Source organism: Antechinus flavipes, chromosome 2, assembly GCF_016432865.1.
Source record: "Antechinus flavipes isolate AdamAnt ecotype Samford, QLD, Australia chromosome 2, AdamAnt_v2, whole genome shotgun sequence".
NCBI classification, from domain to species: Eukaryota; Metazoa; Chordata; class Mammalia; order Dasyuromorphia; family Dasyuridae; genus Antechinus; species Antechinus flavipes.
The window spans coordinates 461186658-461330836 of record NC_067399.1 but is presented as its reverse complement, the minus strand read 5'-3'; positions in this window follow the sequence as shown (position 1 = coordinate 461330836).

Sequence of the window (144179 nt, the reverse complement as noted above, 5' to 3'; positions counted from 1 at the left end):
GATGGGCATCCATTCATTTTCCAGTTTCTAGCCACTACAAACAGGGCTGCTACAAACATTTTGGCACATACAGGTCCCTTTCCCTTCTTTAGTATTTCTTTGGGATATAAGCCCAATAGAAACACTGCTGGATCAAAGGATATGCACATTTTGATAATTTTTTGGGCATAATTCCAGATTGCTCTCCAGAATGGTTGGATTCGTTCACAACTCCACCAACAATGCATTAGTGTCCCAGTTTTCCCGCATCCCCTCCAACATTCATCATTATTTTTTCCTGTCATCTTAGCCAATCTGACAGGTGTGTAGTGGTATCTCAGAGTTGTCTTAATTTGCATTTCTCTGATCAATAATGATTTGGAACACTCTTTCATATGAGTGGTAATAGTTTCAATCTCATCCTCTGAAAATTGTCTGTTCATATCCTTTGACCATTTATCAATTGGAGAATGGCTTGATTTCTTATAAATTTGAGTCAGTTCTCTATATATTTTGGAAATGAGGCCTTTATCAGAACCTTTAGCTGTGAAAATGTTTTCCCAGTTTGTTGCTTCCCTTCTAATCTTGTTTGCATTAGTTTTATTTGTACAAAGGCTTTTTAATTTGATGTAATCGAAATTTTCTATTCTGTGATCAGTAATGGTCTCTAGTTCATCTTTGGTCACAAATTTCTTTCTCCTCCACAAGTCTGAGAGATAAACTATTCTATGTTCCTCTAATTTATTTATAGTCTCGTTCTTTATGCCTAGGTCATAGACCCATTTTGATCTTATCTTGGTATATGGTGTTAAGTGTGGGTCCATGCCTAATTTCTGCCATACTAATTTCCAATTATCCCAGCAGTTTTTATCAAATATTGAATTCTTTTCCCAGAAGTTAGGGGCTTTGGGTTTGTCAAACACTAGATTGCTATAGTTGACTATTCTGTCTTGTGAGCCTAGCCTTTTCCACTGATCCACTAATCTATTTCTTAGCCAATACCAAATGGTTTTGGTGACTGCTGCTTTATAATATAATTTTAGATCAGGTACAGCTAGGCCACCTTCATTTGATTTTTTTTTCATTAATTCCCTTGAGATTCTCGACTTTTTATTGTTCCAAATGAATTTTGTTGTTATTTTTTCTAGATCAATAAAATATTTTCTTGGAAGTCTGATTGGTATAGCACTAAACAAATAGATTAGTTTAGGGAGTATTGTCATCTTTATTATGTTCGCTCGGCCGATCCAAGAGCACTTAATATTTTTCCAATTATTTAAGTCTGACTTTATTTGTGTGGAGACTTTTTTATAATTTTGCTCATATAATTCCTGACTTTCCTTTGGTAGATAGATTCCCAAATATTCTATGGTATCAACAGTTATTCTGAATGGAATTTCTCTTTGTATCTCTTGCTGTTGGGTTTTGTTGGTGATGTATAAAAATGCTGAGGATTTATGGGGATTTATTTTGTATCCTGCTACTTTGCTAAAATTATGAATTATTTCCAATAGCTTTTTGGTAGAATCTCTGGGGTTCTCTAGGTATACCATCATATCATCTGCAAAGAGTGATAGTTTGGTTTCCTCATTGCCTACTCTAATTCCTTTTATATCTTTCTCGACTCTTATTGCCGAGGCTAGTGTTTCTAATACGATATTAAATAATAATGGTGATAGTGGGCAACCTTGCTTCACTCCAGATCTTACTGGGAAAGGTTCCAGTTTTTCCCCATTGCATATGATGCTTACTGATGGTTTTAAATATATGCTCCTGACTATTTTAAGGAAAAGTCCATTTATTCCTATGCTCTCAAGTGTTTTTATTAGGAATGGATGTTGGATTTTATCAAATGCTTTTTCTGCATCTATTGAGATGATCATGTGGTTTTTGTTTGTTTGGTTATTGATATAGTCAATTATGCTAATAGTTTTCCTAATATTGAACCAGCCCTGCATTCCTGGTATAAATCCTACTTGGTCATAGTGTATTATCCTGGTGACAATTTTCTGTAACCTTTTTGCTAATATTTTATTTAAGATTTTAGCATCAATATTCATTAGGGAGATTGGTCTATAATTTTCTTTCTCTGTTTTCAGCCTACCTGGTTTAGGTATCAGTACCATATCTGTGTCATAAAAGGAGTTTGGTAGGACTCCTTCAATCCCTATTTTTTCAAATAGTTTATATAACATTGGAGTTAATTGTTCTTTAAATGTTTGGTAGAATTCACATGTAAATCCATCTGGTCCTGGGGATTTTTTCTTAGGGAGTTGATTGATAGTTTGTTCTATTTCTTTTTCTGAGATGGGACTGTTTAGGATATTTACTTCTTCCTCTGTTAGTTTGGGCAAGCTGTATTTTTGGAGGTATTTTTCTATTTCATTTAAGTTGTCGAATTTATTGGCATAAAGTTGGGCAAAGTAACTCCTAATTATTGCTCTAATTTCCTCTTCGTTAGTGGTGAGTTCTCCCTTTTCATTTTTAAGACTAACAATTTGATTTTCCTCTTTCCTTTTTTTAATCAGATTTACTAAGGGTTTGTCTATTTTGTTGGTTTTTTCATAGAACCAACTCTTAGTTTTATTAATCAATTCAATAGTTTTTTTACTTTCAATTTTATTGATCTCACCTTTTACTTTTAGAATTTCAAGTTTAGTGTTTGACTGGGGGTTTTTAATTTGTTCCTTTTCTAGCATTTTTAATTGCAAACCCAATTCACTGACCTTCTCTTTCTCTATTTTATACAAATAGGCTTCTAGAGATATGAAATTTCCCCTTATTACCGCTTTGGCTGCATCCCATACATTTTGGTATGATGTCTCATTATTATCGTTTTCTTGGGTGAAGTTATTAATTATGTCTATGATTTGCTGTTTTACCCAATCATTCTTTAGTATGAGATTATTTAGTTTCCAATTATTTTTTGGTCTACTTCCCCCTGCTTTTTTGTTGAATGTAATTTTCATTGCATCGTGGTCTGAAAAGGATGCATTTACTATTTCTGCCTTACTACATTTGAGTTTGAGGTTTTTATGTCCTAATATATGGTCAATTTTTGTATAGGTTCCATGAACTGCTGAAAAGAAAGTGTATTCCTTTCTGTCTCCATTACATTTTCTCCAGAGATCTATCATATCTAGCTTTTCTAGTATTCTGTTTACCTCTTTGACTTCTTTCTTATTTATTTTCTGGTTTGATTTATCTAATTCTGAGAGTGCAAGGTTAAGATCTCCCACTATTATAGTTTTACTGTCTATTTCTTCTTGCAGCTCTCTTAGTTTCTCTTTTAAGAATTTAGATGCTACCCCACTTGGTGCATATATGTTTAATATAGATAGTGCTTCATTATCCATGCTACCCTTTAGCAAGATATAGTGTCCTTCCTTATCTCTTTTAATTAGGTCAATTTTTGCTTTAGCTTGATCTGAGATCAGGATGGCTACCCCTGCTTTTTTGACTTCACCTGAAGCATAGTAGATTTTGCTCCAACCTTTTACTTTTAACCTGCATGTATCTCCCCGCTTCAGGTGTGTTTCCTGTAAACAACATATTGTAGGATTCTGGCTTTTAATCCATTCTGCTAACCGCTTCCTCTTTATGGGGGAGTTTACCCCGTTCACGTTTATGGTTAGAATGACCAATTCTGTATTACTTGCCATCTTGTTAACCCCGGTTTATGCTTTCCTCCCTTCTTTCCCCTTTCCCCCCCTTCCAAGTATTAAGCTTGTGAGCACCCCTTGCTTCTCACAGCCCTCCCTTTTTAGTGTCCCTCCCCCCGCCTTAGAGTTCCTCCCCCTATCTTACCCCTTTCCCTCCCAGTTCCCGTATTCCCTTCCGCTTAGCTTATTCCTTCCCTTTCCACTTTTCCCTTCTCACTTTTCAATGAGATGGGAGAAGTTTCACCATAGATTGAATATGTCTTAAGATTTTTCACTTAAAGCCAATTCTGAAGGCAGTAAGATACCCACTATATTCATCCCCCTCCATTCTTTCTCTCAGATATAATAGGTTTCCTATGCCTCTTCATGAGATGTACTACCCCCACTTTACCCTTTTTCTGGTACAATGTCCTTTCCACATCAATTTCTAGAACAAGGTATACATGTATTCTTTATACATCTATATAGTCAAAATATAGTTCCCAAGATTAATCTTTACCTTTTTAGATTTCTCTTGAGTTCTATATTTGTAGATCAAACTTTTTGTTAAGTTCTGGTTTTTTCATCAGAAATAGATGAAATTCGCTTACTTCGTTGAATGTCCATCTTCTTCCCTGGAAAAAGATGCTCATTCTCGCTGGGTAAGTTATTTTTGGTTGCATACCAAGTTCCTTAGCCTTTCGGAATATCATATTCCAGGCCCTTCGATCTTTTAATGTGGATGCTGCCAGATCCTGGGTGATCCTTATTGTGGCTCCTTGATACTTGAATTGGGTTTTTCTAGCCGCTTGCAATATTTTTTCTTTCACCTGAGGGTTCTGGCATTTGGCCACTATATTCCTTGGTGTTTTGATTTTAGGATCCCTTTCAGTGGGTGATCGATGAATCCTTTCAATGTTTATTTTTTCCTCTGTTCCTATGACTTCTGGGCAGTTCTCTTTGATGATTTCCTGGAAGACAGTGTCCAGGCTCTTTTTTTCATCATGTTTTTCTGGGAGTCCAATGATTCTCAGATTGTCTCTCCTGGATCTGTTTTCCAGGTCTGTTGTCTTCCCCAGAAGGTATTTCACATTTTTCTCCATTGTTTGATTTTTTTGGATTTGCTTGACTGATTCTTCTTGTCTCCTCGAGTCATTCAATTCCACTTGTTCAATTCTGATTTTCAGTGAAGTATTCTCTTCACTCACTTTTTTAAAATCTTTCTCTAATTGTCCAATTGAGTTCTTTTGTTCTGTGGAATTTTTTTCCATTTCGCCAATTTTGTTTTTTAGAGAGCTGTTTTCTGTTTCCAGTTCACTAATCCTATTTTTCAAGGATTTTACTTCTTTATCCACTCTCTCTTTAACTTTCTCCAGGCTCTTTTGCCAAGCCTCCCTCTCCTTTTCCCAAGCCTCCCTCTCCTTTTGCCAAGCCTCACTCTGCTTTCCCCATTTTTCTTCTAGCTCCCTTGTGAGAGCCTTTTTAATCACTTCTATGAGGTTCATCTGTGCTGAGGAACAGATGATTTCCTCCTTTGGGGAATCACCTGGGGACTGCCTGTTTTTAGTCTCCTCAGGATTTAGAGTCTGCTCTCTATCTGTGTAGAAGCTGTCAAGGGTTAAAGTCCTCTTCAGCTTCTTGCTCATTCTGTCTATTAATCAGAGATAAACTACCAAAGAAAAACAGAAAAAACTGGAGTCTTTCTTTGGGGGGGGGCTGGGTGTGTTATCGAGCTTCCTCTACAGACTGCAGGTGGCAGCAGTGAGGCACTAGCAGGACTGTGCTGCGCCTGTGCTCTGAGATCCCAAAGCGTGCTGAGTCACTGAGGGGGGGGGAAGGGGGGGGCAGGTCCTGAGAGACTCCAGCTGTTTGCGGTTGTATTCTTCAGCCCCGGTGTTTTTAGCTTCTCTGCTGGGCTGTTGACTTGCTGCAGGTTCCAAACCTGTAGCGAAGCTCTCCCCGCAGAGACGGCTACGATCACTCCCCACCCCCTCTCAGCTCTGCTCCCGTGCTCTCACTGCCGCTGCCCTCAGCCTGCGCCCGATCTAAAACCGCCCCAGCCCTCCAGTAAAGACAGACCTTTCTTGGCGGATCTCAAGGATGGCTTCTCTTGGTAACTATTTGTGGGTTTTTTTCAGTCAAGCATTGATTCAGAGGCTTGTAATGAAGTGGATAGTGAGAGAAAGCGCGGAGCTTATGCAACTGTGAGCCTCCTCTCCGCCATCTTAACCGGAAGTCCCCCCCCTATATCTTTTGAAAATAAAAAGGTTTTTCTTTTAAAGAAAACTATCTTTACATACATTTAGAAAACAAAATTCTATTGAAAATGAAAAAAGAAATTTGAGTTCTAAATTCTATGCCTCCCTCCATCTTATACATAGGTTATACAGGTGCAATCATGTAAAACACTTCCATACATTTCTTTTCGTATATGAAGATAACAAAAAAAGAATAAAAGAAAGAAAAAATTAAAAAAAGACTATTTCAATCAATATTCAGACATCAGTTCTTTCTCTGGAGGCAGATAGTATGTTTTATAATTCATCCTTTGGGATTGTTGTGGATCATTATATTGCTGAGAATAGCCAAGTCATTCACAATTACTTATTGTGCAATATTGCTATTACTATGTATATTCTATGTGCTTTCTTTCTCTTGCTCACTTCATTTTGCATCAGTTTATGTAAGTCTTGCTAGGTTTATCTGAAATCATTCTATTTGTCATTTCTTATGGCACAACAATATTCCTTCTCAATAATATACCATAGCTTGTTTAGCCATTCCTTAATTGATGAGCATACTTTCAATTTTTAATTCTGAGCCATCACTAAAAGAACTATTATAAATATTTTTGTACAAAAAGATACCATTCTCTATTTAAAAAAAACTCTTTGGGATATAGACCTTTGCTATATCAAAGAGTTTACAACCATTTTATAGCTTTTGGACCTATATACTACATGATTTTGAAAGTCATTGTATCTCTAAGATTCTATAAGCTTGTCTCTGCAAAATATAAGGTCCTTGAGGGCAAACAACCCCAAAGGATTTTTAACTTTTTTCTTTGTATAAATCCCTCAACCACCAACACAAAATCACACATGGAATAGTTATCAGGGTTGTTTTGGATCTAGCTTTAACCAGACCAACTGTGAGGTTTTCAGTATTAAACTATACTGCAGAAATTAGTAATGGCTTTAAATTAGTGATGATATTATTGGTTTCTAGACTTAAACTGTTATTAATGAGGATTAAATTAAAAACTGGGATGAATACCACCCCCCAGTTTGGTTGTTAAACATTTAACAGTACACCCCCATAATTCCTCAATGCAAGCAATTCAGCTTTTCACAGATTGAAACATTTGTAAAATACAATATACTTAAAATGAACACTCACAAATGCAATTTCTTTTAGTTTTTAATGAGAAATTTAAATTTAAAATGTAAAATGTTTAAAAATAAAAATTTAAATTTAAAAGTAAAATTTAATTTTTAGAATTTTGACATGAAACATTCAATTGAAAATTAAAAGAAAAATATTTTGTAAACATATTCAGTCATCTGCAATTTAAAAAAATATTTTATTTTATTTTATAATAACTTTATATTGACAGAATCCATGCCAGGGTAATTTTTTTTACAACATTATCCCTTGCACTCGCTTCTGTTCCGATTTTTCCTCTCCCTCCCTCCACTCCCTCTCCTAAATGGCAAGCCGTCCTATATATGTTAGATATGTTGCAGTATATCCTAGATACAATATATGTTTGCAGAACCAAACAGTTCTCTTGTTGCACAGGGAAGTCATCTGCAATTAAAGAAAAATTTAACAAATAATGTATACATATAATATACTTTAATTCATAAAAATTACATTTTGAAAACAAATTGGTAAAACTGCAACTCTGCATAGCAAAAAAAAGCTTCACTCTCATATGTCAAAGTTCAGAAGAAAATGTTTCTTTAAAATCAGAAATACAATGCTCATTTCATGGTACAAGTTCATAAGCTATTTTCAGAATCGTGAATGCACAGAAAATGAAATATATATTATATAGTTAAGAATTACATTAAAACATAATTATATTCTGTTCTTAATATAGAAATAGGAGTTCTTAGGTTGATTAGAATCTATATTTTCTGCCTTTTACAACCAACAGAATTTTATAAATCATTATTTTCTTTAAAATTTACCAATATTATAATGAACATAAAACACAATCAAGTAATGAAACTACCAAAAATGAACCCCCTCTCTCTCTGACAAAATATATATTCAAAATAGGCCCTATATTCTATTCTGAACTGTGTGGCTTAGTCAGTTATTTGTATCCCCTTTCCCTCCTTCTCCATAATTAGTCTCAATGTCATCTTACTATACATAGAGAGAAATCCTACCTTTAATTCAACCCAAATCAAAGTGTTTTAATCATATATGTCTGAACATAATGGGGACCCTAAGTGGAGGAAAATCCTAGTGGAGTTAGCAGACATTTCTTGTACCCGTCCACAATGCATTCTTGGAATGCTGCCATGGTCTCACTCCTTCCCTGCTGATGTTTGGGTGTCAGCCACACATACCTAATAATTTGTCTTTGGAGTCCCCAGTGATAAGAAGGTGTGTACACTCAGAACCAGCTACCCTTTGGCTGAGAAGACCCCTTAGCAATGGCAAAATTGCCAGCCTCGTGTTTCCTTTGACATCTGAGTCCAGGGGTAAGATATGGATCAGGACCACTGGAGATGGTCGAGCAAGACTGCCCTGGCCTAGTGTGGACCTTTATCTCTAGTGGGGAATGAACTGAATCCTAAAACCACCCTTTTCCTGCCAGCTGTTTGAGTTTACAAGGGAACAGAGGCCACTTCTAGGCCCTGTCTCACTTGGGACTGGAGGAAATAAAGACAACCTGGACCAGAGTTCCAGTGGAGCCATTATGGTGCTGACAGTTGGCTTAACCAACTCAAGATTAGGATGGTCTGTGGACATTTAGGGTGCAGAGCTGACACTGAAGGAAGAATGAAAGAAGAGAAGATGCGCGAAGGGAATAGGCATTTATATAGGACCTAGCAGGGGCAAAGGGATTATGCTAAGAACTTTACAAATATTTCATTTAATCCTTACAATAACCTAGCAAGGTGGATGCTGTCACTATCTGACTTTTACAATTGGGAAGGTTGCCCAGGGTGACAGTAAACTTCTGGGACTGGATTTAAAATTAGGTCCTGCTGGTTGTACCTATGCCTCAGACTCCTAGTGGATTAACATTTGGAATTGGATAGCTCTTAGGTATTTAAAACTCCATATTTTCAAAATAGAATTCATCATATTTCCTTCTATCCCTTTCCTTTCCCAAAGTTCCCTATTAATGTCAAGGCCACCGTCATCTTCCAGTCATCTGCATATTTCGTCTAAGTATCATTCTTAATTCCTCATTTGAACTCACTTGCCCACTCTATTGGCAAATCTTTACATATTTGTAGCTTTACATCTCATTTATAGGCCCCACTTTCCCTTGATACTGTCATCATCCTGGTGCCAGTCCTTATACTATATTCTGGAATCATTGCAATAATTTCCTAATTGATACTCCTGCTTCAAATCTCTTCCCACTCTAAGCCATTGTCCATTGCTGCCTAAATGATTTTTTCTACAGCATGGATCTGACCAGGTTCTAGTATTACTCAACAAATCCCAGTGATTCCTTACTCCTCTCTCTGTCTCTCTGTCTCTGTCTCTTTCTCTCTGTCTCTTTCTCTCTCTGTCTTTCTCTTTCTTTCCCTCTGTCTCTCTCTCTGTCTCTGTCTCTCTTTTTCTCTCTCTCTTTCTCTCTGTCTCTTTCTCTCTCTGTCTCTCCCTCTGTCTCTCTCTGTCTCTCTCTGTCTCTGTCTCTCTTTTTCTCTCTCTTTCTCTCTGTCTCTCCCTCTGTCTCTCTGTCTCTCTCTGTCTCTGTCTCTCTTTTTCTCTCTCTCTTTCTCTCTGTCTTTTTCTCTCTCTGTCTCTCCCTCTGTTTCTCTTTCTCTCTCTCTCTCTCTCTCTCTCTCTCATTATATATACCTTATATTCCACGATATCTTAATAACCCCAAGGACTCTAATTAGCATTTAAAGTCCCTCACCATGTAGCCTCTTCCTACTTTTTCAAACTTTCTACACTTTACTGCCTTCCATTTACCCATCAACATTAGCCTTCTTAATGTTCATTATACACAACATTTCATCCTCCGACTTTTTGTTTTTTCATTGGCTGTTCCTAATGCTTGGAATACTCTCTTCCCCTCATTTCCATCGTCTAGCTTTCTTCAAGTCTTAACAACCTCCTTCTATAAAAGGTCTTTGATGCTCCTTCTTCACATCTCAGTCCCTTACTCCCTAGTGACTTCTCCTTAAGATTACCTTACATTTTATATATCTAGTATGTGTAGCTATTTGGATTTTTTTTTCCCTAATAAGCTCCCTTAAGAGCTCCTTGTTTTGATGTTTCTTTGTATCCCCAGAACTCGGTACAGTGCTTGACACATAGAGGCATTTAATAAATACTTGTTGACTGATTGGGAGTACTGTAGTTAACCAGGGTGACTTATGATACTGCAGGCATAATCAAAGCTAAATGTTGCCCATCAATAAAGTATATGTCCTGTATACTTGGCATATAATCTCAATATTTGATTTTATACATTTTATGTACCTATGCACTTAAATAATTGTCTCTGATTTTGCTACATGCACATTAATTAATGTACATGATAAAGGCTCATAGATATACCTGGATATCCAGTGATATTTTGCAGGGACTTCAGAGTTTTATACTAGTGGGAGAGTAATAAGAGTGGAAAACTTCTCTGCTCTTAGCAGATGATCCCAGTTAAGTTTTAGATTTCCCACAGCTCTAATATGGGTAAAATGGCTACTTATTGGTGGTTAGGTAGGCATGGGAGACATCCAGGGTACCCTAAATCTAGTAAAGGTATTGAATCAGTTAGATAACATGGATAGAGACTAGTGATAGTATGTACTGGTAACAGCTGAATAAAAACAAAGAGTAAAAAAAAAGAAAACCAGAAGAAGAATACAAAACAAAATAAAATAAAACAAAAGCGAACATTGTCATGGGACTAGTGGAATACCAGGGAGGATCCAAAATATATAACAACAAATTACTAGATCAAGAAAGTTTATATATAAATATATGTAGAAAAATTATATTCATGAATGACCATTTTTCTTTACTTTTGTAAATTGTTCTTTTGTCCTCACTGTGCAACTTTTTAACTTTATCCTTTTTTCCCCTTTCCATCCTTCTCCACTCTTAAGCAACCTACATTTAAGAAAAGATTTATTTATGCATTCACAATATCTTAATAGAACTGTGGACCTATATGTCTCTGAAGGGGGGGCCACAATGAGAGCCCCTAGGAGTTAAATTGTGTTACATGTTATGATGCTATTGTGAGGAATGTACTTGAAAAAAATTATTAGCATCATGTAGTCCAGATTTTCATTTTACAAATGAGGAAACTTAAGCTTACAAGGGTTGGGTGACTTTTTCAAGGTCACCCAAACATCAAGTAGTGAGTTGGATTCAAACCTAGTCTTCTGATATCAACTTTAGTGTTCATTTGTACTGTATCTACTGGGGCTATCCTGCTTCCAACTTTTCTTTTTCTGAGGTTAAGCTCAAGGAAAACTATTCTCTTTTCGCACAAACTCTCTCATGGTACTCTCATCAGAGACAAATCCTTTGGGGTTGTGGAACAATGGAGTTGACTGTGGAAAGTCAGTTTTCATGTCCTTGATACATTGTGGATACATGGCAGAATTCTCTAAATTTTCATATCCAAAGCTCTGAGGCAAATACTAAAGGTCATTGTGGGACAAGACATAATGGAGGGGACAAACAGAAGCCTGTTTCTACATAATGTCAGTACAATGATCCTAAAGCTCTTATAATCTAAAATATGATATTAAGCCTAGCACCTTGGCCCTATTCCAATCTGTAAAAGCACTTTATAGCTGTTAAAAACCTCTCATTGATTTGGACATGCTATTCTTCTCTGTTTGCTGAAATCCAGTGTTGTAGCTGAGCACAGTTGAACCTCTTCTCTAATCCATTCCAAAAGATGATGATAATAGTTAGCATTTATATGATACTTCAAAGTTTGCAAAGCACTTTACAAATATGATCTCATGATCTGCTCTTCTTGATTCCAAGACCAGCCCTCTATAATCTGTACTATAGGTCACATAGCTTCTGTAGACAACTTGGAAAAGAGACTTTTGGGGTCCATCATGTTTATATTATAGCTCTGAAAAGGTCTACATAACTGTTTCCCTAAAGAAAAAGTTAGCATGGGCTGAAATGTGAGATTTCCATGAATTTAGAGTTTTTCTTTAGTCACTTAGAAAGTTCAACTTTAAGTCCTGGAAGGGACTTAAAGAGCTCATCCAATTCAGTCTCAGTTCCCTTGATCTGTGCCTTCACTCACATTACACAATTACACACAGTATTGATCAAAACCTTGATCTTATTATCTCCCACGAAATTCTCTAGTTTTAGAAGCCACAATTCAGAAATTCTCCTATCCAAACATTATCTATCTTCTCTGTTCCTTACGACTATTTTCTATCTTCACAGAAATTTCAAGTCACCTATTCCATTCACCCAGGCCAATCAACCAATAAATTTTTAAGAACCTACTCTCTCTGCTAGGCAATGTACTAGTGCTAGGGATGCAGATCCATAAATGAAATAATCCTGATTACAGAGGGTTTACAGTCTCATCCCTGTTCTTGTTTCAATTTTATCTCTTTAAAATCCTGGCCATACATCAAACTAATTCAACTTTACTGTTATCTGCCTTTGATTTGTTTGCCACCGTGTCCTACCACTACTTAGTCTTTTTCAAGATCAAAATCTGGATTGCTTTCACCATTCTACTTCTCTCCTCCTACTTGTGCGTTTCTGAATGAAGCTAGAAAAATTCACATAACTGTACCGATTCAGTCCATGAAAATTTTTATCTAATCTGAATTGGATTCTCATTGCTTCATTCACAAATGCTTTTTTGATTGATTGGTGATCTCATCATCTTCTATGCCTTTAAGCATCGTCTCTTTGCACACACCTCCATGTCTAACGTTCATTTCACTTCTTCATTCTTTCCTACTTGACTTTCTATTTCACTACCCATAATATCTGTTTCAAACTTTGTCTACTGTTCTGAAGGCATTGATAATGCTCATCCCTCTCCCTTATAGCAGGAAATTTTGTCAGTTGAAGCTGAAAAAATTGAGGCTATCTATCTCTTTCAGGTTTTTCCCCTTAATTTCATATCTCAATTGTCATTTTTTCCTATTCTTTCCTATTTTGTTATAATTTCAGAAGAAGAAGTGGTCTTTATTGACAACACCAATCTCATTATCATTATCCTTGACCCAATCCCCTTTAATGTCTCCTGGAACTTTATCCCTTTGATTATCTCTTTTACCCTCTCTCCCAGTTTTCATTTTTCATTATCTATTGGCTTTTGCCGCCTACAATCATGCATAGACACTCACATTTTCTTCTGCACTTTTTCACCTCCTACTCATTTCTCAATTCTTGATTTCAGTATCTACCACAAAACTGAAATTCTCCAATTATCTCAATATTGCTAAAACAAGTGGTCCTTTCTCTTAGTTTTCATGACATTATTCTTATTTATTTCTTCTATTTGTCTGATCATTCTTTTCAATCTTCTTATAGGATCATCATCAATAGCCAACTTCCTTTGTGTGGAGCAATCCAATGCTCTGTCCTAGACCTTTTAAAAAATTCTTTCTTCATCCCCCCCCGCCCAAGACCATTTTATAGATTTTTTTCTTTATTAATTCTCTTCTGACAATTCTCCTCACCTAACTCATACAACATTTTCTAATTTTTTTTCCATCCTTGGGAATTGATCCTCAGAGTAGGTGGTGAAGAAGTGGTGGTTCTTTGAGGACAAGTTGATCCTTCTGTATAAATCTCATCAGAAAATATTGTCTAAGTTAGCTAAGAGGGGGAGGAGAAATGATCATCAGAAATGAGAGATAACAGTGCGGAAAATCTTCTGGAGAACATAATAGGAGGTGCTATTATGTGTACAAAAATTCTGATGATAATTTCTTATGTATCCATTTCTTAAATACAGCCTACAAACATTTCCATCTTCCTCATCCGACCCTTCCATTCTGTCTAGATCCAACAATTCCTGCTAACTATAGTCCTCTTATCTTTCCTCCCTTTCTTCAGCCAAGCTTCTTATAAAATCCATTTACATTTAGTATCTTCACTTCCTAGCCTTAGTATCATGCTTATATGAACTGGCTTTTACCCTTACTTCTCAATTGGAATTGCTCTCTCTGAAGTTATCAGTGAATGTTTTATTGCTAAATTTAATGGCTTCTCAGTCCTCATTCTTCTTGTCTTTTTGCAGCATTTTATACTATTGACCACTCTCCCCTCCTGTGAACCTTTTCTTCTTTTCTTTCTATATACTCTCATTTAGTGACTTATAGTTTCCATAGCTTCAATTACCATCTTGTTGCAGATAATTTGCATTTCTATTTACCAAGACCTTATTTCTTCTCTTAGCGCTTATATTGTATGAATAACTGTTTTTAGACTCTGAAACAGGATGTCATGTAGGTTTTCCACATTCAGGATGCTCATAATAGAACCCATCTTACACCCAAATTTAATCATCTCCCAAACTTCCCTATCACTCTTGAGGACACTACCATTCATTCAGTTGTTTAAATTTGCCCCTTGAAGTCATTTTCTACTCTTCAGTCTCACTCAAATAATCAGTTGCCAAATGTTATCACTTCACTCTTTGTAACAGCTTCATCTATGTCCCCTGTACACACTAATATGACCACTGCCTGAGTTCAGGTACTCATCATATCTTGCTCAAGCTCACATGTCAAGTGGGGGAAACTGGGAGTTGAACCCACATCTTCCGATTCCAAATCTAATAATCTTTCTATTGTATTATACCGCATCTCCTAGACACACATCTCTTCTTTCATCAGAACTAAAGTTCCTTGAAAACGGAGACTGTTTCATTTTTGTCTGTTATGTTTCTTTTCTTTATCATTATTGTTTTTAACGATGAACTTAGCCATTTACAGACATGAATATTTCAGGATGTGATGAATAAAAAGATTGCAAATGAAATCACGAACTTTTGATATTTTTGTGCATCAGTTTTAACACAGAAGTAACATAACCACTTTTTTTTGTTTCTTTCTTCGAGCTTCTTTTTATTGTCTTTGAAGATAGCTGGTTGGCATAATGAAGAGCGAGTTGGACCTGGAGTCAGGAAAAATTGAGTTAAAATAGTGCTTCATAAATACTTTTTGATTAATGACCTCATCAGCTTTTATGGATTTGATCATTATCTCTATGCAGATGGCTCCCAAATCTCCATATCCAACCTTCATTTCCCTCCTAAGCTTAAAAGTTCCACATTTCCAGTTGCTTAGTAGACCTCTTCACCTGAATGTTCCAAAGGCATCTTGATCTTAATATACCCAAAGTAGAATTTATTCTATTTTACACTAAACCCACTTCTACTTCTAATTACTCTACTTATTACAAGGGTATCACCATTATTCTAGTCACTCAGGTTTGAAATGTAACAAGCAGCCACTTCCAATTAACATTTTCAATGGCTTGTCAATTCCACCTATATGGCATCTCTCACATCCTTTTCTGTCTACTCACACTACAGCAACAGGAGTTTAGACCCTCACCACCTGTTGTTTGAACTCTTGCAATAGGCTCCCATTTGCTCTTTCTGTACCCAACTCTGGCTCTCTCTAACACATCCTCTACATTGATGCCATAGTGATATTCCTGAGATGCTGGTAGGATCACTTCATTCTTTGGCTCAAAAAGCTCCTAATGGCTCTTTTTTGCTTCTCATATAAAATTCAAACTTCTCTGCTTGGCATGTAACAATAGCAACAACAATAACAATAACAGCATTTATATATCTCTCACTATCTATCAGGCAATATGCTTAGTGCTTTACAATTAATATCTTATTTGATTCTTGAAACAGTCCCGAATAGTAGGGGCTATTATTACGTCTGTTTTTCAGTTGAGAAAGCAGGTAAATAGACAGACATTAAGTGATTTGCCTGCATCACTCAGCTAGTGAGTTTCTAAAGCTGAATTTGAATTTAGGTCATCTTGACTTTAGGTCTAATGCTGTATTTCTTTTGTTACATATTTTATACTCTGGCTTCAGTTTTCTGTTTTTAGTTTATTTTTATTTTCTTTATTATTATTATTTTTAACTATGAACTTAGTCATTTACAGACATGAATATTTCAGGATGTGATGAAGAATAAAAAGGAAGATTGCATATAAAATCATGAACTTTTGATTTTTTTGTGCATTAGTTTTAACACAGAAGTAACACAACCATCTTTTTTTTTTGTTTCTTTCTTTGAGTATCTTTTTATTGTCTTTGAAGATAGCTGGTTGGCACAATGGATAAAGGGTTGGACCTGGAGTCAGGAAAAACTGAATTAAAACCTTGTCTTAACATTTATTAGCTATGTGACTTTAGGCAAGTCACTTAACTGCTGCGTAGCTCAGTTTGCTTATCTGTAAAATGAGGACAATCATAGTATTATACCTGTCTCTCAGGGTTGTTATGAGGATAAATGAGATAATGTGCATTGTTATATAAATGCTGATTATTATTCTTTGCATGTATAAAGTGTTTTAATGATTTTTTGCTTTATTTTTTGCATCTTTATCACCTACTAAATCCTTTCTTATTTTCCCATCCCCAGAGAAAGCTCTTTAGGGTAACAAATAGATATGTTTAAAGAAAACAGGTCAGCATATTGCCAGCCTGTCTTTCTAGACTGATTTTCTGTTATTTACCTCACATGATCCACAATCAGATCAAATTACCCCATTTGCTCTTCCTTATCCATGAGATTTCTATATTTGTCTCTGGGTATTTGCATAATCCTGTAATGTTCTATACTTGTACTTTCTCTCTTGGAATTCCAGTTTCCCTTAAAACTCATCTTGAGTGTCATCTTTTACATGATCCTCCCTGATCCCCATAGTATTATTAACCCTTCCCCCTCTGCCAATTACTTCATGCATATAATGTATCTCTTTATGTACATGTTTTTGGAAGTAAAATAGATGCTCATTGTGGGCAAGAACTTTTTGTCTTATGTCCTACTTTTGTCCCTGAGTTCCATGGCACATAATAATTGATCAAGAAATACTTGTTGAGGTGAATGCAATTGATGTACTTTATTTCATAGAGAAGGGGAAGTAATCTGCTGAAGGCATGCAGGTTGGTTGTTCAGCTGAGACTAAAACCCAGGTTTCCAAACCCCTAGTCCTGTGCCAGACAGACTTTTAAAATTTTTTTTCACCTGGGATTGAATTCCAGGTCTGCTATTTGCTACTTATGCTTGCATTTCATAGTTATCTAGAAATCCATAGAATTTTTAGCTTCCATTGTACAAAGCATTATTTATAATTTTCCAACTCAAACCATATTCCCTTCCTAATTATTCCATTTTTGTTAATGCAATACAACTTTTCAAAGTCCCCTAGATGGAAACTAAGATTGTGGCAATGATCCTTTTCTCTGCTCCATTCCCTCTAGCCCTGTCATTTCTTCCTCTGTATCTCTCTCTCTCTGTCTCTGTTTGTCTCTCTGTTTCTGTCTCTTTCTGTGCTTCTCTCTCAGAATCATATTCCTTTCATTGCTACTGCCCATTTCCTGGCCTAGACCTCATTATCTCTCATAACTTTCATTCTCTACTTCCCAAAGCTAGTGCTTTATTCACTGTAGTTGTTCTGAGAAAATTCTTTTTCAAGTTGAGGCAACATCTGCCTGTGTGTAACTTCCACTCTTTTTTTTTTCCTTTGAAATTTGATTTTTTTTTATTTCATAGCTTTTTATTTACAAATTATATGTATGGGTAATTTTACAGCATTGACAATTGCCAACCTTTTGTTCCAATTTTTCCCCTCCTTCCCCTCACCCCCTCCCCTAGATGGTAGGATGACCAGTAGATGTTAAATATATTAAAGTATAAATTAGATACACAATAAATATATATGACCAAATAGTTATTTTACAAAAAGAATCGGACTCTGAAATATTGTACAATTAGCCTATGAAGGAAATCCAAAATGCAGGCAGACAAAAATATAGGGATTGGGAATTCAATGTAATGGTTCTTAGTCATCTCCCAGAGTTCTTTCGCTGGGCGTAGCTGGTTCAGTTCATTACTGCTCCATTGGAACCGATTTGGTTCATCTTATTGTTGATAACTTCCACTCTTTAGACAGATACCTGCTTTCTGGATTTGGACAACCTAGCCCTGAATTCATTATTCAGAGGGACACTGGTACTTTCATTTAACATGGTGTCTCTGTTTTGCCATCCTCAGATCATAGTTTGTATTTCTTGATTTAGCAAACTGTTAGTAATGATTTGGGATTATTGAATGAAAAATAATTTATTAAGCATTTAACAGTGTGGCAAACATTGGGTTAATGGCTTGGTATATAAACACATACATGTGATAGCCCCTGACTTGAATATAAAGCTTATGTTCTAATAAAGGAAGACAATTCATATAGGATAATGACAGTCAAAATGAAATGTTTCAGTGTGGGAGATCACAGGGATGTTGAGTGGAACCAGTGTCAATGACAATTAAAGATTTATTTATTTGTTTGCAGTCATAGAGTTGGAAATTACATGTTGAGGTCATGGGTTATACAAAGACTGGCATGGTGGATGGCAAGATAGTTAGTGGAATATGGATGAAGTTAATGAAATATAATGGACCAAGTGACATGCTCCTCAATCAGAATAGAATAGATCCCAAATTGGGATTTTCAAATCTGGGAGATTATATTCCCTAGGGTTTGATCTCTAGAAAGTGGATATATCAACAGGGCAATATCTGGGGTAGAATAGAAATTTACCAACTTCCCCTTTGCTTTTATCTCTTCCTCATTGCTTATTGTCCTTGCACATGTGTCCAGATAGTTAAAAAACAGCATGTGGAGAGGAAAGAACCTTAGATTTGGGCTTGGTTCTTAGTTTCTTATCGCTACTTACTCCCTGTATAACTAGTCGATTCACTTAGCTGATTTTCATTTTCTTCATTTGCCAGATGAGGATGTTGAACTAGAAAGCTTGATAATATTGCTTCTCATTCTGACATTCTAGATTCTAGGTTCTAGGCTCTAGGTTCCTTTTGGTTCTAAACTCTTTAATCCTATAATTCTATGTTTTGAAGACATAGCATGATGCTTTAGATAGCATTGCTCCCCTGGTGACCAGTATTGAATTCTCCTTTCTCTATACTTCCATCTCTAAGTTAATTTCCCCTACCTCTCTTTCTCTGTCTCTTTTGGAGGGTGATTGCTTTTCTGGGCAAAGAGCCCATTTTTTTGTTTAATTTCAAGATTGTTCAGCATCCCAGATAGTTATCCAGAGATGAAGCAATACATAAATAAATGCAGCCTATCTATTCATACACACACGCTCTTACACACAGACACATACACACAGCATACATATATAGCCTGATACGCAGGAAGGTAAATATGTGTGGCATTAGTAAACAGACCCACATCCGTGTGGAGGCAGCCACCTTGCCTCTTCCTTCTGCCAGACGGTTGTCATAAAAATACCAATAAGGAAGAGGAGAAGTGTGTTTGACTGTTAGAATCACTCCTGCTTCCTTTTCATTATTCTTAATAAAAGGAGATGGTGCCGAAAAATTGTGTTTTGCTAGTTATTTTCCCCAAGAGATGTTTTATAAAACACGGATGCAGAACAGACTATATTGGAAGCGAATGCCTTATTAAGTGAATACAGTTAGAAAGAAGTCGTAACCAAAATGAACAGTTATTTTCTTGACTTTTTTTTTGCCCTCTGTAAAATAGAGAAATTGGACTCAATATAAATTTAGTAACAGCTCTCAAATGATACCAGGGAAAAATAACGCTTGCGCAGTGAGATGGAAGTTTCTTTAAATAATGATCTGTGTAAAAAGAGTGGAATTGGAAAAGTACCTCCAAGTACCTTGTAGGCAGTGCTCATCTACTGGGGAAGTATTTGCCTTGTTATACAGCTCAGTTCTTCTTCAGCTGGCAAGTATCTCATTAGGAGATCATAGAATTTAGAGCTGTTATGTGACTTAGAATTCATCTTATACTGAGAAAACTGAGGCTTGGAGAGATTAAGAGACTTGTATGAAGTCATAGAGTGGATGAGCTAGCTATTCTCATTTCATATCCAGAGTTTTTTCCAAAAAAATTTTCCCTCTGATTTAAAGAATTTTCTGCATAGAAATAATAGTTGGAAGCATGAGTATTAGTTATCCTGTTTGAGACCTACTAAGTCAATCTTGTTTTCCTTTTATTTGTCCTTAAATTTCCTTTTTCTTTTCTTTTTCAAATTATTGTTATTATTTTAAAACTGGGTCTCTATCTGACTCAGATTACTTATAGGCCCTATACTACTACTAATCAGAATGATAGCTTTAACTTGCTATCTTGTTCAAAAGAAGAAGATATAAAGACTTATGTCCCCACTAAAACTTCCTATCTTTGGACTAGATATCCCTACATGCTCTAGATATTCCTCAGGTGTTGTAGTTTCCAGTCCCCTCACAATTTTGGTCTCTCGATACCCTGAGCATTTTCTCTGCCTGTTCTCAATGTCTGAATGCCATCTCTCCTTATCTCTGCCTGTTGGCTTACTTAGCTCCCTTTAAATTCAAACTAAGATACTATATTTTATACAAAAGTCTCTTCCAACCCCTCTTAATTCTAGTACCTTATCCTTTTACAATTGTTTTCTGTTTGTCCTGTAGAAAGCTTGTTTGTGCATATTTGATTGCTTGTTGTGTCTCCCATTAGATGAACTATCTTTTTTTGTGTCTCCAGAACTTAGCATAGGGACTGACACATAGTAGGTGATTAATAGATGTTTACTGACTGAATGTCCTCTGGATCCCAATTTCCATCTGAAAATATAGTGCCCAAAATTGAACACACTATGCCAGTGGCCTCCACAGACTTAGGTCAGTGAGATCATTGCCTCCCATACCTTAGATTTGTTTGAGGAACATTCTGCATCTTTTAGGGTTGAGGTTTAAGCTGGCCTTTTCACCATATCTTCCTTGATGCTCCTTCCAGAAGCAGACTCTTTAGCTGCTTTCTTCACATTAAGCATCCACTTATTAGAATAACAAACTATTTCTGAGCTCCACAAATAGTCAAACTCTTCCTAGACTCATTGGTTTCCAATGGACTAACATTTTGGTTACTGATCCCAGCAGGAGCTTAGGCAATTGGGTATAATGGAAAGAATAGTTAACCTGAAAGGTGAAGTACCTCTATTTGTGTCCTGGTTCAGATAGATAGTTGCATGACTTTTGTCCACCCTCACCTCCTCTGGACCTCAGTTTCCTTAAGTGTAAAATGAAGAAGGACTAGAGCATTTCTGAGGTCCCATCCACCTCCACCATTCTATGGTTCTAGGCCAAATATCTAATCCATTAAGTCCCATCAGGACACTCCCTCCTCCCACTGAGACTCGTTTGAGCTTTACCTGATGAGTACCACTAGGTCTTCCAAAACCATCCCTTGACTCTAGGGCTTCCAAGAGCAGCTGGCCTATAGATATCAGCTGCTTCACCAAATCCTAATAGCATCCTGCTCTGCCAAAAGGGAGTGTGGGCCAAATGATAGCAGTTAATGGAGGCTTCACATCATAGTCTTGTCTCTTTACCAAGTTCCCAGTAGTACAGTCCCTCCCAATCTGGACCTCATCTCTATTACTCTTCATTTCCAGTGGTCTCCATGACCCCTCTAGGATCTCTGAGAGCACTATCCAACCTGCTGTACAGGGAACATGTCCCACCTGGGCATAGAAACCTGGTGAAAGTCTGGCCCCCGCCTAAGGCCCAGGCCTATCAGTCCTCTGCAAAATGCTCATCTTTCAGGTTCTGGGCTCTGCTCTGATATTAAAGCTGTAATTTATACACTTGGCTCCAAAGCTTGTGGCTGTTTTTAAGGCATTGATCACCCCTGAGCGCTCATACATGATTCAGACTTACTCTACGGACTCTGCTGCCAGCTATCGATTCCGATGACATTATTTATCAATTACGAAAGGTTTATTCCTCGCTAGATTCTGCACAAAAGAATCTGCCCATTTATTTTACAGCATGATTTATTGACATGTCACCACACATTACATGGAAAATTGAATTTTTGGAGGCTGGAGAACCTTAGGAAATTTCATGGGTTCAATTAGACAGGAGCACATCAAAGGACATAATGACACAATTTTTTATCCATTTGCTTCAACATAGGAAAGTGGAGGGACCTTCAGACCAAGTTGGGTTTAAGAAAAACTACTGCATACTCTAGAAATACATCTGAGAAAGAAGCCATCAAAACCACAGCTCAATATCAGGAAGACCTTTCTTAATGATCTGAGATGTCATAAAATGGAACAGATTGCTTTGGGAGGTAGTGAGGGCCCTGTCACTAGATGTCTTCAAGAGGAAGCTAGATGACTATTTATTTGGCAGGGATATAGAAAAGGGAATTTATACTTCAGACAGGGTTGTTCTAGATGGTCTCTGGGGTACCTTCTAATCTGAAGCATCTATAATTCTATGATTTTGCTCCTCTCTCTATTTCTCACATAAGGCCTTTCGTAGACCAATACAATTTATTCTATTTTACACTAAACCCACTTCTACTTCTAATTACTCTACTTATTACAAGGGTATCACCATTATTCTAGTCACTCAGGTTTGAAATGTAACAAGCAGCCACTTCCAATTAACATTTTCAATGGCTTGTCAATTCCACCTATATGGCATCTCTCACATCCTTTTCTGTCTACTCACACTACAGCAACAGGAGTTTAGACCCTCACCACCTGTTGTTTGAACTCTTGCAATAGGCTCCCATTTGCTCTTTCTGTACCCAACTCTGGCTCTCTCTAACACATCCTCTACATTGATGCCATAGTGATATTCCTGAGATGCTGGTAGGATCACTTCATTCTTTGGCTCAAAAAGCTCCTAATGGCTCTTTTTTGCTTCTCATATAAAATTCAAACTTCTCTGCTTGGCATGTAACAATAGCAACAACAATAACAATAACAGCATTTATATATCTCTCACTATCTATCAGGCAATATGCTTAGTGCTTTACAATTAATATCTTATTTGATTCTTGAAACAGTCCCGAATAGTAGGGGCTATTATTACGTCTGTTTTTCAGTTGAGAAAGCAGGTAAATAGACAGACATTAAGTGATTTGCCTGCATCACTCAGCTAGTGAGTTTCTAAAGCTGAATTTGAATTTAGGTCATCTTGACTTTAGGTCTAATGCTGTATTTCTTTTGTTACATATTTTATACTCTGGCTTCAGTTTTCTGTTTTTAGTTTATTTTTATTTTCTTTATTATTATTATTTTTAACTATGAACTTAGTCATTTACAGACATGAATATTTCAGGATGTGATGAAGAATAAAAAGGAAGATTGCATATAAAATCATGAACTTTTGATTTTTTTGTGCATTAGTTTTAACACAGAAGTAACACAACCATCTTTTTTTTTTGTTTCTTTCTTTGAGTATCTTTTTATTGTCTTTGAAGATAGCTGGTTGGCACAATGGATAAAGGGTTGGACCTGGAGTCAGGAAAAACTGAATTAAAACCTTGTCTTAACATTTATTAGCTATGTGACTTTAGGCAAGTCACTTAACTGCTGCGTAGCTCAGTTTGCTTATCTGTAAAATGAGGACAATCATAGTATTATACCTGTCTCTCAGGGTTGTTATGAGGATAAATGAGATAATGTGCATTGTTATATAAATGCTGATTATTATTCTTTGCATGTATAAAGTGTTTTAATGATTTTTTGCTTTATTTTTTGCATCTTTATCACCTACTAAATCCTTTCTTATTTTCCCATCCCCAGAGAAAGCTCTTTAGGGTAACAAATAGATATGTTTAAAGAAAACAGGTCAGCATATTGCCAGCCTGTCTTTCTAGACTGATTTTCTGTTATTTACCTCACATGATCCACAATCAGATCAAATTACCCCATTTGCTCTTCCTTATCCATGAGATTTCTATATTTGTCTCTGGGTATTTGCATAATCCTGTAATGTTCTATACTTGTACTTTCTCTCTTGGAATTCCAGTTTCCCTTAAAACTCATCTTGAGTGTCATCTTTTACATGATCCTCCCTGATCCCCATAGTATTATTAACCCTTCCCCCTCTGCCAATTACTTCATGCATATAATGTATCTCTTTATGTACATGTTTTTGGAAGTAAAATAGATGCTCATTGTGGGCAAGAACTTTTTGTCTTATGTCCTACTTTTGTCCCTGAGTTCCATGGCACATAATAATTGATCAAGAAATACTTGTTGAGGTGAATGCAATTGATGTACTTTATTTCATAGAGAAGGGGAAGTAATCTGCTGAAGGCATGCAGGTTGGTTGTTCAGCTGAGACTAAAACCCAGGTTTCCAAACCCCTAGTCCTGTGCCAGACAGACTTTTAAAATTTTTTTTCACCTGGGATTGAATTCCAGGTCTGCTATTTGCTACTTATGCTTGCATTTCATAGTTATCTAGAAATCCATAGAATTTTTAGCTTCCATTGTACAAAGCATTATTTATAATTTTCCAACTCAAACCATATTCCCTTCCTAATTATTCCATTTTTGTTAATGCAATACAACTTTTCAAAGTCCCCTAGATGGAAACTAAGATTGTGGCAATGATCCTTTTCTCTGCTCCATTCCCTCTAGCCCTGTCATTTCTTCCTCTGTATCTCTCTCTCTCTGTCTCTGTTTGTCTCTCTGTTTCTGTCTCTTTCTGTGCTTCTCTCTCAGAATCATATTCCTTTCATTGCTACTGCCCATTTCCTGGCCTAGACCTCATTATCTCTCATAACTTTCATTCTCTACTTCCCAAAGCTAGTGCTTTATTCACTGTAGTTGTTCTGAGAAAATTCTTTTTCAAGTTGAGGCAACATCTGCCTGTGTGTAACTTCCACTCTTTTTTTTTTCCTTTGAAATTTGATTTTTTTTTATTTCATAGCTTTTTATTTACAAATTATATGTATGGGTAATTTTACAGCATTGACAATTGCCAACCTTTTGTTCCAATTTTTCCCCTCCTTCCCCTCACCCCCTCCCCTAGATGGTAGGATGACCAGTAGATGTTAAATATATTAAAGTATAAATTAGATACACAATAAATATATATGACCAAATAGTTATTTTACAAAAAGAATCGGACTCTGAAATATTGTACAATTAGCCTATGAAGGAAATCCAAAATGCAGGCAGACAAAAATATAGGGATTGGGAATTCAATGTAATGGTTCTTAGTCATCTCCCAGAGTTCTTTCGCTGGGCGTAGCTGGTTCAGTTCATTACTGCTCCATTGGAACCGATTTGGTTCATCTTATTGTTGATAACTTCCACTCTTTAGACAGATACCTGCTTTCTGGATTTGGACAACCTAGCCCTGAATTCATTATTCAGAGGGACACTGGTACTTTCATTTAACATGGTGTCTCTGTTTTGCCATCCTCAGATCATAGTTTGTATTTCTTGATTTAGCAAACTGTTAGTAATGATTTGGGATTATTGAATGAAAAATAATTTATTAAGCATTTAACAGTGTGGCAAACATTGGGTTAATGGCTTGGTATATAAACACATACATGTGATAGCCCCTGACTTGAATATAAAGCTTATGTTCTAATAAAGGAAGACAATTCATATAGGATAATGACAGTCAAAATGAAATGTTTCAGTGTGGGAGATCACAGGGATGTTGAGTGGAACCAGTGTCAATGACAATTAAAGATTTATTTATTTGTTTGCAGTCATAGAGTTGGAAATTACATGTTGAGGTCATGGGTTATACAAAGACTGGCATGGTGGATGGCAAGATAGTTAGTGGAATATGGATGAAGTTAATGAAATATAATGGACCAAGTGACATGCTCCTCAATCAGAATAGAATAGATCCCAAATTGGGATTTTCAAATCTGGGAGATTATATTCCCTAGGGTTTGATCTCTAGAAAGTGGATATATCAACAGGGCAATATCTGGGGTAGAATAGAAATTTACCAACTTCCCCTTTGCTTTTATCTCTTCCTCATTGCTTATTGTCCTTGCACATGTGTCCAGATAGTTAAAAAACAGCATGTGGAGAGGAAAGAACCTTAGATTTGGGCTTGGTTCTTAGTTTCTTATCGCTACTTACTCCCTGTATAACTAGTCGATTCACTTAGCTGATTTTCATTTTCTTCATTTGCCAGATGAGGATGTTGAACTAGAAAGCTTGATAATATTGCTTCTCATTCTGACATTCTAGATTCTAGGTTCTAGGCTCTAGGTTCCTTTTGGTTCTAAACTCTTTAATCCTATAATTCTATGTTTTGAAGACATAGCATGATGCTTTAGATAGCATTGCTCCCCTGGTGACCAGTATTGAATTCTCCTTTCTCTATACTTCCATCTCTAAGTTAATTTCCCCTACCTCTCTTTCTCTGTCTCTTTTGGAGGGTGATTGCTTTTCTGGGCAAAGAGCCCATTTTTTTGTTTAATTTCAAGATTGTTCAGCATCCCAGATAGTTATCCAGAGATGAAGCAATACATAAATAAATGCAGCCTATCTATTCATACACACACGCTCTTACACACAGACACATACACACAGCATACATATATAGCCTGATACGCAGGAAGGTAAATATGTGTGGCATTAGTAAACAGACCCACATCCGTGTGGAGGCAGCCACCTTGCCTCTTCCTTCTGCCAGACGGTTGTCATAAAAATACCAATAAGGAAGAGGAGAAGTGTGTTTGACTGTTAGAATCACTCCTGCTTCCTTTTCATTATTCTTAATAAAAGGAGATGGTGCCGAAAAATTGTGTTTTGCTAGTTATTTTCCCCAAGAGATGTTTTATAAAACACGGATGCAGAACAGACTATATTGGAAGCGAATGCCTTATTAAGTGAATACAGTTAGAAAGAAGTCGTAACCAAAATGAACAGTTATTTTCTTGACTTTTTTTTTGCCCTCTGTAAAATAGAGAAATTGGACTCAATATAAATTTAGTAACAGCTCTCAAATGATACCAGGGAAAAATAACGCTTGCGCAGTGAGATGGAAGTTTCTTTAAATAATGATCTGTGTAAAAAGAGTGGAATTGGAAAAGTACCTCCAAGTACCTTGTAGGCAGTGCTCATCTACTGGGGAAGTATTTGCCTTGTTATACAGCTCAGTTCTTCTTCAGCTGGCAAGTATCTCATTAGGAGATCATAGAATTTAGAGCTGTTATGTGACTTAGAATTCATCTTATACTGAGAAAACTGAGGCTTGGAGAGATTAAGAGACTTGTATGAAGTCATAGAGTGGATGAGCTAGCTATTCTCATTTCATATCCAGAGTTTTTTCCAAAAAAATTTTCCCTCTGATTTAAAGAATTTTCTGCATAGAAATAATAGTTGGAAGCATGAGTATTAGTTATCCTGTTTGAGACCTACTAAGTCAATCTTGTTTTCCTTTTATTTGTCCTTAAATTTCCTTTTTCTTTTCTTTTTCAAATTATTGTTATTATTTTAAAACTGGGTCTCTATCTGACTCAGATTACTTATAGGCCCTATACTACTACTAATCAGAATGATAGCTTTAACTTGCTATCTTGTTCAAAAGAAGAAGATATAAAGACTTATGTCCCCACTAAAACTTCCTATCTTTGGACTAGATATCCCTACATGCTCTAGATATTCCTCAGGTGTTGTAGTTTCCAGTCCCCTCACAATTTTGGTCTCTCGATACCCTGAGCATTTTCTCTGCCTGTTCTCAATGTCTGAATGCCATCTCTCCTTATCTCTGCCTGTTGGCTTACTTAGCTCCCTTTAAATTCAAACTAAGATACTATATTTTATACAAAAGTCTCTTCCAACCCCTCTTAATTCTAGTACCTTATCCTTTTACAATTGTTTTCTGTTTGTCCTGTAGAAAGCTTGTTTGTGCATATTTGATTGCTTGTTGTGTCTCCCATTAGATGAACTATCTTTTTTTGTGTCTCCAGAACTTAGCATAGGGACTGACACATAGTAGGTGATTAATAGATGTTTACTGACTGAATGTCCTCTGGATCCCAATTTCCATCTGAAAATATAGTGCCCAAAATTGAACACACTATGCCAGTGGCCTCCACAGACTTAGGTCAGTGAGATCATTGCCTCCCATACCTTAGATTTGTTTGAGGAACATTCTGCATCTTTTAGGGTTGAGGTTTAAGCTGGCCTTTTCACCATATCTTCCTTGATGCTCCTTCCAGAAGCAGACTCTTTAGCTGCTTTCTTCACATTAAGCATCCACTTATTAGAATAACAAACTATTTCTGAGCTCCAAAAATAGTCAAACTCTTCCTAGACTCATTGGTTTTCAATGGACTAACATTTTGGTTACTGATCCCAGCAGGAGCTTAGGCAATTGGGTATAATGGAAAGAATAGTTAACCTGAAAGGTGAAGTACCTCTATTTGTGTCCTAGTTCAGATAGATAGTTGCATGACCTTTGCCCACCCTCACCTCCTCTGGACCTCAGTTTCCTTAAGTGTAAAATGAAGAAGGACTAGAGCATTTCTGAGGTCCCATCCACCTCCACCATTCTATGGTTCTAGGCCAAATATCTAATCCATTAAGTTCCATAAGGACACTCCCTCCTCCCACTGAGACTCGTTTGAGCTTTACCTGATGAGTACCAGTAGGTCTTCCAAAACCATCCCTTGACTCTAGGGCTTCCAAGAGCAGCTGGCCTATAGATATCAGCTGCTTCACCAAATCCTAATAGCATTCTGCTCTGCCAAAAGGGAGTGTGGGCCAAATGATAGCAGTTAATGGAGGCTTCACATCATAGTCTTGTCTCTTTACCAAGTTCCCAGTAGTACAGTCCCTCCCAATCTGGACCTCATCTCTATTACTCTTCATTTCCAGTGGTCTCCATGACCCTTCTAGGATCTCTGAGAGCACTATCCAACCTGCTGTACAGGGAACATGTCCCACCTGGGCATAGAAACCTGGTGAAAGTCTGGCCCCTGCCTAAGGCCCAGGCCAATCAGTCCTCTGCAAAATGCTCATCTTTCAGGTTCTGGGCTCTGCTCTGATATTAAAGCTGTAATTTATACACTTGGCTCCAAAGCTTGTGGCTGTTTTTAAGGCATTGATCACCCCTGAGCGCTCATACATGATTCAGACTTACTCTACGGACTCTGCTGCCAGCTATCGATTCCGATGACATTATTTATCAATTACGAAAGGTTTATTCCTCGCTAGATTCTGCACAAAAGAATCTGCCCATTTATTTTACAGCATGATTTATTGACATGTCACCACACATTACATGGAAAATTGAATTTTTGGAGGCTGGAGAACCTTAGGAAATTTCATGGGTTCAATTAGACAGGAGCACATCAAAGGACATAATGACACAATTTTTTATCCATTTGCTTCAACATAGGAAAGTGGAGGGACCTTCAGACCAAGTTGGGTTTAAGAAAAACTACTGCATACTCTAGAAATACATCTGAGAAAGAAGCCATCAAAACCACAGCTCAATATCAGGAAGACCTTTCTTAATGATCTGAGATGTCATAAAATGGAACAGATTGCTTTGGGAGGTAGTGAGGGCCCTGTCACTAGATGTCTTCAAGAGGAAGCTAGATGACTATTTATTTGGCAGGGATGTAGAAAAGGGAATTTATACTTCAGACAGGGTTGTTCTAGATGGTCTCTGGGGTACCTTCTAATCTGAAGCATCTATAATTCTATGATTTTGCTCCTCTCTCTATTTCTCACATAAGGCCTTTCGTAGACCAATACAATTTATGTTATTTAGCTGATACCTCCAGTCTATGATTAGCATTGTATTTGTCCCATATACCAGCATAATAAACTTTTCACAGGTCTTCCCGTCTGCAGAGTCAGATGTATCTTTTCTTGCCTAATGGTGAGAGAGAGAAAAAATGATGAAAGGTCAGCCAGCATGGGTGAATGATTATAGTGACTCACAGTATCATAGGGCTTTGTTCTTTTTAAAGGGTTTAAACATCCAGGATCTTAGTTGGTGCTCATGGTACCATCCTGGGGTCAGGAAAGACAAGGATTTTTTTTACTTTTATTGAATAGATGAAGAAATCAAGGTTTAGAAAGGTAACTTGCCTGAAGTCATGTAATGAATTGGTGACAGAGTTAGAAATACGATTTACCTTTTCTAACTTCTGTTCTGGTGCTCTTTCCATGACCTTAGACCTACTCAACTATTCAAATGAGTCTGTGATCATATCAGTTTGAATGTTCTATCCAAGCCATCATCTATTCATGTCTTCTTTTCATGTGCAGCTTATGTCTATGTTCTCCCATAAGTTTAATCCAGGGGAGAATGTTCAGTGTGATGGAGTGCTTCTTTTCCTCCTGATACCATGAGAGCATGTGTATCCCTTGGGATTTCCATCTGTTATTCCTCTTCCTCAACATGTGGCAAGCCCATTTTCTCTTCTCATCATCAATTTTCCTGACATTTTGTTGTCCTTCCACTTTAAATCCTTATGGCTTCTATGAGTTACTCTGGTTATACCTGCCATGCAGGTACTTCCTTGTTGCTTTCTGTATGATCTTTGTATTTAATTTACTGGAATCTAAAAACTAATGATATTCATTATTTCAAGGATCTTTGACTTTGTTGATGTGACTGATCTCACTTACGCTGATCTTAATTTCTTTGCCACTGAGGAGACAGAGAAACTGTCCTTTGAAAGTTTTTGTGGATGAAAATGTATCATATTAATGCCAATCAGATAATAAACCTTTCTGAAATTAGTGAGTTTAGTTTTACTCTAAATCTAGTCATAAATTGTCTCTCTACTAACATCTAAAGATTTTCTATCCTGGTAGAATTTGTTAGAGGTTTTATCCCATGGCTAGAGCCTTTGAAAGCATAGGGTTACCTTCACTCCCTAATAAGACATGGTTATAGTAACAGTAACTCCTAATATTTGTATAACTCATCAAAGTTACAAAAGCATTTTGCCTACATTATTATTCCATATGGCTTTTACAGTATCTGGTAGCATTCATATTATTATATCCATTTTGTGTAAGGATAAATTGATTTTCAGAGAGATTATATAATTTCCCAAGGTCATAAAACTGATAAATAATGGACTGAAATTGGAGTGCATGTCTTTTGACTCTCAAATCCAGTGTTATTTCTACTATACCATATTGACTCTTGAGCAGTTTTATGTTGAAGAGAACTTTCACACAGTTACCATTTTTGCATTATTTTTACTTTTAGAAATTAGGAGAGGGACAAAACTGGTAATGACCCCATCAAAATGGAACAAAAATTGATCTGAGTTCTAATCTGAAGTTGACTACTGACTAGCTGTGTGAATTTGATCAAAATTATTCAACTTCCTAATTCTCATTTTCTGCCTCAGTTAAATGAAAAGTTTAGCTCATTGACAGGCCATTGAGAGATCTCTTGTTATATTTATGTTTTAATATTCTGTGTTCCAAGATTCCCTCCAGCTCTAACGTATGATGTTCTATATTCTTAGTTTGATGGTCTAGTACTTTATTTTCTAAGCTTGAATATTCTATGGTACTATGATTCTAAGATTTGCTGCTATTAAATTTCACTGTGGATTTTGGGTCCTAACATAATTGAGAATTGAACATGCACAGGGAAGAGAATTGATTAGCTATTTTGTGTATTTAATGGTTAGCATTTAAACTGAAAGATTTTTCCAGTTAAAGGATGCAGTTCACAAATAGGAAAATCAAATACACATATCACGTATACACCCAAACACTGAATCAAAATCACGAAGAGCAGAGACCCAGAAATCAACTTGCGTCACAGTAAACACCTGGTTGAGAACAAAGCTGCAGTGTTTAGGAAGGTAATTTTCATATAAAAATTGATTTTCTTGATGCATACTTGTAATTCAAAGCAAAGGGACCATGGACTAGTTTGAGTGAAATCTAGAGTATCATGAGCCCTACCTGAAATTTCCAAATTTTACATGATACTACAGGGATTAAAAACCAATCTTGGAGCACTGATGCTAACAGACCCAAAACACTGAGAAATGAACTTCTGTGAAACAGGCACTTTGATCTTTGACTCTATTGGTCCAAATGAAAAATTAAGTATTTTTTAAAATTCATTTAAGTCAGTTCAATGAGTTAAAACTATTAGATATTATATATATTAAACCTATTATAATAGAGAAACTTTTAGATTGGGAGCCTGGTAACATGGGTTTCATTGATTTAGTGTGATCTTGGGCATAATCCCTACAGCTCTGTGACTCAATTTGTTAAATGAAGGATTTGGACTGTGTTACTTTTAATGCGCTTTTTAGCTCAAACATTCTAAGCTTCTTATGAGTTCTAACAATAAACCCCCCTTTCTTCACTAATATTCTCTATTCTCTATATTATGTTGAATAATATGGGAGACAGGAGAAAAAATAGCCCTTGTCCTCAGGGAGCTCCCAATTAATTTGGTGAGAAAGTCAAACATTGTAGGAAGCAAGTTTTCTTTCCTCTATTTCCATCTTAAGACACTTTGGTAACCACCTTTTCCTCTAATGAGGAATAAGAGGAAAAAGAAGCAAAACAACACTTCAGACATGGAGGCGGATGCATGCGCGAGAAAGTTATTAAAATCGCCTTGATTTTAATAACTTCACCACCAGGTAGCAATCCCTCAATGTCGCCTCTTCCCAATTTGCATGAGTAACTGGCATCTCGTTAAAACATCATTAGGAAATTGAAAACCAGGAAGACACAAACAAAAGGGGGAAGATTGGATCTGGGGTGGGGGAAGTAGTGGAGAGAGAGGGCTTCTCTCTCAGGGACCTCAGTAAACCACTTAGCAACCCAAATGAAACATGATGAAAAAGCTAAGAAAATATCTGCGTACATTAATAAATATCTGTTTACAAATCAGCAATTAGAGGCTTCATTTTAATGCTTCATTTTTCAGGCTCCATTTTGAAGTTATTCTCATTTATCTTGCTCATGCTAACATCTCTGCTCTGCTAACAATGTTTGTTGTTCAATAACTGGGAAAATTCAGGGAACTGATCAAAATTCTTACTGTGATTGTCCTTTAAGTTTTACAAAGTACTAGCACCCTGTGAAGCAAGTGGTTCAGGGAATTCTTCCCTTCTGCAGATGAGTAAATGATGGTTCAGAGGTAGGGTAACTTACCAGAAGTTCAAAAAGTTGTAATCTTTGGGAGAGGGATCTTTAGATTCCAAGATTAATGATCATTCCATGATATTGCCTGCCTCTCTCTCTCTCTCTCTCTCTCTCTCTCTCTCTCTCTCTCTCTCTCTCTCTCTCTCTGTCATTATCTCTGTCTTTCTCTTTCCTTCCTTTCATCTTTGATCTCCTTTATCTGACTCAGATTTAAAGAGCAGAGTTCAATAAAAAGCCGATTCCAATAACAACCAGCATGAAAGTTCTGGTTTTTAAAAGCTGCACTGGTTCTTCTCTCCTTAGGAAACTCTGTGGATTTCCACTCCTTTGTTCTCACCATATTAACGCCAGACCTACCATCAGACTTAGTGGGGGTGCTTGACTGGCTTTAGCCCTACTGAAGCTCAGAACTCCCAAACTCAAGGGATCCCAGCCTAAGCCCTTCCCAGTGGCAAATGTTGAAGGTGTGTTTCACTATACCTAATCTCTTACTTTTTTGAATCATAGTTTTAGCTTCATTATAGCATGTCTCCAGTCATTACTCCAAACCCATCTTACACATTGCTTCCATATGAGTCTTCCTAAATTTATGATTTTGACCTAATGGGAGTTTTCCAAATACCTCCAATGTTGAGGTAAAGGAACTGTTACAGAGGAAGCTTTCAGGATTTCATACATTTTTAGGGATCTGTGTCTAGATTCAAGAATAAAGCTGAAGTGAGAACATGGAAAAGAAAAAGAAAAACAGGAGATGGAGCTGCTTAGGAAAAGATGGAAGAAATTCTTCAGAGTCTCCATGATGGAAAAGTTACAGATATATAAATCATCTATTTCTTAGCTGAGAAATCAGTGGAAAGAGGCCTACTATCTAGCTATGTCCTTAGCTTAGAGGTACTGGAAAAGAATGAGCAATAATGCAATGTTTTAGTCTACTCTCAGGAACTCTTGTGTGGGGGTGGAATTCTAACAAAAAATTATAGGTATCTAGAGAAAATACAAGATATTGGGGCCAATGGAGAACTAGCCCATGCCAAGCAGTTAAAAGTTAGTAGGACCTGATAGTCTACAAAATAGTCGCGAGGATCCTGTGAGAATTACACATTACAACTATTCTGCTGCCCCAAATGAAGTTAAACTTTGGTGGTCAAGAAGACAGGAATAGTGGAGAATAGGATAAATGGGGTCTGAGAAGTATTTGCTAACTAGAAACAGATGAATGGTGAGGGCCAGACAATTTCTTAAATAAAGAATAATTTCTTGAGGGGCAGGAAAGCCTGCCTTACTGCCCTAATCTGAGGGGAAATGTTATTCCACATGAAGGAGGAGAGCTTAATATAGTGGTACCCCTTCTCTTGCCTAGTACTTCAATGTCCCTTAAAGGAACAGAGGTCACTTATAAGGAGTTAAGGATTCTTTTTTTTAAATGAAAGCTTTTTTTATTTTCAAAACATATGCATGAATAATTTTCAATACTCATCCTTGCAAAACCTTATGTTCCAAATGTTTTCCTTCCCCCCAGATGACAAATAATCCAATGTATGTTAAAATGTACATATTTCCACAAATATGCTGCACAAGAAAAATCAGATCAAAAGGGAAAAAATGAGAAAGAAAGAAAAATGCAAGCAAACAACAAATTGAGTGAAAATACTACATTGTGATCCACACTCAGTTCTCATAGTCCTCTCTCTGGGTGTAGATGGCTTTCTTCATCTTGGAACTGGCCTAAGTCATCTCATTATTGAAGAGTCATGTCCATCAGAATTGATCATCATATAATCTTGTTGCTCTCTATAAAGATTTCCTAGTTCTGGTCATTTCATTCAGCATTAGTTCATGTAAGTCTCTCCAGGCCTCTCTGAAATCATCCTGCTGATCATTTCTTATAGAGCAATAATATTCTATAGAGTTAGAGATTTTTAACCCAAAGCCCAACCTTAAATATGTGTATGTTTAATTTTCAAATTATAAAATTAAAAATTTAATGTTTCTATTTAAAGCCAAGTATTAAAAATAAATTATTTATTATAAATAATTGAACTTCAATAAACATGGTTTCCTTTGTAATTTTATATATTTTATTTTACACATTTAAAAACATTACTCTGACAAAGTATCCATTGATTCCACCAGATTACCAAAGAAGTGATAGGGGCAGCTAGATGTCACAGTGAATAGAGCACTGGACCTGGAGTCGAGAGGATGTTGGTTCAAATCCAACCTCGGACACTTAATACTTCCTAGCTGTGTGTTGGGCAAGTCACAAACCAAAAACAAACAAACTCCCAATATCCTCCAAAAACCCCAAAGCAAAACAAGTTTGTGACACAAAAAAGATTAAGTATCCCAGATAGCTTGGGCTTAGAATTGAGACAGCAGATTAGTGGGTCTGAGTTAATGGGTACTAAATGGAAAGTAAATCACTACAAAAGCTAAGTTTCATAGTCAGTAATCAGACTGTAATATACTGTAGTGGAAGAAGAAATAATATAGGTAACCAAAGATTTACATTAGTAGGATGCATTATATAATTCATATTTAACTTTAAAATATGATGTTATATATTTCATGTGATTTATGCATTTGAAATAATTGCCTATGACTAAGTTATATGCGGATTAGTGAATATGATGTATGTTCAAAAATGTACATCTTGGGTGATTTTGGGGGAATTTTTTATAATGGGGAAGAATATGTAATATGAGTACGAATTATCTTTGTTCTTAATGGTAACTCTCCAGGATGGTTCAAATGTCCACATTAGCAAGGCCAAGAAGCTGCTGTTTATTTTAAGACTCTCTAGGATATCAGAATCCCGTTTGAGTTAGTGTCTAGAGACAAGACTTGTGTTAGGAGGTGTGGACTTGGAAAAGAGGAGAGATTGCTTGGAAAAGAGATAAAAGAGATGGAGAGGTATGTGGAAATAGGTAATGTGGAGTATTCTTGGGCAGCTGCAAGAACAGAGCTGAAATAGAGCAGAGTAACATTGGGGATAGATTGCTGAGAAATAGTTGCTGATGCTGCAACTGCGTTCAAAGTATAGAAAACCACATTGATTTTGACCCATAGTCAGAGCCAATGTTAATCTAGTATCAGTAGACTATGATAGATGTCTGTGCTAGCCACTGACAGCATACTGAGAGGAGGGAATCTTAAGACAATTTTCTCCCCTCTCTAGCTAGAAACTGAAGGATAGTTTTCCCAATCCCTTGTAATGCCTTTGTAAGATTTATATCTTATCCATCACCTCAGAATGCTTAGTGGATTGCATCATTTCCATACAAGTAGAGAATTAGTCTAACAAGTGCTTGATTTGCTCGTTATTTACATTATTTTCCTCTAAATTAAATGCTTTGCTAATTAATGGCTCCATCTAGTCTATAGAGAGGAGTATATGAGTGGAAGGTTTAGGATGAACTTTTCAGACTTTATTACTCCAAAAAGCCCACAATGAACCTGGGACAAATAGCAAGGTTTTCAGGGATAGTTTTTTGAGGCCTAAGATGAAACTTTTTCCAGCACATCATTCCTCTGCTCAAAAACCTTCATTAATCTCCTTTTAATTGCAGAATAAAGTCCATATTTCTTAACCACACTTACTTTTCCATTTTTATCTTTTATTATTCCGTTAGCTGCTTCCAGGTTAAACTACTTCTATAGTAGTCTTTAACCAAAGGCCTGGCTGATTGTTTGTTGAATATATTTTAGTGGTAATTCTTTTGGAGATATGGAATGGATAGGTGGCTATTGAAGACTTTTTCAACTTTGAAATTGTGTGAAAATGCACTTTTAAAAATACTACTTTACCACATGTGCAAAAATGTTTGTGGCAGCCCTTTTCGTAGTGGCTAGAAACTGGAAACTAAGCGGATACCCTTCAGATGGAGAATGGCTGAAGAAATTGTGGTATATGAATGGTGTGTAATACATTGTTCTATAAGAAACAACCAGCAGCATGATTTCAGAGAGGCCTGTAGAGATCCATATGAACTGATGGTGAGTGAAATGAGCAGAACTAGGAGATCATTATTCACGGAAACAAGACTATGATCAATTCTGATGGACGTGGCTCTCTTCAACACTGAGATGATTCAAACCAGTTCCAGTTGTTCAGTAATGAAGAGAATCAGCTACATCCAGAGAGAAAACTATGAGAACAGAGTGTGGAACACAACATAGCATTCTCACTGTCTCTGTAATTTGTTTGCATTTTGTTTTCTTTCTCAATTTTTCTTTATTTTCCTTCTTGATGTGATTTTTCTTGTGCAACAAGATAACTGTATAAATATGTATACATATATTGCATCTAACATGTATTTCAACAAATTTGACATGTTTTGGACTACCTGTCAGCTAGGGGAGGGGGTGGGGGGAAGGAAGGAAAATTTGAAACAAAAGGTTTTCTAAGAGTCAGTGTTGGAAAAATTACCCATGCATATGCTTTGTAAATAAAAAGCATAAAATAAATAAATAAAAATATAAAATAACATTTTACTTATACCTTTTTTATTGGATATTATATACTCCTTCATATCATACTTATTTTTTGTTCATGTTTTCATTTGACCAAGAATTTATTAAATATCTACTATGTACTAGATATTGTGCTATTTTTGGTATTAGAAAGACAAAGTAGTTTTTGACCTTAAAGAACTTAAATATACTGAGGAGAAACAACAACTTAAAAGTAAATAGAAAACATAAAAAAATTCAGGGTACTTTGTTGGAAAAGGTACTAATGATAGAAGGAATTAGAAGAGTCCTCTGCTAGGGAGTGGTATTTGAGTTGAGCTTGAAAGGGACATAGGGATTTCAAGAGGCTGAGAGAAAACAGGAGAATATTGTGTTTATGGTGAATAGACTCTGCAAAAGTGGGAGATGGAATGCCATACACAAAAGACAACAAATAAGAAATTTTGAATAGAATGGAGAGTATACAAAAGGTGAAATGTGAGATCAGTTTAGAAAGATAGAGTAGTCAGAGTGAAAAGGCCTTAAAATGTCAGACAGAGGAGTTTGCATTTTATTCCAAATGCAATAAGAAGTCATTAAAGCTTTTTGAGCAGGGGAGGGATACGATCAGACTTGTCTTTTAGTAGTATCAATTTTACAGTTGTGTGGACAATTGAGTAGAAGACAGATTGAGAGTGTGGAAGGCAACGAGAGACTATTGCAATAGAATAGGCAAGAGGTTATAAGGACCTGATCAATAGGGCAGCAACTGTGTGAGTAGAGGGAAGTGGATGGATATGAGAGGTATGAAAGTAAATTAATGCTGGTCTGGCAACTCATTGGATTTGGGAGAACAGAGCTTGGGGGGAGAGTAAAGGATCAAAAATATCTTTAAGGTTGAAAGTTGGGTAATGTCAGTGACAAAAGTGGGGATATTAGTGGAAGGGAATTGTTAGAGGAAACTTAATCGAATTTAAGTTCCCTGAAAGTAGGAATAGTGTCTGTTTCATCCTTGCAAATTTTTTTTTTCAGCAACTAGAACAGTGTTTTGGAATTGTATGTTAAATGAGAGAAATGGTATTTTTGCTGTATTCTGCTCTGGCTGGATCATATACGGAGGATTGTGTTTAGTTCTGATGCCATATCAGGGAAGAGGTGACCATGTCATACAATATACATACGTACAGATTGAAGGTCCTGAAGATCCCCAGCATAGAGAAAACTTGGGAGGGATATGCATTGTAGAAATATGAAAGCTGTCTCTAAGCATTTTGACCTCAGAAAGCAAAACTAGAAACAATAGATAGAAATTGAAGAAATGAGTATTTAGGTTTCTTTTAGGGACAATATAACATACTAAAATTTAGAATTGTCTAAAAGAGGATTACTTTGCTATTGGAACTGGAAAACTCTTTATAACCAAAGGACTTCAGTTAAAGGCTGAATGACTATTTGTCAGGGATATTTAAAAGGCGATTTCTCTTCAAGAATGCACTAGACTGTATGCCTTTTGAGTTTCCTTTGAGCTCTGAGATTTGGCTTTGGCCTTTACACTTAGCTCTGTATTTTTTTATCTTTATTTTTTCATATAAATGCTTGTTGTATTGATGTTTGAACTAACAGTACCACAGAGCTGGATAGATATATCAAGAATGGATGGGAATCAGAGTTCAATTTCCTTGGGTATCCCAATTCAAATTGAAAAATTTTTATTTATTTGTTGAGATTTTTTTTTTTTAGTTTTTTGGGTGATATTGAAGGAAAAGAGATTTCTTTAGGGCAATAAAAGTTTAGTTGGTGATGTGACATATCTCTGAAACATTAGGAAAGAAAGTCATTTTAGTAGCCAGTGATTTTTACATGAATATTCATATTTTAGAGAAAAGACAGACTGATGCATGCGGGGAAGAGCAGGAATGTTATTCAGAGAATTCATCTTGGAGGAGGAGAGATTTGAGTGAGAACTGGAAGATTGAGATGGCATTTCAAGATTCAGGAACAGTGGTGAGAAGAGCAATAGGAGCAAAACTTCATAGGCATTAATGAGCCTGAATGTGTATGGAAAAATGGAACTACCCACCCTGAGATGGCTAGACTGTGTTAGGAAGCAGTGATTCCCACAGAGATGAAAGCATTTCCTAATAATAGCTTCCATTTGTATAGAGTTTTAAGCTTTACAAAGCACTTTTCTTACAACTAACCTGTGAGGTAAGTGAGATGTGTATCATTATCCTAGTTTCATAGATGAGGCTAATTGAGCCCTACTGAAACAAAATAATGTTCCTTAAGTCTCCCATCTAGCAAGTACTGGGGCTGGGACTTGAACCCAAATCTTGTATTACTATTATTGTGCCATTAATTCTCTCTAGTGTTCCCAGTCAATCTTTGAAGAAGACCAAGCTTTTTCTCCATTCCCTGATTTTCCCACAGGCCACGATGAATGTTGAATCTAAAGCAGATATTGTATTTTGTCACTGCTTCATTGTTTACCCTCTATGAGATACATTCACTTCTTTCCTGTTTAGGGCAGCAGGATCCTTTTATGAATGGTGATTTATAAAAAAAAGAGGATTATGGTTATTACTACTCTAGATACCAAATGTAAATATTACTTAATAGGCTAGTATATAAACAGCAAAATGCATGTGGGCCATTGCCCCAAGGTTAATAACCCTCAGACACAAGGTTTATAACTCTCGTACCCGGGTCCTTGGGACACTGTCTCTTCAACTTGAGCTGTGGAAGCTATAAAAGCTAATTGTAGTGTAATTACTGGGCTATATATTCTGCTCTGGCAGAGTTTGAGGGCTCTAGGAAAATTCTACAGGCATGAGCAAGGCCATCAGAGAGGTTTGAGTCAGTATGAATTAAGATCATGGAATCGGTATGTTAGTTCTGGAAGGAACATTGAGGATGATTTAGCTTACTCCATTTTCCAAAGGAGGAACGTGAGTTTATGCAGATAGTTACTGGCAAAAATGGGACGTAAAAACTTAGGTCTGACTCACTCTGATAACTTGCTCTTGCCTCTAGAAACTGAGGCCAGTGGGTGGTGCTGGAAATTATATTATTTTTATTGATTGTTATAAAATCTCAGTAATTCTCAATATATTGACTATCCTAATAGAGTCTGAACTTCTTTGGCTGACATATAAGGTTCTCATATTACTCTTCTCCAGGCACTCTATGATCTCATCAAATTAAATTGTTCTCAGTCTTTGGGCATGTACAGTGTTCTCGGTCATCTGGGCCTTTGCTTACTTTTTTCTCTACTAATGAAATGTTCTTTCACTTTTTCCTTTAGCTTTAATTCTAGGTTGTGGTTCAGTCGTTTTTGATTATATCTGACTCTTCATAATCCCATTTGGAGTTTTTTTGGCAAAGATGTTGAAGCAGTTTGCCATTTCCTTATCCAGTCATTTTACAGGCGAGGAAACTGAGGCAAGCAGGGTTAAGTGACTTGCGTAGAGTCACACAGCTAGGAAGTATCTAGGGTCAGGGTTGAACTCAGGAATGTGAGTCTTCCTGACTCCATATCACTGTACTAGCTAGCTGCCCAGTCTTCAAAGCCCAACTCAAATACCATCTTTTCTAGTATAGTTTCCTTAATCTTTACTCTTATGTCTTAGATGCTATTTTACACAGGAATTTCCTTCCATGACCAAGGCCTTTTTTTTTCTGAGGCAATTGGGGTTAAGTGACTTGTCCAGGGTCACACAGCTAGGAAGTGTTAAGTGTTTGAGGCCAGATTTGAACTCAGGTCCTCCTGACTTCAGGGCTGGTGCTCTATCCACTGCACCACCCAGCTGCCCCTGGCCCAAAGCCTTTTCAACCTGGAACATGTTTTCAACCTCTAGTATGCTTTCTTCCATTCATGAGTTTCTTACTAGGCCTCCATTTTTGGTAAAGGCCCAGGCTGATCAGACTTTTGTTCTCCAGGCTCAGCTGCTGACTCTTTGGACTTTGACTCCATGTTCTGTTTTGGGTACCTCCCTCCCTCTCCTACCTACCATACTCCCATTTTTTCTGCTTCTTTCCTTCATTAGAATGTGAGCAAATTGAGAGCAGACACTTTCTTTTTGGTTTTTATTTGTATCCTCAGTTTAGCACAGGGCCTAATACATGGTAAGAATTTAATACTTGTTTCTTTATTTTGATGACTTTCCTATAGCACTTTGTTTTGCAACTGAATGAGATTCTTTTGATGAATCATTGTGTAATTTAACTCACTCTGTGGGTATGTTATCCTTCCTACAACAAGATGAAGTCCAAGAGACTATGTCTTTTCTAAACCGTCTATCTCTTCCAGTTCCCTACACACTGTTAATGTATATGGTTAACACTTAAACATGTTTCTTGAATGGATATATAGATGGATGGATCATTATTATTTCAAACCTTCAATGGATCTGAAATTTCATTGATATGGGTACTTCATCTAATAATTTAGATTATGACCCATCCACATCTTTTTACCCCATATGAATTTTGTTTATGTAGTCCCGTAAATCCTCTTCAGGAGATCAAGCATATTTTCCAGGGATCTTCCTCCAGATCTCGACATGAGGTGAAAAAAAACATAACAGACAGGCTATCTACCTATCTCTTCCACTCCATATAAATGAGCCCACTTCCTTTTCTGGTCATTAGTGGAGGATATCATTTACACCAGTTTGTTTATGCATTGTTTTTGCTGCTTCATACTTAATTCTACCATGAAAGCCACATTGTCCTCTGCATGACCTACAATTTAGATTCCTCAAATATTGTGGTATTCCATCATTTATAACTAAATACACTCATTAGATGGTATTTTGTTCTAGGGAGAAGTTTGAAGTCTCCTAAAAGCACAACAGTTTGCAAATGAAACTCGACCCATTGTACTTGTCATATTTAATTTTGGTACCAGTTCAAGATATCTGTACTGAAACACCTGCTCTATGGGATGTTCACTCAGATGCACAATGTAGTCTGAAAATTAGGCATTCTCCAATTACTTAGGTTTTCATCTTTGGGTTTTTGTCCCTTTTTTTAGGATAATTATGGACATCATTTAGAAACCTCTGTAGCCTTCTGGGGCTTTATAATCTCAGCACAATGTTATACATAAATAGGAACTTATGAAGATAGCATTCTCTGTAAGGAATCTTTCCCCTTCTTCCATTCTCTGATATTATTTCCAATTCACCCTGTCTGTATCTTCTTTGTATATAGGTGTTTGTATGTTTTCTTTTCTACTCAGGAGTCCTCAAACTACAGCCCACGGGCCAGATGTGGCAGCTGAGGATGTTTATCCCCCTCATCCCAGGGCTATGAAGTTTTTTTATTTAAAGGCTCACAAAACAAAGTTTTTGTTTTTACTATAGTCCAGTCCTCCAACAGTCTGAGGGACAGTGAACTGGCCCCCTATTTAAAAAGTTTGAGGACCCCTGTATTAGACTATGATCACTTTAAGATTAGGAGCTCTTTTTGTCTTTCATGGTATTCCCAGTTCTTAGTACAGTACCTGGCATATAATATATACTTAATAAGTGTTTGTTGACTAATTGTTTGTATACTGTACATCCTCCATGAAAATAGCAAATATTCTGAGGGATTTATATTTTCCTGTTTTATGCCTCCCTAGTTATTAAAAATGAGAGGATAATTAATAATAACCTTATCTTTGTCATTTAGTATATTAAGGAATCTTGTTCTATCTCAACCTATATATGGAAGACACCTTTTTGAAAGAACGTCTTTAAGTCACACTTTTCTCTATTGAATAGAAAGCTTTTTATTGTCAACAAATAAGAAACACAGTGGATCTCACATTCTCTGCATCTTTTAGCCAATTTTTTGTGACTGTGAAGATGTAGTCTATTATGGGATATAATTTGTGAAAACCTGCCCAAATCCTTCTCAAATTTTCATTATAACATTTTCAAATATGCCCTTGATAGTGTTCACATTATTCTCATAGATTCTGGAGTAAGAAGAAAGTAGGCAGATGGGTCAGTAGTTATTGACCTCCATGTTATTTCCCTTGTTGGATAGTAATGACATCCATGATTTATTTTTCCTAATTATTTAGTATCTTCCCTCCTTCATAACCTGTAGAATCAAGTACTCAATGACTTAAAAATTACATTTTATGCAAGATAAAATTGTCTTGTCCAGATGTTTTTACAAGTTTTGTTTAAATCTGTCCTCAGATACTTTTTAGTTGTATGACTCTGGGCAAGTCACTTAATCTCTGTCTGCCTCAGTTTCTTCAACTATAAAATGAAGACTTTCTTCCCAGGGTGGTGGTGATAATATTTGTAAAAAAAAAAGCTTAGCAGAGTGCTTGGTATGTATGGGGTGCTTAATAAATGTGTGTTCTCTCTCTCATTTCTCTCTTATTTTCTCTATGGAGATTTGATATTAGAATATATATGTGGTAATTCTATTTGGTGTCTTTAATGGAGAAATCTTGATAGTCACTTTCCATTTAAAACTTGCTATTCTTCTAGTTTCATCTTTAAAATCTTGGGATGATATTACTTAAAAGGATCACAAATTTGTTTGACCCTCACAATAGTTCTGATGTAGGGAGAGCATTGCTATTTTTATAGGGTAAATGAGAAAATTGAGGCCCTGAAAAGTTATGTGACTTGCCTAAAGCCATTAGCACTCAGACCCAGATTGGAACTCTGATCTCTTCACTCTTGGGATAGTAGGTTTTTTCCCAATTATAATTGTGACAGAAGGATTGGAAGGAACTTTAAATTTATTGCTGATTCTTCTCCAAGTAAGAGAAATAAGCTCCAAGAGGTAGCTATCCTTCTGTCACTAGTTCTGAGATAAGTGTTATAAAGCCAAACTATGCTCCATGTGTAAATTAATTGTCCATGGAGAAAGTCTAGAGCACCATGGTTCTGTAAGTCACATATTTATTCCCTCCCCCCATATACACTGTGTTCACCTCTAGGGGATAGACTAGATGACTTCTGAACTCCTTCCAACTCTAAATCTGTGGTCTTATGATCCTATTATCTGCCAAAAGAAGATAATTATGGCAAGGATCAGGGAGGTATAAGCCAAGGAACTGGCATAAATTTGTGCCTGGTATATATAATAATTTCTTAAAAGGTCTTTCTAGAGGAAAGAAGACCCATATATACAATAATATTTATATTAGCACTTTTCATACTAACAACTATTACCAATGATGACAACAACAAAAAATCCTGAAAACTAAGATGGTGATCACTGCAATGGTAATGAATAAACTAAGTATGGTATGTGGATGTAATTAAATATTACTGTAGTTTAATAATGGCTCTAAATAGCTTTGGAAGAAAATGGGAAAATATATATGAAGTTATTCAGAGTGAACTGATCTGAACTAGGACAACAATTTATGTAATAAGTACATTAAAAAGAAAAACAACTTTGAAAGCAGATAGAAATTTTAACAATGCAAAGACAAACCAGAAATCTAGACCAAAGATAAGGTATGTGACCCACTTCCTGACAGAAGAGAAGAAATCAGAATTCAGAATGAGACAAATAATTCTAGACATACTCAATGAAGGAATTTGCTTTTCTTGATAATGCAAATTTATTGTGAAGGTTTTCTTTTGTTGTTCTAAAATGTGAGGAGAGAAAACAAATGTTTATTAATTGAGAAAATAACAAAGTAAATTTCTTAAAAAAATTCTTTCTGGCCTTCCTTCAGCCTCCAGTTCATATTTTACATAGGAACAGTTTACTTTGCTAAAATTCATTTTTGTCATAATAGTGGCAGCTCACAGTTATTTGGCTTTTAAAGCTTTATGAATGACAAGTTTTTCTCATGACAAGCCAGCAAGGAAAGGAGTAAATATGGTTATTCTCATTTTATAGATGAGAAGTTAAAACTTAGGCAGTGGGGAGTGATTTTCTAAAAGACATGGATAGTTAGATGCTGAAAACAGGATTCAAAGCATTATCTCTCATTCCTAACCCTGCCCTTTGCATTCTATCATGAAATCTCTCTGATGTCCTGGAACTTTCATTGCCTTCTTTTTCTCCTATTGGACCATCAAAATTTGAAGCCCTCTAAAAGTTGGAGGATGAAAGGAGTGGGGATGTTTAGCAAGAAAAAGGTAAGATTTAGGGAGTACATGGTCACTATCTTTAAGTATTAGAAGGGTTGTCATATACAAGAGAGCCTTAGATTTCTTCCATTTGTCCTCAGAAGTCAGAACTAGAAGCAATAGTTAATAGTTACCAAGTTACCAAGGTGAATGTTTCATCTTATTTAAGGGAAAAAAATCTTCACTTTGGATTATCTAAAAGTGGAAGGAGTTTCCCCAGAAGGTAGCGATCCACCTATCAATAGAGGTATTCAAGAGGAATTTGAATATATTAGAGAAACTGAAGAGATTTTTTGTAGAGGCAGAGGCAGCCAGATGGCTCAGCGGATAGAGCTCTTAACTTTGAACCAAGAAGACCCAAGTTCAAATCTGGCCTCAGACACTTACTAGCTGTGCTAGTCTGATCAAGTCCCTTAACCTGTTTGTTTTAATCTACTGCAGAAAGAAATGTCAAATCCCTCTAGTAACTTTGCCAAGAAACCCCATGGACAGTATTGACATGCTATGGTGTAGGGTCAGAAGAACTGGACATGACTCAAGGACTGAACAATAACCATCACCTATCTATTTTAGCATGGGTTGAGTCTATGACCAGAGATGAATATGCTGTATATTCTTCTAGCTCTGAGTGTCTCTGACAAAGTTTAATCTCAATTCCTGTTCCTGGTTAACACTGACTATACATATATTCTGTCCTGTCTGACCTCTTCTCTATTTCCTGAACTAATCTTGCTCATTTTCACTCTTGATTATGCTTCTGTCATGCTTGAAATGTCCTCTGTCCCCAATTCTTTCTACAAGACAAATTCTAACCTATCCATCAAGGACCAACTCAATTCCAACATCTTCCACGAAGCATTTCCTTTCAACTCCGGTCCACAATATCTCTTAATTCTCTGAAAGCAAATAGTCTAAACCAGTGATGTCAAACTCAAATAGAAACAGAGGCTGCTAATCCGTACTAAATGCCTGCTGGCTGCATATTGACTTAGTTTTAAAATGTAATATTATCTCTGCTTTATTGTAGTTTTATTTATTTTGTTAAATACTTCCCAATTACATTTTAATCTGGTTCTGGCTGGATTTAGGATTGTTGTGGGCTGAATGTAGACCCCAGGCCACATGTTTGACACCATTGGTCTAAACCATACCATAAAATTCTCAATCACTAATTGCTTTGCATTCCTCTCTAGTTGTTTTAGATTCAGTAGTCTTGGCTCTCTCATCTGGACTATCTGGCTTTCAATGATGTGACTTTATTCTTCATTTGTCCCTTGTATAGTACTTATCAGAAGAACAAGGGTACAGTTAATAGTAAAATTTATTTATTTGATTTGAACCAAAGGAGAGTCAGACCTGGATTCTAAACTCTGTGGTCCCCAGTGACAATAAAATAATAGAGACATGTCCTAGTAAGAGAATGGAGTTTCTTTAGAGAGGACAAGATTGTTTCTTTTGACTTTTATGCTGGGTAGTTATGAGATGGATATCCCAGAACTAGGGAGAAAGGATTGCCAGTAAAGAAAGAGGAGCACTGGATAAAAAGTCAGGAGGTTACTTTATCACAAACCATTTCACTTGGAATCAGTTTCCTTCTCAGTAAAATGAAGAAGCTAGATCTAAAGATTTCTACAAGCACTTTCTAAGTCTCCAATTCTAGTTCCATGTTCTAAAATTCTAACCTTCTTCCACTTTTTAACTTTCTGTGTTCTGAGGTCTCTTAGATCTCTGACACTGACTGTTCTAGTATTTTATATTATAAGGTGACTGGCCCACAATAAGTGTTTGTTCATTCATTGATAAGATAACTCCTATCTAACTCCCATCTCTAAAATTCTATGGTTAGTCAGGGAAGAGGATATCAAGGAAACTAATATAGGAAAAGAAAAGAATATGTCAAAGTGAAACTATGCTAGCCTTCCTATAAGCATAACAAAAGCAAAAAAAAATCAGAGGTAACAGTATTTTACTCCAAATATCACTTTCCCCCCCTCTTTAATGCATTTGGAATTAGAAAGAAGACTGAAAGGTACCAGCGGGGACTGCTAAAAGCCTGCAGAAATGACAGCAAAGATTACACAGCTGGAAAGGGTTTAAGTCTCAGTTTTAACTGTTTTCATGACTCAGAAAAAAAAATAAAACTTCCAATGCAAGAATATGCCACGAAGGGATAGAAACCTCAGCTTCCATAAGGTCAGAGTGTAAGTATTGATAGGTACAGTGTGTGTGTGTGTGTGTGTGTGTGTGTGTGTGTGTGTGTGTGTTGCTTATGTGTACATGATAGGAATTGTAAATGAATAAAATGAAGAGTGATGAAGTTTGGATGTAGGAGCACTATGGACATGAGAACACAGACATTATGGACCTAAGCCTATGTGACATACACACAAATATGGAGACTTCTAAAGAGAAAGGGCAGGGTTTATTGAAAAGCATTCATCTTATTTTCTGAAGTTTAGCCGATGGTGAGATTTAATGAAACATTAGTTATTCCACTGTCAGGTAAATCACAAAGCCGGTGAGAATGGGAGGGAGTTCAGCCCTGGGAAGAGAGCAGTAGTGACAATAATCATCCCAGCTCTTTAGCTTGGTGCAGGATAAATTTAGAGCCTGATGACCTGGATTCAAATCCCAACTCTACTACTCAAATTTGTGACTTTGAATGTCATAAGGTCGCTAGGCCTGTTTCTTACTTTTAGAAACAAGGGTTGGGCAAGATAACCTCTAAAGAATTGTCCAGGTCTAATCCTATGATCCTTTGGGTTAATAATTAGCCATCACCAATATTCCCAGTGGAAACATATCTTTACCTACTCAGCCTCTGTCTTCTTGTATCCCTCTTTTACCTCTTGAATTTATCTGGATTATTCATTTCAGAACTTGATTAGGAACCTCTTCTTTTAATTTGCTATTATCTGCTTTCTTCCACTGTCTTTCTCTGTTGCTTGTTTCACTGTATTTTTTTCTGTTGCTATCTCTCAATGGTCTAGGATTCAAGATACCTGAGTTCTAGTTACTGATAAGACTTTAGACAAGTTATTGAATTGGGCTTTTGTTTGTCATCTGCAAAATGACAGGTGAGCCATAAGATTCTTTTTAGCTTTTTTCATTCTATGATTCAATCATTTTTCTCTGTCTCAGTCTTTCTGTCTCTTTCTCTCCCTCCCCCTACCTCTGTCTCTCAGGGTCATCACAGTAATTTCCCTAGGAATATTTTCTCAGATTAGATTCAGATGTAAAAGTACAAAGTTATGTGAATTTTCAATCTTAATTAGACCTGAGAAAGTAGGGGATTTGAGTATCACAAGGAAGGGGAAACATTTGGCAGCAATTTGTGCTATTTTGTAGAAATAACACAGATAGCCGTGGCTTTGTGATTTTGTGAGGAGAAATCATACAATTCTTTTGAATACAAGGCAACTGTTCTATTCAACTTAGATATCTTATAGTGAAGGACATGATACTTGCTGAATATAGTGAAAAGGAGCCCTGACTTTGGGGGCAGAAGGTCTGGCTTTGGGATCTGTTTATTTAAACCCTTGTTTCCCCAATCCATATAATGGCCATTGTGATACTTGTGTTACATACTTCATAGAATAATTTGAGGGAAACACTTTGTAAATCTTAAAGTGCTATAAAAATGTGAGCTATTATCCGTGATTATTCTAATTCACAAATAGCAGGCAGCATTAACAGAACTGGCCTTGGAGTGAATAAAACTTAGGTTGAAGTTCTAATTTTGAAAGACACTGGCTATGAAACCTTTTCCTTTATGGTACTCCAGGCAACTTTTTAAGAATATAATTTGACAGATTAATTATGGATTTATATTTTTTGAGAATATTTCATCATAGTGGATACCAATGAAATAGTATGATCGCAATGACCACAGTGATCAGGCCATGAGTTTTGGTGCTTATAATTATCATTATGAATTATTTGAATTCATTATCATTTCATCATCATCACACCTATAATTCAATTTAGGTTCATTCACAAAATGGCATTCAATGAAAATGCCTAGTGGCAGTGATACTAATGGTATTTCTCTATACTATTAGGGAATTGAGGTACTGGATAAAGAAGCTTCTGCTTATATATACAATGTTTTATACACACACATATATGTATATTTGATTACATTCATTTCCACTTTTATACTTTTGGTCACTTTGTTAACCTTGCTAAAATGATTTGCCTTCTTTATATATTTTTATTCTTATCCTTGTAGACCCACTCGTATCCAGTTTCTTTAGAAAGTCTTGCCTCCCCAATCTACCTCAAGATTCGACCTAACTTTGTACATTCTAGTAATCTGTAGATTAGTAATCTATAGATCTAGTAATCCTATAGAGGATTAAAGATTTTATTTCTTGACTTCAGCTATCAGGTAAGGAGACCAGGTGATCTACTTATAAAAATCACATATGGATTTAGTTTTCATTTTTCTCAGCCTGAATTGTCTGTCCTTTTGTAAACTCTTATAGTAGATATGATCCGTATCATTACTCCAATAATTGATTATTTAATATTTATTATTCTGTAATTGCTTTTGTGTGTTAATCTTCTTTCCTCAACATGATTATAAATTCTTTCAGGACATTGATCCTCTGCTTTGAATCATAGGATTATTTAGTGAATCTTAAAATGTTAGCATTTGAAGAGTCCTCAGAGTTAGTTTAGTTTTCAGATTTTACAGATGTGTAAAATTGTCCAAAGAAGAGCAGTGACTTGTTATAATTAATAGTAGTTTAGACTGGAACAAGGATTTCCTGACTTTTCAATCTAGAGATCTTTCTCATATCTAAATTTAAAGGGTAAATGCATTTGATGCATTTATTTTGTTCCAGGCACTGTGTTAAGCACTGTAGAGAAACATACAAGTGAGCAATGCACCTCCTGGCTCCAAGGAGCTTATATTCTAATAGTGGGAGATTATACATAGAATTGGTGGTGAAGGAAGGATTGAAAAGGGAGTGTATGGCAGCCTAATTTTTGCTCAAGATATTCAAGAGATCACCTATCAGAGGCAAGCGTCTGAGGGACAAGTCTAATTAATTAGTAGGAGAAGGATGAGAAGGATGTCTATAGTAGAGACAATATGCTTTGGGAATAGCAGAATTAATCCATATGGAAATGTCAGGCTCCCTCTAAATTCAGTAATAAAAATACTGGCATTATGGTAGCCTGAAAATGATGTAATCAGACATTCTCTTACCATATTTATATATGAGGCTGACTTCATAGATTTTAGTGGAAGGGAAATACATTCCCCTTTTTTGGACTCAATTTCTCTATAAAGTAACTAAGTGAAATTATAATAACTATAGTTACTATAAACTAAGTTGAAACAACTCTGTAGTTGTTTCCAGCTTTGTCATATGTTCGATGTTCTTTGTCATATGTTCTTTATTTAAACATTTTATGGCATAAGGACTGTTCAAGTCCTGACTTATTATATTCCATGCTTCTATAAAGTACTAAGAACTTTGAGTTCTTCGGGTACATCTTCCAGGTAATATATTTGCCAGTAATAAATATCAGAGGCCAGTAGGTGGATGGAGTGGATAGAGTGTTGGGCCTGGAGTCAGGAAGACCCGAATTTAAATATGGCCTCAGATACTTATTAGTTGTTTTGACCCTGGGGGAGTAATTTAACCTTTGTTTGGCTGTTTTTTCAACTATAAAATAGGGAAGATAATAATAGCATCCATCTCCCAGGGTTGTTGTGAGGATTAAATGAGATGATCTATGTAAAGTGTTTAACGATGTCTGGTGCATAATAGGTGCTATATAAACACTAGTGATGATGATGATGATGATGATAATGATGAATTATTAGATGCACAGGTGAACTATCTGAACAAAATAGCAATTGTCTATTTTTTTTCAGTTTTCTTATTATAAAATTGTTGCAAATCTAAATGAGCACACCACTACCACTACTTTTCCGGCAAATTTCTCTTCAATTTTAGACCTGGCAGTTTATTATTGGAAAGAGAAAATTCAAATGTGGATAAAATACTAGTTTGCCTATGAACAGAAACACACTCATCTCTAGCCTCTCTCCCTAGTTGTTTGTCAGGGAGTTCAGTTGAAATCCAAAGCGATGGCTCCCAAACCTCTTCACAACCTACTTGCTGAAAGCAAAGGAAGTTTGTAGGTCTCTCTTTTTTTTTTCCTACAAAGCACTAATGTCACGGACAAGGGGCAAACTCATTACAACTGGGTTCTCTATCTGCTTTTACCAGATGCATGTGTGAGAATATGAGAAGGCAAAAGCCGTTTGGTTCCAATGGCTGGTTTCCAGGCTACTTTATTCTGTGACTAATGTATATTACACACACACAAACACACACACACACACACACACACACACACACACACATTCCCATCTTTCTGGATCTGAACAATGTGAGAGTTGCCTCTTGCAACTAAAATTCAGATTTCATTGTGCTGCTCCAATCTCTGGTTATGCTTATTTGTTGTGATATCCAAGATAACCAAAAAACCAGATTTGAGTGCTGGCTGTCACTAACTCATTATATAATTTTGGAAAAGTTATTTCTTTTTCAACTTTAGTTTTTCAATTTGCAAAATATGCAAGTGAGACTAATAAAAATAATAATAGTTCACAGTATATGCTGGAAAAGGAAATGGCAAATCACTCCAATATCTTTGCCAAGAAACCCTCAGTCAGATGCAACCAAAACTGTGTAAAAGACAAAATCATTTATGCGGTGGTTTAAGGTTTGTAAGTACTTTACAAATATTGGGAAGTAGCTGTTATTATTATCCTCATTTTGTAGATAAGGGAAGTAAGGTAAACAGAAATTAAATAATTCAACTGAGGTCACATAGCTAGTTAAGTGTACAGTGCTCTATCCCCTTGGTGACCTTGAGATGTTCAAAGTGCTTTCCAGTTTTTTAATTCTATGACTTTTTTTGAGTAATGCTGGGACTAAGAGGAGTTTCCTGACTTCTTCTGTGAAACAGAACTTTTTGTTATAATGGTGAAGCTCATGCGGCTAGAACTAGGTGCTAACCAGGTGAAAAACATGGATTTAAAACCAATTTAATCCATATTATCTTCATCTGTCTCAAGGCAATCATTTTAACCTTGCTAGATTTGGATTTGGACACCTCATTTAAGATGGATAGTGACAATCCAGAGCAAGTCCATTCTAGGATTGTAAGAGGAATAAAAATACTTTAGCACTAAAATTAGTTGAAAGTATTAATTTTGGCAGGGCAACAGAAAAAATTAATTTATGATCATGAGATATCTGAAGCTCTGCTTTGTTTTCTCTACTATTTCTTCCTTCTAGGCTCCAGTAGATTCTGTCAATGACATTCATCCCAGTGTCACATGGGGCTTTCAGACTGATAGATTCTGGATGTCTTCTCTGCCGTAGAGTACATGTTTTCATGGAGCTCTATGCTTCCAGAATGATTCCTAGCTATGATCTCAGTTGCTTCACAGTATAGTTTTGTGAGGAGAGAGGGCAGGAGTTACCACCTAAGTTTAAAAATGAGAAAGTTGAGAGAGGTAGGGAGGGAAAACTGGCTTATGCAAGGTCAAAAAAAGTTCTATCATTTACTAACTCAAAGGTAAGTGTTAGAGTTAGACTTCAAAGCCAGACCTCTTGATTCCAAACCCCAGATTCTTTCCTTTTCATTGTTCTATCCTACTTCCATATTTCACTTTTTGGGGACCTTCTAATATTTTGTCTATGGATCCAGTTTCTCTGAGATGTAATTAGAAGATGATAAATTACCAGAGGTGGATTTTAAGGAGGAAAAACTATTGAAGAAATATTATTTCAAAAAGCCCATGAAGTTTTGGATTAGATGAAATAACTGGTAACCAGATGGTTTCTATCTTTGCCTTTTCTAGAGTACCCCATGACCTTGGCCATTCCTTTCTGTGAGTAGCAACTCACATTTATTTAGGTAATTTTCATTTATAAAATGCTTTTCCTATAATTCCAGAGCAAGTATTATTATTCTCATTTCACAGAGGAACATATTGATGTTGGAGACCTGAAAAGACTCACCTAACATCATATTATTAATGACAGTTAAGATTCAGACCTGGGTCTCCTGACTTTAAGCCCAGCATTCTTATTATTGTATCAGGGATGTTGTAAAGAATATTGATTCATGTTACAGAGAGGATTTAGACTAAATTATTTGCAAGGTCCTTTAGAGCTCTAAGATTCTACATTTAATCTAAAATTATTTTTAGGGTTTGATTTACATATTTACTTCAGGAAAGTGTAGAAAGCCCAGAATAATTTGCTGAAACTTGAAATTATAGAGGATCTGATTTTGAATCCATTCCTGATTAGGAATCTCTTCTATAGCATTTCTGGCAAGTTAGGATTGAAGACTTCTGGTTATGGGGATGTCTATCCTAAGCATGTGAAGACTTTGCCTGAATGGACATGTGGGAACATTGTCCAGTGGCCATGAAGGTGGCTAAAGCAGGTGCTATGAAGTTCTTAGAGCTGGATCAGGCTTTGAAGCCATCAAGGTCATCCACGCCATCCCAGGTCATTACAAATCATCTTCACTTTTGTCTTGTCACTGGACTTAGTTGACTCAGGAAAAGGGAGTGATTACTGACAACTCTGAACAATTCTGCCTCACTTAAAGCCAATTCATCTGTAAGTCAAGGCATTATCATATGAGATGTCATTGGTCCTTTGTGAAAACTATGAAAAATTGAAAAATAAAGATGAACAACCACTTCCAAGGAGAGCTCATTCCACTTGGGAGGCTCTTATTTTCAGGAATTTTCTTTCTTATCATTTAGAACTCTGTGCTTTAAACAACTCTGTGCTTTAAGGGACTTTCCAAAAGAATGAAGAGAAATAAAGGGAGAAAAAAAGACTAGTCTTGTGACACTATGGAACATTATTCCTGATGTTCCAATGCAATACTGCATTGGAGCTCTGAACTTAGATATAGTTACTCCCTCTAGTGAAGGTCACCATCCAATCATACCTGCCCATCCTATGTGACCACTATATTGAGCCTCTTCAAAATGCTAGGGCCTTTCCTCTTTTTCTTTTGATACTGTATAGATGACAATGGAATGCATCACAATGTAAGTGCAATTATTAACCTTTTATTATATGTCAAGCATATGCAAATAGGCTGTTCATCAGATAAGTCTCATCTTCACCAATGGTTGATCCAGTCTGCTCATACAATTCTGTGATTATGTAAAGAATATATAGAGGTTATAATTCCTCATTCATAATATGCTGCAGTCAGTTCACATCTTCCATGTATTTTTTTTTTTTTTTTTTTGTGCTGAGGCAATTGGGGTTAAGTGACTTGCCCAGGGTCACACAGCTAGGATGTGTTAGGTGTCTAAGGGCAGATTTGAACTCAGGTCCTCCTGACTTCAGGGCTGGTGCTCTATCCACTGTGTTACCTAGCTGCCCCCTTCTATGTACTTTTTCATTAGTCATAGTTATACAAATTCACCAGGACAGTAATATTGAAAAGATTGGTATTATTTTTATTCTTCACAATAGTCTTACACATCTAATTTGTTTTCAGGGGAGATCAGACAGAAATACTCATGGGACAAGTTGCTATCCTGCTATTATCCTATTGTAGTTAATGTTCTATGGATTATTATATTTTGATATAAGTGCTTTGTCAAACTGAATTACAGCTGGGAATGTAAGCTTGTTTTGTAAACTCACTGAAAACATTTTTGAAACACTATAGTATGCACCTCCTCCTGTTCCTACATGATTTTAGGTCTCTGTATTTTGAAAGTTTTTAGTACAGATAATTTGCAGATTATGAATATTTGGTATAGTAACACCCCTTAAAATATTGTTCTTAATTTTTTATGGGTCAATGTTATATGTGAGCAATTGTGGACAACTGTTCTGTTTGTAATAATAGTCTTGTGGCATTACAGTTCTTTGTTGAATTCTCAAGGACACTTTGAGTCTTCTGTTTGTAGTGTGGAGATTTGCCATCTGTTTGTTTATGAAATATAGTGAGTTTTTGATACATAATTCTAACTACTAGGTCAAGTCTTCCTAGGTATTCGGCAGGAGCTAAATTTTTGCAGTCTGCAGTGATGTGTTGCACAGTTTCTACTGTCTCCCTTATTTATTGTTATGGCTGGTGATGATTTTGTTACTTGGATTTTCTTTGTGATATATATTGGAACAATTGTCTCTAAAAGCGGGGGTCTTCACAGTATTCCAAGGGAATTGTGGATTGATTTCTAGATGCATGTTATAAAACAATAAAAGGATGGGTAGTATTTCATTATCCTTGTCATAATTAATTATGGAGCTTGACCACAAGACAAATATATTCACCTTTATCCTCCAACATTTCCTATTCTGCCCCTCCTATTATACAAGTTTTAAATCTAACTATAATCAAGGGTCACTTATCAAAGCAGTTATTATCTAATTATAACTTATTTGCCACCCAAGAACCCATAGTGTGGGCTGTCTTTAAGAAAATCCTCTTCTCTATCCCTTCTACCTCAGCATACTTTTATCCTCTGTCCCCACATCACCTTGTACCTTTAGCAGGTATCTTTTGGAAGTAGGCCCTAACTCTTAGACAACAATCAATATTAAATAAGAGCTGAATCTCTGTCCCCCCACACCCTTTATCATTTAGAGTGGGACAGAGTGAATAGTGCAGAAAAAGCAGTATAAATGGTTGCACGATGTATCATAAATCTTATTATATTATGTATCCCTCAAAACACACTCATCTTCCTAATTTCTTTTTTTCTGTCGAAGGCATTGCCATTCTTCTAAGTCACCCAAGTTGGCAATGTTAATGTCAGTTTTGATTCTACTTTTCTTGAACCTTCATATCAATCAGTCACCAAATCTAGTCACTTCTACCTAACTTACAGCTTTCTTGTATCTATCCCTTTCTCTTCGCTCACATAGATGACATCCTAGTTCAGGATCTTCATGTACATTTAAATGAGTCTCCTAATTGTTCTTCCTCTGTCATCTCTATCTGTTCTAATATACCTTTTTATAGTTCCCAAAATGTTTCCTAAAGCATAGTTTTGATTATGTCATTCGCCTATTCAATGAATTCTAGTGGCTTCCCATTAATTTGAGATAGTAATAAACAAAATATTATTTGTCACATTTTAAAATGTTTGTTTCATAATATACATAATTACTCGTACAGTAATAATATAATTTGTAAATGAATGCATATTGGGCACATGACTTTTTTCCTGATGACAACCATGATTAAAGAAATTTTGAGAGCACGGTTCTAAAGGTTTTTGAAATCTGTTCTCTGATCAAACAACCTCAAGTCTCTCAATAGAGGGACTCAAGCCAAGAGTTTCCTCTGAGCTGTCTACTAATGGCAGTGCTGAATTTTCCAGACATCATGAGGGATTCTCATCCCCAGCCCCAGCAGGAGTAGCAAGAGAGAATTACAGCAGGGAGACAATGTTATATTTACTTTTAATTTGTTAAAACCACATTTCCTGAGGAACTCTGCTCCTTTTCATTGGCTCACTTTCTATTCCTTCAATCTGAGTAAGCTCTTAAAGAAAAATCATAGAATCATGGATTTTTAGGGCTGAAATGGACCTTGGAGATCATCTAGTCCAACTTTCTCATTTTTTATCAGTAGAAACTGAGGCGCAGAAAGTAGTTGATATCAAACCAAGACTGGAGATGGCAAATGCTGTCCCAATTTTCACAAATTGAAAGAGAAAACAGATACTTTAATTTATAGGCCATTGAGCTTGATTTCAAATCCCATGAAAATTCTATGATGGATCCTTAAAGAGATAGTTGGTGAATATTTAGAAAGGAGAGAAGTAATTGCAAAGAGCTATCATGGCTTTATTAAGAACAGGTTACATGTGACTAACCTCATTTTCTTTTATGACAGGATTGCTATACTAGTAGATGAGGAAAATGCTGTGAATATAGATTACCTAGATTTTTGCAGAGCCTTTCATAATTTATCTCATACTATTCTGGTGAAGAAAGTGAAAATACAGATTAGATAATAATGTATGTGATGGATTTAGAATGAGTTGGATACTTGGATTCAAAGAATACTTGTTAATCATTTGATGTCAGTATGTGAAAAGGTCTCTAGTAGAGTACCTCTGGCATCTGGGCTTGGTCCTGCACTATGTAAATTTATTTTTTAGTAATGTCTTGAATACAGATAAAAATGGTATACTCATCAAGTTTTTATATCGCTCAAATATGGAAGGGCTAGCTAATAGTGAATGACAGAGTCAAGATCCCTGGCTAGAGCGCTGGGCCAGTCTAATAAGATGAAATCAATGGGGAGAAATGTAAAATCTTGCACACTGATGCAAAAAAATTAACTTTGTCAGTACAATATGGGGGAGATATGGACAGATAACATTTATTATGAAAATATCTGGTAATTTTGGTGTACTACAAATTCAATATGCATGATCAGTATGCTATGGTAGTCATAAAAAAAAAACTAATGCTTTTCTGGATTATGTATAATGTAATGTAGGATACCTTGTATGACTTGTAGGGAAGTTTGAATAGCCATCTCTAGAAGATGTTCTTAACTACTTCAAGGGAAACCAATTCCTTTGAGAAGAGGAACTGGGAGTTTGGAGACAGATGCTGTTTTTTTTTTTTTGTTTTTGTTTTTGTTTTTGTTTTTTTGAATAGAGAGGATTGTAGTGGTACAGGGACAGAATTATATCTAACTATTCCTTTAAATATTGTTAATCTAGGGGAATTAATTTTAAAATTAAGCTAAACTCTTGATCAGTATTCATGAAGGAAGAAAAGAGGTTCTTGACTCTTATTTCATAAGCTTCATTCCTTTCCCACTAAAACCCAGTTTCACAATTAAGCCACAGAGTACATAAACTCATTTATCTAAGTAGATAGAAAATAGAAATCAGAGAAAGTGTACAAATGGGGCTATATATCAGACAGTAGAGAGATTGAACTTTCCTTTTAAGAGTGAGATAACTCAACTTAAATGAAAGAGGCCCAGATCTCACCCCAAAGGAAATTCCTCAAAGTCTCTAGTGTAGCAAACTGAGAAAAAGGACATGATTGTAGTTCCACATGTCAGCTTTTTCCTAGAGTCATTTTCCCTTCATGACCGTGAAGAGAAGTTGGAACCACAGATTTTTTTCTTTTAAAGAGAGAAGCCAGAAGAAACTGAAGAGACTGAAGAGTGCTCTCTTCTCTCTCCCCCTCTGTTAAACTCTACTCCAAACCTTATGCTAGCATTTCTACCAATGAGAAGAGTCCAGATGAATAGGCTTTGAGTCTCAGGTTACAACTGCATTAAAAGAGGCATAATTTCAAGAAATAGAGAGGTGATAGTACTTTGCCCTGGTCATACTTTATTTGGAACATTGTGTTCAGTTCTACCCATAATGATTTGAGGAGGACTTTAATAAACTGGAGAATACCCACAAGAGGGCAACCAGGATGGGAAACAACTGTCTAGTTCTAAGCTGTCTAAAAAAATCCTCCCCATCCCTTGCCCTCCTTGCAGTTCATTAAGCATAGTGAATAACTATTTGTTAGTTATATTATAGTGCAGAATCCATTCATGTATCGGTTGAATTATATGTCCATTTAGGTCTTCCTGCCCTATGTAGAAAGGACATATATAATAAAATTGGAATTGAATATAATTTTTTAAATTTAAAATTCTTAATAAAATTGAAAATTATTTGAATAAATATATAATAAAATTGCAACCTTAAGTGTTCTTACTGTAGTGGCACAGACATACTTCCAGGAAGTCTAGATTTTGATACTTATCCTGGACTGTACAAGAGCTATCTTGTATTTATTCAGGAGAGATAATTATCAAATTTTCAGTATAATTATTTATATCTTGAAGGTTGGCTACAAACTATGGTTCAATTTATTGTTTTCTTGCTTGTCTAGCCTTAAGAAAGTGATATAGAATAATGCAAATCAAATTACAGAGTGTTATATATACTTTTTTATTTTTTCCTGCTGAGGTATTTGTTGAACATATATCACTACACCATTGTATTTGATTAACAAAAATAGTGAGTTCCAGCAATCTCTATTTCAGAGATGCTTAGTGATTTCCAGCCTGATTTTCTCAGTCAGGTAATGGATCTCCTTTGCCATTGGCTCCATATTTCATTCTTTAGAGCACAATATCGTGGGCCTCTTTAATCTATGATTATTTTTGCCTACATACAGATCATCTGCGGGGTAAGACCCAAGTCTATCTCACTTCTCCTTCCTATTCATACTAGGTACTCTTCTCTCTATTTCAAAGTGCTATTATTTCTAAATCAGAGTGGGAACTCCCTTCTAAATGTAGACTGCAAACTTTCCATATCTTAGTAGCCAGTTCCATGAGTTGCTGCGGGCATGTGGTTCATCAGTGTGCAGCTTAATTAGTGATGGACCTCACGGACCTAGCTAGGCCATTCCCGTGATGACAGGTAGTCTGGTGTTTAAGTGTCGCTGGAAGTTTGGCCCGTGCATCATCTCTGCCTGACCTCCCCACCCACCCCTAACACATCCATTCAGCAGAGCAAGTTTGAAGATAGTTTCAACCTTCAACCTCAGAGATCACCTGGCTTGGATGGAGGATGGTCAGAACAAAGGGTGATACTCAGGCTTAGGGCCTGCTCTAAGGAGTCACAAAGGACCAATTAAGGCAATTACCGTACGTTTTATATAATAGGACAAATGGATCACGGTGTTAAAGGCTTTGAAAATCTCCTATAAAAGCTGTAATAATGCATTAATGTATTAATCCTCTTAATCCCGTCAAGCTACCAAAGATTCTAGGAAGGGCTGACAGGAGATCTCTATTCTAACAATAATAGCTACCACTGCTGCTTTCAAGACATGTTTTATTTCTCAATCCCATCCCCTCTGTCCAACTCTTCCCCATCCCACCCCCAGCCAGAATGTCCCCTAGCAATTGTCAGGAATCCAGTTTGAGTGTTTACTATAGAAGCTTAACTTCTTTTTGCAGGGAACAATTTTAGAAAACATTGATTCTTATTATGAGATGCTTTTGGCAGAAGTTTCCCATCTTTGAGAAAATTTCCCTGGTTGGATCTGCCTGGCCATTTGTGAACCTTTTAGCCAATTAATAAGATGCCCAAGATTTAGAATCCTAGAATCACAAAATTAGTGAGACATTAGAACATAGAAAGTTAGACCACAGAATGTTGGAAGGGACCTTAGAAATAATCTATTCCAATTTAGTCTTTTTTTTTTTTTTTTGAGATGAGGAAACTAAGGTTTTGATTTGAAGAGACATGCCTTATTCTAGTTCATATAGCAACTTAAGGGGCATAAATATGGATGTCTATTATGTTGAAAGAATATTCACTTTCTTCTCCCCCACCACTATGGTATGTGTGTGTATGTGTAAACATGATGGATTCTTCAAATGAACCTTTTTTGGAATTTGTCTCTATCCTTCTGACGCTCTCAAAGTCTAGTGTTATTGTGAACAGATTCTGGACAATGAAATTCTGGGTTAGGATAGGAATAGTGAATATTATCTGGAGGGTATCTAGTTATTTTAGTGCTCTACTACTTTAAAAAATAGATTTTTTAAATTTTAAGAATCACTGTTTCTGGAATTTTTTTTGGGGGTAGGAGGAATTCATCTTCTTGTTGGATATTGATATATAATATTTATATGTATATTATATATATGTGCTTTTTCTTTATAAAATTAGAATTACAGGAATTTACAGATTACTAACTCTTATCCAATGGAGAGAATGTGGATTTGAATCCTAGCTTTGACACTTATGTGCTTATGCAAGCTTAGGAGAGTTATTCTTTAGTTGACATCAGTTTTCTCATCTGTAAAATTCAAGAGTGGTATTCAATGCCTATTGATGTTTCTTGTAATTTAAAATCTATTTTCTACATGTTACTATCCTCATTTCACAGATAAGGAAACTGAGGGTCTGGCTCCTTTTCTGATCTGACCCATTCATTTTACAGATGAGGAATCATCTAGCTTCTGCATGAATAACTCTAGTGATATGGAGGTCACTTAATAGCTAGGAGGTTAAGTAGGGGAAGAGAAACAGAATAAGGGAGGATGTTGACTATTTCAGAGGCTAGGGCTGGATAAAGATTTAGTATAAATTTAGGAACTCATAAAAATCATCTTCAGGATAGGATATAACATTTTGTAACCCAAAAGCAGAGAACTAGGAGCCAGAAGGCCTGGCTCCAGTGCATAGTATACTTAGGATTTTCCGTGCCTTCTCTGGGATTTTTTTTTCTTCATGGTTGAATGAAGAGGTAGTGAGATAAAGTGGGAAGAACGTTAGCTCTGGAATTAGAGGACCTGGCTTCAAATTCTACCCCAGATAACTTTTTGTCTTTGTTTGCTTAGGCAAGCCTCTCCCTGGGGTTCAGTTTCATCTGTAAAATGGGTGGGGGAGATCAGATAGCTTCTAAAGTTCTTTAATCCAATATAAATGACTTTGAAGGTCATTCTGAGACCCAATAATAGGTCAGAAGACTTGGCATTAAAGTCCCATTTCTGTGCTTACATGTGACCATAATCTCCATAATCTCTGTGAGCCTCTATTTCTCACTTGTCAAATGGAATATTACATATCTATTCCAAAGGGTTGTTTTGAGGAAAGCACTTTGTAAACTATAAAATGCTACACAAATATGGGCCACAGCTGTGAAGATAATGGTTCTATAATTATTGTACCTGTTTTATAAGTAGTATTTATAGAATCATAGCTGCCTAATACAATGTGATGGATATGCAAGAAGCCTGATCTGACTGTTTTACAGGGTGACACAATAAGGCAAGAGGTAAGATGGAGTAACTAGTTATCTGTCAGTACAACCAAACAGTACTACACACTTAATTCATTTGCTTCCTGAGCTCTGTCTTGCTTGTTTCCCTATAGAACCCCAAAATGAAAAGGGTTCCTTGTTTACTAGGGGTAGGGGCAGCTAGGTAATACAATGAATAACACTGGGTCTAAAGTCAGGAGGACATGAATTCAAATCCAAACTCACTTAGTGTGACTTATTTTCAGGTTACCTCAGTTTCCTCATATGTAGAATAAAGAAAGCATCTATCTCACAGAGTGGTTGTGAGAGTCAAATGAGATAATTTTTGTAAAGTGCCTATACGTAATAAGTATTATATAAATATTATTATTATAATCTACCACGATATCCTGCTTGAAAGGGTTTCTAAACAATGGAGGATCAGAAAATCTGAAGTGTATATGTAGGCGTGTGTGTGTGTGTGTGTGTGTGTGTGTGTGTGTGTGTGTGTGTGTGTGTTCTATTAGCAAGATGTAGGGATGGGGGTGGAGAAAGGAAAGGAGGGAGGAAGGACTGATGCTCCAGCATTAATTCTCCTACCTCCTGCCATCTGTGGGCTGAAGAAGTCAGACAGACCCTCAGCTTAATTGGCAAATGGATGCTGGTGAGGCAATTTTGTTGACGTACACCGTGGGAGGGTCGGCAGGCCTTAATGACCAAGTGCAGTGGATAAATGTGTTTACCAAAAATAAGGTTATTGATTCCTCAGCCATCAGCCTATTAATGCTAGTTTTATGTAACAGGACAAATAGATCACAGTGTAAAGTCTTTGGAAAATCCCCTATGAATGCTGTAATAGTGCTGTAATATATTAATCCCCTTAATCCTGTCAAATTCCAAAAGAATTTTTGTACATGCTGACAGAAGATCTCTGTGCTAGCCATGGCAGCCACTAATGGGCTGGACAACAGCTCTCTTTAACCCATTGTGGGCCAGAATGACAGAAGCATAGCCTTTAGCTTTGGAGGTGAGAAGTTGGTGTTTAGGAGAAATGAGGGATGAAAGACGCTGACTTCAGATTTTTGGATTGACTCCTGAAGTATGGATAAAAGGAGAACCACTGTGCTGTGATGAAGAGAATGGAACTAAGAGCTAAGGGCTCTAGTGCCATCTTTGCCACTTACTATCACGTTAACTTGCACCATGAGATCAGTAATTTCATCAGTAAAATAAATCATAGAATTTTTGAGTTGGGAGAGAGTTTAAAGATCATCTGATTAAATCTCTTCATTTTATAATTGAGAACAAAGAATCAAAGTTATAGAAGTAGCAAGTGCTAGATTTCTAGGTGTCCCACACCTTGGACCTTCCCTGGGTTAAGGACAGATGTAGATGGGGCCATAAAACTGTGGGCAAAGGGGTCAGGTAGTCTTCTAGCGTTTGCTCTCCAAAGGAGCTTTATCTAGGAGATAGCAAGCAAGGAGGAATTTCAGCTCAGAATCAGAAAAGAATTTTGGAGACTTCTCTGGCAGTCCTCCAGTATCTGAACATGGCTTTGGGAGTGTTTCCTTGCTTTTCAGCCCTTCCATTACTTGGGTCATGGAAATTGCAATACCTTATCTGCCCAAAGATAAGAGACTTGGCCATTTGAAACTCTTGACATATGCTATAGCTCTAAGTTCTATACTTCCATGGAGTTTATTAAAGAAGTTCTGCCAGGGGTAAAGCCAGCTAGGTAGGTAAACTTTAGTCCCTATGGTCCAGGGCCTCTATAGATGAAAATCAGACTTTGGTTCATCAGGTAAGATGCTCATTCTCTTGTTTCTATGTCAGTAATGTAATTGTGGTTAAAGACAGAGGGGGAGGGAGGGAGGAAGACAGAGAGACAGAGAGGCACTGTGAGACAGAGGGACACAGAGAGATAGAAGGACAGAAAGAGAGAAAGAGGTGGAGAAGGAGGTGCAGAAAGAGACACAAAGAGACAGAGAGACACAGAGAGAGACAGAGAGTGGCAGGGAGAGACAGAAACAGAGAAAGACACAGACAGAGACAGAGACAGAGAGAGACAGAAAGACAAAATAGAGACACACAGAGATAGAAGGAGAGAGGAGATGCAGAAAGAGACACAAAGAGACAGAGAGATAGAGAGTGGGAGGGAGAGACAAAAACAGAGAGAGACACAGACAGAGACAGAGAGAGACAGAAAGACAAAATAGAGACACACAGAAATAGAGGGAGAGAAGGAGATGCAGAAAGAGACACAAAGAGACAGAGAGAGACACAGAGAGTGGGAAGGAGAGAGAGACAGAAATAGAGAGACACACACACATAGAGACTGAGAGAGACAAAGAGATAAAAGAGATAGACACACACACACAAACACACACATACACACACAGAGAGAGAGAGAGAGAGAGAGAGAGAGAGAGAGAGAGAGAGAGAGAGAGAGAAAGAAGTAATTTTTCGTCCTTTATTTCTTTATCTTATAAAACGTGGATAATAGTATCCTCTCTCATCAAAGGTGAGTCCTCATTGGAAATGTTCTGGTTCCCTGTAGAACTGCATTCACCTGATGTATGCTCACTCCTCCTCACCCACAGCCACCATTGCAGCCAAAGTCACAGCTAGGGATCACTTCTGATCAGCACAGCTAAGGTTGACTTTTGGAAATTGGGGGAGACAGGGATCCTTTAATCTTCCTGAAGAAAATGGTTAGTGAGGTGAAAGTTCTTGAGTCTGAGAGGTAAAAGTTGAAGTGAAATTTCTAGAGGCCCTGTCCGCAGCCCAGTGGAGCTGCACTCAGGACCTGCTATTTTTTCATTTAATGAATTGGCCTTGAGATTTCTGTTTCACTCAGGCCAGACCTCAGCCCTTGGAGGTTGTGGATTTTCTGAGGTCCCCTCAAGTTATCTTAGAGAACAACTGTTTTGTCTCTTTATTTTTGCTCATCTGTATTCATTTCATGAAGTTTTTTTTTTGTTTTGTTTGTTTGTTTTATTTTGTTTTTGTGCAGGAAATCTGGAGCCCTGGTAATTTCTGAACTGCACTTCTATCTTCCCAGAAAGCCTCTTCTTTAGGATGAGGGAAAGGAAAGAAAAAAAGAAAAAAAGATAAAAAGGTGAGGTTTTATAACAAAACGCATTTAATGAAGTATAAGATATGAAAGAATTTTATAAACTCATTAGTGCTATACAAATATGAAAGATCATTATTATTTTTATTGCTTAAGGTTGGAAGTTACATACACAAACTTTGTTTGCTTGTCCAAAGACAAGTGAGGACATTACCTGGAAATTGATTTTCAGTGGTAAAAGATCCTTCAAGAAGGAGAGAATGTTATTTAATGAAAAGAATACTCATGTGGGATTCAGGATAACTTGTTTTAACTTTGTCATTTGATCCTGGCAAATCATTTGATCTCTCTAGATCTATCTTCCTCACTGGTCAAAGGAAGACCTAAACTAAGATCCCTTTTAGATGTAACTCACCAGGCTCTAAGGTTCCTCCCCTCTTTAATGTTTCAGATTATAACAATCTGTGTGGTTTATAAACAGATGACATTTTTCTGATGCTATAGTATTGTTAACTCAATTGGAACTTTACATAAACCATCTCATTTAAGCTTCGCTATAACCTTGTGATGGATGTGTTTTATTATTCTCCTTTTTGTTTTGTTTTTTTCCAGATGGGAACATAGAAGTCTCAGAGATAGTAAATGTCTTGCCTATGATTAAACAACTAGTAAGTATTAAATGCAGGATTTGAGTTCAGGTCTCTCTGAATTCTAAGTCTGGCATTCTTTGCATTATATCATGTTTTCCAGGCTAAAATTTGAGTTGGCTACATGCCTTAGAGAATATCAATGAAATGAGAAACTCTGAAAGGGCAAGGGCTGTGTCCTTTTTCATTCTAGAATTCCTGATCCTAAGCCTAGGGTATAGCACACAGTAGGTATTTAATAAATAATTGAGCTATAATTGAATTGCATCCTTAAGAGCAAAGATTTGCTTTGTGCTTCTAGCCCTAGTGACTGTTGTGATGGCAACAGGTCCTCATTGAAGTGTCAGAGCAAACATCAGGTTTGCTTTCTTGGATATGTTGTGGCTTTGCCAAGTGTTTCTGTCTCTACATTTTCCTACATGTCTTTAACAAGCAGAGAAAATGGTATTCCATGTAAAATGCGATAAGCAGTAATAAAAGCCTCAAAGGGTTTCATTAGCTTTTCAGCATCTGCTTTTTGTCTAATTGTTTGATTGAGTGTTAGCGAATGGCATTTGTGTTAGATATGAGTTGGCAGGAGAAACTCTTTGGGTGGGCTGTCAGGATTGTATAGTCTGATACAGTCTTGGCCGAGGAATAGGATGACCTGGACCCATATTTTGACTTTGCCACTTACTATGTGTGACCTTGGGCAAATGACTTTCTCTCTATTAATTTCTTTGTCTGTCAAATGTCTTTATCCAGAGAGATATACTGAATTATCTCTAAAGTCCCTTTCAGCTTTAAAGTCTAAATTGGTTAAAATCTAAACAAATTAAAGCTTTGCCATGGGAACTCTTCAAGCTTTCCCTCAGGATGTCAGAGAGATCAGTTAAGATCCTCACTGAAGACCAGTCTACAAAAGAAACATAGTAAGTTTCACCATTTCTTAGATTTGAGCAATATAGGGGCAGTGGGAAAAGTACTAGACTGGGAGTAAAAAGACTTGAAATCTAATATGGATCCTAAATTATTTTTCTTCCTCTCTCAGGCTTTAATCTTATTATTAAAAAATAAAAATGGGTTACATGATTTCACAGGTGCAGTATTCCCCCATGGGAAGTGGGGGGTAACTGGCATATGTTGGTGACTGGGACTGGAAGAAGAAGAAGGGTTGTGTCTGAATCAGAACAGAACTCCTAGGATACTTTGGCAGATTCCAGAGGATGAGATAAAAGCAGGATGGAGAGATTTCTGCTTGGAGGGGATGGCAAAGGAGCTGATTATTTCTCTGCCTCAGCCTGTCTTCTTAGACACTGGCTATTTCACAGCGTACTTTTTATTTCTACCATGCCATGCTCTACAGTGTTGTGCTATGGCAGTTTAGTCATCATCAGGGCCTGACACGCTCCTCCTGATCCAGACATGTCAGTTAAGTCAGTGATGTGGAGAGAGGCTCCCTTCCTGCTCGAACACTGGGTGGTCTTTGATATGCTCCATGCATTGCCTAAGACAGTTACTCAATCAAGGTTGTTGCCTGATTTCATGGTGGAATCATTCCTCCACCAGCTGGAGGGAGAGATATTAGTATCAGGGAAAAAATATGTCCTTCAAAGCTCATCACAAGTGATGAAAAGATTCCTTCAACAGAATGCTACCCATTTCTCATTGGGGAATGGTTTGTTTTCCTGCAGCCTTGCTCTAATCTCTGAAGAAGATATGGATGTTAATGATATTAAGGCAATATTCCAGAGGGTGAATGATGATTTATCTGGTTAGTGTCCTTTTTCAATAGTTCTCAGATGGCCCAAGGGGGGATTTATCTTACAGATAAATGACACCTCTGCCCTTTCAGCCATGGAAGCTTCAAACCATGACCTTGAAGATTCTGGCACTTGTGCAATGACAAGTGTCAGAGATTCTAGATATATTGGGTTAAAAATCAACAAATAACCTCTACATAGATGTAGGTTGGCTTATAGGGCTTCTGATTATCATTCTAAATGGACACCACTTTAAGAAAAATGACATCTAGAAATATGAACAACAGAGCTAATAAATTGGAGATATGGGATCATGGTGGGGGTGAGGGAGAAGTTACTTTCATTAAAGAATAAAAATGACTCGTCACTTTGCTAAGTATTCACCACAGGGTTCTTTAAATAGCAGCCTCTCCTAATGCACTTCATATAAGTTTCGATTTACAAAAAATCTGATTTGCATGTAACTTTTCAGAAGCAGGTCTCCTTTGCTAAGTGATGCATTTAGAATCGGAGAATGTCAAAACAGGCATTAGCCATCTTGCTTGAAGTTCAGAATAGGGGAGTAGTTTGCTTAAGGTCTTGTAGAGAGTTAGTTGCTAAAGTGAGGCAGAAATTCAGAACAGGTTGCCAGATGAACATTCATTTAACTAAAGCAGGCTGCTTCAAAGTACTTACTTTATGGGCATGGGAAATTGTTGCCACTGTCCTTCTGATTTACTTTGTGATTCCTGTGCCATATTGCCTTGGCCAGTATCACTGCTAGTAAAGAATCATGATGGTAAAGTGGTGGAAGAGTGTAGAATCAGAAGAGCTAAGTGGAAGCTCTGGTTTGGTCATTAACGACACATTTGATTAGGAAAGTCATTTCAAAGTTCTAAACCTGTTTTTTTTTTTTATTTGTAAAATGAGAAAAATGTTGATTGCACAATTAATTTTGCTGAAACTGAGAGAAAAGTAGAAAGGAAGAAAGGGAAATGGAAAAAAAGAAGAAAGGAAGGAAGGAAGGGAGAGAAGAAAGAAGGAAGGAAGGGAAAAAAGGAAAGGAAAGATGAGAAGGAAGGAAAGAGAGAGAGAAAAAAAGAAAGAAAGGAGGAAAAAAGGAAAGGAAAGGTGAGAAGGAAGGAAGGAGAGAGAGAAAAAAAAGAAAGAAAGGAGGAAAAAAAGGAAGGAAAAAATTTTTGAACCAGGTACATTTCTTAATGCTAAGGACTGTGCTAAATGCTTTTATAAAAATTATCTCATTTCATCCTCAAACAACCCTGGAAGGTAGGCACTATTATTACCCCCATTTTCTGAGATACACAGAGGTTAACTAACTTTCTTAGGTCATCTAATTGGTATCTGTTTGAGGCTGAATTTGAACTCAAGTCTTCTTTACTATAGGCAGTACCACAAAAATGTGAGTGATTATTGCTATCACTATTATATAGTGGTCAAAGTACTCAGACCTTAAACTCTACAGAGCAGTTGAGCTTCTGTGTTCTGAAAAATGTCAGCAGCTCTATTATCCTTGCAAGGACAGTCTATTCAGTTCATGAGTTCTCTATAACTTTTTTCTTCCTCTTCTAACTTGAAGCCATTTAGTCAAGCCACAGTGCAAACGAATTATTAATTTTTACTCAGGATCAAAAAGACACTGTTTCCTGACCAATACGTACACTGTGAACTCTGTCAGAAGATGTACCGCTGGGCCCAGAGTGAGTCAGGTAGAGAGTCTGGGTCTCTCAGTGTAGCCCACCCTGACTCCTGGAGATACAATTCACACCCAGTGCCCTGTTGATGGTAGGTCAGCTGCATTACCCTCACATTTGAAAGATGATTTACTAATCATTAGATTAGAAAGGGCTCTAAAGGGAATGGTGGTTAATTGCAAATCAAGGCAATCTGGTTGCCTATTAGTAGGTCATTTAAAGGTTGGATTATAGGACATATCGATTAGTATAGAGCAATGTGCATATTATGCCCTCCATAAATATTTGTTGCTGCTTAAAATGACAAGGAGGTTGAGGTCAATAGTTGCAAGGAAGACCTTGACAAAGAGCAGGTATCTGATTTCCAATTCTTCCTCCTTGTCATGACCACCAAGACTTGGCTAGGATCTCCCGTTTACGCATTTCATCCTTCCCTCACAATCTTCAGTGGAAGGGACTCTCCCATTTGTATATGGTGACTAGGAGCTGGTCTACTTTGATTGCCAAAGGTAGAAGTGTGAGAACATGCGAGCCTTTTTTGAATACAAGATCCTTCATTAAGGTGCTTTTTTATTTATTATGAGGGTATAGGATATAGATGCTGGGTTCTATTCTAGCAAGTTAGAAAAAAATTCCAACAGTAGTGTCCAAGGCCTGGAAACAGTATTTTATAAGGCTCAGTCTTGGCAATGAAAAAAAATCATTCATCCCTGAAGGACTGGCCACAAATAATGAGTATTCTGGTGACAATAATTTCTGAAGCTATCTATTAAGATATAGAAAGGTAACAACCTGTGTTGAGAAGGGAGGACTCATACTGGTACAATCAAATATTGTGGAGTATTGAAATACCCTCCATACCGAAGTTTAAATGATGGAAAAATCAGATCCAGTTTACAGAAATGAATAGCTCTATAGGGGTCATAAGGGATCATAAAAACAACATATATTATATTGTACATTTAGAGATGTAAGGGATCACGTAAGGTTTCTTAGAGATAATATATTTAGAGACTGAAAGGACCATTTGAACATAGAACTGAAGGGACATAAGACCATAGAGATATAATTAAAAGGAATTCAAAGGCCATAATCCAACTCCTTAATTTTATTGAGAAAAATGAGCCCCAATGGGATTAAGTGAATTGCTTAGAGTCATACAAGTACTAAGTGACTGAAGTGGTGACTCCAAATCTAGTACTTTCTACTCTATTTATTATTTATTGATTTAAGTGCTTTGCAGAGTTTATTTTATCCTAAAAGTAATCCTGGGGGTGGATGGTACAATTATAATATTCTTCATTTTACAATAGAAAAAAAAATCTCAGAAGAGTTAATTGCCTTGTCTGTGGGCTTATAACTTTTGAATATTGGAAGCGGGTTTAAAATCAAGGTCTCTTTTAACTCTAAAACCTAGAACTCTTTCCATATGCCATTCTGCTAACTAGTCCAGTTTCTCCATTTTATAAATGAGGAAACTGAGGCCCAGAAAATGGAAGTGATTTGTCCAAGTTAATATTGGCAGCATGTAGCAGTAGCAGGGACTTGAAACTAGATCCTCTGACTCCTCATGTTAATACCCTTCTTTCTCTGTAGCTAAATAATTGAAAATTGCTGTAAAGAAAGTTACAAATACAATAAACACATAGATTCATAAGGCAGATAGGTAGTGAATTGGGTAAGTCTGTTAGATTTGGAATCAGGAAAATCTGAGTTCAAATCGAACCTCAGATATTTCCTATTTCTGTGATTCTTGGTATATCACTTAAACATCTGCCTGTTTCATCATCTCTAAAAATGGTGGCAAATAGCCCTTATCTCTCAGGGTTATTGTGAAGATCAAATGAACTAATATTTGTAAAATTATTGTAAAACCTAAAATATTATATAATTACTATCTATTATCTATCTATATTATTAAACTATATGAGGAATCCAAAAAAAGTCTAGTCATAGCTATTTGATTGCACCTAATTTGCTATGTGATCTTGGATAAATCACTTATATATTGTCCTTATTTGTAAAATCAGAGAAATTAGATTTGTAGATTCTGAAGGTCCCTTACAGGACTACTACCCCCAAATCCTGTGAAGCTGACATGAGGCTTGTTCTCACTTTATACCCCTTATTTCTACCCAGCTTACTGACAGAGATGTTGGATAAGATTTCTAACATGGAGCTGGTAGTTATCAAGACATATTTTCCTGTTTGCAACTGGTATTTTGCTCAAGTGAATTTTAAACCACACAAAGAATAGAATTCCCATCTTATTTTTGGAATTTCAGATCAGAGAAACGTTCAGACACATCTGTGCATCATTCAATATTTTCTAAAATGTGTGTCTAATTTTTCTTTCTAGCCTTATTTCTTATTTTTACCTTGCACATTTTCTGTACTTCAGTCAAAAGGAGATACTATGCCCCTGCTGCCCCCAAATCACTCTGGTCTCCTCCTATGTTTATGCTGAGATCTATATCTGATATGCTCTCCTTCCCTCTCTTTGCTTATTAAATATTTACCCATTTTTTAAAGTCAACTCATTTCTCACTTTCTCCTGGAAATCTACACGATTTCTACTTGCTCCATCTCCTCTTCTCACCCCCTCCTTCTCCTGAGCTGGTAATTACTTTTCCCTTCTCTTATTTAGAAGAGTATTTTGTGCCTCTTTAATGTAATATAATATAATTTTAAATTAAGATAATTTAATAAAATAATTAATATAATATTATTTTATGTTGTCATCAGTATTGGTATCTACTGACTGGACCAGAGATTGGCAAATTCTAGCTCCAAAGCCCAAATCTGGCTTGCCATCTGGTTTTGTCTCAACCAACTGACTGGCATTTACATTTTAAAATACAATAAACTTTATTTAAAAGTGCAAAAACCATTTTTAGTTTGTAGGCTATTAAAATCCAGGTGGCAGACTATAGTTTGTTGGCCAGTGTATTTGACCATAAGCTTTTTGAGGTTAGAGACTAGACCTTCACTAAACTTTGTCTTCTCATCACTCATAAGACTCTCTCTCTCTCTCTCTCTCTCTCTCTCTCTCTCTCTCTCTCTCTATATATATATATATATATATATGTATATATATATACAAATTATATATATATATTTATAATAGGTGTTCAATACATATCTGTTGTATTGTACCACATATGTTATTGTCTCATGGCTTCTACTTTTGTTTCTTATCTTCTCTCTAATGTTCAGTGATCCTTCTTGCTTTTTAATCCCTCCACTGTTCACCTATTTGCAGTTCTCCTGCTCCCCTCCTTAGTCACCACTTAGCTAAGCCATACACATCTAGTCCCTTTAATCTTTCTACTGGAATCAATTTCTCCATCCCCCAATCAGTTTTATTGCCCTTTTTTTGAACTTCTTCCAATTTGTCTCGTAATGAGGTGCCCCAAACTAAATGCAATATTCTGAATGTGATTTCACTGAGGTCATATAGATTTTCTTGCTAAATATCTCCACAGACCTGGGGTGACACGCTTTTTTATTATACCAACTGTATTTGTGATGGGATATTTTTATAAAAACAGTTGGAATCAAAGGATCACAGAATTTCTGAATTGGAATGGGCTACAGCAGACATCTAGCCAAATTTCCTTGCCTATGCGGGAATCTATGACTCCCTTCACAGGGGGCCATCCACATACTGCTTGAAAACCTCCAGTTACAGGGTGCTGACTGACTACTAATAAGTCATGCCATGGCAATGTCAAGGAGCCCTAAATATAAGAAAGTTATTCTTTATGTTGAATTTAGGTTAATCTTCTTGGGACTTTTACCCACTTGTCACTCCAGCAGTACAATGTGCATTTATTATAAATCCAAAATATGCAGGGGCCTGTGCCAGATGATGAAGATGGATGCAACTCAGACCTGGCTCTCAAGAATTATATGGGAAGAACTAGTGCACAAATAATTTTATGAGAGAGAAATACAAAGTAGAAGTACAAATAATGATGGTAAAAGGGAGAAATGACTAACATTTTAGGGTTCTTCATGGGGTGACATCTGAGTTGGGCCTTGAAGAAATGGAAAGAATTCAGCAAATGGAAATGGGAAAAGAGGAGTAAATTTCCAGGATGGGGTTGGGCTGGAAGCAACATGAGCAGTGCCAGAGAAAGGAAAGGGCATAAGATCACAGAAAAATAATGGAACAATTTGGCTGGAATGGGGAGTGTGTGAAGAAGAATAATATATCATTAGACTGGACTAGCAGGATAGAAAAAAATTGTGGGGTATTCACAGTGGATAAAACACTGATTCTGGATACAGGTGGATTTGAGTTTAAATCCGACCTCAGATACTAGCTGTGTGATCCTGGACAAGTCGCTTGACCCAATTGTTTCAACAACAACAATAAAAGAATATGAAGACCTTGAAAGCCAAAATTAAGAAATTATATCTTATTTCATAGACAAAAGGGAGCCACTTAAAGTTTTGGAAGAGAAATGCCGAGATTCCACAGGTAGTTTAAATCCTATTCTGCTTTTTGGAGCTATGTGGAATATATGTAGCCCTTTTTTTACACTTAATAATATTTTATTTTTTCCAATTACACATAAAGATAGTTTTCATCTTTCAGTTTTGTAAGTTGTATGAACTTTTTTCCCTCTCTTTTCCCTCTACTGCCTTCCCCAAAATCTTAGAGAACTATCTGATTGATATAGGTTGTACATGTACAATCATATTAAATATATTCTACATGTCATATTGTAAAAGAAGAATTGGATCAAAAATTTTAAAAATTAAAAATAAAAAATGTCCAACAAAATTTTGATTTGCATTCATATCTCTGGATATAGCATTTTCCATGATGAGTTTTTTAGAACTGTTTTGTGTCATTGTATTGCTGTGAAAAATTAATTTACATATGATAGATGATTATCACAATGTTATTATTGCATTGTGTTCTTCTGATTCTGCTCACTTTATTTAGCTTTAGTTCATATAAATCTTTCCAGGTTTTTCTAAAATCCACCTGCTTATCATTTCTTATAGGACTAAAGTATTTCATTACATTCGTTTGCCACAATTTGTTCAACTATTCCTTATGGGCATCCCTTCAAATTCCAATTCTTTGCCACAATTGCCATAAATATTTTTGTACATGTGGGTCTTTTCCTCCTTTTTACAATCTCTTTGGGACCTAATAATTGTATTGTTGGATCAAATGGTATGTACAGTTTTGTAATACTTTGGACATAATTCCAATTTGTTTTTCAGAGTGGTTGGATTAGTTCACAATTCCACCAACAACGCATTAATATTTCAATTTTCCCACATCTTCTCCAGTATTTACATTTTTCTTTTCTGTCATATTAGCCAATCTTATACATGTGAGGGGGTACCTCAGAGTTATTGTTATTTGCATTTCTCTAATCAACAATGATTTAGAACATTTAAAATATGATTATAGATAGCTTTAATTTCTTTATCTGAAAAATTCTTGTTCATATCCTTTGAGCATTTATCAATTGGGGAATAAGTTGTATTCTTATAAATTTGATTCAGTTCTTTATATATTTTAGAAATGAGGCCTTTACCATAAATATTGGATCTAAAAATTGTTTCACAGCTTTTTGATTTCCTTCTAATCTTGGTTGCATTTGTTTTGCTTGTGCAAACTCTTTTAAATTTAATGTAATCAAAATTATCCATTTTTCATTTCATAATATTCTCTATCTCTTGTTTTGTCATAAATTCTTTCCTTCTCCATAAATGCAACAGGTAAACTACTCCTTGCTCTACTAATTTGCTTATAGTATTACCTTTTACAGCTATACTCATTTTGACCTGATCTTGGTATAGATGTAAGAAGTTGGTCTATGCCTAGTTTTTGATATACTGGTTTCCAGTTTTTCCAACATTTTTTGGGCAATAGTGAATTTTTAACCCAGAAGCTAGAGTCTTTGTGTTTATCAAACAGTAGAATACTATAGTCATTTACTACTGTGTCTTATTTACCTAATTTATTCCATTAATTTTTTTAGTAGTTTGAAGCACTGAAAAAGTAAATTAATTTAAATAGGATTGAACATTTTATTATGTTAGCTTAGCCTCTTCATAAACAATTGGTACTTTTCTAGTGAACAATTGAAAATTTTCTAAGTGTTCAAATATGATTTAATTTTTTAAAAAAATATTTTGAAAAACATTTTGTAATTGTGGTCATATAGTTTCTGAATTTGTCTAGACACATAGTCCATAGTTATTTTAAGTGAAGTTTTTCTTTCTATTTATTTCTGCTAAGCTTTATTGGTAATATACATGAATGCTGATGATTTATATGGTTTTTCTAAACTTTTCTAAAGTTGTTAATTGTTTTAAGTAGTTATTCAATTTATACTCTAGGATTCTCTAAGTATGCTATCTTATTATCCTCAAAGAGTGGGACACAGCACTGTCCTAAACTTCTGGTGTTTTTTTTTTTTTTTTTTTTTTTTTTTGTGAATTCTGTCACTTGAGGCTTTATTTAACATTGTTTCTTAGGGAAAAGGGGAAGAACTAAGGCAACTTTTTAGCTTCTATCTGCTATCTTGGCTCCTTTAACATATATATATATATATATATATATATATATATATATATATATAATATTTTTTTTAAGCAGGTAAGTGATGCAGAAGATAGAAATCTGAATATGAAAATTCAGGATAAGCCTGAGTTCAAGATAAACCTCAGACATTGTCATTTTATTGGCATATGGTCCTGGTGAAGGTAACTTTCTGAATCAATTCAGTTCATTACTTTCTCTGCAACCTATACTCTTAGAATGTCTCTTAGAACATTAAGAGATTAAAGGAATTGTCTGGCATATGTGTGTATGATCCTGTCCAAATCATTTAATCTCTCTTTGCTTTAATTTCTTCAATTGTTAAAAACCAGTTGCACTTACCTTCCAGAGGTTGTTGTGAGATTCAAATGAAATAATATTTTAAAATTTTATTAGCAAAGTGCCTGAAACACAGTGGGACTTAATAAATGTTTGTTCTCCTTTCCCACATTGCATCCCTTCAGATATCCTAGGATACCACACAAGTGTTTTCCTATATTTTTATTTCTTTGCGATAAACATTTCTAGTTCCTTCAATGAATCCTCATACAACTTGGTTTTAATTTCTCCTTATTCTGGTCACCTTCAAACTTATCAATATCCCTCTTAAAAAATGACACCCCGGACTAAACACAACAGTTCACATATTGAAAGATAAATAGATAAACAGATAAGAAATATCACTTAGCATATTGTCTTTCAGTAGTTAAAAGTTCAGTAAGCACGGAATGAATGAATGTAGAATTAGTTGACAGAGGTATAGAATGATTGATTAACATACTTTAAAATACTATCTAGGAACATTGAACAAAATTCTATTTCTTTTATTGACTTTGAAATGCTTTTTAATAGGTTAGACTGGCACAAAAACAAATGAATCCCAGATCCCCAACAAAAATCTATGGACCACGTGTTTATATGTAAAGTCTGTCTATCTATCTACTTATCTGTCATGTGCCATTTATCTTAAATAAAGGATAGAGAATGGACCTGCCATTTTATTGGCATATGGTCCTGGTGGAGGAAACTTTCTCCATCAGTTTGGGTCAGTACTTTCTCTGCAACCTATACTCTTAGAATGTCTCTTAGACCATTAAGTGGTTAAGTGAGTGAGTTGTCTAGGGTCACACAGCTGGCACATAAACAAGGGAAAGCTTGAACTCCCAATTCCCTGGCTTCAAGGCCATGTTCTATACACCTGACTGAATTGTCTCTTGAATGAGGCCCGGAACCATAAAAAGATTGGGTTATCATCATTGTCCTTGTCCTTGAAATCATTGTTGTCATCGTTATTACCAATATTTATACCAAAAGATTCTTTTTCTGATTGTTTCCTACTGTGATTTTAGAGGAACCGGGGATTGTACCCCATAAATATATATATTATATTAATTATATATATATATATATTTGTGTTTATGTGTATGCACACATGATATATGTAATATAGGCAGATGTATATATGATATACAAAAAGTATTAATGAAGTCTTAAGCTGTATACTTAAAACTGCATGAAAACTTTTGAAATGTGCTGCTTATGCATCCCTACACACACACAAATTATATATAGATATAAGCATATGAATGCATATTACACGTTAATTTATGTTATTCTGGCTATTATTATTTAATGTTGTTTAGTTGTCATGTCTGGTCCTGTGGGATCCCATTGGAGACTTTCCTGATGAAGATCCTGCAGTGGTTTTCCATTTCCTTCTCCAGCTCATTTTGTAGCTGAGGAAACTAAGACAAACAAAATTAAACGGCTTGTCCAGAATCAAACATCTAGAGACCGTCTGAGGCCACATTGGCACTTGGGCAGGTGAGTCCTCCCGACCCCAGGCCGGGTGCTTCATCACTGCCCTGCCTTGGATAAGAGAGCTAAGTGCAGACCTCTGGGAAGGGAGGCACAAGCGCTCACGCGTCGGGATGCCAACGACAGCTAGAAGAGCTTTAGGCTCTGATGGAGCGAAGGCCGAGGCGAGAGAGAACAGCCGGTTGTGGAGTGAATGTCACAGAGGCAGGGGAAGCGGAAGGGGCTGAACATCCCTAGACTAAATTCGGGCCTTTCCCATCCCACTGCGAGTCACTCACCCAACACATCGGGATAATCGTGCTCTTCCCTAAACACTCTTCATGTAGCCGCCGTGACCCGGGAGACAAGGCCACACTGGTAGCCCGAGTTCCTTGGCAACGGCAGTTTACGCAGGCACGGAGATCCAGAGCCAAAGAAAACCTTTCTCTCTGCCTGAAAGGATTAACCAGATATCATAGCAATAGCCTTCCATTCACCCACTGGCGGATGGAAATAGGCTCCCTTTGTGTCAAACAGTTTAGATAGTATTTTGCCTTAACTTTTATGTTCATGCTGTTTGTAGTCCCAAAATAAGCCTTTGTAAGGAAATCGATAATAAACCATGCATGCCTAGCTCACATCAGTTTCCACAGGACATTAGGTTCTGTATTAAAGCAACTAGAAATTGGAAAGTTGCACTTGTAAGAGAGAAAACAAGCAGCTGAAGCTGAAATCCTTTGTTCCTGCGTGGTGGTGGGGAGATGACAGGGAGTGCGGGCCTGGCTCAGGATGCCCGGGCCCAGGCCCTGGGCCCTCCGTCAGAGCAGCAGCAATGCAGGGTGGGGAGCCAGAGTCATACTCGGAGACCCCCGCCCCTTAGATGGACACACTCTCTCAGGGGTCCTTGGCGAGCCTCCCATCATCGGTGAGGGAGAAGGGGAGAAAAGAACCCTGGCTGAGAAAGTCTGGTCTCAAGATAAATAACCCCTCCTAGTTCGTTGACTGTGGGCTCTCGGGTTTTATCTCAAGGACTTCATTGCTATGGTAAGTGTGGGAATGACTGTGTGGAGCAATGGTGGCTCTCTCATTCCACTGCCAGGAGTTGATCAGCCTGGGTCCAGGGAGCACAACTAGGAGCAGTGGGGCAGATTCCCCAAAGAAGCAGGTTTAAGTTGCATGAAGGAACCATCACCGCCTCATCGCCATAGGTTCTCCGGCAGAGGCTGCATGACCACCTGTCAGATCTGCCGTAGAGAAGAAGGTCGGGGCTGGGCCGGATGGTGTCTGAGATTCTAGAATCGCTTCAATGTCTCATCTCAGGTACTCCCCGGTGCCTAGGGAAGTGCTGGACACATGCTAAGTGCTCAACAAATAGGGCTTGGCGGTGGAAGGACCTCAGAAACCGTTCACTCCAACTCCCTTACTCTATAGATGAGGAAACTGAAGTCCCGGGAAATGCTGTGAATGGGACAGGTCCATGCAGTTTGGCATTAGAACCCTGATTCCTTATTTTTCCTTATTGCTGATATGGTCTTGGGTAAGACGCTCAACCTTTCTGGGCCTCAGTTTACTTGTCTGTAAAGCTGGGAGTGGAAAATGAATCAGGTGATCATCATACTCCTTTCTTTTTCTAGATCTGTCATCCTATGGAGCAAAGATGGGATTTGAGCCTTTTCTGAGGCTCAAATTCTTGAGGATTTTTGTGCCTTTTCTGCCTTCTACACCACGCTTATTTTTAGCTAATCATGATCAGTCCTAGCAGTTAGGTGCACGGACCACCATGGGTGATGATTCTTGGCTGAATCTGGGTATGGAGTGGTGACTGGGGTAGGAGTGAAAGAAATCTCACTGGGTTCTTTCTGTGGAACGTGGCCATTTCCTTGTCCTTGAAGAAAGAATTTGAAAAATACATTTAATGAGTTCTTGGCACATTTTGTTTTCAGAATTTTGTCAGATAATGATTTTGCAGGTGCCCCTGCCTGACCTCTCCTGGTGGTGTGATTATCCATTTTAATCATAGCAAAGAGGGTAAATCAGAATTTCAGCTGAAAAGTAAGATACAGATCTTTCTGCATGTCAGTGAATGATAATATTAATAACACATTTGTATATCATTTTAAAAGTTACAAAGTAATTTCCTTATGAAATCCTGTGGAGTAAGGAATAAACATATTATTTTCCCTTTTTACAGATGAAAATACTGAGGCTCAGGGAGAGACATAAACTTGCCTTAATGACAAAATTAAAGTTAGGACAAAAGGAAGCAAGACAAATTAAAAAACAAACAAACAAGGCAGTATTTGGAGCCTGAGTAGTGAACCACAGTCAGGAGACAGAAGTGACATCTTGGCAAAGGGAAAATGGTAATCAAAGAGTCAAAATAGTCCAAAGGTCCAAGCTCATTCCCAATGACAACAGGGTGGATTTTTAATTGGGTAGCATAAAGGAAAGACCCCTGAATTTGGAGTCACATAATCTAGATTCAAATCATATCTCTGCTACTGGTCCTTGTATGATTTTGGAAAAATCATTTCCTCTCTCTTGACCTCATTTTTTATCTATAAAATAAGGGGCTATTCTATATCATTTTGATGTTCCTTTCCATCTCTAAATTCATGATAGTATGATCTATAGCACAAAATCTGGCTTCTATTTCTGACTCCAGTTATTTATTATGTGACTTTTAATCTCATCTGTAAAATGGGTTCAAAACAAAACAACAGTGTATTTCATTACAGTATCACTGTGAAGAATGAATTTCATAAAGTATAAAATTTTAGAGAAATGAATCTTGGTTATGATTAATTGTTACTAAGTCACTGGCTTCTTAGGTTGATACTCAGAATTGTTTTTCAGATTGGGTCACTAGCTCTTCTCTGAATTGTACATTCTATTTTCCATACTTACTGGTACGTAACAGCTAGTCTTCATGCCAGAAATACATTCTCTCCTCTTCCTCTCCTTCCTTTTCTTTCCTCTTGGTTCTCCTCTCTTTTGCTCTCCCCTCTTTCTTCCTCCTTCCCTTCTTATCTCCTTTCAAGGCTGCTCAGGTCAGGTACACATCCTCCGTGAAACCTCTCTTCCATTTTAAATTATGCTATAATTGTAAGTATTATGCCCATGTCCACCCTCAGTAGGATATAAATTCCTTTAGCTCAGAGACTATTTCAGATTTATTTTATTTTATTTTATTTTCCCCATCTAATCCTAAGCACCTAATGTATGTAATGTAATGAGTAATTAAATATTTGTGGAAGTTGACTATATGTTTTCATGCTTTTTGAACCTACTTCCTTCCTAGCTCTACCTTATCTACTCTCCAATAAACATTTAGCACCTCACTTGTTCCCTTTAATCTGCTGCTACCTAAAACCTTCTGCAATCAGAATTTTTCTGACTTTAATGGTGGTCATCACTGGTATATATCATTTATTCTTTCCAGTCTCTTTTCCCTTTTCAGTGTCCTTAAATATTATTGAATTTGAACCTTAGAGGACATTGAACTAAGTGATCTTATTTTACCAAAGAGAAAACTAAGGGCCAGAGAGAGAGAGAGAGATGACATACCCAGAGTCAAAAAATTAGTAAGTTTCTGGAGTATTATGGCTGTTCTTGTTTGCTTGACTCATGACAACAGAACCAGTGCTCTCAATTTGTCCTGGACCCTTTAGTAGAAGAATGGAAGTAGAAGTCGTAGAAGAAAAATCAGAGGAAGGAGTATATTTGATCAGAATGCCTTCTTAATGTCTTTCAAATCACATAATATAAGCCATACTATGTCCTATGTATAAGACAAAAGGTAAAAGGGACAAAGAAGCCAGGAGGCGACACCATTCCTCTGCAGGCTGTATTCCTGTCTCTCTTCTTGACTTCCCCTATTATTAGGGCCCTCTTCAACTCGGAAGATCACTTCATTTCTCTAGTTTACACATTGCAAGTAGCTTCTGTCTCTGTGATCTCTTCCTCTAATTGGGTAGTTCCTCTTAGGACCTCCATTTTAAGGACCAAGCTCAGTCAAGCCATGTCTTCATACCTCTCCAGGCTATACTCCTGATCCCAAAGACTTTCTCTACTGTGTTCCTCCCTTTTTTCCTTTCTACTTTTCAGTTTTCATTTATGTATTTTCTTCTTTCATTAGCATATAAACCCTAACCCTAACCCTATTTTGAGGGTAGAGGTTCTTTTTCTTTCTGCTTGAATTTGGATTCTTAGTGTTCAGCATAGTACCTTGTACATAGTAAATGCTTAATAAATCCTTGTTGACTTGATTTGATTTGATCCAGCACTATGGAAAAATTAAAAACAAAAGCATGATTTTTAAATTATGTAATTTTTAATATGGAAAACATTTTCAAAATCATGTAATCTAAGTATTCATTTTTACAAATGGGGAAACTGGCTAGGAAAGGGAAAGGATTTACCCAAGACCATTGATATTTACTTATAAGACCAGGACTAGATCTCAGTCTCCTGATTTGTAACCCAGGGTTCAAAGTAGCTCACATTTCTGTAACACTTCAGTGTTTATAAAAATGCTCTTCTTATCACAGTCCAGTGATGTAGGCAATACAAATATAATTATGCCCATTTTAATAGTGAGAAAATTGAGGCTCAGAGAAAACAAATGTCTTGGTCAATGCTTTAACCAATAATTATTAGAGTATGGATATGAGTCCAGATCTCCAGATTTAATGTCTAATGTTCTTTCTACTCTACCCATCTTTTTCTTCTTTCTCTGTCTTGGATTCATCCTGGCATAAGCCAGCTGGGAGGAGATCCATTCATAAAAGCTGCAAGTGATATAAAGAGTTGATTGAGATTGGGGTGAATTTGGGGGTAAGTATGGGAAAAGCAGGCAGAGCTCTTTGGTCAGTCCTGCTGGAAAATTAGCCCTCTCCTTTGCAGGGGGCAATTTCTGGGTGGAGTGAAGAATTCTATATCCAGGGAATAGCATGTGGTCAGAGAATTGAATTCATTCCATCTTCATTTGTTTGAGAAGAATTGTTCATTTGCACTTCTTTCTAGGAGAAAATCTTTTTATTAATAAGAAGAAATGGGTTATTTCTGCTTGACAACGATTTTGACCACTGAGGTGGAAAGAGAAAATGGTAATCTCTGGAGCCTTTCCCATTTTGGGGGGGAATAGATGGGGATGGGCAGACATCAGCTGCTGTGAGTGCTGAGGCTGATCTCACAGGCTCTTTCTGTGCTGAAAGTTTCCATTCCATGGTCTTATTTCTTAGGAAGGAAAAAAAAACAAAATTGGTGTAACTGTCGTTTGTATTCTTTAACATACTAACTATGAAAAATGCTTTCCTATAATACTTTGTTTAATTCAAACCTGTTGGCAGGAACATGCTATACATCTTTGTCAATGTAGGGGCAACAGACTGGGTTGAATTAAATGGGGTCCTCGGATCTGGTCATATTTCCACCTCACTAGAACCTTTGTAATTCTTTCCTGTGTCTGAGATTTCATGACCATAGTTAAGGAAAAAGGCACTTAATACGCAGCCTGTCTGAAATAGCTTTTGAAATCACATCTGTTTCCTATTATTAGGGAGAAACAGGCCACCAAAGGGCTGTAAATAAATGCAGAAGGGGAATCTTAGCCTTGGCAAATGAAGGCAGCAGGCTTTCTTTAGTGTTCTTAAGTGTTTGGACAACACTCTTTGGATGGAGATATGGTAGCAATTGTGTATGGGAGGGAAATCATCCTATGTGATTATCTTCTTTCTAATTCCCATGGAATAGCATGCATTCATTGGAAATGGAAGCCCCACAGGAGGGATGACTCAAGACAGGACAGCTACTTCTGTTATGGGGATTATTAAAGCCAGATGTATTAGGGTTTGAATTTGTTTTCTAGCTCAATAAAGTTATCCAGTAAAAAGCTTACCTTTCATTCAATTTATCATTAGTTGTCTATTAATTCCTATTAATATCAAGTCCTGTGATATTATGGTCGGCATTATGGGGGAGACAGGGGAGACAGGGCAAGACAGAGTCATTGTCCTCAAGGAGGTTATAATATTATTATTGAAATAAAATTTACATGCAACAAATGAATAGAGTATGCTGCAAAGTATTATATAATCAAATATGTAGAAGTCAGGATTCAGAAGAAAGAAAGATTTGGAGTGAAAGAACATAGGTTTGAATACTTGTTCTGCTATTTACAACCTGTCAGATCTTTTGCAAGTTTTTTTCACCTGGTTGGGCCCCAATTTTCTCATCTCTAAAATGAGGGAGTTAGACTAGATGATAATGATGCTTCCAAATTTAAGGTCTTCAGACCATAATGAGATATAAGACATCACTTCTATTTTTAAAGAGTTCACAAACTAGCCAAGGAAACATCACATCAGTCCTGTGAAATGAACTCCTTAGATATATAAAGTACAGACTAAACTCAGGACCTTTTAGTTATTTCCTTCTAGTTCTCAGTCTCCAATTGTCTGATCTAAAAATAGTTCAAGTATCATCATCATTATTATTATTATCATTTCATAGATCAGGAAACTTAGGCTCCAAGAGGAGAAGACGTGTTATATGATTTAAAATCATACAGTAAATATCAGCTGAGACTTGAACCCAGATCTTTTGATTCCAACTTCAGTATTCTCTCTGATATGTCAATTAAGTGTTTGACTCTGAGACACTGAATATAAATGCAAAGTATGTGATAGATTAATGGATTTTCAGAGTTGGAAGAAACCCAGAAATCATCTTGTTTCAATCTGTCTTTTTTTTTTTTTTGACAAAGGAGAAAAATGATAACTAAAGAAGCAGTATGATTGTCATAGGAAGAGTTAGTGGCAGAATCAGGACTAGAAGTCAGGTTTCCTGGTTCCCTATTCAGTTCTATTGTCATTATAGTTAATGCAAAAATACTGCCTCAGAAAAACAATTGTTGCTTTCTATCTGTCTGAAGCTAATGTCTAGTATCCAATAGCTGTGACAGGACAGGAACCATCATTCATTCAACACACATTCATTAGGTACTTACAATGCTAAGAACATATAATTAGGGAACATATAATTAGGCACTGGGAAAGATGCATAGTTTAGATTTGAGACAGTTCCTGCATTCAAAGAGCTTACAATCTAGTAGCAGATAAGACACCAGCACAGGTAACTATGATACACAATATTACTTAAATGTTTGAAAGACACAAAGGAAAATGTCATGTGAGGTATGAAAAAGATGAAAGAAAAGAAAGAGAAGAAGGAGGAGGAGAAGGAAGAGGAAGAGGAAGAGGAAAAAGAGGAGGAAGAAGAGGATATTTTAGCTAAAAATAAAGATCACCCGTAATTGAATCCCTGGCATTTGGAAGCTTATGATCTAACACCCTTCTTGGTTCAGCTGTCACAATTATGAGCATTCTTAAAGCGACAGAGACTTCTTGTTCTAGTAAAAAATCCTGAGAGAGCATTTGGAGTTTGAACTGAGATAACAGTGATGTATCTTTCCAAAGATGGTTCCCTGGGATGATAAGAGAGGATTTCCCATATTTCTTACATGCCCTCAAAGACCAAGTGCTAGTGAATTTCTGCTTTTATTTAGCAGCTCATGCTGGGAACTAGGTCCATTTTCTACCCAGTTCCCTTTTTGTTTGAAAACTTCTAATTCCCACTTGGTCACTTCTCTGTACAACTGAGAGACTGAGTATAGTACTCAGAGAAAATGATTATAATAAAATGATCTCGAATTCTTCATGGAATCAAAATGATAAAGAGGCCTCAGTAGGTTTATAGTTGGGTTCATGATTTTGAGAACTTAGAAGTTGGATTTAAGTTAGTACTGGAACTAGAAGCAGAAATTTATTTCTGTTTCTAAATCTATTATTCTATGACTAACCAATTCATTCCATAGCACTATACTCCCTCCAGGGGGACTTCTCTGAGGCTTCAAACACAGCCATGTTAAGAGCTACAAAATTTATTTGGCATAAGTATAATTGATTGATTTAATAAGAGGGAACATAAATAGTATATTGGATAGAGATAATAAATTTGAAGGTAGGAACACTAGATTTCAAGTCTTATTTTGGTTGTATAACTTTGTGCAAGTCATTTAATTTTAGTTCAATGGCATCAAATTCCAGCTGCATATTGACTTAGAAGACTATAAATTAACATTTTCTTTACTGTATTATATTTTTATTTATTCTGTTAACTTCCTAATTGCATTTTTTTTTTTGGCTGAGGCAATTGTGGTTAAGTGACTTGCCTAGGGTCACACAGATAGGAAATGTTAAGGGTCTGAGACCAGATTTGAACTCAGGTCCTACTGACTTCAAGGCTGGTGCTCTATCCACTGCACCATCTAGTTGCCCTTCTGAATTGCATTTTAATCTGATTTGGGCCTTCGTTGGGAGTTTTATATGCCTGTCTTCTATAACTCTATAAGATTATAAATCATAGAGAAAGTGCTGATCTTAATTGGTAAAGGAAATTCAGTAGACCAATGAACAGAGTTGTTCTATATTGCTATCAGAATTAGTCTGTTCTTGTCCTTAAGGGACAAGGCTTGGGATGACTTTTAATAATCTAAGTATAATAGATATATTTCCTGTATTTATTGATTTTTAGTTTTTAATTATCTTGGAATTTCCAGATGTCATTCATGTGTTTAATCTTCCCTAGATAGATGGACAGGTTAAAATCCTTGCAATCATTATAAATATCTTCCAGGGTGCTCTGTGATGATCTAATACTTGGTACGATGAACATAATATCATTCTCAAACTGGAGGATTTCTGGAGGAATTCCCAGAGGAAATTTCTTCTGAATCATTTCACCATTCACAGGAATCCTTCTTCAGCCTGGGATTCCTCATTGGATCTCTTCCATTGCAGTGGTATACCTATCTCAGTTTAGCCTTGGACTGATAAAAATGATCAGATTGTCACTGATCAGGGATATTTCTTTTATGTCGTCTAATGAATTTTAGACAGTCTTTATGTATGAATGGTCAAATGTTCTAGAGACAGGAAAAGAATCACAAAGAACAGATAGATGTAAGCAAATGGGGAAAATGTGTGTGTGTGTGTGTGTGTGTGTGTGTGTGTGTGTGTGTGTGTGTGTTTAGGAACTCAAAAGTTCATTCTTAAAGAAGAATCCAATAATTTTTCAGCACTGGGAATATCTTTGTGACTAGCTTTCCAAGGTTACTCCTTTGAATGTTACAATAATCATTGGATTTCACTAAGTTCTGCTATTTCTGTTAAAATACTCAAAGTCATTTTGAACAATAAAAACTAATGTCTATATAGTGTTTAAAGGTTTACAGAAAATATGTGATTTGAATTTACCACCACCACCCATGAGGGGACTACATTATGATTTAAATTAAAATATGATTCAATTTCTGTTGGGCTTTAGGGTTTACAAAAATATTTTTTTTTCCTTATAAAATCCCAATAAATTAGGCATTGCACTTTTTTTTTAAATAGATAAGGGAACTCAGGTCCAGAAAGATTAAATTATTTGTTCAAGATATAATTGCAAATCAAGGTAATTGAATCATAGATATATAACAGGAAGTGACCTTTTAATCCAGTCTTTCTATTTTACAGATAAGTAAACTAAGGCCAACAGAGATTGTCACTTGTTAAAAATCTCATGCATAGTAAATTTTAGAGCAAAGATTTAAAATTCATTCTCCCATTTCTAAATCCAATTCTATTTTTTTTATTTTCTGGCTATTTTATAAAGAATTCAAAGTCATTTTGATTATAAAACTCAAGTATGACTCCAAGGACAACATGTTATTTGAATATGCTCTTCATAGTATTATAGACCTTGAGCTAGAAGGGACCTCAAAGGTTTTATATTCTCAACCTCTCAATTCATGGATAAAGAAATTCGAGGCCAGAGAAATTAAGAGATCCTCATTATAGAGGTGCTTGGCCAAGATTACCTGATTCAAATAACTCCTGATGAGTCAGGTTGGTAAATGGCATTTTTTTCTGAAGTTGAGTTGTTTTTGAGGTATGCTTTTTCCCATGAATTATGACCTTTGTGGGGACAAAAGAATTTAAATCCATTTCATAGCATCACAGATTTAGAAAGGGAAGGAACTTCAGGTCTTCTAGTCCAAACTTTTCACTTTAGTGATGAAAAATCTACACTCTAGAGAAGCTTGCATAAAGGTTACACAGGTGCTCACAATGCAGAACTGAACCTAAGGAATATGATTGTAATTCTGACTCTCAAGACATTTCCTTTTCTATTGTAGCAACTTGCCTCTAGTGTGTTTAACTGTTATATTTTCCATATTGTGTCTGGCATGGAATAACTGGCTTCAGGATTCCAAATAGAAAATGAGGCTCCCATAAAATGCAACTAGTGGTGCTGGTGGTGGTGGAGGTAAGGAGCCAATCAATGCAATCAGTAATTGCACTGATACCTCTGTTGTTTATAGATTAGAGATAATGAAGACAAATCCATCAGTAGTACCTAGAGATCAATAACAGAAGGAAGAAAGGGGGTAGGGACAGAAACTATAGGAGCAGTCACCAACAAGATCCTCCTCAAAAAATAAAAGAAAAGAAAAGAAAAGGAAAAATCCAGCCTAGAAAAGCAATCAAATACCACTTAAGCAGTGACAAGACAAACATTCCCCTCATGCAAAATATTTTCCATTGTGGAGTATGGCTGTTGCCAGGAACTTCTCAGGGGTTGCTGTTAGAAGCCTGGTGTGGGAAAACCAGCATGTAATTTTGTTTTGAAACTATCCTATTTTTACTCCATCATAGAATGTTAGAGCTGAAAGGCACCTGAGCCCATAAAATGTTAGAATATAGAATGTGAAAACTGGAAGAGACATCTTAGAAGAAATTTTTCATTTTACAAATGAGGAACAGAAAATGTTGAATAGGAAACAGTTTGGTCCATGAAGAATCTCTGTCACAAAAACTTCAGAAGTGGAAAAGCTCAGATAAAGTATAGTCTTAAACTTCCACTACAAATTAACGTTCATGGTAATCTCAGAAGAGAAAGGAATTGAGTTCCATATAGCTACTAGAAAAACCTTCAGCTGGGGGCAAAATGAACATCAAAAGTGGGGTCCATATTGTAGCAAATTAGCATACCTGACCTTGTATTTCATTGTGTTTTAGTGGGCTATGATACTTATAGAATAGAGAAGGTAAAATTCTCCCAGCAGGATAGGTTCAGGGACTATTAGATGTCCACCAGGAATGGTTAGATATAGGGCTAATTAAGGTTCTGACTATAATGCTTTTTGTAAATAGCTAATTATAGATTTTAGACATACCTGGAGTTAAAAAAGTGGCAAAGTTTCAAATGGTTGCTGCTCACAAGCTGTGAAGAAACTCTATTGACTATGATTAGCAGGGGAAGACAATTCCCTAAGTGAAAGTTTAGAAGACATTCCACTTATCCTTGGGAAGAACCCTGAAGGAAGATTATATCAAGTAGCAATCGATAATAGTTTATCTAGTGAGAGAATATACATATACTTAGACATTTGTATTTCTTTAAATCTTGTACTGTAGTGAATCTCTTAGCTTTTCTAACCTTCTAACCTTGACAGCTAGAGCTGTCACTTCAGGACCTGGGTATATTGTACCCACTGCCTTTTTTGCATGCTGGCATGTGATTGACCCAGTTTAGGACTGAGGGGACCTGTCCTTAAAGAAGATGGGGGAAAGATCAGTATCCCTTTCTTCAAACTCACTTATTTTTTTTCTCCACTTTATCATCTCATAGATGATTTACCTAATTACTTTTAAATCTAGTATTTCCCTCAAAAGGGGAGGAGGGAATAAAAAAAGATACTCAATGTGCAATATGAATCAGGTATGGAGAAAGTAATTTATTCCTACGTAGAAAAGAATTGCTAAACATAGATCACACATGAGCATATATTAACAGAATGAATTAAACAAGATCCAGTAATTGAACTTATAATTTGTTACAATTTGCTGGGAGGCTTATCAGAACATAAAATAGTTGATAGTATTGTTAATTAGGCATTTTACATTTCACTTAGATCTAGTACTCTTTTTATAAGTGGGCTGATAAAATGACCAGTCTTAGGACAGTCCTTTTCTCATTGGTAATCCTTGTTTCCAAGAACTTTGTAGTTATGCCAGGGGCTCCTTCTATCTTTCTCTCTCCCTAATCCAACTTCTATTCATTTCTTACTTTCAAAATGAATTCTCATCTTGAACTCATAAAGTTACCTCTAATCCTGTCCTACTAGGAATAATCTAAAACAAGGAAAAAGATAAACACAAAATGCTTAGTTGTGACCCTCTGGATTAGCTTCCATTTGGGAAAAGTAGACCTATTAAGTAGTGAAGGACACATCTTCACTCTTTATTGGAGGCTAACTGGAAAGTTGCAGTTAAGAGGGCCCTAGAAAGAAGTTTTTCTCTTTTCAGTTACTGTAGTACCCTGCCTCTCTGGCACTGCCATGGGGTGGGAATACAGCACAAGAATATCAGGGTTTAAGATTTCAAAATAAAGACCGACTCCTATATAGCTAAAAGCAACCTAAGAGTTTGTCATTTCCAATATGCCATAATAATGAGTACAAAGGAATACTTTTGAATGTTCTATGTATATTAAGGGCAGAGGGAGGTGGCTCCTGGTACACTCACATAATTTAATTAAGTGGTATATGTGTTTGCATTTTATTGTCAGGAAACATTGAAGGTGTCATCTTGGTCTTGTGGCCCAGATACGTCCATGAACCCACTTCTACATGGGATATTACCTGGTCATTCCATTCAATGTGATGTTCATATTACTCTTTTTTAACTCTGGGTTATCTTATAGATCACAACTTATACTCAAGCCAGCAGGTATGGAAGTTTTCCACAGTGAGAAACAGCAACTAGCCACACTTTGGTTGTTCATTCATTTTAATCATGTTTGACTTTTTTGTGACCTCATTTGGGGTTTTCTTGATAAAGATACTGGAGTGGTTTGTCATTTCCTTCTCCAGCTCATTATACAGATGAAAAAACTGAGGCAGAGTTCAATGACTTGCTAAGGATCACATAGCTAGCTGAATTTGAACTTAGAAAGAAGTCTTAGAGAAGACTCCTGTTTCCTGACTCCAGGCCTGGCACTAACCACTGTACCACCTAGTTGCCCATAGACACACTGCTACTCCACAGATTTTCTTTCAGGATCCGAGGGTATGAAAAGAGGCTGATCCATTCTTACTGCTCCCCATTATAGCTCCAGAGGTCCCCTCTCCCACCCAGTATATTTCTCATTGATCTAAAATTAGGTACAATGACACCACTAATTCTTAAGAATGAATTATTTATTGAAGACAAGAGCAAGAATACTCATAACATTTACTCAATAGAAGGCAAGATCCAGAATAATCAAAATATGATTATCGCCCCACATATCTGGGTCATAATCCTCACAAATGCTACTGTATTCATGGTATAAAGTAGACACACACAGAAATTGAGCAATAATGAACATGTCTGTGATAACTCTCAAGTCTGACCAGCAGTTTTTGATGCCCTTGTTCTTTTTAAAGAACAGTTTGTACCACACATTACTTGTAAGTAAAAACACTTTTATGTTATCTGCTTTCAGTCTGATCCTCACAGCTCTCCTGCTGGGCAAGGTTGCTTCTCTGTTATTCTCAACTTGCTGACACAGTGACTTACTCTTTTAGCACACAGCCACCATTGACAGAGTATGGAGAAAGTGTTATGTTCTTCAGTGACAAGTTCTTTCAATCTGGAGAACAGTTAAGATCTATAGAGCTGAAAATAAAAGGATACTTTGTCTTAATAGGCTCTCAACAAATCTAGGTATCTTCTCACAGCAAAGCAGATGCAAAGCCTGTTTTTACTCCCTCTAATTTTTCTCTCAAATAGGAAAGGGCAGTGTAGGGCAAGACAGTCATCTCTAAGAGATTTTCCTTCCCTCAGCCTATAAATGTCATTAGAGAACAATAAGTTCAAATAGCTCTTCCACGGGCAGCAGGATTCAGGTTATCTCTGCGCGGCTTCAGAGCCACAGCAGCAGGATTCAGGTTATCTCCCAGAAGCTTCAGGGCCTATCAGGTTTCAGTCAGCTTTTCCAGCTGAGTCAGCTCCTGTCAACTTGCTGTATTCTATCTTCTGCAAGCAGCTTTCTCATCACCTTTTGTGCCCTCTATCCCCAACTCCTTCTGTGTTTAGCTTCCTTTTCTTTTCTTTCTGTTTTCCCTCCCTCCCCTTCTGCTGTTTCTTCCTATACTTTCTTTGTGACTCCTACTGCCATAAATCAGTGCTTCCTTATAAGCAGGAAATTCATCTATAACATGGTGTAAAACTCAACAATTCCATCTTCCTGTCAATTGCCTCCAAAAGTCCCATTTAAGAAATTTATAGCTTTTATTTTTCAAAATATATGTAAAGGTAATTTTCAACATTCATCCCTGCAAAACTTTGTGTTCCAAATTTTTCTCCCTTCCTCCTCTCTTTCCCCCTCTCCTAGATAGGAAGTAATCCAATATAGGCTCAATATGTGTAATTCTTCTAAACATATTTCCAAATTTATCATGCTGTATAAGAAAAATAAGATCAAAAGGGGGAAAATGAGGAAGAAATACACAAACAAGAAAACAACAACAATAAAAAAGATGTATTTTCACCAACATAGTATTTTCTATGTTGTGATTCACATTCAGTCTCAATAGTTTTCTCTCTGGATGTAGATGGTTCTCTCCATCAAGAGTCTATTGGAATTTGTCTGAATCACCTCATTGTCTAACAATCCTTTTACAAACTTTCCACATTCTCTGAACAATTGTTTAATTTTAAATTTCTGGGTTGTAACCTTAAAACTCTGAAAAAAGTTATTCAAATAAGTTGAAGGACCACAAAACCTTGCAGCTACTATTACATCAATTATTGCTCTGCTTTTAAGCAAATTTTCTTGTTAAACTGAAATAAGGGAAGTTTTCTATCTGGTCCTTGGAAAAACCTGAGTTCTTCATAAGAATTTTTGTGGGAGATTATTTTTTTCAAATTGGTTTTTTTCAGATTTCCTCACACAGATGATCTGTATTTGTCCCTTCCAGAACACATTCAATAGGGCAGAACCTTACATTCTTCTGAATCAAATATTTTTAAAATAATAAGCATGGAATGTTGTATCCTCTACATTTTATACAGTTGTATGCCAATAAAGATTGCTTTCTTCACCAAGATATCTTTCACTTATATGTCAGAATCATACAATAGCTCTTAAAATATGTAGCAGGAGAGGTAGACTTGTTGGGCTGGTAATTATCAAGTTAGTTATAAAACAGGGCTATGCATGCTAACCAAAAGTGTTTGCCACCATCATGTAGGAAAGTAAAAGTCAAGGAGGGATTACAGATACTGAAATCTTCCAGATGCTCCTGTTTCAGATAACATTATGCTAATTGCATAAAGTCCTGGAAAACTCCAGGACTTCCTGGAAGAGTTCCATAACCATTCAAAAGAGTTTGGTATAACTATCCACACAGGAAAATGAAGCATGTAGAGAATGTTTATTGTCCAGATCATAATAAGCAATTAGATGGAGAATCATTAGATCTTGTTAACCAATATCCAATATATCAACATCCAGTAATTTGGACAGTCTGTGTATTCCATTGGTTTCTGTTTAAAAGAAAGCAAGGAGGGTCTTTATTACATTGGGTGGATACTTTGTGGCAAATACAAATACAAGGGCAAAAGTTACAAAGGACAGCCGGCATGTAAAAACTGTTATCTGCATCATAAGAATATAACTAATTGGATGATCATAGATACATTGGAATATTTGAAAGCATGTGGTTGTTTAGTGAAATGCTTCTTAATTTTTATGTAAAAAAGGAATATATGGAAGTTTAGTTTAGTATTTCGTCTTGCCTTCCTCAATTTTCCATATTTGGGGATAGCATGTGCTATGCCTATTTAGCCATTAAAAAAACGATAGCTTATCTATTGAAAATATATAGCAACAATAAAAATACAAACATTATCCTCACCCCCTTCTATATAGTCCTTATTGCCACTTCAGTCCCTTGAAAGAGCAGGCTCAAACTTAAAGTGACTGATATCAACATTCACTCCATCAATTTTATTTCCCAATGTGACTAAGATGATGCTCAATGGCTCTTTCTCCCTCTTGGCTCCCATTTCGATCATCTTCTATGCTGAGTGAAACCGTTCAGTTGGACCTTTGTCTTTTACCACTTCAGTTATCCCCCAAAAATCTGACATTGACTTTGGCTCTCAGACCTTTGAGAAGTTCTTTGGCGGCTCACAAGGTTATAGACTAGTCTAATACTCCTTCACCTATAAGTAGGAAAGAACAAATGCAAAGAAGAAACAATAGGAGCCGCTATTGAAGTGCCGTATATTTGTTGGTGACTCGGGGGCTCACATATGGGGGAAATGAGCTAGATAGAGACTCAAATCCATACTTAAACACTTAATAGTCTGACCCTGGGTGAGTCATTTAATTTCTGTCTGCCTCGGTTTCTCCAATTGTAAAGTGGAGATAATATCTACTTCCCAAGGTTCTTGTGAGGATTAAATGAGACAGTATTTGTGAAGTGCTCAGCATAGTATCAGGCACAAGAGAGGTACTTTCTAAAAACTTGTTCCTCCCCATTCTTTGACTCGAGATCCAACATTCTCTCCACTTCACTTTTTATCATAGTTATTAAGTAATTATTTATTCCTGGGATTAATATGTGATATGGCACAGAGATGAAAGCTTGGGAAAAGTGGCCAATAACCTTTAGCTTTAACTACCACTATTTTTTCTAATAATAGATTTTTATTTTCAAAATTCATGCAAATATAGTTTTCAACATTCATTACTGCAAAACCTTGTCTTCCAGATTTTTCTCCCTCTCTTCTTCTTATCTCTTCCCCTAGATACTATGTTAAACGTATACAGTTTTTCTATACATATTTCCACATTTATCATGCTGTACGTGAAAAAAATCAGATCAAAAGGGAAAAATATGAGAAAGAAAAAAAGCAAGCAAAGAAGAACAAAAAGGTAAAAATATTATATTGTAATCCACATTCGGTCCCCATAGTTCTCTTTCTGGCTGCAGATGGTTTTCTCCATCATAAATCTATTGGAATTGGAATTAGCCTGAATCACCTCATTGTGGAAAAGACCTACATCCGTCAGAACTGATCATCACATACAGTTGTTTTCTTGGTTCTACTCACTTCACTTAGCATCAGTTCATGTAACTCTTTTCAAGCCTCTCTGAAATCATCCTACTGATCATTTCTTCTAGAGCAATAATACTCCATAACATCCATATACCATATTCTATTCAACCATTCTCCAACTGATGGCATCCACTCAATTTACAATTCCTTGCCACTACAAAAAGGGTTGCTACAAATATTTTTACACATGTGGATCCTTTCCCCCTTTTTATGATCTTTTTGGGATACCAACCCAGGAGAAAAACTGTTGGATCAAAGGGTATGTACATTTTGATAGCCCTTTGGTCATAGTTCCAAATTGTTCTCCAGAATGATTGGATCAGTTCACAACTCCACCAACAATGTATTAGTGTACCAGTTTTCCCACATCCCCTCCAACGTTTATCATTATCTTTTCCTGTCAGCTAATCTGAGAAATGTGTAGTGGTATCTGAGAGTTGTCTTAATTTGCATTTCTCTAATTCATAGTGATTTAGGGCAATTTTTTCATATGACTAGAAATGATTTAATTTCCTCATCTGAAAATTGTTCCTATCCTTTGATCATTTATCAATTAGACAATGGCTTTTATTCTTATAAATTTGAATCAATTCTTTTTATATTTTGAAAATGAGGCCTTTATCAGAATCCTTGAATGTAAAATTTTTTCTCATTTTTTTGTCTCCCTTCTAATTTTGTCTGCATTGGTTTTGTTTGTACAAAACCTTTTTAATTTAATATAATCAGAATTATCCATTTTGTACCCACAATGTCCTCTAGTTCTTCTTTGGTCATAAATTCCTTTCTTTTTCATAGATTTGAGAGGTAGACTATCCCTTGTTCTTATAATTTGCTTATAGTATCATCCTTTATGTCTAAATCATATACCCATTTTGACCTTATCTTGGTATGAGATGTTAGGTGATCAATGCCTAGTTTCTGCCATACAGTTTTCCAATTTTTTTCAGAAAATTTTTGCCAGATAGTGAGTTCTTATCCAAGAAACTGGAGTCTTTGGAGTTTGGAGTTTGTCAAACACTAGATTGCTATAGTCATTGACTATTATAATCCCCGCTATTTATAAAGCAGATGTATAAGGGGGCAAGTGTAGAAATGTTCCAAAATAAGAAACCTCCAGAAATTTGTGGCTATATGATAGGACTAGAGATTTGTTATTTATTTGGTCACTTTATTCTTTCCACACTGGGCACCGACCAATATCCAACGACCCTCATGAGACTTCTGTTCTGGGGAAGATATTCTATTCAACATTGGGTTGAGCCCTTGTGTAGAATTAACATAGCTTGTGATTAGAAGGTGAATATTTCAAATAGGCTCATCTGTAAAATGAGTTGGAGATGGAAATGGCAAACTACTCTAGTATATTTGCCAAGAAAACCCCAAATGAATTCACAAAGAGTCAGACACAACTGAAAAATGACTGAACACATATTCAAATATGACTTACTCTTATAATCAGCCAGGATGAGGAATCTCTGTCTTAACAACCAAGCAGAACTTTCTGAATTTGTTTGCTGTCTTCCCTGTCCCCTTTTGTACTTCTTGCTCTAAGCTTGATAAATCAAATTAACTTTATCATCACTTCATTCAGATTCTCTGTCACTCTGATTTATAAATTGTCTTGACCAATCCTTCCCTAGTTTCTATTCTCTATTCCCTCATACCAATATATACCATCTGGGTTAACCAGTTAGAAGCAGCTAGGTGATGCAGTAGCTAACATGCTATATTGTTGTCTGGATAAAATGAAATAATATTTGTCAAGCACTATATAAATGCTAATGATTGTGATTTTGATGATATCAGTCCTATTGTTCACTTGTTACTTTATTCTTTTGTGGTCCTTTCTAGATTTCCCATCCTTTTATTAACTTACAATTTACTCTTTATGTTAGACATTCATTTGTTTTTCTAAGAAATAATTTTGTTTCTATTCTGTACTTAATTTTCTACATACATATTGTTTTTCCACAGGAGAATGAAAACTCCTTAAGTTCATGGATCCTATTTTTTTTTTATCTTTGTATCTCCAGTACCTAAGATGGTGCCTAATGTAATAGGAATTTGAGAAATGCTTGTTGAATTGACTAAAGCACAGAGCTTTAAAAGACAAGAATTGAATGGGTGGGTGGGAGGGAAGGAAAGAGGGATGGCTTTGGGTTCATCCTATTAAGAAACTGTCAATTCCTCATCATTTGTGTCTAATTTGAGCTACGATTAAAGTCTTTAAGATTATAATTGTATTAGGAGAATAAGTTTCAACTCCTATCTCTATCATTTGTTAGCTGTGTGATTCTAGGCAAGTCATTTGTCTTAACCTCAATTTACTCATTTATCAAATGAATGAAAAATGGCAAATGCCTTAAAGGGCTTCTCTGAGATTCAAAATAAATCAAATATAGCATGCTTTGTGGATCTTTTAAAAATAATATTTTATTTTTCCAATTGCATGTAAAGATAGTTTTCAACATTCTTTTTTCTAAAATTTTGAGTTCCAAATTTTTTCTTTCTTTCTCTCTTACCTCTCCCTCCCCAAGACAGCAAACCATCTGATGTAGGTTATTCATGTGCAATCATTTTAAACATATTTCCATATTAGCCCTGTTGTAAAAGAAAAATAAGGACAAAAGAGAAAACCACAAGAAAGAAAAAGCAAACAAAAAAGAGTGAAAATAGTATGCTTTGATCCACATTCAGTCTCCATAGTTCTCTCACTGCGATGTGCTGACATTTTCCATTCCAAATCTATTACAATTTTCTTGAATCAATGTGTTGCAGAGAAGATCAAGTCTATGATAGTTGATTATCACATAATTTTGCTGGTACTGTGCACAATGTTCTCTCGGTTCCGCTCATTTCACTTAGCATTAGTTCATATAGTCTTTTTAAGCTTTTCTGAAATCAGCTGCTCATCATTTCTTATAGAAATATAATATTTCATTACATTCACATACCACAACTTATTCAGCCATTCTTCAAGTGATGGCATCCACTAAATTTACAGTTCCTTGCTACTACAAAAAGAACTGCTACAAACATTTTTGCACATGTATATCTTCTTCCCTCTTTTATAATCTCTTTAGGATATAGACTCAGTAGTGACACTATCAGATCAAAGGGTATGCACAGTTTATAGTACTTTGGGCACAATTCCAAATTGCTCTCCAAAATGGCTGGATCAATTTACATCTCCACTAACAATCATACTTTGTGGATATTAAAATGCTATATAAATGATAACATTAGTAATTATTTAGTCTAAATATTTTTGAAGGATAGTGTTGGAAATCTTTTTTTTAATTTTTTGGTAACTCTGCTTCTTAGCATAGAACTTGAATAGTATACTTGCATAGCCGTAGAAACTTTGACTACACACCCAAATATTCAGATATTTTATTTGATTCTCTAATGAAGTCTTTGTAGGTATATTTGGGTTTGTAGCAGAATGAAGAACAATCCTTATAAAGGGGACAGATGTTCAGTTGCAAAATAGTCTAAGATGCTGGGATACTATTGATTTTGTGTTTCCCTAACTCAGGACAAAACTAATACCTGAAGCAAGAAAAAAGAGAATGATCAGCTCAGACCATAACAATGTTAATCTTTGTTATAGTGGAAAGAATATTGAACTGGGAAGTCAGAATTCATAGATCCTAGTTTCAGTTTTACAAATTTGCTTACTGTGTGACCTTAGGCAGCTCATTTTCCCTTAGGTCTTAGGTAAAATAATGCAAGGGATTACATGATCTGTAAGATCCTTTGCAGTCTTGACATTTTATGTTCTAAGGGTTCTTATAGCTCTAATTTATGTTCTATAGTCTCTTCTAGTTCAAACATGCTATATTCTGAGCTCTTTTTCAACTTTCACAATATATATTCTATGTCCCGACATATTGCTCTAAGGTGCCTTTCAGCTCTAATATTCTAGATTTTATGTTCAAAAATATGGTTTTAAGATCTCCTCTAGTTCTCACGTTAAGAATTTTATGATTCTTGCAGTTGCTGAGGCTGCTATACTGAGAAGTACTGAATTTCTCATAGAATAAGCTTCCTAACACTAGACTTTTTAGGTGCTCATTCCTCTTTGAGTAGCCAAGATTTCAAAGGGCTAAAATATCAACTCCTTTTCCATCACCCTTCACCCCTTTGTTAGAGTTTTGCTGAGCCATGAAAAATGAAGATGTATTGATTTGAAAGCTGCATACTGTCTGTATTGTTCTTGGGTCTGTGTGCCTAGAATAATTATTTAACTCACAAGGTCTTAGAAAGTAGCTGGAAGAGTATTAAACCCATCTCTCATTTTACAGATAAGGAAATTGAGGCTCAGAGAAGCAAGTAATAGCACTGTTCTCTCATAGTTGCTATCTTGGGTCTCTTTATTTCTATCTCAAAACAAAGTGTCATGTTTATTAATCACACAAGAAAATTCTAACTTCATCTGCTTCCATAGTGAGAAGAGCATGGGGTGGGGTGGCATTTTGTGGATTAAATATTTTCTTCATAACTCTGGAGGAGGAAAATAAAAATAAATGTGTGGAAGCTATAGGGAAGCAGGTTTTGCCTCTGTGTCATAAGTGTAGTGGACAAAAGCATTTGATTTAACATTAGAACACATGGTTCCCAACCCATCTCTATTGTATCAGTGTTCATATCATATGCAATTCACTAATCTTTATGGACCTCAGTTTCCTCTACTGTAATTGATAGGATTGGACTACATTAGGTGTTCTCAATCTTTTGAATATGTCATGAGCCCCTCTGGAAGACTGTTGAAGCCTTAAAATAATGTTTTTAAATGCATGAAATAAAATCCATGGGGTTATAATGAAAACCCATAACATGGTTATAAAAATATTTTTAAAAATCAAGGTAAATGACCCCTGGACAAGATGATTTCTAAAATCTTTTATAGGTATAATGATAGCTATATATGTTCTCTCATGACACATTTCTGAAACTAAAGGGGCTACCTCATGAAATACTGAATTCCCTATCAGGAAACATATTCCAGCAAAGGCTGTATGTCCACTTATTCAAATACATTAAAGGGAGTTCATGAATTAAGCAGATCATTGGACTAGATGACCTTTTTCCTTAGATGATCCTTTTTCTTCCAACTCCATATACACATTCATATATACATTTCCTCTAGCAATTTAATCATTGATTATTTCTCTCTATATATTTCCCCCCTTTCCCTCTCTTTTTCTTTCCCTTTTCCCTTCTTTCTCTCTCTCTCTCTTTCTCTCTCTCTCTGTCTCTGTCTCTCTGTCTCTCTGTCTCTTTCTCTCTCTGTATTTCTCTCTCTCTCTCTCTCTCTCTTCTCTTTCTCTTTCTCTCTCTCTCTCCCACTTCTTACTTTCCTCCCTCTTTTCCTTCCCTTTCTTTATTTGTTTCTCTGTCTCTGCCACTTTTTCTGTCTATATGTTTCTCACACACATACATTTAAAAAGAAGGTCATCCCAAAGAGATATAAAAGGAAGGAAAGGGACCCACATGTGCAAAAATGTTTGTGGTGGCAAAGAACTGGAAACTGAGTGGATGTGCCCATCAATTAGAGATGGTTGAATAAGTTATGGCATATGAAAGATGTGGAATAGTATTGTTCTGTAAGAAACGACCAGCAAGGTGATTTCAGAGAATCTTGGAGAGACTTACATGAACTGATGCTGAGTGAAATGAGCAGGACCAGGAGATCATTATATACTTCAACAACAATACTATATGATGATCAATTCTGATGGACGTGGCCCTCTTTATCAATGACAGGATCCAAACCAGTTCCAGTTGTTTAGTGATGAAGAGAATCAGCTATACCCAGAGAGAGGACCATGGGAGTTGAGTGTGGACCACAACATAGCATTTTCACTCTTTCTGTTGTTGTTTGCTTGCATTTTATTTTGCTTCTCTCTTTTTTTTTCTGGTTTGATTTGATTTTTCTTGTGCAGCACAATAATTGTATAAATATGTATGCATATATTGGATTTAACATATATTTCTACCATGTTTAATATGTATAGGACTATTTGCCATCTAGGGGAGGGCATGCAAGGGGGGAGAATGGTTTTGCAAGGGGTAATGTTGAAGAATTTTCCATGCATATGTTTTAAAAAAATAAAAAGCTTTAATAAAAAAAATTAAACATCGGCCAAATAATATAGTGGAAATTATACTGGGCTCCAAGTAAAAGAAACTTGCTTCAAATCCTGGCTCTGTTCCACTACTGGATTTGGGACAACACTTTCTGGAAGATTCTCAGTTTCCTCATTTGCAAAATGATGAAATTGTTCTAGCTGCTTTCTAAATGTTATGAATTTTTGGAGACATTGTTATGAAAAAGAATGTTTTGTTCTGGGACAAAAAAAAACAAACTAGTTTTCAAGGACTTTTTATCTAATGAATTTTCCTGATAATACATTTCCCTATTAAGCTCCAATGAGTCAATTAATCATTAAGCCTTTTTGTTGTTGTTCAGTCATTTTCTGTTATGTCCTACTCTTCATAACTCCATTTGGGATTTTCTTGATAGAGATACTAGAGTGGTTTGCCATTTCCTTTTCCAGCTCATTTTATAGATGGGAAACTGAGACAAACAGGGTTAAGTCATTTGCCTAGGGTCACACAGCTAGTAAGTGTCTGAGGCCAGTATTTTTATTTCAGGCCTAGCATTACTGCTGTGCCATGAAGCTACTACCAATTTTTTTGCCTGATACTGGGAGTAAAAAGACTATATTCTCTGACCTCAAGGAGTTTACATTCTGTGAGAGTAGACAACATATACAAATATAAGGATATATAAAATATGATCAAAATGTAATTTTTCAATTTTGGGGATGAGCCAGTAGGGTATCATTAGATTTGTACTTGGAAAAAAAACCTTGAGGAATCTAAAAGGTGAGAAGGAAACCAACCTAGTCCCAGCATATGAGACAGCCTGTGCAAAGGTACAGAGATAGGATGTGGGAATATCATATGTGAGGAATATCAAGAAGGCCAGTCGGCTAAACTTTATGGAGAAAGAAGGATGTATAGTAATACTTAGAAGTTGTTTGGAGCGTGGTTACTTTGCAATCCAAATAAATGAGTTTATATTTGATCTGAAAGATAATAGTAAGATGGGAGGAAGGAGAGAAGAGGAAGGAAGAAGGGAGAGAGGGAGAAAGGGAGAAAGAAAGAAACCGAGACAGAGAGAAAGACGGGCAGACAGAGAGAAAGAGAAATAAAGTAAGAGAAAGAGAGAGAGAGAGAGAGAGAGCAACAGAGAGCGAGAGAACAACAGAGAGAGAGAAAGAAAGAGAGAGAGAGAGAAAGAGAGAGACAGAGCAACAGAGAGAGACAGGGAGACAGAGAGACAGAGAGAGAGAGACAGAGCAACAGAGAGAGAGAGAGAGACAGAAAGAGAGACAGCAACAGAGAGAGACAGAGAGAGAGAGAAAGAAAAAAAGACAGCAACAGAGAGAGAGAGACAGAGAGACAAAGAGAGAGAGAGAGAGATAGCAAGAGAGAGAGAGAGAGAGAAAGAAGACAGTGACAAAGAAACAGAGAGACAGAGAAATAGAGAGAAATAAACACATAGAGAGGCACACACAGAGATAGACAGACACAGAAAGAGATAGACAAAGAAAGACGGAGACGGAGAGAGAGAGAGACGGAGTCAGAAAGAAACAACAGGAGCAGATTAGCAATATACTTTTATTTATCATTTTAAGGATCACAAAGTACTTTCTTCACAACAGATCTATGAGGTAGACTTCTAAAGCTTGATGACTCATTTGTAAAACGGCAGTAATGCTCAATTTACTCTAAGTCGCAGATCTGGAAAGTGAGATTCAACCTGTGTTCTTTCAGAGTTTAAATCTAGAGCTCTTTTTCTTATGCCACATATTTATTTCCTAAAATTCCAAAGAGCCTTCACTGCAGTTTTTCTTAGCGAGTCTGTGCTTTTGTGAGTGCCCCTAGGGCTGCCTCCAGAGTAGGCAGAGACCAGCTGCTAACGAGAGCCCAGAAGGGCCTCTTTCATGGCTTGAGCCTTTGCTGGCTCTCAGTAGCAAATGGGGAAGACAGATGCCATCCGTCCTATAAACAGGATGGTGATGACCTCTTATAAATCATTAATAGGACTCAACTAAACATGAGTTGGTGAGGAAAGTGAAAACCTTTGGAACTTGGATCTCTCTGGAGAGGAGAGTGGTAACGGCCATGAGAGGTGGTGGAAGGAATGCTAGAGATGAAGCCAGAGAACCAGGGTTCAAATTCCTTTTCCATGAATTAGTGCTTGTTCGATCTTGGACAAGTCACTTCTTTTGAAGTTTCATTTTCCGAGTAGATTGAGCTAAAGGCCTCTCTGCTCTCTTCCATTTTGAAAACCTGCGAACTCATGTCTCCATGACATCTGACATCCCTTCTCATCACGACTCTTTAAGATTTTGTGATTCTTTTTCCTCAACAGGCAAAGCAAGTTGAGTGGGTGGGTAGGGACAGAGGAGCTGGCCTCCCATCTGCCCAGGTTGAATGTGGAGATGATGTATGCAGATTGGGAGACCCAGTGGACCTGGAGGGGGAAGAGCCCCAGCAAATACACATATGGCACTGCTGCTTTACTGCTTAGTATAAAATGCCATCTGTGGTGCAGGGACCTCAGCAAGCAAGGAGGGCAATGCTTAACCCAGAAAACCATCAACAAAAGGGCCATAAAGTTCCCTGTTAATGTTGATGCCATACTCTCCTGGTTGGTGAGAAAAGCGTCCCTCCTTCCTTTCCCTTCTACCCCCTCCAAACCTAACATGTGTTGTGGACGTGTTTCTAAGTTCTCTTTTCCCTATCTGGAATAAGGGCGCTGCCATGGTCCCTGATCAGTCTGCGTGGGTCTGCATACATGGGGGAGAGGATATGAGGGTCCCAAGGCACTGTTCTAAAATGCATCATTCACGAGATATTTATCAAAGTCCTGCGGCATATGATCTCCTGGACACACTGTCTGACCTCCTGGACTTCATAATCCAGTAGGGGAGATGATACATGCAGCTGCAATGTGAGACAGAATGGGATAGATTTCAAAGCTTGATGCTCTCTGTGACTCTTCCCTTTTCCTCATCTCTTAGGCAATTAGTTATTAAGTTCTGCTGTTGGTTGTCTGCATTCTCTCTCTCATCCAATCAACCCCCTTCTCTCTAGGCAAAATGCCTTGTGCATCGTAGGTGAGTAATAAATGTTGAATTGGATTCTCATTGCTAACAACCAAGCACAAACCCTCATTACCACCCACCTGGATTATTGCAATAACCTCCTTAATAGGCTTCCAGCCTTCATTCTCTGACCCCTCCAATTCATCCTTCAAAACACTGCCAGGCTCATCTTCTTTATGCAAATATCTAGGTATGTCAATTCCTTACTCTAAAAATCTCCCACAGATCATAACATTAAGAGTTTTATAGGTTTTAGAGATCATGTAGTCTGACCATTTTATTTTTATATTTGGAAACTGAGTCCAGAGAAATTAAATGACTTGCCTACTGGTTCCCTGTTGTCTCCTAAAACAGTCATTCAATTAATCAATAAGCATTTATTAAATGACTATTATGAGTCAGATAAGGGAATTCAAAGGCAAATGAAACTGTATTTGCCTTCAAAGAGCTTACATTCTATGGTACAAGATGTATACATGAAATGGTGTGTGAATTACTTGGGACAAACAATATTTTTTGATATAATTGTGTAAAATAAGGCTACACTTGGGGAAAATAATGGCTTTTTATCAGAAATGTGCTTAGTATTTAGTGAGGGGGGAATGTAATTTTATGATGAAGAATAATCAAAGAATACATGCCCAAATCTCACGCATTAATGATGTATTATGTAAGCCAAATGTGAAGAAGAAAAAGTAATATTTAAAGTTTTTTAAGATATAAAATCAGGAGATTTATTATATGCTGATAACTTTTACTTAATTTTGTCCCACTTAATTTGCACATCAATAATAAACATCTACAAAATAAATATGAGACAATCATTAAGCGGGGAGGAAAGTGCTAAACAGTAGCTGAGGGACTCAAGAAATATCTTATGTAGGAAGTGGTCATTGAGCTGAGCTTTGAGGGGAACAGGGATTTTAAGAGGTGGAGATGAAGAGGGAGAGTACTCCAAGCAAAGAGAAGAGGCAAAGGCACAATGAAAATGTCATTGAAATGTCATTTTTTTTAAATTGTGAAGAGACCACTTTAGCTGGACCACAGTATGAAGGCAAATGACGTATAATAATCCTTAAAAGATGAGTTGGATCTATATTGTGAAGGGTTCCAAATAAATGAATTAGTATTTGATCCTAGAGGTGATAAGGAGCTACAGTAGTTTTCTGAGGATGAGAATGGTCAGACTTGTACTTTTGGAAAATTACTTCTACAACTATGACAAGTTTATATTAGAGATAAGACGTTTAAGGCATGGAGACCAGTTAGAAGGTTATTGTAATACTTTAAATGAGTAGTAATGGAGGCTGAACTAGGGAAGGTAGAATTGACAATACTTGGCAACTGATGGAAATTTAGGTAAGAGGGAAATCTAGTTCCTTTGTCTGGCATTTAAGGCAATCCATAATTAGGAAACACTCAACTTTTTCTTTTAAAAAGTTTGTTTTTTAATAATACTTTATTTTCTCCATAGTTATACACCAAGAAGATTTTTAGCATTCATTTTCACAAGGTTTTGAATTCCAATTTTTTCTTCCATTTATCCCTCCTTTCCTTTCTCTCTTCCAAAAACAATTTAATATAGTTTATACAAGTGCTATCCTGTAAAAATATGCTTCCATATTAGGTACAATTGTGAAAGGAGAAAGAGAAAAAAACACACAAAAGAATAAAGTAAATGAAAAAAGATGCTTTGATCTGCATTCTGAATCCATCAGTTGTTTATATAATTATGACTAGCATTTTACTTGATGAGTACTTTGTAATTGTCTTGGATCATTGTGTTGCTGAGAAGAATTGAGTCAAAAATAGTTGATCATCACATATAATGTTGCTGATACTCTGTACAATATTTTCCTGGTTCTGCTCATTTCACTTTGCATCAATTTGTACAAGTGTTTTCAGGTTTTTCTGAAATGTTCCTGTTTATCATTTCTTGTTGCACCATAATATTCCATTATATTCCTATATCACAGCTTTTTCAGCCATTTCCCAATTGATGGGCATCCCCTCATTTTCACTATCTTTCTACCATGTAAAAATGGCTTTGAATATTTTTGTGTATGTAGGTTTTTTCCCCTTTTTATGATCTCTTTTTGATACAGACCTAATAGTGATATTACTGGGTCAGAGAGTATGCAGTTTGGTTAACCTTTGAGCATAGTTCCAAATTGCTCTCCAGAATGTTTGGATCATTTTATTTCCAAATTGCTCTCCAGAATGTTTGGATCATTTTATTACCAACAACGCATTAGTGTTGCATTTTTCACATTTAACCTTCAACGTTTATCACTCTCCTTTTTTGTCATATTGGCCAAGATGATAGAGGTGAGATGGTACCTTGGAGTTTTTTAATGTGCATTTCTGTAATCAAAAATGATTTAGAGCACTTCTTCAAGAGCCTATAAATAACTTTAATTTCTTCCTGTGAAAACTTCTTTTTCATATCCTTTGGCCATTTATGAATTGGGGAAAGGCTTGTATTCTTATAAATTTGACTCCGTTTTCTATATATTTGAGAAATGAGGCCTTCATCAGAGACACTAGCTGTAAAAATTGTTTCCCAGCTTTATGCTTTCCTTCTAATTTTGGTTGCATTGATTTTGTTTTTTTATTTAATATAACCAAGATTATCTATTTTGCATTTTAATGTTCTCTGTCCCTTGTATGATCATGAATTTTTCCCTTCCCATTGGCCTGACAAGTAGACTATCTTTGTCCTTCTAATTTGTTTATAGTCTTACCTTTTATGTCAAAATCATGCACTCACTTTGAAATTATCTTATACAATATGAGATCTTGGTCTATACCTAACTTATGTCCTATTATTTCCCAAGTTTTCCAGCAATTTTATGAAATGGTGAGTTTTTATAATCAAAACTGTGATCTTTGGGTTTATCAAACACTACTTTACTTTTGTCATTGACTACTATGTCTTGTTTACCAAACCTATTTTACTTATCTACCACTCTTTCTTAGATAGTACTTTCTTTTTGGATTTAGCATTTCATTTTTCCCAGTTACATGTGAAAACAATTTTTAACATTTGTTTTTAAAACTTTTGAGTCCCAGATTCTTTTTTATTCCTTCTTCCCCACATCTCCTTATTGAGAATACAAGTAATTTAATATAGGTTACACATGTATAGTCATGTATTTCAGTAATAGTCATATTGTGAAAGAAAACATAGACCAAAAAACCTAGAAAAATAAAGTTAAAAAAAGTATGCTTCAATCTGCATTCACACACCATGAGTTCTTTCTCTGGATATAGAGAGCATTTTTCATCATAAGTCCTTCAGAGTCGTCTGGAATCATTGTATTGCTGAGAGTAGTTATATCATTTACAGGTGATCATATTACAATATTGCTATTACTTTTTTTACACAGCACATTTCCCTTTGTAACAATTTATGGAAGTCTTTCCAGATTTTTTTGAGAGCATCCTGCTCATCATTTCTTAAAGCATAATACTATTCCATCACTATTACATACCACAACTTAATTGGCAATTCCCCATTTAATGGGTATCTCCTTACTTTTCAATTCTTTGTCTCCAGAAAAGAGCTGCCATAAATATTCCTTGTACATATAGGTATTTTTCCTTTTTTTTTGGTCTCTTTTGGGACTCAGACCCATTAGTGAAGTCAAAGGGTATGCATGATTTTATAGTCCTTTGGACATAATTCCAAATTGTTCAAAGAATAGTTGAATAAGTTCTCAATTCCACCAACAGTGCATTCATATATCATTTTCCCCTAATCCTTTCCAACATTTGTTTTTACTTTTCTGTCCTATTAGCCAATCTAATAGGTATGTGATAATACTTCAGAATTGTATGAATTTACATTTCTCCAATCAATAGTGAGTTAGAACATTTTTTTCACATGGCTATAAATAACTTTGATTACTTTATCTGAAAACTTTCTATCTTTTGATCATTTATCAATTGGGGGATGGTTCTTATTTTTATGAGTTGACTAAATTCTCTATATATTTGAGAAATTACACCTTTATCAGAGATTTGAAATTTTGTTTTATAATTACTCTTGCTAATTTTGTTCTTCACATTTATTCTGTTCTCTCTCTCTCTCTCTCTCTCTCTCTCTCTCTCTCTCTCTCTCTCTCTCTCTCTCTCTCTTTCCCCTTCTACTCTGTCCCTCCTCAAAAGTTTTTGCTTCTGACTATCCCCTCCCCCAAGCTGTCTTCCCTTTTATCACCTGCCAAACCCACTTATCCTCTTCCTCTCCTGTTATCCTGTAAGGTAAGATAGATTTCTATAGACAACTGAATGTATATGTTATTCCCTGTTTGAGGCAATTCTGATGAGAATAAGGTTCACCCACACCCCCTTAACGCCTCCCTCCCTCTCCACTGTAAAAACTTTTGCTTGTCTCTTTGATGTGTGATAATCTATCTTCTCTCTCTCCTTTTCTCTTTCTCCCAGTATATTCCTCTCTCACCCCTTAATTTTATTTTTTAGATTTCATCCCTTTACATTTAACAACATCTGTGTCCTCTGTCTATATATAGTTCTAACTGCTCTCGTAATGAGTAAGTTCTTTTGAGTTACAAATATCATCTTCCCATGTAGGAATGTAAACAGTTTAACCTTATTAAGTTCCTTATCATTTCCCTTTTCTGTTTACATTTTTATTCTTCTTTAAAGTCTTATATTTGAAAGTCAAATTTTCTATGCAGCTCTGGTCTTTTTTTTTTTTTTAAATCAAGAATTCTTGGGGCAGCTAGATGGAGGGATAGAATAGTGGTCCTGGAGTTAGAAGGAAGTGAGTTTAAGTGACTTGCCCAGTGTCACACAGCTAGGAAGTGTTGTGTCTGAGGTCAGATTTGAACTCAGATCCTCCTGACTTCAGGGCTGGTGCTCTATCCACTGTATCATCTAGCTGCCGCTTTTTGTCTTATCCTAACAGGCTCAACAATATTGGAATTGTTTCTTTATGGTTGCCTGCAGTATTTTCTCCTTTGACCTGGGAGCTCTGGAATATGATTCTTATATTCCTGTAAGTTGAAGATGATTGATAGATTCTTTCAATTTCTATTTTACCCTATGGTTCTAGAATATCTAAATAGTTTTCCTTGACAAATTCTTGAAAGTTGATGTCTGGTCTTTTTTTTTTTTTTTTTTTTTGGATCATGGCTTTCAGGTAGCCCAATCATTTTAAAATTATCTCTCCTGAATGTATTTTTCCAAGTCCATTGTTTTTCCAGTTGGAAAATATCCAGTTGGATATTTCATATTGTCTTCTATTTTTTTATTCTTTTTCTTTGGTTGTTTTGGATTTCCCATAAAGTCATTAGTTTTCATTTGCTCAATTGTAATTTTTAAGAAAGTATTTTCTTCAGTGATCTTTTGTACCTCCATTTTCCCACTTCTACTTTGTTTTCTTCAGTGAATTTTCCCCCTTTGGGGAAATTAGCCTTTTGGCTAATTCTGATTTTTTAAGACTTTCTTCTCATTGGTTTTAGTTATTTCTTTTACCATTTAGTCTAAGGCATTTATTTTCTTCATTTTTTTGGTCTCCTTAACCAAGCTGTTGACTTGTTTTTCACAATTTTTTTTGTAATGCTCTCATTTCTCTTCCCAAATTTTTCTCTACCTCTCTTACTTAATATTTAGAGTCTTTTTTGACCTTTTCCATGGCCTGAGATCACTTTGTATTTTTCTTGGAAGCTTTGGATATAGGAACTTTGACTTTGTTATTTTTTTGAGAGTATGTTTTGATCTTCTTTGTCATCATAATAATTTTCTATAATTAGAATCTTTTTCTACTGTTTGCTCATTTTCTCAGCCTATTACTTGACTTTTAACTCTTTGTTAAAGAAGATACATAAAAATCATTGTATACAATTGCAGCAATATTGTAACGACAATTAATAGTGAAAATTTAGCTACTTTGATGAATGCACTAAGCCACAATTCCAAAGGGCTCATGACCAAAAAAAAATATATTCAGAGAGAGAACAAGTGAGCTATTGAGCACAGCTTGACACGAGGTCACAAAAAAGTCTCCTTCATTAGAATGTGAGCTCCAGAAGAATAGTGAACATGTTGTTGTAATTTTTTCTTTCATTTTATTATCTTATCAGTACTTAGGACTTAAAAATGGTTTATTGTTTTTATTTTTGCATACCCGAAGAATAACACAATGCCTTGTGTATTATAGAGAATTAATAAATGTTTATTGAATCACATATTTAATAAACATCCCATTTCTTTCAGGATTCCAAAGAAAACAGATTTTTGTTACTGCTGAAATGTTTTCCTTCAACCTCATTGTACCTCCACCAACTCCCAAACAGTAAGAATATCAAGGCCAGTTTTCAATCCCCAGTAAAGACTCCTGGAATTGTTAAAGTTTCTGGGTCCCAGGAGGATACTTGATCTTAGCTTCTGCTAACTGTCCCTAGCTCTTTGCCAGAGACTCCATCACTTCCATGTCAGGTAGTCTTAAGAATTCTTTTTAGGCAAAGCTCATCCTAGTCATTATTTAGTTTGACTCTGCCTATTCCCTACTGTTCTTAGCTTTTCGGGAGCCTACTCTTCATTGGAGAGGGTCTAGATGCCCAGGGAGCTTCGTGTAGTCAGGACAATCTTGTTTTTAAAATAAAACAAACAAAGGCAGCTGCATTCATTGATTCCCCTAAGGTCCTTTAAACTCAATATCTGTGATCATTATCTTGAACAACCCCTCTCCTCCCTGCCTCATCTCCCTTTTACTAGCTGTTTCCCTCTCAAGTAGCATGGTTGACTTGTAGCAGTAACCTAAATATTTTTTTCATTATAAATTTAATGATAATTTCAACAAGAATGAGCCATCATGGGAAAAAAAGCTTATATAAAACCATTAACCTCAAACGATTTACATTTAAAATTTTTTTAAAATCTGCATTTTGATGAAAAGAGAAAAAGATTCATAAACTTAAATAAAATAATAACATCATCTTTGCTCTGGGTGCCCTCCTGATCTCTTTTCTGTCTGTGTACTTACTAGATTTTTTCTTTTATTTTTTCACTCTCTCTACCTTACTTAATCAAGAATTCCATTAGAGTCAATAAATATTTATTAAGCACCTACCCTATGCAGGGCACTACTTTGTATTAAGAAAGATAAAGAGTTTAGATAAGATTAGTCTTTGCTGTCATGAAACACAAAGACACATACACAAATAATTATAATAGAGAATAATATATGACAAACAAATTAGAAGCATTCTAAAAAGCCTGTAGTACAAGTGAAAAGGGAAAAGAGATTATTGTAGATCAGAGACTACTTTGAAAAATAACTGGCATTTGGGCTTGATGTTAAGGAATGTATAAAATCAAGAGATAAAGAGGAATACTAAGGATGTTTCAGATATAAAGAATAATGCAGGCAAAATCACAAAGGTGGATGAGGGCAGATTGTAAAAGGAAATTTTGAATGATTGGTTTGGCTAACACATGAAAGGTGATTTAATGAAGACAATTTAATGGTTGGCCATTTTCTTTTCTGGTTTATTTTACAAATGAGAAAACTGAGGCAAACAGGATGAGGTAATTTGCTCAGGATCACAAAGTTAAGTGTCTGAAACCATATTTGAGCTTGAATCCTCCTGACTCCATGAAAACGGCTCTCTATCCATTAAACCACCTCACTGCCTAACTATGTGTATATGTTGCATACAGTGTAAAAGGGAAGCAATTCAGAGAGAAGGCATTAGTGTTGGAAGGGGCATGGGTAAAGGAAGACTTCTCTCATATTAGGATAGGATATTTGAGAACTTAGTTTTGAAAGAAGTCAGGGAAACCAGGAGGTAAGGAAGGGGAGAATTCCATACATGGGGAACAGCCAGAGGAAATGAAAATTGGTGAGAGAGAATTGTTTGTGAGGAACAACAAGGAGACCAATGTTCCTGTATCCCATGGTATTGGAAGAGAAATAGAGTATAAAAAGACTGGAAAAGTAGAAAGGAATCAAAATGAAAAGGGCTTTAGGAGTCAAACAAAGGAATTTCTATTTGGTCCAAGAGGCAATAATAAGGAACCACTGGAATACATTGAGTGAAAAGAGTATGGGGGAAAATGTGACATGTTCAGAAGGAAGATCACTCTGAATGATCATTGAATTAATTGATTTCAAACAAAACTCTACCCTTGCAGAATATAAATATTTTTTTAACAGGGAACTTTTTGTTTTATTTATACAATTCTTTAAAGACTTTTACCATAAGCAAAACATGCATTATCTCTTTTAACCTTTACAACCTTTCTTTTGTTTTCTATTCATTCATTCATTCATTTATTTGTTTATTTATTCATTCATTCATCTATCTATTTGTTTGTTTTAAATATTGCTTTATGAATCATGTTGGGAGAGAAAAATCAGAACAAAAGGAAAAACCATGGGAGAGAGAAAAAAATAGAGAAAGAAGTTAACATAGCATATGTTGTTTTATATTCAGTCTCTTTAGTTCTTTTTCTGGATGCAGATTGCATTTTCTATCCAAAGTCTCTTGGGATTGCCTTGGATCACTCAACCACTGAGAAGAACAAAATTTTTCATAGTTGATCATTGCACATTCTTGCTGTTACTGTGTATAATTTATTCCTGATTCTGCTTGTTTCACTCAGCATCAGTTCATGTAAATTTTTCTAAATCTTTCTAAAATCAGCTTGTTCATTGTTTTTTTACAAAACAATGATATTCCATTACCTTTATATATAACAATTTGTTCAGCCATTTTCCAATTGACGGGTTATCTACTCTACAAATATTTTTGCACATATGGGTCCTTTTCATTACTTTATTATCTCTTTGGCATATAGATCCAGTAGAGACATTGTTGGATCAAAAGGTATGCACATTTTTATAGCTTTTGGGGGATAGTTCCAAATTACTTTCCAGAATAATTGAATCATTTCACAGCTTCACAAAAAAATGCATTGGTGTCCCAGTATTGGAAAACTATATTTCCAATATTCCCTCCAATATTTATCATTATCTTTTCCTGTCATCTTAGCCAATCTGTGAGATATAAGGTGATACCTGGGAGTTGTTTTAATTTGTTTCTAATAAATAGTGATTTAGAGCATTTAATTTTGCCATCTGAAAATTGTCTACTCATATCCATTAGCCATTTATCAATTGGAGAATGACTTGCATACTTATAAATTTAATATATTTCTTTATGTATTTTAGAAATGAGAACTTTATCAGAAATACTGACTGTAAAATTTTTTCCCAGCTTTGTATTTCCCTTTTAATCTTGTTTCTGTTAGTTTTGTTTCTGCAAAAACTTTAAATTTAATATAATCAAAGTTGTCCATCTTGCCTTTCATAATGTTGTCTAGATCATCTTTGATCATAATTTTGTCCCTTTTCCAAATATCTGATAGTTAAATTATCCCTTACTCTCCTATTTTGCTTATGGTATCACCATTTATGCCCAAATCATGTACCCATTTTGACTTTATTTTGGTATGGGATAAGAGATGTAGGTCTATGACAATTTTCTAACATATTATTTTCCAGGTTTTTCCAGTAATTTTTGTTCAAAACTGAATTCTTAACCTAGAAGCTGGAGTTTGAGGGTTTATCAAATACTAGATTACTATAGGCCTTAATTAGTGTTTTGTTTGTATCTAATATATTCCACTGATCTATCACTCTATTTCTTAGCCAGTACTAAATGTTTTCTTCTGCTTTATAATATAATTTTAGGTTTGGTTCTGCTAAGCCACCATCATTTGTATTTTTATTTAATTCCTTTGATATTCTTGACCTTTTGCTCCTCCAGGTGAATTCTGTTATTTATATTTAGAAAAAAATTGGGAAAGCTACAGCAGCTTCCTGGCTTTTGGCTCTACCTCCATTTTGACTCTATTTCCCTGAATGTAAATATTACTGGAGACAATAATGCGACAAATAAATGTCTGCAGGATCTTATATTAAGAAATGATTAAATATTTTAAACTAGGAATCTCAAAATATACTAGGAGATACTTTGAACTTATAAAAATCAAGAATTCCAGATTTGGTGCTAAGGAGAGGGAACTCCAGAAAAAACAATGAACTTGGAGGCAGATAATATGGGTTCAAGTCCTATCTATATTAGATATTATCTGTGTGACACATGCAAACCTCTTTGGATTTTGGTTTCCCCATCTGTAAAGTGGAGTAAGAGGGGCTATAATTCCTTTGATATCCCTATGAATTTATGAACTGTGAATGATAGTAAATCATCAAATCCTATTGAGAAATCAAGAAAACCTTCTTGGAAAAGGTGGTATTGTCCTTGAAGGAAGGGCAATTTGCGGAGAATGGATTTCTTCAAAAGGAGTTCAGTATAAGTGTTGGAACTAGAATTCAAATTCATGCCATCTGATTCTAGGTACAGAGCTCTTCTGATTATTCCACCAGAGGAGCCAGGACGAGCCAGTCTCTTTAGCATTTCTCTTTGGATTATAAGGGGCATGGTGATGGATGGCAGAAGGAATTATAACTTGTGGATCACAGAACTAAGGAGTTCCATACATTCAGACTTGGACTCAAGTCAGAAAGTTGGGGTGATAGAGTGGGAGGAATTCTGGATTTGAAGTACCAGGCAGAGTCAGGCCTTGGCTCTACCCCTCATGACTTATCAATCACTTATGGTTTTACCATTCACAACTTATTATGGCTCTACCACTTGTGACCTCTTTCCCATGCAGTTTTCTTACCTCACGTTAGAGGTTTGAAATTTCTAAGTTGTTCCTTTAGAGGACGACTCTCTAAGGTTTGTTCCAGCTCCATATTCTGGGCTCCCAGACTTATTTCTGACTAGCTCCATAGAGGACCCTCGAAAGTTCACAGGAAGACAGCGGTTCCTCACCTGACCTGAAGATGCGTTCCTTTTCCCCCAGTGGCTGAGAAGGATATAAGGAGTCCATTAAAAATGTGCATATTTGGATTTGAGTCATCTGACTGGGTTCTGCCATTAAATCATAAGACTTAAGAACAGGAATAATTAAAATAGATAATAATCATAATCATAATCATAACTAACATTTCTGTAGCACTCATCACATGCCAGGCACTGTACTAAGTGATCTATACTTACCTCATTTGAGCTTTATAAGGACCCTAGGGAGTAGGTGCTATTGTTGTTGCCATTTTCCAGATGAGGAAACTGAGACAAACAATTAGTTTAAGTGACTTGCCCAAGATCACAGAAATAGTAAGTGTCTGATATCAGATTTGAATTCAAGTTTTTTTTGTGTGTTTTCAGGCTTAGTGCTCTATCCACTCTGCCACCTGCATAGTTCTATAAGGTCAAGTCAAGTCAACAAACATTGATTTATTAAGCACTTACTATGTGTCAAATACTATATTAAGTGCTGAGAATACAAATACAGGCAGAAAAAAGTCCGTACACTTCAAAAAGGGATTGGAAAGGGAAATAGGGTGAAATACCTTCCTGTGGGCTTAGTAGAGGAAGAACAGAGAGCCTAGAGAAGAATGAAGACATGGTTGACCTAAGGAATCCTCTTTAGAATGGGGATTTGGGGATGAACTAGCTAATCAGAGGAAGAGTAATGTCAGGGTAAAGAGATTATTGTGGCATGGGAGAGTAAGTCCAGAGAATCAGAAGTGCTTCCTGAGGCAGAGAGAGGCAGGGAGAATGAAAACCTAAGAAAGCACCTTAGAGACGTAGTTGTGGGATTCGGGACAAACTAGTTTAATTTCATCAGCCTCAATCTCCTCTGTAAAATGATGATGGTTGGACTGCCTATCTTACTGGGTGATTTCATGGATCAAAGGAAATTTAAAATGTCATTGTGACACAGGGGAAATGACACTGTCTCAGGGGTCACAAGATACTGGTCTATGCTCTGCTTCTAATATTTATTGCTTGGGTGAGGGTGGATAAGTTACTTTCTTCATCTGTTTCTTCACCTGTAAAATGAGAAGATTGAGTCAAATGGCTTCTGAGATTTTTTTTATCTTAACATCAGGAGTTAGTGTTTAACTTAACTAGTGCTTAGAGGTTCTTTGTGACCTGGACCGCTTTGGCAGTCTGGTAAAGTCCACTTGAAGACAATCCCCCCTCAGAATGTTTTTAAATGAATAAAATGAAGTGGGATCACAAAGGAAACCTATTATTTTTGAAATGTAGCTATCAGAATATATATTAAAAAATTCATAGGCTCCAAGTTAAGAACCTCTACTCAAAATCTGTTATCCTTTCAAATTCTTTTGAGACGCTATCATGCTCATTAGTATGAATATTAATTTCACAGTTACATATTATAATTATAGTAATTGATATTTTCACACAAAAAAGTATTCAATAGAATGTAAGTTCCTTGAGGTCAGAGTTTGTTTCTTTTTTATTTTTGTATTGGAGGTCCTACCTCAGTACTGGACATATATTAGCCAATTGATAATTGTCCATTGAATGGATGAAGAGGTAAAAGACCACCCTTGGAAAAGCAGATTAATTATTTAGGCATGATAATGATGATTATAGTAATAATAATAATAATGGAATGGCTAGAGTCATGTTGGACTTGAAGACAGTAAGACCTGAATTCAAATTCTGCCTTAGAAACTGACTAGTTCTGTGACCATAGGCATGTCACCTAACTGGTATTTGTTCCTATTTTCTCATTTACAAAATGGGAATAATAATAGCATATACTCCTCAAGGTCATTGTGGGGATCAGATGGGATAATAATTGTACTTAACCTCTCTATTCCTCAATTCTATATCTATAAAAGTTTCAATAATGGCACCCATGGCCCAATGTTGTACTGAGGATACAGTAAGAGAATATCTTCAAACTTTAAAGTGAAATAAATACACGCTCACCATTACTGATAAGAATTGCCATGGTTAAATTTCAAAATGATGGATAAAGAGGCTGCCATGAGGAATGGATAACAAACCTGCAACATGAATGTGATGAGATGTTACTGAGCCACAAGAAATGATGAAATGGAAAATTCCAGAGGAGCCTGGGAAGCCCTCTAGACTGATGCAGAGAGAAGTGAGCAGAATAAGGAAATCCATTTATATAATCATAATAACACTGTAGGAAAATAAAATTTGGAAAAATTTAAAACTCTCTTTAAAGTGATGATAAAACATGAGTCTAAAAGAATGAATATGAAGCATGCCATTCACTTCCTGCTAGAGAGTGATGAACTTAAGACAGAAAATATTCATGTTTGGACAGGCTATTTTCGTCATTTATTTTGCCAGGTTATGTACAGATATATATTGAGGCATTTTTTAAAAAATTGGTGTGTGTGTGGGGGGAAGAGGATAGTGGATGGGGCAAATTAATAAAAATATTTTGGAAAAAAACAGTAAAATATATTTTAAAAGCCATTAACATTTAGTTAAATATTTTTTCAACTTGATAACTTTATATTACAATAAATATTTTTCTTTGAAAAAATTATCAATTTCATTTATCCATGGGTTGCCACACTCATTACTACATCTATTCACCAACAGAATCATTTCCTTGTGGTCAAATTTCTGGTGAGATATTATAACCGACACCTTCCTGTTCCTCAGGCGACAGAGAGCTTCTCCTTTAGTCCTCTCCTCAGAGCCATGCTTGCCCCAGTAGAGTTTTTTCTTTTTCTATTTTGGAAGAGCTTTGGTAAGTTAAGAATCTGTTATATTCTGTGTTAAGACATCAGAGGAGGACGTTCTGAAGTAAGCTTCCCTTTGTGTTTGGGGGGGGGGTCCAAACGGCCAATCCCCAACTTCTACACGTGGGCTGCTACAGGGAATGTGGAACCCAACTTCATGCTTTGAGTCTGTGAGGCCTCAGGCTAAATGATGTCTTCATCAACCCAACAGAGACTCCTTTGGCAGTAAATCTTCTGGTGCAAAGAGACAGGACCAGTAGCCAGCTCCCAGAAACCAAACCAGACTGCTCCGGAGCTCCTGGCAACTCATTCTTGTTTACATAAACAGTCCTTTGTTCTTTTTTTTGTTTCCCTTCCCAAAAAGTCTTTGGGGAGCTGTACCACCTGCTCTTCTCCTCCTCTCTCTAATGTGATGAGTCCTTTATCATATAGGAGAGGAATAGATTTGGGAGGGGAAAGGAGAAGAGGCAGATATCAAAAAAGAGTAGAAAAGGAATGGGAGAGAGAGAGAGACAGAGACAGAGATACACACACAGACAGAGACAGAGACAGAGACAAAGAGACAGACACAGAGAGACACAGAGAGACAGACAGAGACAAAGAGACAAACACAGACAGAGACAAAGAGACACAGAGAGACACAGAGACAGACACAGAGACAAAGAGACAGACAGAGAGAGACACAGAGACAGAAACACAGAGAGACAGAGACACAGAGAGACATAGAAAAAAAGAGACAGACAGAAATAGAGAGAGACACAGAGAGAAAGAGACAGAGACAGAGACAGACATATGGAGATACACACACACAGATAGACAGAGACAGAAACAGAGAGACATAGAGAGACCCAGAGTGACAGAGACAGACACAGACAGAGACACACAGAGACAGAATCAGACAGACAGAGACATACACAGAGAGACAGAGAGAGGCAAAGACACACAGAGAGAGACAGAGCCAGACAGACAGAGACACAGATACACACACAGAGAGACAGAGACAGAGAGACACAGAGAAACACAGAGACAGAGAGAGACAGAGCCAGAGCCAGACAGAGACACAGATACACACACAGAGAGACAGAGACAGAGACAGAGACAGACACACACAGACAGAGACAGAGAGACAGAGAGAGACATAGAGAGACACAGAGATAGACAGAGACAGACAGAGAGGGACAGAGAGAGATACAGAGAGACAGAGACAGATAGACAAGGAGAGAGACACACACAGAGACAGAGACACAGACTCACACATACAGAGACAGAGGCAGAGAGACACAGAGAAACACAGAGACAGAGAGACACAGAGAAAGAGACAGAGACACAGAGAATCACACAGGGAGAGACAGAGACAGAAAGTGATACAGAGACAGAGAAAAAGACAGAAGGGGTAAGGGAAGGGAGAAGTGGGAAGGGGAACAGAAAGGGGGGAAGAGGGAAAGAGAGGGGAAAAGGGAGAGAGAAAGAGAGAAGAAGAGAGGGAGAGAGAAAGGGGAGACAGAGAGGGAAAGGAAGAGAGGGAGAGGGACAGAGGCAGAGAAACAGAGAGAGACAGATAGACATAAATACAAACACAGAGGAGAGATAGAGAGAGACAGAAACAGATCGAGACAAAGACAGAGAGATAGATAGCGAGAGAGAGGTGGAAAGAGAGAGGGAAAAAGGGGAGAGGGAGAGAGACTGTAGAGTAGCAGAATGGATTATCGATTAAAATGAAAAGAACTTTGGTTTCTTAACCTTTTTTATTTTGCATCATGGAACTCTTTGGAAGTCTGGTGAAGCCTATGTAACTCTTTTCAGAAAAAAATTTAAATGCATCAAATAAAATACAGAGGCAGCTAGGTGGCACAGTGGATAGAGTACAAAGTTTGGAATCAGAAAAACCATAGTTCAAACCAGACTCAGACATTTAACTAGCTGTGTGACCCTGGACAAATCATTTAACTCTGTTTGCCTCAGTTCCTCATCTGTAAAATGAGCTAGAAAAAAAAAAATTGACAGGCCAGTCTAATATCTTTGCCAAGAAAACCCCAAATGGGAAAAGTCTGGCATATCTGAAAAATGACTGAACAACAAAAGCAACAAAATAGTTAGGATTACAAAACAATCTAGAGGTTAGTGAATACATATAAATATATATATGTGTATGTGTGTATATTATTATATGTAATACATATACATGTTTTATATATATATATATATATATATATATATATATATATATATATATGCATGTATGTTTCTCATCCATTTTTATGGACTCATTGAAACATAGACCCTATGGAACCCAGGTAAAGAAGCTGTGCTAGAATTTAACACTTTAAATTTATTGGTGAGGAAACTGATACATAGAAAAGTTAAATAGCTTAGCAAACATAGCAAATACCAGGTTTAAGATTCTAAACCAAGCCCTCCGACTCCAAATCCAGTGCTCTTTCTACTCTAACTATATTGACTTTTGGTTATTCCTGGATCTTAATGTTAATTTTGTATTTAATCTCATACCAATCACTCAATATTTTATGATCTCTGCAGCTAAAAATTACAGTCTACACTCCGTGAATATTTTCTCCCAGCATGCCTTGAATAGACGAGAACATTGCATGCTATTCAATGGGTATTCAAAGCATTTGCTTTGGGTGAGGATTTGCCAGGGTAATAAGTAATAACAAAAGTGATAAGCAGGGGTTGGCAGTGATCCTTGCCTTGGAGGATTTTGCAGTCTAGCTCCCTGGGTCTCAGTTTCTCTTCCCATAGTTCCCATAATTTTTTTTTTCTGTTTCCAGGCTTGCTAACCACCCTGGACTCATAGAGAACCTCATGGAATCTCTGAACATCTCTTAACTTTTGAGCATAGTTCTCTTTCTGGCAGAGATGCTGAAGAGCTATGTACCATCTGGCCATTTCCTTGTTGCTTTCTGTTCCGCTTTGAGCAAGATACTTGAGTCCTAGGTAAGCTTGAAAGTCTGGAGTCGGAGGAATTGGTTTTAATCTTGACTCTGCTTACTACCTATGTGATCCTGAATGAGTTATTTCCTTTCCCCTGGCTTCAGTTTTTTTTTTTTCAATCTGTAAATTGAAGGGGCTGGAGAAAATAGCTTCTGAGGTCCCTTAGGATTCTAGACTTAGAGCTAGAAGGGAAATTTAGAAGCCAGCTAGTCCAACCCTTCCTCCCTCCTTATTTTACAGATGTGTGATATGAAGCTAACAGCTGTAAATGGTTTGTTTAGGGTCACACACCAAGCAAGTATTAGAAGCAAGATTTAATCTCAGTTTCTTTTGCTGTAAATCCAGTATTCATTATACTGTACCATACTTCCTTCATAGTCTTAATCCTATGATGCTATATTATAGAACAAATACTACCACTCTATGGAGAGTACCATTAAATAACATTAAAATATAAACATATAAAGAAAGCTTATTGAACTTGTCCCCTTACTTCCCTAGCTAGATGAAATCTAGAAAGCTCCCTCTTGTTTTCCCCAGATTCTGTCTCTGCTCCTTGGAAAGCAAAAACTGAGGTCTCCTCAATTCTCTTATCCCTTCCACCCCAAGGGCTGTTAAACTAAATAAAACCACAGCACTCAGAGGTGGAAGGAATCTTAGAGACATTCAGCAAACCCCCTCCTTTTAGGAAGGAGGATCCTGAGACCCAGAGAAGAGCTATAACCTGCCTAAGATCACAGAGGCAAGTAGCAGAAGTAAGAGCCAGGATTTAAACTGGCTTCCAATTCCCACTCTGCTATTATTTCCATTACAGCACATAACGTTGGCAAATCTGCCCTCTCTGCTATATCCTCTCTAGGGCTGGGTTTCCAAGGAGTAGAAGTGCCCATGAGGGAAGCAGAGAGATGTAGCTGTTCACAGCAACACATGGCACAGAGACCTACCCCCTGAGGAGGTCACTCGGATGCCTTTGTACTTTTGCCTTTGCTTGGGTTTGACTTGCTGTTCAGGGAGATGGAAGGATGTTGACAAAGGACATTCTCAACCTCTGAACTCTGCCCTCCCCCTCATTTCTGCTCTGATTCCTTGCCCCAGATTCAAAGGTTCACAGACTTAACAGAGCTCTCTGTACCATAAATCCTTTCTACAACAGGCTATTCAAATGCAGCCCTGGAGACACTGATTACCTGTCATAGAAAAATAGAATTGTTAGAGTCTTAGGACGTATGTTGGAAATGAGAAAACAGAAATTTGGAGAAGAAAAGGACTTTAGAATACAAAATGTAAAAAACAAAATGAACTTAAAATGTTATAATTTGAAGGCATGTTAAAATAGAGTGTTAGACCTTGAAAAGGACCCCAAAGCACAGACTATTATAACTGGAAAGATCATTTGTTGGTAGGATGTTAGAAGCAGAAGTAGTAAACTGAAATGAATTTCTAATAAGGATAAATGTAAAGTCTTACATAAGGTTCAAAAAATCAACTTCAAGTACAAGATGGGGAGGGCATAGCTAAATAACAGTTAATCTGAAGAAGGCATGGAAGTTTTAATGGATTGCAAGTTTAATATTAAGAGTCATTCTGATATGTCAGCCAAAATATAAAAATACATACACACAGATGCAAATTTAAGTTGTGTAAAGAAAGATAAAATGGCCAAGACAAGAGAATTGATCATCCTGATTCATTTTTTCCTGGTCAGACAATATCTGGAGTACAATGTTTAGTTTTAAATGCCCGTATTTTAGAAAGGATATCGGTGGGGGAGAGCATCTAGGGAAACATTTACGGGAATGATGCTTGAAGGCATCAAGATTGTGCCACATGAGTGTTATTTGAAGGGAATGTAAATATTGAACTTGAAGAAGAAGTTGAAAAGAGACATATTTAGATTTGATATCAGGAAAAACTTCTTAAAAATTAGAACTGCCCAAAAGTAGAAGTTGCTTGGGAAGATGATCCTCTTATGAGAGGCTTTTAAGCAGAGGCTGAATGACCACTTGTCTGATATGGTGTAGAAGAACTCTTGGTCCGCTGGATTAGTGATCCCTTCCAAATTCTATAATTTAGTCTTAGAGATTGAATACAATCCCTTAATTGTACAAAAGTAAAAAGTGAGTCCTCATCATCTGCCCCTCAAAGTGACTTGTCCCAGGCAACAAATGAGTAATGGAGTTTTTTAGGCTTCTTTTCTGCTAAATCCAACTGCTTATAGTTGCTTTTAGCAATTTTTTTTCCTTTCAGACTCTCTGAATCTCTCTTCTCACCCCTTTACTCCTCAGAATAATGGATGGCATCAACATGAGCAATAGGCACATTATTGAGGATGATGTTGATATACTGGGTCAAGAAGCAGGTATAGCAATGTTGGAATTAAATCAATAAATGTCAGAGAACTTACTTCAAGGAAGTTGGTTCCCAAACCCTTTGACTTTTCTGTTATTAAATTTATTATAGTATGTGATATGGTCTCCCATTTAAGTTCAGCATCAGGAATGAAAAAATAGCATTCTTTGTGATGTTGGGTCCTAGAATAACTTTCTCATGAAGAGAAGGTATTCTTTTATCTAATTTTAGTGTTTCTATGAAGGCGACCCTGTTCTCTTTCCACTCCCCTCCAACATCCTAAATATTTCTTCTTGCTGATGACTAAAACCCCTGTTATTTTTCACCATATCACTCGTTTCTCCATCATACAGAACTACTGAAGAAAATCTTTCTTCTGCTCTTTGCCATCTGCTGCCAGCCCACATACCTGAGCTATAAGAAAAAAAAAAACTTATTTTTAAAACTTTAGGTTTTTATAGATATCTTTTACTTTTACATCACCTTAATTCCCAAATAAATTTGTCCCTTCTGCATTATCCAGAGAGCCATCTCTTCTTATAGTAAAGAATAAAGAAAAGAGAGAAAAGAAATTTTGCTAAAAGAAACAATATATCTACTAAGCCTTGCAGTCTTTATCACTTTCTATGCCTTTAGTTCCCCACTTTTGCGAGGAAGTCTTTTTCTCCTGCTCTCCAACAATTGAACATGTTTCTTTTAGATCCCAACTAAAATCTCACTTCCTACAGGAAAGTAAGCCTTTCTTAATTTCTTTTAAAATATATTATTTATTCATTTAAAAAACTGGGTTCTGAATTCTTTCTAATCCTCCCACTTCTTCCCCACCCAACAAGAAGGCAAGTTATATGATATCAGTTATATATGTGGAATGCAAAAATATTTCCACATTAGGCATGTTGCAAAGAATAAAAAAACAAGAAAATAAAGTGAAAAAATTATGCAGTAATCTGCATTTATGAGTTTTTTTGGTAGATGTGTATGTATAGTATTTTTCATCATAAGTCCTTCAAAATTATCTTGGATCATTGTATTGCTCCGAGGAGCTAAATCTTTCACATTTCCCCACCCCTCTTTAATTTCAGTGAAATTAATTTAATTTTACCCCTCTTCCTTGTTAATCATTTCCTATTTATCCTGCACATAGCTTGCTTTGTATGTATGCCTCTTTTTCTATCTCTAGACCTTAGCACAGTACCTGGAAGAATGTAGGAGCTTAATAAATGTTTATTGGATTGAATTGAATTATTCTTTCCAAACCTAAGTACAACTTAGTTTTCCCTATAAGATATAGAAAGGCATAATTTGTATTTCTACAATTAATAACATTTTATAGGATCCTGAGTTACAATAATACAAAATCACTTGCTCAAGGCCACCCAACTAGTAAGTGGTTGAGTCAGGACCATGGCTGTAGTCCAATGGTCATTTAACTCAAGAGTGAAGCCAGGGTCCATTTTGGGAACTAAAGAGCTTTGCAGAACTTACTTAAAGTTACTTAAAGGAAACAAACAAACAAACAAAACCTTTTTATTTGATTCTTCCTTAAAAAAAAGGTCTCAAGGAGAACTCCATGTGGCTTAACTGGAGCTACTCAAAAGTAGAAAAGGCAGTCAGGAGAAGGGAAAGGGTGCTTATTTTAAGCCAACAAGCTCCTCTCTCCTAGCTCTGCCATATACTGGGGTCTCACTTCTCTCCTCTGGAGAACCCTTAGTTTCCTTATTTGTAAAATGATCACATTGGACAAGATGATTCTAAGGTCTAGTTCTGAGCTAGAACTATGAACTTTTTAAGAATATTCCTATTTTCAAAAGAGCTGTCAAAGTGTTCTTTTGTTTTTGTTCTGGAACAAAGAAATATAGGTTCTTAAGGATATTTTATTTGGTACATTTCTCTGATACTCCAATAACCAATCATCATATTACTAAGTGTATTCAGTATTAGGAATTGATTGTAGAAAGGAAAAAAATGAAATTGTCTTTTTTTCTTCAAGGAACTTACATCTTGTTGTAGGCACAAGTATACACATTCTCACATACACATACACAGATAACTATTTTTAAAAGTATATAGTAATTAGGGAAGAAGGGCACAAGAAGCTGAGAGGAAAACGATTAAGAGAAGCCTCAAGGAAGAGGTAGTGCTTGAATTGAACCTTTAAGGAAACTAGGGATCAAAAGAGCTATAAAATAAATATCAATCAGGAATGGAGAACAGATTTATACAAAGGTATGGAAGTGGGAAATGGAAAATGATATGTAAAGAATAGCAAGAAACATATGAACTGATGCTGAGTGATGTGAGAAGAACCAAGAGAACATTGTACACAGTATCAGCAAGATATAAAATTTAGCTCTTCTCAGCAATACAGTAATCCAAGGCAATTCCAATAGACTTGGGATGGAAAACACCATATGCACTCAGAAAGAGAACTATAAGAATGGATGTAGATCAAAGCATACTGTTTTCAACTTTAATTTGTTTGTTTTTCTTGTAGTTTTTCCTTTTCCTCTGATTTTTCTTTCACAGCATTGACTGATATGGAAATATGTTTAAAATTATTTTATATGTAAACTATATCAGGTATGTATGTATAAACTGTCTTGGAGAGAAGAAGATGGGGAGAAAAATGGAACTTAAAACCTTTACATGTAGCATGTAATCAGGAAAAAAAAAGATTAGAAAGAAGGCTAGTTTGACTGGACTATAGAGTGTATATAGAATGTATAGCGTATATAGAGTTAAAGCAAATTATGTACAATAAACCTAAAAATGTAGGTTGGACATTATATTTAGCTTCAAGTCAGTGACTCTGTTGAAGTCACTCAATCCAACCTCTTTGAGCCCCTGGAAACTCTTTAAGACTATAAAAGAGTTTTTGATAAAAATGTGGAGAGGAAATTTCCTCATTTAGAGTCCTTTATATTCATGAAATCACAAATACATATATAAATGTATATGCATATACATATACATACAAGTAAATACATATACATAAAAAGATATACACATATATATGTGTGATTTTAAAATTTCTAATAACATCTGTGCTCATCATTTTTTATATGTTTCATAACAACTATGTGATATAGGTATGTGAACCCCATTTTGAGGAGAATATTGAAGCCAGAAGTTCAGTGACTTGTCCATGGTTACACACTTACTAAACATATGAGGGGGTATTTGAACTTGGGTCTTTGTGATTCTAAGCCCTAGTGCTCTATCCACTATGGTGTACTACCTCCAAGCATAATTGCATAAAAAATGCCAGCCACGCTTTAGAAGGTCCTATTTACAATGAATCCTTCTTGAGGTTCATAGTCTGTGCTGGGTATAACTAGGGGCTGATTAACTGCCTTTCTATTTATTGACCTGACGAGGGGTGCACATTAAGCCTTGTAGATTATGGGCATTACAAAATAGAACTCATTTGTGAAGGTACATACGTCCTCTCAATGCCTTTTGCATTTTTCAACTCATAAACTACCTGGAATCATTCCTCTCTGAATGGATTCTCCCAGCCCTGACTCCAGCAAGGGGGTTTCATTCTGTATTGAAAATTGCAGTGGAAAATTTTCTTGAGCCGTTGATATGTCAGAATAGAGTTTATTATCACTCGAAGTCCCAGCGTTGGGAGCTATGTGAAAGGTTTGGTAAATAATATGACACGGGTTGGAACTCATTTGATGCTGTGATAGCTGGTGAATATTTTCTGGGGAGACAGACAGGGGAAATGAACAAGCAAAAACCATGCTTCTCTTGGAAAAACCTGCTCATTCTTCCTAAGCGATTATGGTAATTAATAACTTTCCAAACAATTTGATTTCCATTTTTCTTTGGGGAGGAGATTAGGATACACTGCATTGAGGATAGTGAAACGCTGAGTTTAATTGCCACTTTCCTCCAACTTAATGCAATCATAACCCCAGATAAGATATAATTCACTTCCCCGAGCCTTGATTGTTTTGTCTGTAAAATGGAGATATTTATCTGTTTGGCTTTTTTTGGTAAAACATAAAGAAATATAGAAATAGGTGGGGTGGAAATGATATTATTATTAATACCTGTTCTGTGACTTAAGGAATTGGATTATATGGGATGATGGATTCTTTGGAAAGGATTAGATACTAGTCATTATTTTTAAGAGAAAGCATTTATCACTACTGCATATACTGTTCCCTAATAGTCATGGTCACTAGTTCAATATTTTGAAGAAGCAATACTTCAGCAGGGTGGATACTACCTCCACTAATGCAGATTGTAATCTTTCTCTTGAAACCTTCTTTTAAAATTGCTGCATAAGGACTAGATCTGTGATTTTATTATTGTAGAGAACCCTTAGGAGAGAGAAATGCCATGGATAGCATCAGAGCCTGGAATATATGTCTGTAATTTGTTTATAATTCTATAACCAGAATGTATTAGAAGTAGGACTTGAACCCAGATCATTAGAACCCAGAAAAATCATGAATCTTTAACAAAAGGGATGAATGCCTACAAATGTAACTAAATTAATGCTCAGGCAGGAGAACTTAGATATTTGAAGATTTTCAGCCTGATAGTTCCTGTTAGAACTTATATTCTACCAATAGGACCATAATTGTTAAAATTTAAATAACACTTTAAGGCTTATAAAGCGGTGTACAACACATTGCCTTCTTTGATCCTGACAAAATTGAGAGGTAGGTATTATTGTCTACCAAAAGAAAAAGGCCAATCAGGTAAGCATCTCCATTTTACAGATGAGGAAACTGAGACTTAGAGAAGGTAAATAATGACTTATGTGTCAGAGACAGAATTTGAACTCAGGTCTCCACAATTCTGAGTCCAGTATACAATTTTTTATGCTCTCTAGATGTCTCCAGAATTTTCAGGACTCAGGGTCAAGTCCTTGCCTTGGACAGATAGATTTCAGCGGTGGCCATTATGTGATATACTAGCTTCCATTGTCATCATATTTTAAAGTAGACAAAACTGTTCTTTCATACCCCTCCTCCCTTTTGTGGCTAATCTCTTTGAAAAGGACATCTGCAATAGATACCTCTAGTTCTTATCCTTTCACTCTCTTCTGAATTCTCTGCTTTTGGGCTTCTGATCCCATTATTCAAGTGAAACTTCTCTCCGAAGTTACTATTGATCACTTAATTGCCAGATCTAATGGCTGTTTCTCAATCCTCTCCTTGATCTTTCTGCAGCTTTTGATCACCCTCTTCTCTTGTATGTTCTCCTTTCTTTAAGTTTTCATGTAGCACTTTCTCCTGATTGTTCTATTTCTTGGATTGTTCCTTCTCCATTCCTTTTCCTGGATCTTCATCCAAAACTTCTTTGTTAACCATGGGCTATTTACCCAGAGGGCTCTGAACTAGCTCCTTTTCTCCCTCTCTACTTTTTCACTTATGGGTTCATCATCTCCCATGGCACTAATTATCTTCTCTATGCAAATGGCTCTCAGATGTACACATCCAGCTCTAATCCCTCTTCTGACTTCCACTCTTTCATCTTCAGCTGCTTATTAGATGACTTACACTGTATGTCCTGTAGATATCTTAAACTCAACACATCCAAAACTGAACTCATTATTTCCCCCCTCCTCCCTCAATTTCCCTATTACTGTTGAAGATACCACCATCCTCCCTCCTAAAAACTCAGATTTATAACCCAGGTATCATCCTTGGCTCCTCACTCTCTATCCCTCTCACTCCCAATATTCAACCACTTGTCAAGTTTTATCATTTACATCTGTAAAGTGTTTCTCAAACAGTTTTTTTCCCTCTGATTCTGCCATCACTTTGGTGTAGGCCCTTGTCTTCTCATATGAGACATTGAAATAGCTTGATGTTTGGTCTCAATTCTCTCCCCACTATAATTAATTTCCTCAGACAAAATAATTGTCCTTAAGCATAGGTCTAACCATGTTACCTCTTTTTCCCCTTCCTTATTCAATTACCTCTAGGATCAAATAGAAAGTCTTTTGTTTGGTTAATAGCATCAATCAGAAACTGGCCCTTCCAACTTTCCCAGTCTTCCTAAACTTTATTCCTGGTCTCTTTAGTTTTTCTTACATGGAATATTCCATTCCAGAACACCTAGATCTTTTTTCCACTAATTATTCCCCTTAACTGAATCTCTTCTTCTTCATCTTTTTCTCCTAGTTTCTTGGCTTCAAATATTAACCAAAGTTCTACCTTCTATAAGACATCTTTCTCAATCCTTATTTTTATTGCCTTTCCTCTGAGATATATCTTGCATATATTATGTTTGTATATACTTTTCCTATAATCTCCTCATTAGATCTGAACCCTTAGAGAGCAATGACTATTTTTTGCTTTTCTTTCTATCCCTGAGTGTAGTATAGCCTGGCACACAATAGAAACTTAAACTTAATAAATGCAAGATGACTGACAAAACACTTCTCCCATAATACCCCATGTGAGGCAGATATTGAAAGTATAATTATCCCTAATATACAAATGAGGAAAATTGAGGCTAAGAGAACTAAATTAATTTGCTAATGATCACACAGCTAGAAAATCCAAAGCTAGAATATAAAGTTAGGTCCTTTTGTTCTATGTTCAGAGCTTAATGGTCAGATCCTTAAGAAAAGATGCTAAGAATGCTAAAATGTCAAAGCTTAAGGGATTCCTTTAGATTATAGAAAGTTAGAACTAGAAGAAATCTTAAATATCACCTGGTCCTACCCTTTAAATTACACAAATGAAGAAAATGAGGTTCTATAAAATTCAAAAGTTTGCTACATGTTACGTAGCCAGTAAGCTGAAAAGCTGAGATTCAAGTCCCTACTTTTCCTGATTCCTTAAACTTCAAATTACTTCAGTCCAAAGGAAGCCTAACCCAAATGGTTAGTTTCATTCTAGCTTTAGGTTTAGAAACATGAAGCCCAGATGCTAAAAAGGGAATGAACAGAAAAGGAAATCTATACGTTAAAAATCTTTAATTTCACTTAAAAATTACATCCATACTATCGATTATATCTGAAGCTTTGTACTCCAGTCATGATTGGATGCTGATACATATCTTGATCCTTGCTCTTAGTAACAGATCACCTTGATGAGTACAGGGAATGGGGTGATTGGAGGAAAAATGAGTAGTTTGTAGTATATACTTGCTTGCTATTATGCCATTATAGGTTCATTTCTGAAAATCTTGACGTTTCTCATGTTCCCCCCTCTCCCCGAATCCTTTATCATGTATTGACTGATGATACAATTCATTCATTCACTATGCATTATTAAATACTTACCATGTACAGAAGCTATTTATTGCATCATAAAATGCTATGCCAATTCCTGAGATCATGGATTTTATATTTATTAGGGGATTAAGACATAAACATATGAACTAAAATAAATACATCAAATAGTTATACAGTGAAATACAATGTGAATTTGGGGAGACAATCAAGTTTTTACTAGACAAAACCCAATTAAAAAAATTCGGAGATTTCACTGCTGACATAAATTATAAATCTTGGAATGTGGATCAAAAAATGGTTATTTATCTATGATTCTTTTACTTAACTTTTGTTTAATCTTAAATTCATTGCATAGAAAATTGGAGATAATCCTGGAGCAAAGTTGTCTTCATATTCCAACTTTCACATAGATCCTACAGATTTCTTTGGCAAATCTCCTATATGTGTTTTAGGAGCATATGATTCCCATAAAGGGATAAATTGGAATTCTAAGGAATTTTTGGTCCTAATATAGTTGGCTATAGATATATAGTATAGCCTAGATAGTTGGCTGGGACAAATCAGTTTCAGATGAAGAAGCTTAAAAGAAAAGACAATATCCTGGAGAAACTTCTGACTTGGATATGATAATTAACAGCCTTTGGCTATCCGCAAAGAATAAGGAGGAGCTTTTCAATCACTGTATCATAGCATAAAAGGGCTAAGCTGGACAGTAAATAGTTCTAAAGAAATGAAACTTGTAAGCTTCCATCAAAGCTTCCTAGCAGTGATCATTATATCATCAGTATAGTCCAGTGGAGACTGGAGACCTGATGTCCAGAAGAGAGCAGCAAGGAGAATTTCAAAACTCTAGATTACTAGATTTGTGAGCTGTTCTTCCACATGCATTCCGTTTATTTTTTCCCTCCGTGAATAATCTGTGATCATGTATATTATTGTGGGAAAGTATAATCTTGCTGTCCCTTCATTTGTTATGCAATTGGAACTGAATGTTTTCTTTCAAACTAATGCATCCTCTGTTTAAGAATAAGCACATTTGTGGGATCTTGTAAGTTCTAGTTTTGAGTTGATTTCACAGATTATTTTTAATTTGTGGTAGTTCTACTGGAGGATCACATGAAAGAAAGTACCTCAGGTGTTACATGATGTTTAAAGAGGTGAGATAATCAGAGAAAGTTTTCTAAAGAAAGTGACATTTTACATGGATGGGTTCAAGAATTCAGAGGGTAAGAAGAAAAAGTATGAGAAAAAAAACCCAGCAACAGCACGATATGAAAATGTATGCAGTATTCAGAAAGGGAAAAAAATCCAATTTGACTACAAAGGAGTAATATTACAATGTAAATACTCTTAGGACAGTTTCTATCATAAGATAATGCCTAAGTATTAGTGAAATCAGATGAACATAGTCAGCTGAATGACAAAAAGGGGCATAAGATAGGGCACATGAGAAGGAGAGAGACTTTTCAAAGGAAAGATATATAAAGAAAATAATTTGTAAATAGGATTATATGATTCTAGATCTAAAATGGGAGGGGATTTCAGAAGTTAATCTCTTAAAATGACTTGCCATTATTCACACAGAATAATGGAATAAGGACTAGAGCTCAATGGTTGTGATTTGTGATTTTTCTGATAATGCTCATAGTGAAACTGCTGCTGATCAATCAATCAAAAAAATCAATCAAAGAGATACAACATATATAAACTAGCCTATGAGGACCACTTCTTCAAGCAAACATAGACAATAACCTTGCTTCAGTCCACATGACAATGTGGAAACTTGGATAAAGCTTATTTCTGGCCAATCTGTGCAATAAGAACAACAAAAATCTACTTGTTTGTAGAATCAGAGGAACTGATGACTCAGGAGTTGCTGAGACAAGACTGAATGTGCATTTGTGATCAGTGGGGCAGTACTGGCCAATAAGCCCAGTGTTTATGAGCTTGCCCAGTAGGCTCTGTTAATTCCATCTCCATGTTCATTTGGGAGTTTTCGCAGATATTATTTCTGTTCTGTTCTGTTCTATGTGAAGAGGAGCCTTTCAAATGTCTTCTGAGCTAGAACTGAGAAGTATCTTGGTGCGAGCCAAGACATTTTTCTTTCCAACTTGATTGCGTTTGAGTGGGTAGACTACTGAAGGACCAAGGAGAGAGACTTTGGTCCTTATCTTCTAATCTGAGCTTCTGCCATGTGGTCCATGAGTGTATTGACCTGCTGTTGCTTCTATCTCTACTTTGTCTATTCTTTCCTGTTTTTAGGTAAAGGAATAATTGTGCCAGCCTCTGATCTTATGCTCTTGGAACATTTGGGTGAATTAGTTGCCAGTGGTCTAGAAGCCAAAGGCCAGGCCAGTTTGTGATCCAAGGAGTGACCACCAGGTCCTAGACCAGCAATTAGTTAATACCATAAAAGCCAAGATACTAGGCACCCCAAGAACAAGTCCCTCATTCATCAGCTATTCTTTATTCTGAAGTAAACTTGGTTAGACAAATGTTTTGACTAACGTGTTTTAAATTTGAATCTACTTTACCTAGGGATCAAAGTGGTTTAGGGGAGATTGTGCTCCCAGATTTTGGGGAGGAATATTTGTAGTTTTTATTCTTGGTATATATTCTCAATAAATATGCTTTTGTGGAAAAACTCATTGATGTTAATTGGCTGAATTATATGGGAGGCTAATCATTGATGGCTGATAATATACAAATATATCACAATGGTGGTTCAAGATAATAACAACAAAATCCCCAACCCTTAGATACCTAAGAAAAAGTGCCTTACTTGGGAACTTGACTTATTCTTACGAGGGGGGATTAGAATAAGGATGTCCCAGAAATTACAAAGGGCATTTAAAAAAGAGGACCTTCCTGCCTTTTGCTATTTTCTTTTCATTTATAAGGCAATGCTTCTTTGAACTTGTTGGAAGATCCAGGTAGGGACAGAATACCTGCCTTAGCTCTTGCCCAATCATTATGGCTGTAAGAAAGTGGCTGCCTCTGTCTCTGTATTTTTATTCAGTCATGATCTTAGGTGAATAAACATTCTGAAATGGAAGATTCCAGGTGATCCTGTTAATTTAATAGATCTACCTCCACCCCATCAGAAGTCCCACTGATGATTAGAGGCAGTAGCAATGGTTCCTGGAAAGGTACTGGCAAATAGCAGTGGAAGTAGCTGCAACTAGAGGTTAAAAGACATGCAACAAGGATGGCAGAGGCTTCAGGGATTGTGACTTTTAAAAGAGAGAAGTACTGGCAATAGACTCAACAGAGGTATAGAATCTTAGAGTCCTAGAAAGGAGTTATATTTAAAGGGAACTTTGTTAATATTCTACAATGGGAAAAAAGTGACACCTGGTCCCAGGATTTGAAAGGGACCATTCTGTCTCATGTATTTTCTAGATCGGTATCTCACTAAATTTATTCATTAAGCTTGAGCCCAATCTCCCTAAGATCTTCTGTGTGATAGGGGAGTGTGTACCCCCAGTTTAAGAATGAATGTTTTCTATAACTGCTCAGAAAATACTTTTGGCAAGGGCTAATTAGGCTAATTGTAGAAGGCATTTTACTAAGGACTCAGGAACTATAATGATAGAAATGTAACCCTGTGGGATTACCCTCACAATCTGGGAATCTCAAACTGTGAGTACAAGTAAAAAGGGGTGGGTGGGTAGTGAGTCCAGAGAAAATTCTATACACAAAAGTCCCCCTTCTCTCTATTCATTATTTAAAAAAACCCAAAAGCAAACAACCTCCCCTAAACAAACAAAAAACCCTAGAATCTAAGAGTTTAAAAAGACCTCAGAATTCATCTTGTTCAAACTGTGTCTGATTGGCATTCTTCTCTACAACACTCCCAACTAATGTTCATCCAGGCTGTACTTGAAGGAAAGGGAAATGCATTACTTATAGAAGAGGTGCTTCCTCTTTGGGGCAACTTTAGTTATTTAAGACGTTTTCCTTTAAATTTTCATCCAGTCAACTTTCATCCCTTAGCCTTAATTTTGTACTCCATGACCATTCAGAACAAACATAATCCCTCTTCTGTATGACAACTCTTTAAACATAACAATCAAATCTACCTCTAACTTTCTCTTTTCCAGAATAAACTTCCCAATTCTTTAAGTCAAGCTTTGTTTGGTCTCCAGGCCCTGCTCTGTCCCAGTTACCTTTTTCAAAACAGGCTTTAGTTTGTGAATGTCATTCCTTTTGACCAGCTCTCTATTGGTTAATGGAGAATATTGTTTGCAACTTTCAGGCAGAGTGCAAAGCAGAGAAAATAATCGGAACATGGCTAGGTGTCTACAGGAACCATCTACCAGCAGCACCTCCTATTTGTCCCTCCTTCCCTACCCAGGCAGGGCCTTTATTTTCTGAAGGTATAAACCTCTTCAGACATAAAATCATCCCAGTGAAGATATACTTGCCTTGGTGACTTATTGCTCTTTGTATTTTTTAGTGCTTTAAAGTTTTTTATGTTTCCAATAACCTGAAGAAAGATGATAGATATATAATAACAGTGAGCAATAACATACTGTATTTACAAACATATAAATATACTCCATCAAATGTACATATTTTTATAACTCTCGCTGATCTTTCTCCAGCGGCTGCATTTTTTTGAATTACAGGATGTAAGTAATGAGCCCATCATCCTGCTCACACATCTATAAATTACAGGGAAGAAGCCGGGTGTCCTGGAAATCTCTGTGGCTCTAACTCACCTACAGGTGGATTTCCCTCCTCCTTTCCTTCTGTTCCTTTAGAGGTAGAAGCGATGGACACTGTGATGCTATGGTAAGAGGACTATACTTGAAATCAAGAAATGAGAGGTTCTAGTCCTGGACACTCCACTTTCAAGTGGTGTGACTTTGGGTAAGTCACTTAACCTGATGGGGCTAGAAGAATAGAATGTTAATATTGAAAAGCACTTTAGAATGTAGATCCTCCTATATATGGTCCTTGTTTGAATTAGCATATTTTGTGAATTAGTTTATTTTGAATTTATTGTATGTATTATGCTGTTATCAATTTCTATACCCTAGTCTTTGATTGTTTATATTGTATAATTGAGTATTTTATCCTATCATGTAGATAGGATAAATATGTGCTTGGAGAGATAACTAGCAATTGTGGAATCTGGGGAAAATTTTAGGGAACAGACAAATTAAATGATAAACTGCTTTGGTCAAGTCTATTGTTCTCGGGGAGAGAGATGGCACATGCCTTGTGCATTTTGACCATCCCCATGGTATAGCTATATCTTCCAGCTCCTGGGAAAAGATGAAATGGGGAAACATCCAACTGGGGGTTAGGGGACAGAAGAAGTATGTGATGATAACAGGATCATCTAGGACAGTGACACTGGAGCAAATAAAGAGATCAGGGCAGTGACAATATGGCTGAAGGAACTACAGTGCAGAGCCAGCGGATGATCTAGAAGGATCAGGATGGTGGGTCTGGCACCTATCCTCTCACATATTAGTAATTAGAGCAAAACGTTCTTAGTCATATCCCAGTTTTAGAGCCAAATAATCATATATGCATGTGAAAGAATGTGTATCTGGATGTGTTAATACATGAACTCCTAGAAACATTTTGTTTATTCATAGCCATGACTCAAATCACTTAACATACATGTGTGTATACATGTATATTTATATATGTATGTGTACATGGATGTTTATTTATGTATGTGCACATACATGTGTTTATATGTGTAGATACGTTAGAGGTGGCTCTCTTTGCCACTTTCTGTTTCATTTGTCTATTCCTTAACTATCCACCTGATCTTCAAACTCTTTATAGGAAGAGGGCAGGACTGGGAGTCAGCTATAGTGAGTTCCACCCACAGGTCTGCCACTTACTCGTTACATGGATTTGAACCTTATAGAAATAATTTCTTCAGCTGACTCCTCTGAACAAAGCATTATTAAACTAGTTGCTATTTAAGATCTCTTTCATCTCTAAAGATCTAAGGCTACAAAGAGATGATTTCTCCCTGACTTTAAAGTCTAATTTTCTTTTTAAACAAGTATAGCCATTGATAGTTGCTGTCTCTTTGTTAAACTCCAACAAATCATTGTGAAAAACATCAGTAAAACTACCAAAATCAGAACCATCTCCACCCATGCAGATAACTATCCACCTGTGAGTTAGAAATTGCCTTGGGAGTCACCTGAGGCAAACCGAGATTGTGTCTCACTCAGTGTAAAATACATAGGAACTACCAGAGAAGCGATTCCATCCAGGTCTTCCAGAAACCGAGTCCAGCACTTTGTACTTTATACGAGGTTGTTTTTCCTTGTTATAGCTTTGATTTAGTTGTTGTCTAGTCCTTGGGCAGAAGAACAAGCCCCAAATGCAACATGGGGAAACGCTACCTGCTTCATGCAAGATAGTATATTTTACAGAGCCACATTGTGTGTCAAGAAGCCGGACCTACTTGTATGTATTTGAAATTCCCCTTAGAGTGCTTTAATACAATGCTGGACATATAATGATAATGGTGATGGTGATGACAATAATATTCATGTTTATATAGCATTCGGCAATTTAGTCAGTCAACAAACATTTATTAGGCATTTATTATGTACTAGCACAGTGATGGGAATACAAAGAAAAACAAAACCAGTTCTGGTCCTAAAAAAAAAAAAACATTCTAATGAGTGAAGCAACATATAAATAGCTATGTATATTCAAGCTACGTAAAGAGGAGACGGAGAAAATATCAGAGGGGAAGGCACTAGTAGCTGGGGAGACCATGGAAGGCCTGCTACACAAGGCAGGAGTCTTAAAGAAATGAATCTTGAAGGAAGCCATGAAAACTGAGCTTTTCAGGTATGGGGGATGAGCAGTACAAAGGCTCTTTTGTTGCACATGACACTTCTCATGTCTTCTCATGTGCAAGTAACAAAAAGGCAACTCTTACGGTCGCTTGTAAATTGGACGAAAGTGTAATGACTGAAGAGATAGGAATGGATGCAATTTTAAATATTAAATAAATGACTTTGTGTTTGAACCTGGAGGTCATCGATTCTCTTCAAGAATGAAGGATAAAACAACCAGAACAATAAGGAACCACTGAAGTTTAATGAATTGGGATGCATGAAGTGGGGGAGCTTTTAACAGCTGAGTGGTATATGGATCGTAGTCCCGTGAGATACTTGAGGCAGGAAGACTAATTAGAGAGTATTATAATAATTCAGGCATTTTCTCACAATAATTCTCCTGAGGCAGGAAAAACAAATATCAATATTACTATTTTTGGAGATGAGAAAAATGAAACTCCCAGAGGTCAAAGGACAAAGCTTAAGGGAAGCTCGATGATTCAGTCAGAAAGAGGTTAAATTAATTGCCCATAGTCAAACAGTTAATTTGTGTCAGAGACAAGATATAAACTTCAAGCCCAGACCTCTATCTGCTACAGGGAATGATTTTGTTTTGTCTTTGTCACCAGTACCTGAAAAAGCAGTGTTTTGTACATAATAGGTACTTAATAAATGCTTTCTTGCATGAAATTCGGCTTCAAAATCTGAACTGGATCCTTTTTAATCTATCTGAGCTCTTTTTACCTCCCAGATTCTCATTTTTCCCATCTCTAAAATGGGGCTTAACTTTTCTGCACCACAAAGATTATCATAAGGAAAACACATTGACATTCTTAAAGCACTCCAGAAATGCAAGGCCTGGAGGTAGGGAAGATTCATCTTCTTGAGTTTCAAATCTGATTCAGAAGTAATAAAACTGTTGTATTCCTGGGCAAGTCACTTAAACCCATTTGCCTCAGTTTCCCTCTCTGTAAAATGAGCTGAAAAAGGAAATGGCAAGCCACTCCAGTATCTTTGCCAATAAAACCCCTCGATGAGATCAGAGTCAGATGTGATTGAAACAATTGAACAACCATAGTTGGGACCTGAGAAGCCATAAAGTCCAAACTCTCATTTTACAAGGGAGGAAACTGGGGTCCAGAGAAGCGTAAGTCAGTTAGGCAGTAAGGATCAGTCTTCTAACCTTCTGATTCTTAGGCCAGTGGGTGCTTTTTGTTTTTTGTTTCCTCATCTCACGTGGTGTCTCTCACTATTAGGCTGTTTCAGTAGCTCTTTAATTATTTACTATAATTAAAGTTATACCTTGCATTTGTGGAATGTTTAAGATCATCAACGTGTTTTCCTCATCTTGTGTTGTAGGTAGTTTAACTATTATTAGCCCCATTTTAGAGATAGAGAAAATGAAACTCAGCGAGAAAATAGCTCAGATAATAAAGAAGGCCTAGAATTCAAACTTAGATTTCAACTAATCAAGTAAGCATTTATTAAGCACCTACTATATACAAAACACTGTGATTTTTTAGGTACTGGAGACAAAGGCAAAACAAAATCATTCCTGCAGCAGATAGAGGTCTGGGCTTGACGTTCATGTCTTGCCTCTGACACAAAATGACTATTGGCAAGTCATTTAGCCTCTGCCCCAGTTTTCTCATCCACATAATCAGGATAATAATAGCTTTAGTAGATACTTCACAGGATTTTTGTGGAGTTTAAAAAAAATTGTGAGCATAAACTTTAAAGGGTTTCACACACACATACATATGTACTGACATACACATCAGCCACTATCTTCTCCGTGGTATTGTTCTTGGTAATGTTATTGATGAAAAATAGCATTTTCATAGATAAATGAGTCTAAGAGAGAGAAAACACTCATATCTAGGGAGACCAGGAGCTAGGTTTGATAAGATGGAGGGGAAACCTTATTTGATACTTAAATAAAGTTGAAGATTCAAAGAGATGGGAGTCCCTGCCTTTGAGACTGGTATTCTTCCTCAGTGGCCCGAGGACGCCTGGGACAGCTGGGCTTTTCGTGTTCGCCATGGAGAATCTCTGGCCTGGTTCCTGAGGCCCACAAGCCTCTGGGAGGTGGCTTTCTGGATCTTTCATGGGTGAGTGGGAGAGATCATCTGGCACGGTCACAGCTGAGCTCAGCATCAGCGTCCAAATTTTCCATGCTCATGTTTAATTTACCCGCCTGTAGTTTTTCAAGTTGTCATCCATTATTTATGCAGCCCTGCGCTCCAACATGGGGCTCTGGAGTAAGAATGTGCCAAATGCAAAACACAAAACAACATCCCTACCCCAAAGAATTGACAACTGGCTCTTTGTACAAAGGAAGGGGCTGTGCAATTCTGTCTTCAGGGAGCTGTTTCTTGTCCTCTTTCAAGTGATTCTTCTGTGAATTCATCTTCATTTCATTGCCTTTCCTTATAAAAGGAGCCAGTGAATAATTGAAGTCCTAGTCCTCTCACAAGGGAATGGCAGGGCCCATAGCCCTCATGAAAGGGAAAACATATAGGCTCCTATAAAGTGTGTGTGTATCTGGAAAAGCTTAAGGGACTCATATGAGAAAGTCAGTTGGAGTTTTCCCTCATTTGGGGAGATGTATTTGCTTATCCACGTGGATTTGGAACCCAAAGGTGTGAGGTGGATCACAGATTCAGTCCTCACTGGCTTACTCCCGCTGGGCAGACTGCCTGACCTCAGTTTCCTTCTCTGTAAATGAGGGTGCCTAATGCTTGCAATTGACACTTCACAAAGACTTTTATAAACAAATGCTTTGTTAATATAAGCCATCATTATTAGCTGGGGTTTCATGAAATGACAGAGTTGGAAGATTCCTTAGAGATTTTACAATTCAGTCCTCTCATTTTATAGATGAGGAACAAGTCTAGAGAAGGGAAGCACTTTCTTCTTTTTCTTTATTAAAGCTTTTTATTTTCAAAACATAGGCAGAGATAATTTTCAACATTCACCCTTGCAAAACCTTGTGTTCTAATTTTTCTCCCTTCTTTCCCCCCTAGACAGCAAGTAATCTAATATATATGTTAAACATGTGCAATTCTTCTATATATATTTCTACAATTATCATGCTGCACAAGAGAAATCAGATCAAAAAGGAAAAAAACCTAAGAAAAATGCAAGTAAATAACAACAAAAAGAGTGAAAATGTTATGTTGTGATCCTCACTCGGTTTCCACAGTGCTCTCTCTGAGTGCAAATGGGTCTCTCCATCACAAGAACATTGTAATTGGCCTGAATCACCTCATTGTTGAAAAGAGCAACATCGATCAGAATTGATCGTCACATACTCTTGCTGTTGCCTTGTATAATGTTCTTTTAGTTCTGCTTCTTCTCTTGGCATCAGTTCATATAAGTCTCTTCCTGAAATCTTCCTGCTGATCATTTCTCACAGAACAATAATATTCCATAACATTCATATACCACAATTTATTCAGCCATTCTCCAATTGATGGGCATCCACTCAGTTTCCAGCTTCTAGCCACTACAAACAGGGCTGCCACAAACATTCATGCACAAACAGGTCCCTTTCCCTTCTTTAGTATCTTTTTGGGATATAAGCCCAGTAGAAACACTGTTGGATCAAAGAGTATGTCCTTGGGGCATAGTTCTAAATTGCTCTCCAGAATGGTCAGATCAGTTCACAACTCCACCAACAATGCATCAGTGTCCCAGTTTTCCCATATCTCCTCCAACATTCATTAGCTTTTCTGTCATCTTAGACAATCTGACAGGTGTGTAGTGGTAATTCATACCACTTGTCTTAATTTGCATTTCTCTGATCAACAATGATTTAGAGCATTTTTTCATTTGACTAGAAATAGTTTTAATTTCTTCATTTGGGAATTACCTGCTCCTATCCTTTGACCATTTATCAGTTGGAGAATGGCTTGTATTATTATAAATTTGAGTTAATTCTCTTTTATTTTAGAAATGAGGTCTTTTTCAGAACACTTGGATGTAAAAATGTTTCTCAGTATACTGGAAAAGCACTTTTTCAAAGTCACACAGGTACAGATATAAGACAAATGTTTAAGTCATCTGATGCCAAATTCAGTTGTGATTTAAGTTATAGAAGACTATAGCTAAAGTCTACTTTGTCCAAAAAAGATCTGGGGATTCTGGTGGATTACAAGCTAAATATATATTAATAGTATGCTTTTACAGTCAAAATAATAATAATAAAAACCATACCAAAACTCTAATGTGAAGCCACATTTCAGGAAGGACATTGGTCATCTGGGCTGTATCCACATGATGGCAAACAGAATGATCACAGGCCTTAAGTTAACAAAAGTCAGTTAGGGATGCTGTGGTATTTGTCTGGAGAAGAAGCAGGGGATGGAACAGAAGAATTTGATAATATCTCAAAGTGTGATGTAGTTGAAGGGCTATTATTTGAAATGATTAGTTATGATTCCCAGAGAGCAGATCAATGTTTCCCATATGAAAATTGAATTTAGATAAAATAGTCCTTGGACAATAATGCTCTCCTTATCCCTTAGTAGAATCTGCTAGAACTTGTGCTCTGTTTTTACAGCTTTGGAGAATCCTGAGTCAGCCACCTACCATGATGATGGACGAAAGTCAGACTCCAGTTGAATATTTTTATTACTCATAGCAAAAAAAAAAAAAAAAAGGGAAGTCTCATGTTTAGACAATTTTCAATTAAAATGAAAATCTTGGATCACTTTAAGTTGAAATTCTAACTTTTCTGCTTACTGGAAAGAAAAATTAGAGGGCCTTTGGTCTAAACCCTTCATTTTACTAAGGGGGATAGGACCAATTGGAGAAACTGGGATTCAGATAGTTTTTATAATATGCCTAAAATCATACAGTTTGAAAAGTACCAAGATTGAATACTTTTTCTTGGGTTTTTGACTATACAGCCAGGGTTCTTTGTGTCTCATCTCACTGTTTCCCACTAGAATAAAATGCATAGAATTATAAAGGCAACCAATTATATTGAAACAGTTATCAAAATAATATTATTTTGTGCGACAATCAAGGTTAAGTGACTTATTCAGGGTTACAAAACTAGTAAGTATCAAGTATCTGAAGCCAGGTTTGAACTCAGGTCCTCCTTAATCCAGGACGAATGCTCAGTTATTAAAATATTAAAATAATCCATATCACCTTCTAAATGTAGCCATAGACATCCTCTCACAGCCCATTTCAACCCCAGCCAGGGTAAGTAGTCCTGTGAAAATGTTGGTCTAGATAATCTAAGAGCTTTTTTTAGATGTGATATTCTATATTTTAAGGCTGATTTTACTTTTAAAGTTTTATGTTCCTTTCCAGCTTCAAGATTCTGTCTTATGAGGTTCTTTCTAACATTCTATGATTCTCCTTCAGGTTCTTAAATAGAAGAGAGAGTGCTAGATTTTGGGGGAAGTTAGTCGTGGGCAAGGAGGTGGACTGAAAAGTGCTTGTTAGAGAAAAGGAAAAAAGAAGAACTCATACATCGAGGGAGTAGTTATTGAAGTTCTGTCAGCGGTTTCTAGCAAATAGCTGATACATTTCGAAAAATGCCTGGAAGATTTTTCCACACCCTGCAGGGAGTGTTTTTTAATAAGTGATGTGGTCAGGAGGGTAGGTATAATTTTTCTCAGCTAATACTGACTACAGACAACAGCAGGTTTTGTTAGAACAACTCATTTGAGCATTAAAAAAAATACACATAAAATACTTAAAGACATACATAGAGAGTATCATTAGGGCAGAATGGACCTAGTTCAGGCAAGCTCTATTCCCCTCCAAGCTGTGTTTCTTAATATCCTAGATTTGGCCACCATAATCCAGTTGCTTTCTCAGTTTGGAAATTCTTTCAGCATTGGGAAATATATATTTTTGAACTCTATCATACCAATATCCTCCCATTGGTGAAATCCTTCCAGAAGTCTTCATTTAGGAGAAGGGACTAGATTAGACATGCTTCATTCCCTTGCCAGCTATGATTTTGACTCTCTAGTCTTTGCCACCCTATCTTCTCTTGGTGACCACCCAACCCCTTCTGATTTTTAATTCTCTTTTACGTGTTGTCTTCCTCCATTAGAATGTAAGCTCCTAAAAGACAAAGATTGATTTTCTTTTTATTCATTGTTATATCTCCAGCACTTAGCACATTGCCTGGCACATAGAAAGAACTTAATATATGCTTGTTTTCCTTACTTGGATATCTACCCCATAATCCCCATCTCATTCTGAAGTGCCAGAGTCTCAAAGTGGGAAGGTAAATAGGAAGTTAAATCATTTTCTTGCATGACATGGCAGATAGAGCTCCAGACAAAGGCCAGGAATACCTGGTTCAAAATTTGGCTTCAGACATTTCCTAGCTGTGTAATCCTCAGTAAATCATTTAAACTCTGTGTGCCTCAGTTTTGTCATCTGTCAAATGAGGATAATAATAGCACCCAGCTTCTAGGTTTGTGAAGATCAAATGAGGTAATAATTGTACTTAGAACAGAGCCTGGCACACAGTAAGCACTGTATAAATGTTATTATTTTGTCATTATTGCATATTATTAAATTCACTTATTAACAAGGCAACCCATTTCACTTTTAAGACTTCTCTAATGGATAAAAATAATTATTTTTCATATTGAGCTAAATTCTGTTTCCTTGCAACTCAAATATCAGTTTTAGTGTTGCCTTCGTGAAAAAAAAATATATCCTTCTGTATGTCCAATAAATATTAATTCCAAAACTTTAGAAGAAAAATGACACAAATGGAGATAGAAGTCTGTGAAAATAGTTCAATCCTATCATCAGTAGGAACATGATGATTTAGTTGGAAGGGATTAGAACTAAGAATATGGGTAGATAGGATAATGGCGTGATGGCTTCAGTAAATAAT